Source organism: Microchirus variegatus (assembly GCF_963457635.1).
Source record: "Microchirus variegatus genome assembly, chromosome: 2".
NCBI classification, from domain to species: domain Eukaryota; kingdom Metazoa; phylum Chordata; class Actinopteri; order Pleuronectiformes; family Soleidae; genus Microchirus; species Microchirus variegatus.
Window position 1 is genome coordinate 92,787 of NC_139803.1, and position 144,179 is coordinate 236,965.

The following is a 144,179-nucleotide window of genomic DNA, read 5'->3' on the forward strand; positions in this document are numbered from 1 at the left end:
TTATACTCAAAACACACAAATACACAGTAACAAATATATTGTATTCCTATATATTTCCCACAAAAACAATGTACACAGTGTACATCCCAACCAACACAAAGTTGCACATACAGTGGTCTACATTCACAACAAAATGCCTTTTATGCTAACGCTTATGCTAACACACTGATTGCAGATTGTAAACCTGTGACAGGTGTTTTCACATGTGATGAGTCAGTTTGTGTAGTAGAGAAATTAACTTTAAAATGTTGAATGACAGTTTGTTCTTTGTGAAAACAAGAGATTTTCTACATGAAAATTGTGCCAAATGCAGAGAATTGTGTTTTGAAAAAGGTGTGTTTTAAAACTGCAGTTTGAGTGTAAAGCAGGAATTGTGCTTGTAGCAGAGTTGGTTCATGAGTTACATGAAGTGGTCGTTGTGTCTCAAGTAGCAGAATTTGTGTGTAAACAAAAAGAGAAAAACTGTAACAGGGAAGCATCAGACAGGAGTGTGTGACAGTGTTAGGAAGAGGAAGAATCTGTGGAACACATACTTTTGAGGTGTGGAGTATATGAGGCACATGGAGATGTGATGAAATATAATCTAAGGAAATTAGGGGATGAATAATTTAATTTAAAAGGAGTCATGGAAATGAGGGAGAAAGCACAAGTTAGGGTAGAAATACAATTCATAGGGTGTTAAATAGAAAACTGGGGGAATATATAGGATAAGAGTGTGTGTGTGTGAGTGTATGGTGTGAGGGTGGCCTGTATCTGCTCCACTCCAGAGCAGAAGGGGGCGGTAATGCACCCTCAGATGGATGCCAACCGCCGTAAAACTAAAAGAAGAAGAAGAAACGGGAAGAAGAACAAGAAAAAAGAACACGGAGGAGAAAACAAAGATGTTTTATTGTTGACACAGATGCTCCGCTGAGTAAAACAGAGACCACGTGATGAAGCGCGTTTATCTGAAGCAAACAGACTGACGGTGAGACACGAGAGCTACATGCTAACACTGCATATACCGCTAATAACACCGCCACCTGCTGCTAACACTGTATATACCGCTAATAACACCGCCACCTGCCGCTAACACGGCTAACTGCTGATAACACTGTATATACCGCTAATAACACCGCCACCTGCCGCTAACACAGCTAACTGCCGCTAACACAGCTAACACCGCTAACTAATGTAAACACAGCTACCTGATGTAAGCACAGCTAACTGCCGCTCACATGGCTAAGTGCTGCTAACACCGCTAACTGATGTAAACACAGCTAACTTCCGCTCACATGGCTAACTGCTGCTAACACCGCTAACTGATGTAAACACAGCTAACTGTTATAAACACAGGCGGCTAACTGCTGCTAACACCGCTAATCGCTATTGTTTCCACCCAAGTTAGTCGCAGTTAGCGTCAGTTAGCCGCAGCTTTGTTTTTAACCTCCAACATCTGGTCAGAGTCTCTGTGATGAGACCAAGAACTGTGTAATATAATATATATGTATGTGTATATATATATATATATATATATATATATATACATATATATATATATATATATATATGTATGTGTATATATATATATATATACATATATATATATATGTATATATATATGTATATGTATATATATATGTTATAATATAATTTAACACAATATAATATAATAACATTAAAATGGACATAGTGTGTGTGTGTGTCTGTGTTGGTGAATTTTCAAGAGTGATTTCAAATTCATGAAGATCAAATCAGAGACGAGAACCAGCAGATAATAAATCTCTCTCACACACACACACACACACACTCTCATGGCTGTGTTTTTTTTCTGTCAGGATCTGGACCCAGACCCGGCTCCATCCAGCTGCTGATCCACTTTGATCCGGTCTGATCTGGTGTGATGGCAGGTCGAGGTCGAGGTCGTAGAGCGATGACCTTCAGTGTCGACGCTGTCGGCATCGGCAGAGGAGAGAGTTTACCTCCGTCCATGCAGCAGCCCACACCTGTGTTCCCGGTAAGACCCAGAACCCCAGACCAGAACCTGAGACTAGAACCCCAGACCTGATCCTCCAGACCTTTGTCATCATCTCCTGAAGATGTCTGATGTCAAACTCTGAACAAAGTCTTTAAACAGTTGAAAAATCCAAATGCATTCTGGGTCATCATCTGTGTGTGTGTGTGTTGTCTAGGTGATGGAGCATAAGCCCCTCCCCCTGGCAGGTGGGGAGGAGGCAGAGTATCTGATGGCGCTCAAACAGGAGTTCAGAGGAGCGATGAAGAGTTTACCCTGTTTCATCCAACCAGCAGCTGCACGCAGAGGTCAGAGGTCACTGTGCTTTTATTGTGACAGTCTTGTGTTTCCTGTGGTTTTATTGTGACGGTCTTGTGTTTCCTGTGCTTTTATTGTGACGGTCTTGTGTTTCCTGTGCTTTTATTGTGACGGTCTTGTGTTTCCTGTGCTTTTATTGTGACGGTCTTGTGTTTCCTGTGCTTTTATTGTGACGGTCTTGTGTTTCCTGTGCTTTTATTGTGACGGTCTTGTGTTTCCTGTTGTTTTATTGTGACGGTCTTGTGTTTCCTGTACAGATGTAGAAAGATACTCAGACAAATATCACAGCAGTGAACAGACGGACGCTCCCGTCGACTGGACACCAGGTGAGACTGTGACATCATCACTGTGACATCATCACTGTGACATCATCACTGTGACATCATCACTGTGACTGTGACATCATCACTGTGTGTGTGTGTGTGTGTGTGTGTGTGTGTTTCCAGACTGGAGGATGTTTCCCAGAGAACTCAGAGTTCACGTCAGGAAAGTCCACAAAGACGGTCAGTTACTCTGAGTAATCTGATTACACATGTTTAATTGTTCACTCAAAGGTCTGCTGTCCTCAGGTGTCTTCTGTCTTCTGTCCTCATGTGTCTTCTGTCCTCAGGTGTCTCAGGTGTCTCCGTCAGTGTCTCAGACAAAGTTCAGAGTGGAAACAAGAAGAAGAAACAGATGAAGGAGAAGGAGGTTCTGCTCAAACTGGAGGTGAACTAATGTTTTCTGTTTGCTTCAGATCCACCTTAACAGAGACAGTCCACCTTAACACAGACGGTCCACCTTAACACAGACGGTCCACCTTAAACACAGACAGATCCACCTTAACACAGACGGTCCACCTTAAACACAGACAGATCCACCTTAAACACAGACAGATCCACCTTAACACAGACGGTCCACCTTAACACAGACAGATCCACCTTAACAGAGACGGTCCACCTTAACACAGACAGTCCACCTTAAACACAGACAGTCCACCTTAAACACAGACAGTCCACCTTAAACACAGACAGTCCACCTTAACAGAGACAGTCCACCTTAACAGAGACAGTCCACCTTAAACACAGACAGTCCACCTTAAACAGAGACAGTCCACCTTAACACAGACAGTCCACCTTAAACACAGACAGTCCACCTTAAACAGAGACAGTCCACCTTAACACAGACAGTCCACCTTAAACATAGACAGTCCACCTTAAACAGAGACAGTCCACCTTAACACAGACAGTCCACCTTAAACACAGACAGTCCACCTTAAACACAGACAGTCCACCTTAAACAGAGACAGTCCACCTTAACACAGACAGTCCACCTTAAACACAGACAGTCCACTTTAAACACAGACAGTCCAACCTTAAACAGAGACAGTCCACCTTAACACAGACAGTCCACCTTAAACACAGACAGTCCACCTTAAACACAGACAGTCTACCTTAAACACAGACAGTCCACCTTAAACACAGACAGTCCACCTTAACAGAGAGAGTCCACCTTAAACAGAGACAGTCCACCTTAACAGAGATGTCTCCTCAGACTCTGGAGAAGAAGGAGGATCAGGGGAGTTCAGAGGACGAAGGAGAAGAGAAGAAGAAGAAAGAGGAGGAGGAGGAGCCTGAGGAAGAGGAGGAGTATGATGAAGAGGAGTTTGAGGAGGTGATCATCCATAACTTTATTGATCATGTTTCTGATCACACTCATGTTACAATAACTTTATTGATCATGTTTCTGATCACACTCACGTTACAATAACTTTATTGATCATGTTTCTGATCACACTCATGTTACCATAACTTTATTGATCATGTTTCTGATCACACTCATGTTACCATAACTTTATTGATCATGTTTCTGATCACACTCATGTTACAATAACTTTATTGATCATGTTTCTGATCACACTCACGTTACAATAACTTTATTGATCATGTGTCTGATCACACTCACGTTACAATAACTTTATTGATCACCTGCAGGAAACAGATTACATCATGTCCTACTTTGACAATGGAGAAGAGTTTGGAGGAGACAGTGAGGACAACATGGACGAGGCTGTTTACTGAGACACGAGGACACTGAGGGACACTGAGGGACACTGAGACATGAGTCAAAGTTTCACCAGCATTTCATGTTTTTAAAAATAGTTTATTAATGTTTTTAAAACATTTTATTGTTGTTTGTTTGTATTGAACGTGTTTGTGAGTGTGTTCACAACTGTCCACTGAGAGTGTCCACTGTCCAATGAGAGTGTCCAGCAGGGGGCGTCTTCAGCTCATTAAACTGAACAATAGGAAATAATCAATCAACAAAGTGTAATGAGTTGTTTGTAAAGGTAAGGGGGCGGGGCTTCCGATCACTGGTCAATCACCATCATGTTTTAATTTCTCGTCTCCGTGGTAACTTCTGCTGTTACTGTAGCTCCGCCCCCAAAGGAGCAGGAAAGACGAGAGGACACAGAAGTGTCCTCCATTGTTTTGAACAGACTGCAGTACCACTTTGAAACACTGGAGGTCACTGAGAAATGTGGGCGTGACTCTGGGTGAGGGGGTGGAGTTCAGGGGGGCGGGGCTAGCACAGTTCACAGTGATGTCCCTGACGTCCAATGATGTGACTCAGCTGATGACGACATGTCTGTCACATGTCAGTTGTTGGTACAGCGTCCTCAGCTCCTTCACCTCCTCCAGAACCTGGTGGGCGTGGCTCCAGGAGGCCGCCGCCTCCTTCAGGAGCTTCTCACCTTCAGTCAGATCCTGAACCTCCTCCAGAACCTCAGTGAGCAGCTGCTCCGTCCTCAGTATCTTCTGACTGATCAGCTCCTGCAGCAGGTCCACGGTTGACGACTGTGGGCGGGGCGTTAGCGGCTGTGGGCGGGGCGTTAACGGCTGTGGGCGGGGCGTTAACGGCTGTGGGCGGGGCGTAGCCACAGTCCTGGTCTTAGAGTGAGACACAATGTGGTCCATGGAGGTGCAGAGGTTCTTTTCCGTCGACGTCGTCTGATCCCGATCCACCTCACGAGGAAGACTCCGGGATTTCCCACAAGCCTCAGCGGTCCTGGACCTGGGACAGTCCGGACCCGAGTCTGGACTCAGGTCTGGACTCAGGTCTGGACTCAGGTCTGGACTCAGGTCTGGACTCAGGTCCACATGAATGTCCTCACAAACGCTGCCCTGACACTGGACGTCTTCTCCCTGGATCAGAGACTGAGGTCCATCTGAAGACGAGGCCTGGAGGACGAGGAGAGGACATCATGATGATGTCATACTGATGATGTCATCATGATGTCATACTGATGATGTCATACTGACCACAGCCAGCAGGTGTCCTCTGGTCGGACGTCGTCTGTTGTGAACAATCTTTGCTCGATGTCGAGTCAAATGAAGAAGCTGAGACTCGTCGCTCGTCACCTGCAACGACAACATCATCACAACTGCTGCACTTCCTGTCTCTGCCACCAGAGGCTGCTGCACTTCCTGTCTCTACTCTCACTACAGACGACTGTGGTCTGTTAGCGCCCCCTGTCTTAGAGACGGTGTCCCTGTGTCCTGTATGCGTCTCCTGGTCTCACCTGGTCCAGGACCCGGTTCTTGGCTCTGACGATGGACGCGTTGATTCCACTGATCCACAATTCTTTGTCTTCTGGACTCACGGCCAAGAAGACCAGGTCAGGGACACACTGAGAGACGGAGAGACAGACAGGTGAGCACAGACAGACAGGTCTGGACCTGGACCTGGACCTGGACCTGGACCTGGACAGACCTGGTTGCAGCGCTGCAGTCTGAACCTGCTGTGGTTCTTCTTGCTCCGACTCTTCTTGTTTCTCAGGATTTCCTCACACAGGTCAAAGTGGATCAGATCCAGAACTTCATCCGCTCGGTCCAGCTCCTTCACCTGCATCACAGGTCAAAGGTCAAAGGTCACCTCCTCTCTAAAATCCTCTTTTTCCATCCTTCAGCTTAGCTTAGCTTAGCTTAGCTTAGCATGAAGAGTAACGCAGACGACAATCATTTTTTAAAAAACAACAAAAAACTTGAGGCTTTTATTTTGAAAACCCAGCTCTGTAACCTGGTGGTGACACACACACACACACACACAGTTACCATGGAAACAGCATCCATTATTAATCAGGTTTAAACTGAGACTTCCTGGGAGAGAGGCTCCGCCCCCAACACACACACACACAGTGAGATCTGTGTTCAGCTCTCATCAGTCACATGATCAATAATCAGATCTGACCCTGTGACCTCTGACCCTGTGACCTCTGACCCTGTGACCTCTGACCTCGTCAACAACGAGCGATCAAGACTTTTAACAGGTGAGAGGTAAAGGTTCTGTCTGGACCAGAGTCTGTGGTTCTGTCAGGACTTGAGTCTGTGGTTCTGTCAGGACTTGAGTCTGTGGTTCTGTCAGGACTTGAGTCTGTGGTTCTGTCTGGACCAGAGTCTGTGGTTCTGTGTCCGGTTACATCAGTGAAACCAGATCTCAGACTGAAACTCGACCTCTGCACAGAGAAGAGAAACTTTCTGTTTCCTGTCAGAACCTACAGTACTACAGAGTACTACAGAGTACTACAGTACTACAGTACTACAGAGTACTACAGTACTACAGAATACCACAGAGTACTACAGTACTACAGAACTACAGAGTACTACACTACTACACTACTACAGAGTACTACAGTACTACAGTACTACAGAGTACTACAGAGTACTACAGAGTACTGCAGAGTACTACAGAGTACTACAGTACTACAGAATACTACAGAGTACTACAGTACTACACAACTACAGAGTACTACACTACTACACTACTACAGAGTACTACAGTACTACACTACTACAGAGTACTACACTACTACACAGTACTACAGAGTACTACACTACTACAGAGTAATACACTACTACAGAGTACTACAGAGTACAACCCTACTACACAGTACTACAGAGTACTACACTACTACACAGTACTACAGAATACTACAGACAACTACACTACTGTGTAATTGTGTAGTTGTCTGTTGTGTTGTCGTTACACAACGTCACACAATGTATCTTGTTGACGTGTCTGTCAGGCCCCGCCCACATTCATCTGACATGTCAAGTTACTGTTCCATGATGGATACACAGCTGTGAGTACTCAGTGTACTCAGAAGTACTCAGTGTACTCAGAAGTACTCAGTGTACTCAGAAGTACCCGTGGGTACTCAGTGTACTCAGAAGTACTCAGTGTACTCAGAAGTACCCGTGGGTACTCAGTGTACTCAGAAGTACTCAGTGTACTCAGAAGTACTCAGTGTACTCAGAAGTACTCGTGGGTACTCAGTGTACTCAGAAGTACTCAGTGTACTCAGAAGTACCCGTGGGTACTCAGTGTACTCAGAAGTACTCAGTGTACTCAGAAGTACTCAGTGTACTCAGAAGTACCCGTGGGTACTCAGTGTACTCAGAAGTACTCAGTGTACTCAGAAGTACTCAGTGTACTCAGAAGTACCCGTGGGTACTCCCAGGTTGTCTCTAAAGACCAGAACCCCCCTCAGGGACTGGACTGGAGCTCCAGATGATCAGAACCTGTAAGCCCCGCCCCCTCAGGACCACCTCATCTCACAACCTGTAAGCCCCGCCCCCTTAGGACCACCTCCTATCAGCTGCTGTAAGCCCCGCCCCCTCAGGACACACCTCCTTCTCACAGATGAACAGCTGGTCTCCTCTCAGAACCATGTAGCGGTTCTTCCAGATCTCCCTGAAGAACCCTCTGCCACAGAACTTCCTGGTCCAGCCCACTTTCTCAGGCTGAAGGTTCTGTGACGCTGTTTCCTGTGGAGCCTGCACACAGGAAACAGGAAACAGGTGACTGACAGGTTCAGCTCCTCCCAATTGATAGTTATAATATTTAGTTATAATAATTAACATAATCTGTAGTTTTATTGTTTCAATAAATAACGTTTGAACAAATGAACGTTACATTTTATTAAAGTGACTTAGTGTGTGTGTGTGTGTGTGTGTGTGTGTGTGTGATAAACAGACTCTTACTGTGAAAAGCGGAAGTGGCCTGTGAGCAGCTGTTATTGTTGTGTCCTTCACAATAAAAGCTCAGATGAATGTTTTGTTCTCACTCACCCGTTTCCCGGTGTTGTTCTTCTTCATAGTTCCGGTTCAGGCCCGGTGTCTTTACGGTAACTTTACGGTAACTTTACGGTAACTTTACGGTAACTCCGTTCTTCTTGTTCAGAGCAGCGGGAGCAGCGGGAGGAGAAAGCCGCTGTAAACGCGTCACAGTCGGTGAGAAGAAGCAGAGACTCCCGGTGTTTCTCTGCTTCTCTCCCCGCTGCTGCAGCACTCTGAGCGGACAGCTGCTCCTCTGAGAGCCGGTGTCCGGTTACTCTTCCTCCTCCTCCTCCTCAAGACTCCCCGCTGACTCACAGGCAGCAGCACAGCGACCTCCAGCGGCAGAATGATATATTATTAATAATGATGAAGATAAATATACTGTGGACCTACTGAGGTGATGATGATGAAGATGATGAAGATGATGATGATGATGATGATGATGATGATGAAGATGATGATGGTGATGAAGATGATGATGGTGATGAAGATGATGATGATGATGAAGATGAAGATAATGATGATGATTATGATGAAGATGATGAAGATAATGATGATGATAATGATGAAGATGATGATGAAGATGATGAAGATGATGATGATGATGAAGATGAAGATGATGAAGATAATGATGATGATAATGATGAAGATGAGACACATTGACCTCATAACACCAGGTTTATTTGACTCGTAACAACAACACATTCAAAAATACAAATAATAAATATGTTTGTATTTAAACAATGACATGAGTCACATGACTGTTGAGGTCAAAGGTCAAAGGTCATCTGTGTCCTTTAATCCCACCAATCGAGCGCTTTCCTCCCACAACTGTGTCGCTACAGTGATGTTCTGACCTTCATCTGATACTGAGGACTCACTGCAGTCACTGACACACACACACACACACACACAGAGAGAGAAACACACACGTTAACATCTTTCCATTAAAGGTCATCACTTCCTGTGTTTTGTGGGCGGAGCTTAGAGCAGACCTTACCTGAAGTAAGCTCCGCTCCGCTGATCCAGTCCTGGAGTGACGGTGCAGTAAACCGTGGTCTGGCATCCCTGACTCGGAGTCTTCATGAGCAGCAGAGAGGGCAGACTCAGCAGCGCCCCCATCAGGGGGAACCAGCCATGGACATGACGACCCAGTTCAGTCCGGATCACTCCAGGGTGGAGACAGAACGACGACACTCCAGAACCTGCACCACAGAACCACAACCACAGAACCTCAGAACCACAGAACCACAGAACCACAGAACCACAGAACCACAACCACAGAACCTCAGAACCTCAGAACCTCAGAACCACAGAACCACAACCACAGAACCACAACCACAGAACCTCAGAACCACAGAACCACAGAACCACAACCACCTGTTTGTGAGGACCTGTGAGTGTGTTTGTTACAGGGTGTTTGTGAGGACCTGTGAGTGTGTTTGTTACAGAGTGTTTGTGAGGACCTGTGAGTGTGTTTGTTACAGTGTTTGTGAGGACCTGTGAGTGTGTTTGTTACAGAGTTTGTGAGGACCTGTGAGTGTGTTTGTTACAGAGTGTTTGTGAGGACCTGTGAGTGTGTTTGTTACAGTGTTTGTGAGGACCTGTGAGTGTGTTTGTTACAGAGTGTTTGTGAGGACCTGTGAGTGTGTTTGTTACAGAGTGTTTGTGAGGACCTGTGAGTGTGTTTGTTACAGAGTGTTTGTGAGGACCTGTGAGTGTGTTTGTTACAGTGTTTGTGAGGACCTGTGAGTGTGTTTGTTACAGTGTGTTTGTGAGGACCTGTGAGTCGACGAGCGAGTTCTCTGGAGAACAACACGTTGGCCAGTTTACTCTGTCTGTAGCTCTCCAGAGGGCTGTATGGTCTCCTGCTGAAGAACAGGTCATCAAAGTCAATGTGACCTGAAGACATGAAGACATGAAGACATGAAGACATGAAGACACAGTCATTAGGATCAAGTGTAAAAACACATCAAAAGACAGTGAATGCAGATATGAGGTCAAAGGTCAAACCCCCTCTGTGGGCGATGGATGACACATTGACCACTCGGCTGGGGGCGGAGCTTTTCAGTTTTGGAAGCAGTAGATTGGTCAGCAGGAAGTGACCCAAATGATTGACAGCCAGCTGAGTCTCAAAACCATCTTCAGTCAGCCATTTTGGACACATCATCACTCCTACAGTGAGACAGGTGAGAGACAGACAGGTGAGACACAGACAGGTGAGACACAGACAGGTGAGACACAGACAGGTGAGAGACAGACAGGTGAGACACAGACTCACCTGCGTTGTTGATGAGGACGTCCAGTCTGTCCTCAGAGTCCATGAAGTCTTTAGTAAACGTCCTCACAGAGTGAAGTGACGTCAGGTCCAGGTGACGAATCACAACGTTTCCATTTCCTGTCGACCTGCGAATCTCCTCTGCTGCAAGCTCCGCCCTCACCAGGTCTCTGCACGCCATCACCACACGAGCACCTGGTCAACAAAACAAACACACCTGATGAGGGTCACACACACACACACACACACACACACACACACACACACACACACACAGTGACCTCTGACCTCTCAGAGCCAGTTCTCTACTCGTCTCTTTGCCGATCCCTGTGTTTGCTCCTGTGATGATGATGGTTTTACCATCGAGACGAAGACGACAACGACAAACTCCACCTGAGATCCACCGTCTGAACACTGCTGCACCTGGACACACACACACACACACACACACAGAGAGACACACGCACACACAGACACACGCACACACAGACACACACACACACACAGACACACACTCACACACACGTCTTTGTTGTATCTCTTTGTCTAAATACCCTATTTGAATAAAAAGAAGGCGTGGTCTTACAGATCAGAGCGACGCCCAGAACAGCTCCACACCTCAGAAGCCACGCCCCCTGTCCCTCCTCCACAGGTACCAGGTCAGAACCTGTGGTGGACCACGGCAGAACCAGGAACCATGGAGCGTCCATATCTCTGCAGCTCTGAACTGACCCAGATGACCGGGCCAGAGGGGCGGAGCTGAGGGGCGGAGCCGGGATTAACAGATTACATAATCTGTTCATGTAATCTGTTAATCCCGGCTCCGCCCCTGAGATCACTTGTCATGTTCACACTGTTGTGTTTATGTGAAGATTTGGTCTAACATTAACTATCAATAACTATCATTAACTATCAATAACTATCAATAACTATCATTAACTATCAATAACTATCATTAACTATCAATAACTATCATTAACTATCATTAACTATCAATAACTATCAATAACTATCATTAACTATCATTAACTAGTCCACTGGGTCCAGGTCCAGTCAAAGTACTGAAATCTTTGTCGTAACAGTTTTTCATGTCTCCGTTAATGACGTCACAGATTGTCGCCCCGCCCCTCGCGACGAAACAACAAAAACAAAATGGCGGCCTGGCCTGTGGAAGGTGCGTGTGCGTGTGCTTGCCGCCGCCATGTTGACTGGTCGTTGGCGCAGTTGTTGTTTCAGCGCGTGCTCACTGAAAAACCCGCAAAAACCCGCAAAAACACACGTTTTATCTGTACGCACACACACATACCCGCCAATGAGAGCGCGAGCGGCGGAAAGAGGAAATGACGTCACGGTGACGCGGCCAATCCGCGGGTCTGATAGGAACAACAAGAGGAAGTCCCGCCCCCTCACCGAACCAGAACGTACACGAAGAAGAACCGAGTGACCGCGTCCGAGCTCCGCGGTCCCCCTCAGCAGGACCAGGTAAGTCCGGTCCGGTTCGGTTCGGCTCGGCTCGCGTCCCTGCGTCTGTGTGTTAGGGGGGAAAGCTCGGGGAGCGCTCGGTGTGTTTGCAGTCCGCTGCTGGCGGAGGGGCGGTGCTTAGTGAAACAAACGCGCCACGGTGGGGGGCATGAACTGGGCCAGTCCGGGTCAGTCCGGGTTAGTGGGCTCAGTTCCGGGTCCAGGTGAACCCAGACTGCCGCACTTTGAACCCGCGGTTCCCCCCACCCATCATGCACGCACGCACGCGCGGACTGGGGGTTCGATCCTCGCGCGCGCTCAGTCCGCTTCAGCACCGGGAACAGCTCCCCCTGCGGCCGCAGCGCGGTACTGCACCGTCTGTGTGTGTGTGTGTGTGTGTGTGTGTGTGTGTGTGTTCAAACAGAACTTTATTTAAACAATGTCAGTCCTGATGATGATGATGATGACGACGTCACACTTCCTGTCGTTCCCATAGCAACATGGACACAGAGCTGTTTATGGAGTGTGAGGAGGAGGAGCTAGAACCATGGCAACTGGTGGACGACGGCGTGGACGAAGACGAGGACGACAACTACTACTGTCAACCAGGTCTGTCCTCATGTCCTGTGTCTGTCCTTAACTGTCCTCATGTCCTGTGTCTGTCCTCATGTCCTCATGTCCTGTGTCTGTCCTCAACTGTCCTCATGTCCTGTGTCTGTCCTCATGTCCTCATGTCCTGTGTCTTGTCTCTACAGTTGAAGATTCCTCGTCTCCTCTTCCTGCCCCTGAGACTCCGCCCCCTCGACCTCTGCCCTTTACACCTGGTCCAGCAGGTAAGTGTGTGTGTGTGTGTGTGTGTGTGTGTGTGTGTGTGTCCAGTCTCCTAACTTGTCTCCTTGTCTCCTCTCAGCGTCTCCTCCTGTCTGGACTGTCTCCTCCTTGGCTCCTCCTCCTCTCATCACCTCCCTCTCCTCTGTCACACACCTCTCTGCCCCTCCCACCCCTCCTGTCTCAGCTCCTCCCATAATGTCTCAGGCTCCGCCCCTCATCCTGACACAGACGGCAGGAGGGACATTTCTGCTCCCGGCAACGAGGGCAGGAAGCAACGCACCTCTCCTGCTGACTGCACAGGTACACGAAACAAACACACCCTCTGACTGCACAGGTACATGAAACAAACACACCCTCTGACTGCACAGGTACATGAAACAAACACACCCTCTGACTGCACAGGTACACGAAACAAACACATCCTCTGACTGCACAGGTACACGAAACAAACACCCTCTGACTGCACGGGTACATGAAACAAACACACCCTCTACTGCACAGGTACATAGAGCAAACACACCCTCTGACTGCACGGGTACACGAAACAAACACACCCTCTGACTGCACGGGTACACGAAACAAACACACCCACTGACTGCACGGGTACATGAAACAAAGACAGACTCAGGTGGACTCGGGTGGACACAGGGGGACTCGGGTGGACTCGGGTGGACTCAGGTGGACACAGGTGGACCCGGGTGGACTTGGGTAGACTCGGGTGGACTCAGGTGGACTCAGGTGGACACAGGTGGACTCAGGTGGACACAGGTGGACTCAGGTGGACACAGGTGGACTCGGGTAGACTCGGGTGGACTCAGGTGGACACAGGTGGACTCAGGTGGACACAGGTTGACTCAGGTGGACTCGGGTGGACTCAGGTGGACACAGGTGGACACAGGTGGACACAGGTGGACACAGGTGGACACAGGTGGACTCGGGTGGACTCAGGTGGACACAGGTGGACACAGGTGGACACAGGTGGACACAGGTGGACTCGGGTGGACACAGGTGGACACAGGTGGACTCGGGTGGACACAGGTGGACTCAGGTGGACTGCCTCAGACTGCAGAACCTCTGACTGGTTTCTCTCGTCTCATTCAGATTCAGACTAAAGTGGAGCGTTTCAGATTTGAGGACAACAGTGGACGGACGTTTGAGGACAAAGGACAGATGGTGATTTGTGGAGGATGTGGAGGACGATTCTTCAGGATCTTGACTCACCTGAAGAAAAGCAGGAAGTGCTCGGCTCACCTGGACCTGGACACCTTTGAGAGACACTTACTTATGTTCAAAGGGAGGAGGACGTCCCTCTCCAAGGCCAGTGTCCACACGCTAACTGAAGCTAACGTTAGCGACCAGACAGGCGAGGAGACTGAGGGACAGAGAGACGAGGGGGACGAGGGACAAGGGGGACAGTGGTCCACGCTATGAACAATAACAGCTAAAGACTTAACCTTTGACCCTGACTCTGACAGGAAGTCATAGGGACAGGAAGTCACCACCAGAGGGAGCTTCAGTTTAAACTGTGACATCAGCACTTTTATTTACCTGACTCATGCTAACAGTCACTGTGAGGTCACGTCTTTGCTCCTCCTCTACAGGGTTTCCCAATGATGAACACAGGGACTCCGCTGGTCCTGAACCTGCAGCCGGGTCAGTCGGTCCAACCGCTCACGCTGATACAGTGTAAGCCACGCCCACTCGATCACATGACCAGTCATCATTCATTTATTCATTCATTCATTCATTCATTCATTCTTCTTCTCTCCGCAGCCTCGTCCCTGGGTCAGCTGGTGCGACCAAATGTGGGCGTGTCCCCCATCCTCAACCACAGCAGTACAAGCCCCGCCTCCTCAAGAAGCCCCGCCCAGTCAGCCTCCACCTTCACTCCTATGCAGCTGCCGACCACTCTGACCATTCACAGCAGCACACCAGGACCTAGTCAGTGAGATCACTCATTCATTCACTCATTCATTCACTCATTCATTCACTCACTCATTCATTCACTCATTCAGTCACTCATTCATTCATTCTTTCACTCATTCACTCACTCATTCATTCTTTCATTCACTCACTCACTCATTCACTCACTCACTCATTCTTTTACTCATTCATTCATTCACTCACTCACTCATTCACTCACTCGTTCATTCAGTCACTCACTCATTCGTTCACTCACTCACTCATTCATTCACTCACTGATTCACTCATTCTTTCATTCACTCACTCACTCATTCTTTCATTCACTCACTCATTCATTCACTCAGTCACACTCATTCACTCACTCATTCATTCTTTCATTCACTCACTCACTCATTCACTCATTCTTTCATTCACTCACTCATTCATTCACTCATTCAGTCACTCACTCATTCACTCACTCATTCATTCACTCATTCACTCACTCATTCACTCACTCATTCATTCTTTCATTCACTCACTCACTCATTCACTCACTCACTCATTCTTTCACTCATTCACTCACTCATTCATTCACTCACTCATTCACTCACTCGTTCATTCAGTCACTCACTCATTCGTTCACTCACTCACTCATTCATTCACTCACTGATTCACTCATTCTTTCATTCACTCACTCACTCATTCTTTCATTCACTCACTCATTCATTCACTCACTCACTCACTCATTCACTCATTCATCTGTTCTTCCTTAGTTAACCTCCAGATGACCCCAGTGGGCGGAGCTAACTCTGTGAAGATGATGTCAGGATCTGCTTTTCAAAGTTCTTCAGCTAATGGAGTCACAAGAGTGACTGTGATCAGCAACACTGCTAATGTGTCAGCTGTCAATCATACAGGTAACTGTCAATCATACAGGTAACTGTCAATCATACAAGTAACCGTCAATCATACAAGTAACCGTCAATCATAACTGTCAATCATACAAGTAACCGTCAATCATAACTGTCAATCATGCTCCTCCCACAGTTCGTGTTGCAGATAACATACAGGTGTCATACTGGTAACATTGAGTGTTTCTCCTCTTCCTGCTCTTCCTCCTCCTCTTCCTCCTCTTCCTCCTGCTCCTCCTGCTCCTCCTCCTCTTCCTCCTCCTCCTCCTCCTCCTCCTCCTCCTCCTCCTCCTCCTCCTCCTCTTCCTCCTCCTCCTCCTCTTCCTCCTGCTCCTCCTCTTCCTCCTGCTCCTCCTCCTCTTCCTCCTCCTCCTCCTCCTCCTCCTCCTCACACAGCTCCTCCTCTCCTCCTGTCTAACCCTCCTAAAGTGGTGATGAGTGTGGAGGAGTTTTACTACGGGACATTTGAAGGAGATCTGAGTCTGAGGAGACCTTTACCTTTAGGAATAAAGACGTCTACGTTCACCTGTCACATCTGTACACACCTGTCTGAGAACAACCTCAGGTAACACACACACACACACACACCTGTCTGAGAACAACCTCAGGTAACACACACACACACACACACACCTGTCTGAGAACAACCTCAGGTAACACACACACACACCTGTCTGAGAACAACCTCAGGTAACACACACACACACACACATCATTTGTTAAAATTATTCCTTAAGAGTTTTGCAAATATTTCCATCAGATCCTTGTTCAGTGTGATACTAACTATTATGATGGTGAATTTCAAGTCATTCTGAGAAACTTTTAGTTTTTTTGAAGAAAGTCAGTTCACACCTGAGATCTGAGAGATGGTGCACAGGTGTGTGTGTGTGTGTGTGTGTGTTTATCTAATCTTTTTTGCCTGTGTGTGTGTGTGTGTGTGTGTGTGTGTGTCCAGGTTGATGCAGCACATGCTCCAGCACTCACAGCTGATTGGCTCTGATGACAGGAAGTTGTGTCGCTTCTGTTTCCGTCAGTTCTCGTCTCCACTTCAGTTTCAGACTCACCAGGAGCTGGTGCATGGCCCCGCCCTCGCCTCCAGTAAGCCACACCCACTCTCACACCTGAGCCTTATACTGTCACCTGTCTGTGACTCACCTGTCCTGACTCACCTGTCTGTGACTCACCTGTCCTGACTCACCTGTCTGTGACTCACCTGTCTGTGGCTCACCTGTCTGTGACTCACCTGTCCTGACTCACCTGTCTGTGGCTCACCTGTCTGTGACTCACCTGTCTGTGACTCACCTGTCCTGACTCACCTGTCTGTGACTCACCTGTCTGTGACTCACCTGTCCTGACTCACCTGTCTGTGACTCACCTGTCTGTGACTCACCTGTCCTGACTCACCTGTCTGTGACTCACCTGTCCTGACTCACCTGTCTGTGACTCACCTGTCTGTGGCTCACCTGTCTGTGACTCACCTGTCCTGACTCACCTGTCTGTGACTCACCTGTCTGTGACTCACCTGTCTGTGACTCACCTGTCTGTGACTCACCTGTCTGTGACTCACCTGTCCTGACTCACCTGTCTGTGACTCACCTGTCTGTGACTCACCTGTCTGTGACTCACCTGTCTGTGGCTCACCTGTCTGTGACTCACCTGTCTGTGACTCACCTGTCTGTGACTCACCTGTCTGTGGCTCACCTGTCTGTGACTCACCTGTCTGTGACTCACCTGTCTGTGGCTCACCTGTCTGTGACTCACCTGTCTGTGGCTCACCTGTCTGTGACTCACCTGTCTGTGGCTCGTCCTCAGGTTTGTGTCGTATATGTGAGTGGGCGTTTGAAAACGAGCCGACCTTCTTGAACCACATGAAGTCGAACCACAAACCCGGAGAGATGCCGTACGTCTGCCAGGTCAGTCTGACGTTTGACCTTTGACCCTGACGCTCCTCCCTCTCGGGGGGCGTGGCCTAGATTAACCTGTCCAGGTGTGACCCACAGGTGTGTTCGTATCGCTCGTCCTTCTACTCCGACGTCCTGCAGCACTTCGCCAGCTTCCACAGAGACTCGCGCTTCCTGCTCTGCATCTTCTGTCTGAAGGTGACCAGGAACTCCATCACCTACCAGGAGCACCTGCTGAGACACCAGGTAACCACGCCCACACAATGTGACCACGCCCACACACGATAACCACGCCCCCTTGCCACAAACAACCACACAATACCATGTCAGCTCACCGCTAGGCACAACTAGCCAAGTTAAAGACACTAGTGACCACACCCACAACAGATCACGATGCCTTTATAAGGTAAACAGCCACGCCCACATGATGTAACTCCTCCCCCTCTTGTCTCAGGTGAACCAGGCCTTCCACTGTAACAGGTGTCGTCTTCAGTTCGTCTTCCTCAAAGACAAAATGCAGCACAAAGTTGAAAACCACCGCAGCTTCAGGCGACCGGCTCAGCTGGAGGGACTCCCGCCGGGGTCAAAGGTCAGCTGACCCCGCCCACTCCGCCCTGTCCACTTCACTTCCTGTGTCTTCATCGCCCCTCTCTCGCCCTCTGCAGGTGACCATCAGGACCTACGCCAAGGTCCGCCGTCCGATGACATCAGCGGGTGGGCGGGTCCACTCGTCCCTCGTTCAGCCAATCCACATCAAGGCGGAGCCTCAGTCCCCCGCCCTCTCCAAGTCCCCGCGCTCGTCCGTCCACAGACCAGCAGGACGCCGCGTCCACGCGTACAGGTGAGGACAGACGTCAGCTGACGCGCCGCTCGCCCACCGACCGACCGACCGACCGCCTCCACCCACTTCCTGTTCTCTGTCGCCCCCTACAGGACGTCTTCATGTGACGACGGCAGAGTGCTGTGTTTGGAGTGTGGGACGGACGCGTCTGATGTCTCCGCCCACTATCCGTCACATGTCCACTGTCTCCTGTGTCCTTACAGCAGCTGCTGCTCCAGGGCCTACGCCGCCCACATGATACAGTGAGTACTGCAGTAATACACACACTACTGCAGTATAATACACACTGTACCGCAGTATAATACACACTTTACTGCAGTATAATACACACTGTACTGCAGTATAATACACACTGTACTGCAGTATAATACACAGTGTACTGCAGTATAATACACAGTGTACTGCAGTATAATACACAGTGTACTGCAGTAATACATAACCATGTCTTCTTCCTTGTCCTCAGTCATCATGTTCCTCACTCTGTGAACACAATAGTCTCTCTGCACAGAAGACCTCCTCCATGGTGAGTGTGAGTGTGTGTGTGTGTGTGTGTGTGTGTGTGTGTGTGTGTGTGTGTGTGTGTGTTTGTACTTGCAGCATACTGAGGACCAGTGAGGGTTTTTAACCGACAAAGTGAGGTCATTTTTACAGAGTGAGGACATTTTGGCCGGTCCTCACTTTGTTTTCATTGAAATCACTTCCTTAGGTTGATATAACATGTTATACTCAATTTGTCAAAAACAAATTTCTCATTTTTGACAACATAGTATAAGTATGATGTTTTTGTCAAATTTTCGACAAAAAATTGTTGGTAAATCTTAGTTTTTTTGGTCGACATAGTATAAGTATGATGTTTTTGTCAAATTTTGGACCAAAAATTTTGAGTGAATTTTTTTTTTCAATTTTTGGATGACAGTATATAGTATGACGTTTTTGTCAAATTTTGGACCCAAAATTTTTGGTCAAATTTTTTTTAAAATTTTGGTCGACATAGTATAAGTATGATGTTTTTGTTAAATTTTGGACCAAAAATTTTGAGTAAAATTTTTTTTTCAATTTTTTTTTAAATTTTGGTCGACATAGTATATGAGGTTTTTTTTCAAATTTTGGACCAAAGATTTTGAGTACATTTAAAAAAAAAATATTTAGACGACTTAGTATAGTATGACGTTTTCGTCAAATTTTGTACCAAAAATTTTTGGTGCATTTTTTTTTACATTTTGGTCAACATAGTATAAGTATGATGCTTTTGTAAAATTGTGGACCAAAAAAATTAAGTTTTCCAGCCCTTTTTGCTCTGGGGCTCCTCCTGCAGACATTTTATGGTACTGCAACCAGTAGTTCTTTGTAGATGTCATTCATGAAGTAGATATTTGTAATTGTGTTGATTTATAAAGTGTCTGTAGTCAGTGTGTGTGTCTGTAGTCAGTGTGTGTGTGTGTGTCAGTATGTGACCCATGTGCGTGTCTGTAGTCGGTGTGTGTGTGTCAGTGTGTGACCTGTGTGTGTGTCTGTTCCTCAGTCCGTTCCAGTTGCTCTGCTCCGTGTGTTCCTTCAAACCTCTGAGTGCAGACCACATGGCCGATCACCTGCTCACTAACCCTCATCACTACAGCGCCACCTGCAGGCTCAACAGTAAGAACACATTTTTCTTAGCTCCGCCTCCAAGACGATAAACGTCAGTCACGGTTATCGTGTGTGGTTGTTTGGTGTCATGTGACCTTCATTATATTCATGCTAGCAGTGACTCATCACTTATTATTATCTTTGTTTTCCAGCGTACCTCGAACCTGACATCCAGCTTTGCTGCGATGCTGAGCAGCACTCGTCAGACCAGGACCCAGGCCAGGACCCAGACCAGGACCCAGGCCAGGACCCAGACCAGGACCCAGGCCAGGACCCAGGCCAGAAGCAGGACTTGCCTGAGCCGTCCTGGAGGTCTGCAGATTGTTGGGTTAGCGTTAGCTCTGAATCCAGCATCTCCTCGTTCACAGAGGCCAGTGGACCTCGTCACTGTCTGAACAAAACCAGCGACGCCATCGACTTCTTCAACTTACTGTTCCCTCAGACTCTGGTGGACCTCATCACCAAAGAGACCAACAACCACGCCAAAACCTGCCACTTCCTGGGCCACTCCCCCCCCGACTGGCTCCCCGTCACGACTCACGAGATCAAAGGGTTCATTGGTCTGGTCGTACTGATGGGGGTCCAGAATCTACCTGATCCAACGCAGTACTGGTCCTGGAATCACTACGACAACAACTGCACCTTCTACCGCACCATGAGCTACAAGCGTTTCAAGCTAATCGCTGCCAACATCCGCATGGGCAGCGTCACTACAGACAAGTATCGCAGCACCACTAAGTCCACTGACCCTCTGCACATCTTCAGGCCAATGCTGGACATCCTGGGTACGGCCATGTGGGACGCATACCGACCAAACTGCTGCCTGACCGTCGACCGCGCTCTGCTGCCTAGTCTGGACCAGGATAGCGGCGACGCTAAAGGAAACCTGAAGACCCAGCCTCAGGTGTGGCTGCTCTGCGACTCCAAGTCAGGCTACTGCCACCGGTTCTTCATCGAGGTGGGGCTGAAACCCAACCAGGAACCGGGCTTCACTGTGGTGCCAGAGCTGGTGAAGGACCTGCAGAACAAACACCACCAGCTCTACCTCGCTAACGCCCTCACGTCGGTGCCGCTCATGCAGAAGCTCCTGGACCAAGGCATCTATACTTCCAGCTCCTTTCCCCCCCCCAACCCCATTCTGCCCCGACAGCTGTGGGAAGACGGCCAGCTGGACCAACCCGGAGACTTCCTGCAGAGGCAGTTTGGCCCCCTACTGGCCACCCGCTGGAGAGACACCAAGGAGATGGGCTGCCTGTCAACCAATGCAGCTCCAGGTGAAGCAGACACCGTGTGGAGGAGGTCTCAGACTAAAGTAGGAGGCCTGGACCCCATCGACCGGCCAATGGCCTTTCGCCTCCTCCAGGAGAACATGCGAGGGGTGGACATCTGTAAGCAGCTGCTCGCCTGTAACCCACTGGGAGGGATCCCTCAGGACCGGCACTGGCGCAGCCTCTTCTGGTTACTGGTCAACCTGAGCGTCGTCAACGCCTTCATCGTCCTGCGAGAGAGTCGCAAAGAGAACCCGCCGGCCTGGGTCAACGACGGACTCTTCTCACAGGTCAATTTCCGCAAGCGTTTGGGCAACCAGCTAGCCAAGTGTGCCCAGAAGTACTTTGAGACCACGGAGGGGGGCGGGACCAGAGGGGAGGGGCCAGACGGAGTGGCTAAAGATAAAGAAAGGCACCGGATGGGTCGGATCAGCTCCATCTCTAAGAGATGCAGGAACTGCAATTCAAAGAACGTTCGCCACGAAAGTGTTTACGGCTGCGTCATCTGCAAAGCTAACCTGTGCAAGGAGCCCGGCTGCTTCTGGGAGTTTCACGGCCTCTCGCCTCTGAAACGAGGTCAGTGTTTGGAAAAGATCGGACTTTGATTCTGCTAAAGATTCCGCTTGTTAAAACTCTTCTGTTTTTCACAGGGTTGACGAAAGTGGGGTTCCTGAAGGACGCAGTCAGGTATTTGTTCTTGTTCTGTTTTTGTCGTCCGTCTGTGGTTCCCTGAGGCGGGGTCACGCTCTGATAGGTGGGGTCACACCCTGATAGGCGGAGTCACAACCTGATAGACGGAGTCACAACCTGATAGGCGGGGTCACAACCTGATAGGTGGGGTCACACCCTGATAGGCGGAGTCACAACCTGATAGGCGGCGTCAAACCCTGATAGGCAGGAGTCACACCCTGATAGGTGGAGTCACAACCTGATAGGTGGGGTCACACCCTGATGGGTGGCGTCACACCCTGATAGGCGGGGTCACACCCTGATAGGCGGGGTCACACCTGCCTTAATGAATTCATTAGGGTTTGTGTGATCAAGGTTTGTCTCTAACTTCATTCCAGTTTTTGAACCAAACAACAACAACAAACAAACAACAGTTGTTTTTCGGCTAAAGAACCAGAACCAAGTTCCTCATTGGTCGGTTCTGTCAGTTCTGCTGATGAACATGAAGAAGCATGAATGACAAACACATCCTGGTAACAACAACATCGCACCGCTACAATTTAACCAAACACAAACCTGAGCTTGAGCTTCATCGTTCTGAACCAAACCAAGGGAACCCTGAGGGAACTTTGAGGGAACCCTTGATCATTATTGGTGTCAGTTGTCATCGTGAAACAGATTTTTAAACATCGTTTTCTTCACTTTTGATGATTGTTGACGTTTTGTTTGCAGCGGAGCGGTGGAGGTGGACGAGGTCCAGGACGCCGTGGACGGGGACATGGCCCCCGTAGAGGACTTGGACTTCTCTGACGAGGACCTTGTTGCCGATCTGGACGAAGTGGACGAAGAATGTGAAGATGTCAAAGAAGTAAAACGTCCAACATCAGAGGACCACAGTGAGACGTCACCTGTCCTGGCCAAAGATCGCGATGATGTCCTCACTGCCCGTCAGTTGAGAGTGGCTCTGTTCGCCCTGTGTGACGGACTCATCCAGGCCTCCAGGGTCTTCTCCACTGACAGACAACTGATCCGGTCGTGGCTGAAGGAGGCGAAGAAGCACCTGAAACATCGTGAGCAGGACCAGGACCAGGACCAGGACGGTGACTGGCGTATGGTGGCCTGGGTGTTGTCCATGCGTGAGCAGCAACTGTCCATCACAGAGAGCAGCCTGTTCCATAAAGCGTCCACGCTGAAAAAGAAGGGCAGCTTCAGCGACTCCTTCAGGATCTCGTACGACTGGGCGTTGGACTTCATGCTGCGCCACCAGCTGGGCGTTCGCAGCATCGGCGCAGCAGCCACGCTGACACGAGCCCTGCCGTCTCCTCTGGAGGACAAGGTCAGATCTTTTCAAAAGTTCACCCAGAAGATCATTGGTGTTCACAAGCTGTCAGAAAACGCCATCGCTGCCATGGACAAGGTTTGTCTCTTTGTGGATTTGAGACTCGTCCAGGACAAGAATCACCGCACTGAAGCCCTGGAGCTCAGCGGCTCGGTGCCTCTGGTCACAGTTTACCTGACGGCACTGGCTGATGGGACCATGCTGCCGTCTCTGGTGCTGGTCAACCAGCAGTTTGTCAAAAAAGAGCCTTCAGAGACCGTCCTCCAGGAGGACAACCTGAAGAGCCTCTCAGCAGAAGAACTCCTGGACCGCTGGACAAACAAGATCTGGCTCCAGCATCTGTCGGCTCAGACTCAGCCGAGGAAGTGGTTGCTGGTGCTCGGTCGTCACCGCGAGCACACGGGCGAATCGTTTGTGATGTCCCTCGGTGGATCAGGGACTCTCCCGGCCGTCATCCCTGGAGGATGTTCCGTCAGACTTCAGCCTCTGGACGTTTGTGTGAAGCCGGTGCTGCAGCGCTTCATCCTGTCCTCCTGGGCTAAGTTCTGCTCAGGAAACCCGAAGGAGCTGGAGGAGACGTCACCGCGGCTCCAGGCCACTGTGGCCCAGCTGCTGGTGAACTGGACGGTCCAGGCACTGACGCTTTTGAACAAAGTCCACCAACTTTGGAGGACTTCCTTCAAGCTCACCGGTCTTCTTCTGAACCAAGACCAAGAGATGAGTCAGAAACCAGAGGAGGCTCAGCTGGACCTCCTCAAGATCCTCACAAAGACCCTGCTGGGAGACGAGGCTCTGGGTGACGAGGCTACTGATTGGCTTGGGGAGGACGAAGAGGACACTGACAATGAACCAGAAGAAGAGCCATGCTTAGAGACACCAGAGGTGGAACCAGAAGGACAAGGACTGGAGACACCAGAGGTGGAACCAGAAGGACAAGGACTGGAGACGCCAGAGGTGGAACCTGAGGAACCAGAAGGACAAGGACAGATCAAACCAAATGTAAAACAGGAGGAACAAGAAGACGTAGAGGAGGACAGAATGGAGACAGAAGATAAAGAAATAACACAGAGTGAAGACAGACACGAGGACATGGTGGACAAACAAGACGAGCAGGAGGACAGCGAGGAAGAAGGAAAGGAGACGGAGGAGGAAAGGAAGGAGGTGAACAAGGAGAGACGAGAGACCAGGATTGTGATTGGAGAGGAAGTCGGGGATGAGTGGAAGATAAAGAGCAGGACAGAAGGAGTGGAGGACGATGGACATGAGCTGAACTGATGAAGACAATCAGGACGTTTGTCTCTGGACATTTTTACTGACGGTTTAGGAGTGGACATGTGGTGTCCTTCAGGGACACTCAGCCGTCCTGTTTGGACCTCATGTCCTTGTCCTCTGCAGGAGAGATGAGGACTTTATGAGTATGAACTCCTGGTCCTGGTGGACCTGGTCCAGGTCTAAGCACCTGGTCCTGGTGGACCTGGTCCAGGTCTAAGTACCTGCAGCCTTAAGCAGCACACATTGATCATGTGACTCGTGTTTGGACAATAAAAAAAAAAATCTCGATGAAATCCAGTCCAGTTTCTCTCGTTTATTCTTTTCTCCTTTTTTACTGAAGCTCCGCCTCCAGCCAGCATCAGTGCTCTGGGAGGTTTCCCAGCATGCACCAGGTGACGGTAAACTGTTTGAGTGTCATGTGATGAAAAGGTCATGGGGTCAAAAACTTGACTAATGAGACGATCATAAGAAATCCATGTTCCTGGGTTTATTCTTAGATTTAATAATCCATGTTCCTGGGTTTATTCTTAGATTTAATAATCCATGTTCCTGGGTTTATTCTTAGATTTAATAATCCATGTTCCTGGGTTTATTCTTAGATTTAATAATCCATGTTCCTGGGTTTATTCTTAGATGTAATAATCCATGTTCCTGGGTTTATTCTTTGATGTAATAATCCATGTTCCTGGGTTTATTCATTGATGTAATAATACATGTTCCTGGGTTTATTCTTAGATTTAATAATACATGTTCCTGGGTTTATTCATTGATGTAATAATAAATGTTCCTGGGTTTATTCTTAGATTTAATAATCCATGTTCCTGGGTTCACAAAGTGAACTTTGATTCATCATAAAGGGAAATCTGTCAAATATGTTTTAAACTCTACAATAATCTGTAATCTCAAACTCTACATTAATACTTTAATCCTCAATTGTAACGTAAACATTAAACCATTGGTTCTCAAAGTGCGGCCCGGGGGCCAATGACGGCCCACAGAAACATTTCTGGCGGCTCCGCAGTGAATTACAGTTGATAGTTTTAATCCAGGAGCGACTAAAGTTGATGGTAATAAACTGGTAATAAGCAGGTTATAAACTGGTAATAAGCAGGTAGCTACAGCCCCCAATTACTAGCTATTTACCCAGTAAATATATGGTAACAGAAATGTGTTACTTGGTATTAACCTGTAATTAGAAGGTAAGAACAATGGCCAAAATACTGGGTAATTACACAGTAAATTATAAATGTATTATTTTAATTGTAATTAAAATGATTACAAATGTGATATATTTCTGTTTTTTCCTTCAGTCCAATGTTCGGTTCCTAAATTGGCCTCAGGTATCAGAACTTTTAGAAAACCTGCATTAAACGAATCAATCATCAAATATTTCTGATTCATGTTGTTGTTTCCAGCTGCAGTACTGACACACACCACCGGGGGGCAGCACACACTCTGCAACACAAGTGGATAAACGCACACACACACACACAGTGTTGTGTTTAGGAGCAAAGTTGAGTGAAGACTTTATTTATTTTTATTTATCCAGGTTCGTCTCATTGAGATTAAATAAAAACAGAGACTTGTTCATGATGATCAGACACAAATACACATAAAACACAAGTTCAGTATTTAGTGCAGTAATAAAACATAAACATAAAAATAAGATTATTGACTAAAAACATTCACAATTTCCGATAGAGTTCGACTTCAAACTCATGACAACAGCTTTAAATTCATTATTTACACAATAAAACACAAAAGGAATTTATTTTGTGTTAGAGCTGAAACAAAGACACTGAATTTACCATAACACACACACACACGGTCACACACACACAGACACACACACACACACAGTGTGGTGGTGACAGGGTTAACTCTCAGATCAGCTTCTCTTCTCTGATTGGTTGATATTTGAACAGCCTCACTCTCTCTCTCCTCCCTCTGGACTTTATACTGAACACTTTAGACCAGTACCTCTTTAGACCAGACCTCTTTAGACCAGGACCTCTTTAGACCAGACCTCTTTAGACCAGGACCTCTTAAGACCAGGACCTCTTTAGACCAGGACCTCTTAAGACCAGTACCTCTTTAGACCAGTACCCTGTTTGGACCAGGACAACTTAAGACCAGAACCAGGAGCTCAAGGATGTGTAAGTGACTGCACACACTCTCTCTTTACTACTGTTCACTTACTACAGTTCACTACAGTTCACTACTGTTCACTAACTACAGTTCACTAACTACTGTTCACTAACTACTGTTCACAACTGTTCACTAACTACTGTTCACTAACTACTGTTCACTACTGTTCACTAACAACAGTTCACTACTGTTCACTAACTACAGTTCACTAACTACAGTTAACTACTGTTCACTAACTACAGTTAACTACTGTTCACTAACTACAGTTCACTACTGTTCACTAACTACTATTCACTACTGTTCACTAACTACTGTTCACTACAGTTCACTAACTACAGTTCACTAATGTTCACTAACTACAGTTCACTACTGTTCACAACTGTTCACTAACTACTGTTCACCAACTACAGTTCACTACTGTTCACGAACAACTGTTCACTAACTACAGTTCAGTACTGTTCACTAACTACTGTTCACAACTGTTCACTAACTACTGTTCACTAACTACTGTTCACTAACTACAGTTCACTACTGTTCACTAACTACAGTTCACTAACTACAGTTCACTACTGTTCACTAACTACAGTTCACTACTGTTCACTAACTACTGTTCACTAACTACAGTTAACTACTATTCACTAACTACAGTTAACTACTGTTCACTAACTACAGTTCACTACTGTTCACTAACAACTGTTCACTAACTACAGTTCACTACTGTTCACTAACCACAGTTCACTACTGTTCACTAACTACAGTTAACTACTGTTCACTAACTACAGTTCACTACTGTTCACTAACAACTGTTCACTAACTACAGTTCACTACTGTTCACTAACCACAGTTCACTACTGTTCACTAACTACAGTTCACTACTCTTCACTAACAACTGTTCACTAACTACAGTTCACTACTCTTCACTAACAACTGTTCACTAACAACTGTTCACTAACTACAGTTAACTACTGTTCACTAACTACAGTTAACTACTGTTCACTAACTACTGTTCACTAACTACAGTTAACTACTGTTCACTAACTACAGTTAACTACTATTCACTAACTACAGTTAACTACTGTTCACTAACTACAGTTCACTACTGTTCACTAACTACTGTTCACTAACTACAGTTAACTACTGTTCACTAACTACAGTTAACTACTGTTCACTAACTACAGTTCACTACTGTTCACTAACTACAGTTAACTACTGTTCACTAACTACAGTTCACTACTGTTCACTAACAACTGTTCACTAACTACAGTTCACTACTGTTCACTAACTACAGTTCACTACTGTTCACTAACTACTGTTCACTAACTACAGTTCACTACTGTTCACTAACAACTGTTCACTAACTACAGTTCACTACTGTTCACTAACCACAGTTCACTACTGTTCACTAACTACAGTTAACTACTGTTCACTAACTACAGTTCACTACTGTTCACTAACAACTGTTCACTAACTACAGTTCACTACTGTTCACTAACCACAGTTCACTACTGTTCACTAACTACAGTTCACTACTGTTCACTAACAACTGTTCACTAACTACAGTTCACTACTCTTCACTAACAACTGTTCACTAACTACTGTTCACTAACAACTGTTCACTAACTACAGTTAACTACTGTTCACTAACTACAGTTAACTACTGTTCACTAACTACAGTTCACTACTGTTCACTAACTACAGTTAACTACTGTTCACTAACTACAGTTCACTACTGTTCACTAACAACTGTTCACTAACTACAGTTCACTACTGTTCACTAACCACAGTTCACTACTGTTCACTAACTACAGTTCACTACTGTTCACTAACAACTGTTCACTAACTACAGTTCACTACTCTTCACTAACAACTGTTCACTAACTACTGTTCACTAACAACTGTTCACTAACTACAGTTAACTACTGTTCACTAACTACTGTTAACTACTGTTCACTAACTACAGTTCACTACTGTTCACTAACTACTGTTCACTAACAACTGTTCACGAACTACAGTTAACTACTCTTCACTAACAACTGTTCACTAACAACTGTTCACTACAGTTCACTAACTACAGTTAACTACTGTTCACTAACTACAGTTAACTACTCTTCACTAACAACAGTTAACTACTCTTCACTAACAGTAGGGCCTCACTGAACTCCTCCCCCTGTGACTGCAGATCAGTCTTTATTGGTACAGTCCACAGTTTACAATCACAGAGTTGGTATCATCCTCTGTCCTTTGACCTTTAACCTTTGACCAGGGTCAGGGAAAAAAGATAGAAACTTTAGGGAGAACCACAGGTGAGGAACCACAGGTGAGGAACCACAGGTGAGGAACCACAGGTGAGAGAACCACAGATACAGACTAAAGGTCTGTGCTGAAGGTTGAGAAATGGAGGATGAGGTAGAGAAAGTCTGTGCTCACTCCAAGTGCATGATGGGTAATTCCCCTCCAGCACCCTAACCCAGACTGTTCTAATCAGGACTAACCTGTTCAGAGTCAGACTGTTTGACTGACAGTGGGAGGAGCCTGTCAGTGGGAGGAGCCTGTGTATTCTCCTCCTGTTTATTTCACACTGAGTTCAGTGTTGATATAAAGTCATGAAGTCACTAATATTCAATGAGAAGTATTTTAAAATTCTACTTTTCACTGAGAGAAGACGGGAGTTCTACGGTCACTTGTTCTGCTGAAGGTTCTCATGGAGGTTCTCATGAGGACATCCTGACAGTAAGGAGTTACAGTAGAAGTAGAAGTTCTGTTCTACATGAATGTGATGAACCCTGGTCAAACTCCCAGGTTCTTCACTGTCAGAGAACCCTCCAGGTCTGGAGAATCCTGAGGAAGCTCCGGTCCTTGAAGGCAGCACGACCAGACCAGGTTTTGTCCACGGCTCCTCAAGACCTGAGCTGCTGAACTCCAACAGGTCTTCAGCCTGCAGCTCTGGAGAGGGACCACCCTCTGGAAGACATGGTTCCAGACCCTTGGCACAGACTCTGGAGTGGTCTTCATCATCTTCATCATCTTCATCATCTTCATCATCTTCATCATCTTCATCAGCCTCCTCAGGTCCAGCTCACTGAGGACTCTCCACCTCCATCTGGACAAGGGAAGTTCCACAGTCTGGATCCTCTTCTTGGGCTTTTCTGGTTCCTTCAACACCATCTCCGTTCACCATCAGAGCTCCACAGAGGAACCTGAACCCTGACCCGTCCTCTTCTCTGTGGACTTCTGCTAGAACTCTGAAACCTGGCACATCCAGAAGTTCACAGATGACGTGGACATCATGAGGTGTTTCAGAGACCACCAAGAGGAGGAGCCTGGTGAGGAACTCACAACTAACAAAGACCAAGGAACTGGTCATAGACTTCAGGAGGGACAAACCCAGTCCAGGACCAGTCCTGATAGGACCAGAGGAGGTGGAGCTCATACTGACTGTGGTCGGACGACAAACTGGATGACAAGCAAAACCAGGAGGCTGTAGAAGAAGGTTCAGAGCTGGGTGGACTTCCTGAGGAGGCTACCATCCCCTGATGGTAGGGTCTGGGTCTGGGTCTGGGTCTCTGGTCTGGGTCTGGGTCTGGGTCTCTGGTCTGGGTCTGGGTCTCTGGGTCTGGGTCTGGGTCTGGGTCTGGGTCTGGGTCTCTGGTCTGGGTCTGGGTCTGGGTCTGGGTCTCTGGTCTGGGTCAGGGTCAGGGTCTGGGTCAGGGTCTGGGTCTGGGTCTCTGGTCAGGGTCAGGGTCAGGGTCTTTCCTGTCTCCTGTCGTTGTACTTTAACAGTGCTGTGTGTCCTGACCCCAAATCCGGTCTTAATCTGGTAATCTGTGACAGGGTCCAGGTCTACAGCAGCACCACTAAGACCTGAACTCTCATTTGGAGCTGGTTCCACAGGAGAGGAGGAGCCTGGTAACCGAAGGCTGAATCCCTCAGTGATCTGTTGTGGTGATCAGGTTAAACCAGGTCAAACCAGGCTAAACCAGGTCAGTGACAGTAACCAAACCCTCGATGATACAAAGGCCTGAACCTTGTTGTTGTGATGACGCATTTTTAAATTCATTAGTGAAGCAGATTAAATAAATCAGGTTGTTCAACCACAGGAATGTGAGACAGGAAGTCCTGAACCCTCTGATCACATGATCACTGATGACATCACCACAGCTTCCACCTCAGTCAGGTCCATAAATATGTGGACATGGTCACAGTCCTCGTCTCTTTGGTCTAAACCACCACAGTCTAAACGTCTAAATCAGGTGAACTCAGGTGAGACCAGAACTGTCCAGAGAACGTTCTTCCAGATGTTCTTTGTTCATTCTGATCTGTTCTTCTTGTTTTTGAGGATCATCAATGGTTTCATCTCATGGTGAAGACTCTTCTTCTGTGGTTCATCACAGTGATCTTCTTCTTCTTCTTCTTCTTCTTCTTCTTCTTCTTCTTCTTCTTCTTCTGTTGTTGCTGAGCTCTTTGTTCCTTTTGAACACTGTTGTGTTTCTCTTAAGGCTTTGTGTGGATGGTTCAGTCCACTGCTGTGGATGGTTCAGTCCACTGCTGCCTTGCTTCACTGACACTGACAGCTCCTTGATCAGATTGAGATGTTTCTCCTGGAATCATCTCCAGAACTTCATCAAACAGCTGTTCACTCTATTGTCCAATTACCTTTGGTCTCCTAAAAAGTGGGTGGCACCAAAGTGTGTCAGTCCTTTGATTGACACGTCAAACTCACAACATCATTGTGATCATTAGAGACATCCTGAAAAACCAGTTCATGGCTTTGACTCATCTCAGGGTTAGCTTCAGGTTCAGGGTTAGCTTCAGGTTCAGGGTTAGCTTCAGGTTCAGGGTTAGCTTCAGGTTAAGGGTTAGCTTCAGGGTTAGCTTCAGGTTCAGGGTTAGCTTCAGGGTTAGCTTCAGGGTTAGCTTCAGGTTCAGGGTTAGCTTCAGGTTAAGGGTTAGCTTCAGGTTCAGGGTTAGCTTCAGGTTCAGGGTTAGCTTGTGGAGAGCTGGAGCTCTCAGAGCCAGAGGATGGTGGTGGTTCCTCTGACTTGGTTTCATTTCTCAGTGGTTCTTCTCCTGGTTCTTATGAAAACACTGTGTGTAGCTGTCAGAGGTCAAAGGTCAAAGGTCAGAGGTCAAAGGTCAGAGGTCATATCATCATGTTGTTTTTCTTCATTAATAAATCTCCTGCTGAGCTCTGCTGCTCTGTTTGTGTTGTTGACGTGTGTGTGTGTGTGTGTGTGTGTGTGTGTGTGTGTGTGTGTGTGTGTGTGTGTGTGTGTGTGCGCGTGTGTGTGTGTGTGTGTGTCTTCATTAATAATCTCCTGCTGAGTTCTGCTCCTCTGTTTCTGTCTTAAAAACAGGACACACACACACTCTCACACAGTTGTGTGGACGTTGTCCAGCAGAGACACGTCTCTGTCCTTCGTGTCCTTCATGTCCTCATGTCCTTCATGTCCTCATGTCCTTCATGTCGGTCTCATGTTGTTGTCTTTTCTCAGCTCACTGTTCATCAGGATGTGGACCAGGATACAAGACTCCTCTGGAGGCCATGAAGGGTAACACAACTGTGTGTGTGTCTGTGTGTGTCTGTGTGAGTGTGTCTGTGTGAGTGTCTGTGTGAGTGTGTCAGAGTTATGTGTCTGTGTGTCAGAGTTATGTTTGTGTGTGTCAGAGTTGTGTTTGTGTGTGTTAGAGTTGTGTTTGTGTGTGTCAGAATTGTGTGTTTGTGTGTGTCAGAGTTGTGTCTGTTTGTGTCAGAGTTGTGTGTCTGTGTGTGTCAGAGTTGTGTGTTTGTCAGAGTTGTGTGTCTGTGTGTGTCAGAGTTGTGTTTGTGTGTCAGAGTTGTGTGTTTGTTTGTGTCAGAGTTGTGTGTTTGTGTGTCAGAGTTGTGTGTCTGTGTGTGTCAGAGTTGTGTGTTTGTGTGTCAGAGTTGTGTGTTTGTGTGTGTCAGAGTTGTGTGTTTGTGTGTTAGAGTGGTGTGTCTGTGTGTCAGAGTTGTGTCTGTGTGTGTCAGAGTTGTGTGTTTGTCAGAGTTGTGTGTCTGTGTGTGTCAGAGTTGTGTGTTTGTGTGTCAGAGTTGTGTGTCTGTGTGTCAGAGTGGTGTGTCTGTGTGTCAGAGTTGTGTGTCTGTGTGTCAGAGTTGTGTCTGTGTGTGTCAGAGTTGTGTGTTTGTCAGAGTTGTGTGTTTGTGTGTGTCAGAGTTGTGTGTTTGTGTGTCAGAGTTGTGTGTCTGTGTGTCAGAGTGGTGTGTCTGTGTGTCAGAGTTGTGTCTGTGTGTGTCAGAGTTGTGTGTTTGTCAGAGTTGTGTGTCTGTGTGTCAGTGTTGTGTGTCAGAGTTGTGTGTTTGTTTGTGTCAGAGTTGTGTGTTTGTGTGTCAGAGTTGTGTGTCTGTGTGTGTCAGAGTTGTGTGTTTGTGTGTCAGAGTTGTGTGTTTGTGTGTGTCAGAGTTGTGTGTTTGTGTGTCAGAGTTGTGTGTTTGTGTGTGTCAGAGTTGTGTGTTTGTGTGTGTCAGAGTTGTGTGTTTGTGTGTGTCAGAGTTGTGTCTTTGTGTGTCAGAGTTGTGTGTCTGTGTGTGTGTCAGAGTTGTGTGTTTGTGTTGCAGGTCCTCGGGAGCAGATTGTGTATCTTCCGTGTGTCTATCGCGGCACAGAGTTTGAGAAACCAGATTATTTGGCGACTGTTGATGTTGACCCTAAGTCTGCCACCTACTGTCAGGTAAGAGTACTGCAGCAGCTGAGAGGGTGTAGTGAGCAGCTGTGACCTGTGACCTGTGACCTCTGACCTGTGACCTCTGACCTGTGACCTGTGACCTCTGACCTCAGGTCATCCACCGCCTGCCGATGCCTAACGTGAACGATGAGCTCCATCACTCAGGATGGAACGCCTGCAGCAGCTGCTTCGGCGACTCGTCTAAAAAGAGGAATCGTCTGATTCTGCCGTCGCTCGTCTCGTCCAGAATCTACGTCATCGACGTCGGCACCGAGCCCAAAGCGCCGCGGCTGCACAAGGTAGGCTCCGCCCCCCACCACCGCCACAGCCAATCGTGAGGTCACGTCCCAGAATTCAACCCTTCAACAGAACAGCAAATACTTCTGTGATGTCCAGCTGGACAGAGACATGTGAGACATCAGAGACATGTGAGACATCAAAGACATGTGAGACACATGAGACATGTGAGACATCAGAGACATGTGAGACATCAGAGACACATGAGACATGTGAGACATCAGAGACATGTGAGACATCAGAGACATGTGAGACATCAGAGACACATGAGACATGTGAGACATGTGAGACATGTGAGACATCAGAGACATGTGAGACACATGAGACATGTGAGACATCAGAGACATGTGAGACATCAGAGACATGTGAGACATTAGAGACATGTGAGACACTTGAGACATGTGAGACATCAGAGACACGTGAGACATTAGAGACACGTGAGACATTAGAGACACGTGAGACATTAGAGACACGTGAGACATTAGAGACATGTGAGACATCAGAGACACGTGAGACATGTGAGACATCAGAGACACGTGAGACATCAGAGACACGTGAGACATCAGAGACACGTGAGACATGTGAGATATCAGAGACATGTGAGACATCAGAGACACGTGAGACATCAGAGACACGTGAGACACATGAGACATTAGAGACACATGAGACATTAGAGACACGTGAGACATCAGAGACATGTGAGACATCAGAGACATGTGAGACATCAGAGACATCAGAGACACATGAGACATGTGAGACATGTGAGACATCAGAGACATTAGAGACACGTGAGACATCAGTGAGATGTGAGTGTGTTTGGAGACAAGAGGAGGACGAGGAGGGACAGTTGGACGTCTTATCACTTCAACTTCCTGGATTTTTGTGCTCAGGAATGTTAGGGAGTTGAGTTTATCTGGGGACAGATGAGGACATTTAAGATCAGAGATAAGACAGTCCTTTATTTGTCCTCTCCTGTCCTCACATGTCCTCTCCTGTCCTCTCATGTCCTCACATGTCCTCTTCTGTCCTCTTCTGTCCTCTCATGTCCTCTCCTGTCCTCTCATGTCCTCACATGTCCTCTTCTGTCCTCACATGTCCTCACATGTCCTCACATGTCCTCTCCTGTCCTCTCTGTAAACCTCCTTTCTCGTCTTTATGGAAATATCTGAAGCTGGACTCTGTCCAAAGATCAGAGTCCAGCAGGACGTTAAGAGTGTTTGTCCAGCTGCTGACTGAGACTAAGACTGAGACCTGGTTCATAAAGAGTTTTTCACCTGTTCTTCATTTTATTCATAAGTCCTGAATCTTAACGACGTTAAAACAAAAGTCTGGAAAACATTTACTACACACACACACACACACACACACACACACACACACACACACACACACACACACACACACACACACACACACACACACACAGTGACCTCTGACCTGCTCCAGCTGCTGCTGAGTCACCATGAGAGCAGTTAACTTAGCATTAGCCTCATGAGAGTTGTTTGTTTGTGTGTTTGTTTGTGTATTTCTTTGTTTGTTTATCTGTGTGTTTGTTTGTTTATTTGTGTGTTTGTTTGTGTGTTTACTCAGATGGTAGAACCCGTGGATCTGTACTGGAAGTGTGACCTAGCTAACCCTCACACGTCTCACTGTTTGGGCAGCGGTCAGATCATGATCAGCTGTATCGGTGACCCGGCCGGTAACGGCAAAGGTGAGAGTCATGTGATTCCTGGGCCACGCCCCCTCACGTCAGTGGGCGTGTCTGCTCACCTGCTGTCGTCCTATCAGGAGGCTTCGCTCTGCTGGACGGGGAAACGTTTGAGGTGATCGGGAACTGGGAACATCCTGGAGAAGCCGCGCCCTTTGGTTACGACTTCTGGTATCAACCACGACACAACGTGATGATCAGCACTGAGTGGGGGGCCCCGAAAGTCCTGGCCCCCGGGTTTGATCCTGCAGACGTCATGAAAGGTGGGTCAGGAAAATACCAGTGACTCGGAAACCACGCGGTCCTGGTCTGGTTCTGGTGGATCTCAGGGATCTGCACAGTTGTGTAACTCTGTGTTCTAAGTTCTGGTCCCAGTCAGAACCTTCAGGATTTGCCTGTGTTTGTCCTGAAGGTCACTACGGCACCGCCATCCATGTCTGGGACTGGACCACACACAGGAAACTACAGACCCTGGACCTGGGAGAGGACGGTGCTATTCCTCTGGAGGTCCGGTTCCTCCATGACCCTGATGCCACTGAGGGCTACGTGGGATGTGCTCTGAGTTCCACTGTCTTCAGGTTCTTCAAGACACCGGTCAGTACCACAGGGTTCTTTAAGACCACGGCCGCAGGGTTCTTTAAGATCATGACCACAGGGTTCTTCAAGACACCGGTCAGTACCACAGGGTTCTTTAAGACCACGACCACATGAGACCTCGACCACAGGGTTCTTTAAGACCACGACCACAGGGTTCTTTAAGACCACGACCACCACAGGGTTCTTTAAGACCACGACCACAGGGTTCTTTAAGACCACGACTGCAGGGTTCTTTAAGACCATGACCACATGAGACCACGACCGCAGGGTTCTTTAAGACCATGACCGTAGGGTTCTTTAAGACCATGACCATATGAGACCACGACCGCAGGGTTCTTCAAGACCACTACTGCAGGGTTCTTTAAGACCACGACCACCACAGGGTTCCTTAAGACCACGACCACAGGGTTCTTTCTTGTTTGTTTACAGGAAGGTGATTGGGCGACAGAGAAAGTGATCAGTGTTCCCAGCAAGAAGGTGGAAGGATGGAAGATGCCTGAGATGCCAGGTGAGTCTGACCTGCCTGTCTGTCTGTCTGTTGACCTGTCTGTCTGTTGACCTGTCTGTCTGTCTGTTGACCTGTCTGTCTGTCTGTTGATCTGTCAGTTGACCTGGTACCTGTCTGTCTGTTAACCTGACTGTCTGTCTGTTGACCTGGTACCTGTCTGTCTGTTGACCTGGTACCTGTCTGTCTGTTGACCTGTCTGTCTGTCTGTTGACCTGTCTGTCTGTTAACTTGTCTGTTGACCTGTCTGTCTGTTGACCTGTCTGTCTGTCTGTCTGCCTGTTGACCTGGTACCTGCCTGTCTGTTGACCTGTCTGTCTGTGTCTGCAGGACTGATCACAGACATCTTGATCTCATTGGACGATCGTTTCCTCTACTTCAGTAATTGGCTGCACGGTGACATCAGACAGTATGACATCACAGACAGGAGGAAGCCCCGATTGGTCGGTCAGGTCAGTTGATCAGTCAGTTGATCGGTCAGTTGATCGGTCAGTTGATTGGTCTGTTGATTGGTCTGTTGATCGGTCAGTTGATCGGTCAGTTGATTGGTCAGTTGTGACCTCATGACCTCGTTTATAACACATGTTCTGGTTTATGTCAACGTGACACACGTGAAGTATTCTGTAAGGGTTTATTTACACAGCTGTGTGTGAGTGTGTGAGTGTGTGTGTGTGTGTGTGTGTGTGTGTGTGTGTGTGTGTGTGTGAGTGTGTGTGAGTGTGTGTGTGACAGGATGTGTGTGTTTTCCTGGAAACATGAATCCAGACGTTTCCTCGTCTCAGTGATAAACATCTAAATTATGTTCTCTACTGAGAAACACTGACCTTTGACTGACCTTATGTGTGTGTGTCTGTGTGTGTGTGTGTGTGTGTGTGTGTGTGTGTGTGTGTGTGTGTGTCTGTGTGTGTGTGTGTGTGTGTGTGTGTGTGCGTGTGTGTGTGTGCGTGTGTGTGTGTTGTCAGGTGTTTCTAGGAGGAAGTCTGGTCACTGATGGTCCAGTGAGAATCACAGACGACCCTGAGAACATTCAGCAGCCCTCACAACGCATTATCAAGGTGAGACACATGAACACATGAACATATGAACACATGAAAATATGATGAACAATTAAACACATGAACACATGAACATATGAACACATGAAAAGATGATGAACACATAAACACATTAACACATTAACACATAAACACATGAACACATGAACATATGATGAACACATGAACATGAACACATGATGAACACATGAACATATGATGAACACATGAACATGAACACATGAACATATGATGAACACATGAACATATAATGAACACATAAACATATGATGAACACATGAACATATAATGAACACATGAACATGAACACATGTACATATGATGAACACATGAACATATGATGAACACATGAACATATAATGAACACATGAACATGAACACATGAACAGATAATGAACACATGAACACATGAACAGATAATGAACACATGAACACATGAACATATAATGAACACATGAAAATATGATGAACACATGTACATATGATGAACACATGAACATATGATGAACACATGAACATATGAACACATGAACACATGAACATGAACACATGAACATATAATGTACACATGAATATATGATGAACACATGTCTGTCCCTTTGTCTGTCCCTCTGTCTCTCTGTCTGTCTCTGTCTGTCCCTCTGTCTGTCTGTCTGTCCCTCTGTCCCTCTGTCTGTCCCTCTGTCTGTCTGTCTGTCTGTCCCTCTGTCCCTCTGTCTGTCTGTCTGTCTGTCCCTCTGTCTGTCCCTCTGTCCCTCTGTCTGTCTGTCTGTCTGTCTGTCTGTCTGTCTGTCTGTCCCTCTGTCTGTCCCTCTGTCTGTCCCTCTGTCCCTCTGTCTGTCCCTCTGTCCTCTCAGGGGAGACGTGTCTCTGGATCTCCTCAGATGATCCAGTTGAGTTTGGACGGACAAAGACTTTATGTGACGACGTCTCTGTTCAGCGGCTGGGACAAACAGTTCTACCCCGACATGGTCAGGTACGTGCTACACCGTAGTACTACTGCAGTATACTGTAGTACTACTGCAGTACACTGTAGTAGTACTGCAGTACTACAGTGTACTGTCTAGTTTGGTTAAATGTGAAGTTGTGTCCATGGCTTTTTGTCTCGGTCTGTTTATTTATTTGTGTTTGTTTGTTTGTTTATTTATTTATTTGTTTGTTGTTTGTTTATTTATGTGTTTGTTTATTTATTATTTGTTTGTGTGTGTTTGTTTATGTGTGTGTTTGTTTATTTATGTGTGTTTGTTTGTGTAGAGACGGCTCAGTGATGATGCAGATGGACGTAAACACCGTCAGTGGTGGTCTGACCCTGAACCAGAACTTCCTGGTGGACTTTGGTAAAGAACCTGATGGACCAGTTCTGGCCCACGAGATCAGGTACCCGGGTGGAGACTGCACGTCTGACATCTGGATCTGAACGACCACGACAACAACAACAGCAACGTCAACAACAACAACAACGTCCACAACAACAACGACCATGTGTCCATGTTCTGTTGTTTGTTCTGTTGATTAAACAGATCGTAATCTTTTCTGGCTCTGTTTTATTATCAACCCTCTGTTTCATAAGATGTAGCACAATGCTAATGCTAATCAGGGTTATCAAACTTCTGTTTCATAAGATGTAGCACGATGCTAATGCTAATCAGCGTAATCAACCTTCTGTTTCATAAGATGTAGCACATGCTAATGCTTATTAGGGTTATCAACCTTCTGTTTCATAAGATGTAGCACAATGCTAATGCTAATAAGGGTTATCAACCCTCTGTTTCATAAGATGTAGCACATGCTAATGCTTATAAGGGTTATCAACCTTCTGTTTCATAAGATGTAGCACATGCTAATGCTTATAAGGGTTATCAACCTTCTGTTTCATAAGATGTAGCACATGCTAATGCTTATAAGGGTTATCAACCCTCTGTTTCATAAGATGTAGCACATGCTAATGCTTATAAGGGTTATCAACCTTCTGTTTCATAAGATGTAGCACAATGCTAATGCTAATAAGGGTTATCAACCCTCTGTTTCATAAGATGTAGCACATGCTAATGCTTATTAGGGTTATCAACCTTCTGTTTCATAAGATGTAGCACAATGCTAATGCTAATAAGTGTTATCAACCCTCTGTTTCATAAGATGTAGCACAATGCTAATGCTAATCAGCGTAATCAACCCTCTGTTTCAGATGATGTAGCTGTAGATGTATGTATATATAGGTACGTTACATAAGCTAATGTAGTTTTCTGTATATTTGTAGTTTTTATTCAGTTTTGACAGAGATTATAATGTGTGTACAGTGTGATAATCCCAGTTTGGTTGTGTGTTTTGTTTGAACCACACATTAACACAAAGGTTACAAAGAAAACATTGACAGACAGATTACAGATTACAGATGATTTTACAGTCATTGTGTAACAGATTCAATCAACAACAGCCCTTTGACCCACTTCAGTTCACTTCAGTTCACTTCAGTTCAGGCTCAGTCCGGTCTAACTGAAGCCGTGCTGTTTGTTCCTCTCCGGTGCGGCAGAGGGCGCTGAAGACAACAGCTCAGACCGGAAGCAGCAGCAGAGGAAGTGTTAGCAGCGCGCGCCCCCTGCTGTCTGTTAGCGTTAGCCGCTGTGAGGACCGGAGAGAATCAATGAGACGAAGACAAAGAGTCATTAAAAGCTCGTGATCGTCACCAGGTAAACCGCTAACGTTAGCTTAGCACTGCGCTTTCAAACTCTCCGCACGCCAATGTCCACGCTAATGCTAACGGTGTCCGCGTTGACGCAGCACAGCTAACGCGTTAGCAACGGCGTATGCTAACAGCGCTAATGTTCAGTGAGCAACGGTGTATGCTAACAGAGTGCTAACGTGCAGTTGGCAAGTCAACAACAACAAGAGTTAACAAACAGCTGCTGGTTAGCTGTTGTTAGCTGTTGTTAGCTGCTGGTTAGCTGTTGTTAGCTGTTGGTTAGCTGTTGTTAGCTGCTGAACCGTTCTCCGCAGACAAAGTTTGCGTGTTGCTAAGCGAATGCTAGGCTAACATGACTGATGAGTTGAACTCACGTCGACGGAAAATCACGAGATCAAACGGTTTTGAAATGAAGTTCATGTGTTCACACTCATTTATGACGTATTCACTGACACTTATATGTTATATATCAAGTATAAATACATGTGTGTGTATATGAATATATATGCATATACACACGTGTATATATACATATATGTTATAGATGTACATACATGTATATATACACGTATGTATATACACATATGTATATACATGTATGTATGTATGTATATGTACATGTATGTATATACATGTGTGTATATATACACGTATGTATATACATGTGTGTATATGTACACGTATGTATATACATGTGTGTATATGTACACGTATGTATATACATGTGTGTATATGTACACGTATGTATATACATGTGTGTATATGTACACGTATGTATATACATGTATGTATGTATATGTACATACATATATACACTTATGTATATACATGTATTCATATACACGTACACGTATGTATATACACGTATGTATATGTAAATACATGTGTGTATATACATATATGTACAATTGTATATATACATGTATGTATATATACATGTATGTACGCCGATAAAATTATATATACACATACTTTATATACGTGTGTGTGTATATGTGTATATATATATACGTCATATACATATGTGTGTATATGTGTATATATATACTTCATATACATATGTGTGTGTATATATATACTCAAAATACATATGTGTGTGTATATGTGTATATATATATATATACCTAATATACATATGTGTGTGTATATATACATGTATGTATAAATACTTACTAAATACTAAGTAAATACTAAATACTATTATCTAGCTGTGTTTTTGTCTTGCAGGAGGGCGGAGCTTTCCTTCAGACATGATGGAGGACGCAGAGGCGGAGCTTGACCAGAACAGCCCCTCCCCCTCCCCCTCCCTCTCCATATCCTCCTCCCCCTCCCTGTCCCTCCCCTCTACGCCCTCGTCGTCCTGTGGCCCCGCCCAGCCGGCCACGCCCCCTCTGGACGTGATCAGCGAGGGCGTGGGCGAGCTGAGCCTGATGATCGACGCCGAGGTGGCTCAGCGAGCGTGTCGCCACGTTCTGCAGAAGGTCAAGCTGCAGCAGGGCGACGAGGAGGAGGAGGAGGAGGAGGCGTGTCCAGAACCCCCAGCCCCGCCCACCGCTCTGACCGCCACCGCGAAAGCGATGAAGATCCGAGAGGAGGAGGAAGACCCCGAGGGCGCCGCCCCCTGCTCGGTGAAGAGCGCCCGGCGACGGCAAAGACACAACCCGTCCAAACAGTCGTGGTTGCTCCGCCTCTTTGAGTCCAAGCTGTTTGACGTTTCCATGGCGATGTCTTACCTGCACAGCTCTAAGGAGCCTGGCGTACAGGCGTACATCGGGAACCGTCTCTTCAGCTTCTCCCACGACGAGGTGGACTTTTATCTGCCGCAGCTGCTCAACATGTACATCCACATGGACGAGGACGTGGGCGACGCCATCAAGCCTTACGTGGTGGGTGTGGCCTCCTTACCCCGCCCCCTGTGCTCAGCCAACTGTTCAGTGACAACTGCAGTGACCACCAGGTGGCAGCAGCAGGAAGTAACGTCATCACGGTTCGACCTCTGACCTCTGACCCTACACACTGTTTGTTTGTGTGGGGTCAAAGGTCAGATGTTAACCCTGTGTGTGTGTGTGTGTGTGTAGGGTCAAAGGTCAGTCATGTTAACCCTGTGTGTGTGTGTGTAGGGTCAAAGGTCAGATGTTAACCCTGTGTGTGTGGGTTGGATTCACTTTAACCCGTGGTGTGTGTGGTCAGAGGTCAAAGGTCATTTATTAACCTTGTGTGTGGTCAGAGGTCAAAGGTCATTAACCCTGTGTGTGTGTGTGTGTGTGTAGGTGCAGCGCTGCAGACAGAGCATCTCCTTCAGTCTTCAGTGTGTGTGTGTGTGTGGTCAGAGGTCAAAGGTCATTAACCCTGTGTGTGTGTGTAGGTGCACCGCTGCAGACAGAGCATCTCCTTCAGTCTTCAGTGTGCCTGGTTACTTGGAGCGTATTCTTCAGACATGCACATCTCTACTCAGCGTCACTCCAGAGGAACTAAACTCAGGAAGATCATCTTGTCTGATGAGCTCAAACCTGCAGGACCTCGCTCTCGCAGAGACGCCACCCTCACTCTGACGCCGTTCTGCCCGCTGGCCACGCCCCCCACAGCCGCCGCAGACCACGGCCTGTCGCCGTCCAAACGAACGCATCAACGCTCAAAGTCTGACGCCACCGTGGGAATCAGCCTGAGCAGCAACCTGAAGAGAACCGCCAGCAACCCTAAGGTGGAGAGCAGCCAGGACGAGGTAAGGACCACAGAGACCAGGTCCAGGACCAGAACCAGGTCCAGAACCAGGTCCAGAACCAGGTCCAGGACCAGGTCCACTTAGCTGTGACTCAGTGTTAGACTGAAGTTTGCGAACTCACTCACTCTCTGACACCAAAGTCCACAGAGAGAGTGATATTAACGTCTCTGCTGCCTCGTGTGGTCACTTGTTTTATTCTGTCACTTCCTTTGTTCAGTTTGACCTCAGTGGCACAAAGTGACCACACGAGGCAGCAGAGGACCAGCAGCTCATGTGTCCCTGTGAGCTTACATCACTGACTCTCTGACTGAGTGTAAATTAGCTTAGTGCTTAGCTTAGCACTTAGTTTAGCATTTGCTTATCACTTAGCTTAGCACATAACGTGGCACTTAGTTTAGCACTTAACACTTAGCTTAGCAATTAACTTAGCACTTAGCTTGGTTCTTAGTTTAGCACATAACTTAGCACTTAGCTTAGCATTTAGTTTAGCACTTAGCTCAGCCATAACTTAGCTCTTAGCACATAATTGAGCTTGGCACTTAGCACTTAACTTAACACTTAGCTTAGCAATTAAGTCAGCACTTAGCTTGATTCTTAGTTTAGCACTTAACTTAGCACATAGCTTAGCACTTAGCTTAGCATTTAGTTTAGCACTTAACTCAGCACTTAACTTGGCACATATCTTAGCACTTAGCTTAGCACGTTCAGTGTGAACACAGGAAACCCGTCAGTTCACAGTTGGTCTGATTCTCCACACTCTGACCTCTGACCTCTAGGACAGCAGCTGCAGCTCGGACAGTCTGGACTTTGAGACTGGTCCCGTAAGTTCACCTGCTTCCTGTTCCTCCAGGGGTGCATTGTGGGAAATGAAGTGTGTGTGGGGTTCTGATTCTGGTTCTGGTTTGTTTGTTTGTTTGTGAGGGGAGAGGTCGTTGGTTCTAATCAGGGGTTTGAGATGTGGACTGACCTCAGGTGACCTCGGGTCAGGTGACCTCAGGTGTTTGTGTGTTCATGTCTTTGTCGTGGAGAGAAAACCCATCAGATTAGAACAAACTGATCAGATTATCGTGACGATCAAAGATTATTCATTGATTTCATGACTTGAGTCAAACTGACGTCGCGCACAAACACGGCAGCTTCACCTGCAGGTGGCAGCACTGAGCACACATGTCTGTCCTCTGTCCTGCAGCCTGTGCGTCTGGCTCCTCAGAGAGAGTTCATCAAGTCTCTGATGGGCATCGGTAAGCGTTTGGCCACGTTACCGACCAAAGAGCAGAAGACTCAACGTCTCATCTCTGAACTTTCTCTGCTCAACCACAAACTTCCTGCTAGAGTCTGGCTGTCGACAGCTGCTTTTGACCATCATGTGGTTAGAGTTCCTCACAGTCAGGCTGTGGTCCTCAACTCTAAAGACAAGGTGAGACACACACACACACACACACACACACACACACACACACACACACACACACAGACACACACACACACACACACACACACACACACACACACACACACACACACACACACACACTCACACACACACACACACACACCGGACACACACACACACACACACACACACACACACAGTCAGGCTGTGGTCCTCAACTCTAAAGACAAGGTGAGACACACACACACACACACACACACTCACACACATACTCACACACACACACACACACACACACACACACACACACAGACACACACACACACACACACACAGACACACACACACACACACACTCACACACACACACACACACACACACACACCGGACACACACACACACACACACACAGTCAGGCTGTGGTCCTCAACTCTAAAGACAAGGTGAGACACACACACACACACACACACACACACACACATACTCACACACACACACACACACACACACACACACACACAGACACACACACACACACACACTCACACACACACACACACACACACACACACCGGACACACACACACACACACACACAGTCAGGCTGTGGTCCTCAACTCTAAAGACAAGGTGAGACACACACACACACACACACACACACTCACACTCACACACACAGACACACACACATACACTCACACACACACAATCACTCACACAGACACACACACACACACTGTCCTGAATGTGTTGACCCATGATGACCTTTGACCTGCTCCAGGCTCCGTACCTGATCTACGTGGAGGTTCTGGAGTGCGAGAACTTTGAGACGTCCAACGTTCCGATCCGGATCCCAGAGAACCGGATCAGGAGCACGCGCTCCGTGGAGAACCTTCCTGACTGTGGAATGACGGCTGAGCAGAGGGCGGGAAGTTTCTCTGTCGTCCCCAACTATGACAACGACGACGAGGCGTGGTCTGTGGACGACATCGGAGAGCTGCAGGTGGAGGTGAGCGAAGACAGGAAGTCATGTCAGACAGGAAGTCATGTCGGACAGGAAGTGATGTCATGTCTCCTCTTTCAGCTTCCAGAGATTCACACCAGCAGCTGCGACAATATCAGTCAGTTCTCAGTCGACAGCATCACCAGTCTGGAGAATAAAGAACCTGTGTTTATCGCTGCTGGAGACATCAGGTGATCACACTGACACACCTGAAACATCTGACACATCTGAAACATCAAACATCTGAAACATCTGAAACATCTGCAGTGTTGTTGTTTGTAACACTGTTTGTTTGTTTGTTTGTTTGTTTCAGACGTCGTCTCTCTGAACAACTGGCTCAGGCTCCTACGACCTTCAAACGTGACCCTGAGGATCCATCAGCTGTGGCCCTGAAGGAGCCATGGGAAGAGAAAGTCAGGTAGGTGGCGCTGCTGAGTTCACCATACCTTCAGGGACTGTGGTTTCAGGAGGAGACGGTGCGTTCAGGGACTGTGGTTGTAGAAGGAGACGGTGCGTTCAGGGACTGTGATTGTAGAAAGAGACGGTGCGTTCAGGGACTGTGATTGTAGAGAGACGGTGCGTTCAGGGACTGTGATTGTAGAAGGAGATGGTGCGTTCAGGGACTGTGATTGTAGAGAGACAGTGCGTTCAGGGACTGTGATTGTAGAGAGACGGTGCGTTCAGGGACTGTGGTTTTAGAAGGAGACGGTGCGTTCAGGGACTGTGATTGCAGAAGGAGACGGTGCGTTCAGGGACTGTGATTGTAGAAAGAGACGGTGCGTTCAGGGACTGTGATTGTAGAAGGAGACGGTGCGTTCAGGGACTGTGACTGTAGAAAGAGACGGTGCGTTCAGGGACTGTGATTGTAGAGAGACGGTGCGTTCAGGGACTGTGATTGTAGAAGGAGATGGTGCGTTCAGGGACTGTGATTGTAGAGAGACAGTGCGTTCAGGGACTGTGATTGTAGAGAGACGGTGCGTTCAGGGACTGTGGTTTTAGAAGGAGACGGTGCGTTCAGGGACTGTGATTGCAGAAGGAGACGGTGCGTTCAGGGACTGTGATTGTAGAAAGAGACGGTGCGTTCAGGGACTGTGATTGTAGAAGGAGACGGTGCGTTCAGGGACTGTGGTTTCAGAAGGAGACGGTGCGTTCAGGGACTGTGGTTTCAGAAGGAGATGGTGCGTTCAGGGACTGTGGTTGTAGAAGATTGTTTTCCTGTGACTGCTGTGAACAGCTGCAGTACCTGTGTTTGCCTGCAGGAGGATCAGAGAGGCGTCTCCGTACGGTCACCTGCCCACGTGGAGACTTCTGTCCGTCATCGTTAAATGTGGAGACGATCTGCGTCAAGAACTGTTAGCGTTTCAGGTTCTGCAGCAACTGAAGGTAAAACTGTGACATCATCGCTGACTCTGATGATTCTAATGATTCTGATGACTCTGATGACTCTAACGACTCTTTGATTCTAATGACTCTAACGACTCTAACGACTCTTTGACTTTGTTCTTTCAGTCGATCTGGGAGCAGGAGTGAGTTCCTCTGTGGATCAATGACTCTAATGATTCTAACGACTCTAATGATTCTAACGATTTTCTAACGACTCTAATGACTCTAACGCCTCTAATGACTCTAACGACTCTAATGATTCTCTAACGACTCTAATGATTATCTAACGACTCTAACGACTCTAATGACTCTAACGACTCTAATGATTCTCTAATGACTCTTTGACTCTTTGTTCTTTCAGTCGATCTGGGAGCAGGAGCGAGTTCCTCTGTGGATCAAACCATATAAGATCGTGGTGTTGTCTTCAGACAGTGGTATGATCGAGCCTGTGGTGAACGCAGTGTCTCTTCATCAGGTGAAGAAACAGAGTCAACTGTCTCTACTGGATTATTTTCTACAAGAACATGGTTCTACGACCACTGAAGCTTTTCTCTGTGCTCAGAGGAACTTTGTTCAGAGCTGTGCTGGATACAGTCTGATCTGTTACCTGCTGCAGGTGAAAGACAGGTGAGAACAGGCCACGCCCACCTGATGACATCATCATCATCATCATCAGGGAAAGAGTTTAACCTCTGACCTCTTCTGTGTCCTCTGTCTGTGTCCTCTGTCTGTGTCCTCTGTCTGTGTCCTCTTCTGTGTCCTCCTCTGTGTCCTCTGTCTGTGTCCTCTGTGTGTTCTGTGTCCTCTTCTGTGTCCTCTTCTGTGTCCTCTTCTATGTGTCCTCTGTCTGTGTCCTCCTCTGTGTCCTCTTCTGTGTCCTCTTCTGTGTCGTCCTCTGTCCTCAGACACAACGGGAACATCCTATTGGACGCTGAAGGACACATCATTCACATCGACTTTGGCTTCATTTTGTCCAGTTCTCCTAAAAACCTCGGGTTTGAGACGTCGGCGTTTAAACTGACCACGGAGTTTGTGGACGTGAGTCACACACACACACACACACACACACACACACACAGTTGTTAGTGTCATTATCTAAATTAAATGCATAAACAGAAAATGCTTTTTCATTTTCATGTTCTCTGCTAAAAGAGTCTCATTATTCAAATGAGTTAGTAAAACAGAGCAGAGAGTGACATCACTGGCCACGCCCCTCTGTTTATCACTGGCCACGCCCCCCTGTGTATCACTGGCCACGCCCCTCTGTTTATTTGCCTCCACAGTTGTTTTGGTGTAACTGAATCATTAGAATCATTAGAGTCAGAGCAGGAAGTAAAAAAACCAGAAATGTGTGAGATTATAATTGATCTAAAGTGTGTGTGTGTGTGTGTGTGTGTGTGTGTGTGTGTGTGCAGGTGATGGGCGGTCCAGACGGAGACATGTTTAATTATTATAAGATGTTGATGCTTCAGGGTTTGATCTCTGCAAGAAAACACATGGACAGAGTTTTACACATCGTAGAGATCATGCAGCAAGGTAACACACACACACACACACACACACACACACACTCAGACGCTCACACACCTACTCACACACACTCACACACACACACACACACGTACACACATTCTTATACTTGCTGCATACTGAGGACTGGGTTGCTGGCAAAGTAGGGACCATCATTTCCACTTTATAAATCAACATAATTACAAATATCTACAAAGAACTACTGGTTGCAGTACCATAAAATGTCTGCAGGTGGAGCCCCAGAGCAAAAAGGGCTGGAAATACTGTTGTCCAAACTGTTGTCCAAAATTTGAAAAAAAAATTTGACCAAAAAGAAAAAAGAAAATTTGACCCAAAATTTGAAAAAAAAATTTGACCCAAAATTTGAAAAAAAAAAAAAATTGACCCAAAATTTGAAAAAAAATGTTTTACAAAAATTTGAAAAATAAAAAATTTGACCCAAAATTTGAAATAAATATTTGACCCAAAATTAGAAAAAACAATTTGACCCAAAATTAAAAAAAAAAATTTGACCCAAAATTTGAAAAAGAAAAATTGACCCAAAATTTGAAAAAAAAAATTTACCCAAAAATTGAAAAAAAAAATTGACCCAAAATTTTTGGCCAAAAATTTGACAAAAAAACATCCTGTCGTCAAAAATTAGATTATTTATTTTTCTGACAAATTGAGTATAGCATGTTATAGCAACCTAAGGAAGTGATTTCAATGAAAACAAAGTGAGGACCGGCCAAAATGTCCTCACTTTGTTAAAATGACCTCACTTTGTTGGTTAAAATCCCTCACTGGTCCTCAGTATGCTGCAAGTACAAGAACACACACTCACACGTACACACACACGCGCACACACACATGTACACGCTCACACACACACACACACAGAGACCCCCACACACACATGTACACACACACAGAGACACACACACACACTCGCACACTCAGATGCTCACACACACACACACTCTCTCACACACATGTACACACACACACTCATGTACACACACACTCACACCCCCACACACACACTCACACACACACATGTACACACACACACGTACACACACACTCACTCATACACTCACACACACACACACACATATACATACACTCTCTCACACACTCACACACACACACTCTCACTCTCACACACACACTCTCACACACACACACACACCCTCTCACTCACACACACACCCTCTCACTCACACACACACTCTCTCACTCACACACACTCTCTCACACAGACATGTAACTGTGACTCCTCCCCCTCAGGTTCTCAGCTTCCTTGTTTCCATGGCAGCAGCACCATGCGTTGTCTTAAAGAGCGTTTCCACATGAGTCTGACTGAAGAACAACTGCAGATGTTAGTGGATCAACTGGTGGACGGATCTATGAGGTCACTGACCACTAAGCTCTATGATGGCTTCCAGTACCTCACCAACGGCATCATGTGACCCCACCGTGACCCCGCCCACCGTGACCTCACCAACGGCATCATGTGACCCCACCGTGACCCCGCCCACCGTGACCTCACCAACGGCATCATGTGACCCCACCGTGACCCCGCCCACCATGACCTCACCAACGGCATCATGTGACCCCACCGTGACCCCGCCCACCGTGACCTCACCAACGGCATCATGTGACCCCACCGTGACCCCGCCCACCGTGACCTCACCAACGGCATCATGTGACCCCGCCCACCACAGAGTCATGTGACTGCCAAAGCCAGCTGCTGTGTGTGTGTACAGTGTGTGTGTGTGTGTGTGTGTGTGTGTGTGTGTGTACAGAGTGTGTGTACAGTGTGTGTGTGTGCGAGCGTATGTGTGTGTGTGTGTCGTCTTTATTTTATTCCACTTTAGTTTGGTCTCCTCTTCCTGTTTCTTTGGGCTCCCCTCATTGGCTGCTCACGCGGACTCTCAGCCAATCAGAGAGCAGCCCAGTTTTAGCTGTGAAATGAGCAGAGACTCTTTAAAGGACCAGCCCGCTGTTTTTCATGTTTTAGCCCTTTAACTGCAGACGGTGTGAAAACACATTAAAACAAACACAGTGTTTACCTGCAGCTCAGTGTCGTCAATACATCAATGTCATCAATGTCATCAATACATCAGACGTGTTCAGGGCGGGGCCTTGGTCTCACATATCAAGTTTTGAGCCGGTCGGTTGATGTATGTCTGATTTTAAGTGCACGTCCTGTTTCGGACAATCTACTTCCTGTGTGCAGGTAATGTGTTACAGATGTGTTCAGGGGGGGCCTTGGTCTCACATATCAAATTTGGAGCCAATCGGTCAATGTATGTGCGATTTAAAGTGCACTTCCTGTTTCGGTTGACCTACTTCCTGTGTGCAGGTAATGTCTTGATGACGTGTTCAGGGCGGGGCCTTGGTCTCGCATATCAGGTTTGAAGCTGATCGGTCAATGTGCGATTTAAAGTGCACTTCCTGTTTCGGACAATCTACTTCCTGTGTGCAGGTATCTTCATCAGATGTGTTGAGGGCGGGGCCTTGGTCTCACATATCACATTTGTAGTTAATCGGTCAACTAATGGTTGAGTTACAGGGCACTTCCTGTATAGCGGCGAAACGGAGTAGTCAAAATGGCCGACATGGCGTTTGGGTCAAATTCATGTTTGTAGACATGTTCAGGGGCGGGGTCTCGTGTCACCTTTGAAGTTTCATGCCGATTGGTCAATGTATGGCGACGTTATAGCGCACTTCGCTAAAATTGTGATGGCTGCCGTGGCCACGCCCCTTTTCAATCTGCGAAGCTAACTTTTGATCTCGGATGATTCAGTTCAGTACGCGTTTTCCGCGTTCCCACGATAAACGCCCTCTGAAGTACGTTCAGTAAAGAAAGCCAACATGGACGCCAAATCCAAGATGGCCGACTTCCTGTTGCGTTGAGGTTATGGAGTCACGAGGATTTTTGTTCGTCTCGCTCCAAACGATGTTCACATCATCGACTTTGACCTGAGGGGGCGCCACTGAGCCATTTTACATTCTATTATTTTATTGAGTTATAAACAAACAAAAACAATTATAAACAAATAAAAACAATTATAAACACAGAAACAAAAACAACAACCTTTGTTTCTTTATCTCCAATAATAAAAACAGTTGATTTCAATGATTCTAATGTAACTGTCCTGACAGCAGGGGGCAGCAGAGTCACGTCATTACCCAGAGTTCCACAGGTGAGGGGGGAGGGGGAGGGGGAGGAGGCGGGGCTTAACCTGCCCACACCTGCACACGGTTGAAGATTCAAGGAAGAAAAACAGACGAGAGAAAATGTCCAGAGACTGAAAGTCTACTGATCTGAACCGGTCTGATCCAGACTCACCTGATTCAGGGTCCAGTCCAGGTCCTGACCCAGTCCAGGTCCTGACCCAGTCCAGGTCCTGACCCAGTCCACCTGAGTCCACCTGGAAACACCCAAGACTGAAGTTTCTTCAACTTTTACCTGAAACAGGAAGTGAAGAGAGCAAGATGGTGAGTTCACACCTTTACTGAGTCACAGTCAGACCTGGACCTGCTGGACCTGGTTCTGATCATTAATACTGATCATGAAGTTCTGGTTCTGGTTCTGTTTGACTGTGACTCAGCTTCAAATCTCAGACTGTCAGTTTGATCAGGTTTATGATCAATGTGTTTATATTATTGATTATATTATTGTTTATATTATTGATTTTATTATTGATTATATTAGTGATTATATTGTTGTTTATATTATTGATTTTATTAGTGATTATATTGTTGTTTATATTATTGATTTTATTATTGTTTATATTAGTGATTATATTGTTGTTTATATTGATTTTATTATTGATTATATTATTTATTTTATTATTGATTATATTATTGTTTATATTAGTGATTATATTGTTGTTTATATTATTGATTTTATTTTTGTTTAGATTATTGATTATATTGTTGTTTATATTATTGATTAATAATATTGTTTATATTATTGATTATATTGTTGTTTATATTATTGATTATATTGTTGTTTATATTATTGATTATATCATTGATTATATTGTTGTTTATATTATTGATTAGTAGTAAACGTAAACAAACGATCGTTAACGATTTTAAACACGATCACTAAATCATGACGTCATCTGATGACCTTTGACAAATCAATCAATCGATATATTTATTGATGATCAGGTCTTAATTTGACACACATTCTTGTCTTTGTGTCCTTGTGAAGACATTTCCCTCACACACACACAGACACACAGACACACACACACACACACACACACACACACACACACACACACGTGTGAACATGTAGGGACAAACATGACATGATCCCACAAGACTGAGGAATGCTGGGAATTCACACACACACACAGTCAGCTGTAAATGTAACCCCGCCCCCTTCCCTCTGCTCCGCCCCCTCAGGGCAGTAAGGAGCGTTACCATTGGCAGGCTCAGAATGTGAAGGTGAGCGGCGTGGACGACATGGTCCTGCTGTCAAAGGTCAACGAGGACGCCATCACTGACAATCTGAAGAAGAGATACATGGACGACTACATCTTTGTATCCTCACCATCCTCTGAGGGACATGTGTCCTCTGAGGGACATGTGTCCTCTGAGGGACATGTGTCCTCTGAGGGACATGTGTCCTCTGAGGGACATGTGTCCTCTGAGGGACATGTGTTTGTTTGCCCCCCACAGGTCAAAGGTCAAAGTTCTGTTCCACCAAATCATCACAAACAAACATTGGCCCATGTTAGCTTAGCTCACAGGTGAAAGTTTGGCTAGCGTTAGCTTAGCTCACAGGTGAGTTTGGATAATTTTAGATAATGTTAGCTTCGCTAACAGGTGATAGTTTGGCTAATGTTAGCTTAGCTCACAGGTGATAGTTTGGCTAACATTAGCTTAGCTCACAGGTAAGTTTGGATTATTTAAGCTCATGTTAGCTTCGCTAACAGGTGATAGTTTGGCTAATGTTAGCTTATGTAAGCTTAGCTCACAGGTGACAGTTTGGCTAACTTTAGGTTATGTTAGCTTAGCTCACAGGTGACAGTTTGGCTGAAGTTAGCTTACCTCACAGGTGAGTTTGGATGATTTTAGCCCATGTTAGCTTTGCTAATAGGTGATATTTTGGCAAATGTTAGCTGAGCTCACAGGAGACAGTTTGGCTAACTTTAGCTCATGTCAGCTTAGCTCACAGGGGACAGTTTGGCTATTAGCTCAAGCTGTCCCCTTTGAGCTAGCTTAGCTCATGTTAGCTTAGCTCAGCTCATGTTATCTGGGTAACATGAGTTAACGTTTAGGCTAATGTTAGCTCATGTTTGGTTAGCTCACAGGTGACACTTTGGCTAACATGAGCTTATACTAGTTGCTTAGATGTATTGATTGGAACTGTCTGGTCCTGGTTCTGGTCCTGATCCTTGACCTGGTTCTGTCAGACCTACATCGGTCCTGTTCTCATCTCAGTGAACCCGTTCAAACAGCTTCCGTACTTCACAGATCGGGAGGTGGAGCTCTATCAGGGCGCGGTGAGATAATGACCCTTTGACCTTTGACCCCACGTGTTGCTCTATGACATCATTAACTCCGCCCCCTCCACCCTCCAGGCCCAGTATGAGAACCTCCCCCACATCTACGCTCTGGCTGATAACATGTACAGGAACATGATGATTGACAGCGAGAACCAGTGTGTCATCATCAGGTAGGCGGAGCCTCACACTCTTTACCTATGTCATCATCAGGTGGGCGGAGCCTCACACTGTTTACCTGTGAAATTAAACACAGGTGGTTTTGTGTCTTTGTGTCTTTGTGTCTTTGTGTCAGTGGTGAAAGTGGAGCTGGTAAAACAGTAGCAGCTAAATTCATCATGAGTTACGTTTCCAAAGTGTCAGGAGGGGGCGACAGAGTTCAGGTAACTTTAGTTACTTTACTGTCATCATGTTGTTACCATGGTTACTGTTACTGATGTGTGTGTGTGTGTGTGTGTGTGTGTGTGCAGCATGTCAAAGACATCATCCTACAGTCCAACCCCCTACTGGAGGCGTTTGGTAACGCAAAGACAGTTCGCAACAACAACTCCAGCCGATTTGTGAGTCTGAATGTAAACATGTAAACAAACTAACATGTAAACTAACTAAAATGTAAACACAAACATGTAAATAACTAACATGTAAACTAATATGTAAACACAAACATGTAAACTAACATGTAAACAAACAAACAAGCAAACATGTAAACAAAAACATGTAAACAAATGTACACAAACATGTAAACACAAACATGTAAACTAACATGTAAACAAACATGTAAACTAACTAACATGTAAACAAACATGTAAACTAACTAACATGTAAACTAACATGTAAACTAACATGTAAACAAACATGTAAACAAACATGTAAACTAACTAACATGTAAACTAACATGTAAACACAAACATGTAAACAAACATGTAAACAAAGATGTAAACTAACATGTAAACAAACAAACAAGCAAACATGTAAACAAACATGTAAACTAACATGTAAACACAAAGATGTAAACAAAGATGTAAACAAACATGTAAACTAACATGTAAACAAACATGTTCAGGGTAAATACTTTGAGATCCAGTTCAGTAGGGGCGGAGCTCCTGACGGAGGGAAGATTTCCAACTTCCTGTTGGAGAAAAGTCGAGTTGTTTCCCAGAATTCTGGAGAGAGAAGCTTCCACATCTACTACCAGGTACTGCAAAATATACTGGAACATGTAGTACAGAAGTACTTATAGTGTGACCTCTGCGTGACCTTTGACCTCAGCTGTTAGAGGGGGCGACTGCAGAGCAGAGAGAGAACCTCGGGGTCACGACCCCTGATTACTACAGTTACCTCAACCAATCAGGAACCTTCACTGTGGACGACATGGACGACAGGAAGGAGTTCACTGACACCATGGTCTGTACCTGTCTGTGCCTGTCTGTGTCTGTACCTGTCTGTGTCTGTGTCTGTACCTGTCTGTGTGTGTCTGTCTGTCTGTCTGTCTGTGTCTGTACCTGTCTGTGTGTGTCTGTGTCTGTGTCTGTGTCTCAGTGATGTACCTGTCTGACAGTGATGTACCTGTGTGTCTGTACCTGTCTGTGTCTCAGGAGGCCATGTCTGTGGTTGGTCTGTCAGTAGAGGATCAGGACTCAGTTCTTCAGATCATCGCAGGAATTCTTCATCTGGGAAACATTAACTTCAGAGAAGAGAATAACTACGCTGTGGTGGAGAGTCAGGACTGTGAGTACTGACCACACCCCCTGACCACACCCCTGACCCCTGACCCCTGACCACACCCCTAACCACCTGTCTCTGTGTGTGTGTGTGTGTCAGTCCTGGCGTTCCCAGCGTTCCTGTTAGGAATCCCTCAGGATGGAGTTTGCAGTAAACTAACGAGCAGAGTGATGGACAGTAAATGGGGAGGAAAGAGTGAAACGATCTCTGTGACTTTGAACTGTGAACAAGCTTCATTCACCAGAGACGCTTTGTCTAAAGCTCTGTACTCGAGACTCTTTGACTTCCTGGTGGACGTGAGTTCATACGTTCATCTATTCACACGTTCATCTGTTCATGTGTTCATCTGTTCATGCGTTCATCTGTTCATGCATTCATCTGTTCATGTGTTCACACGTTCATCTGTTCACACGTTCATCTGTTCACTCGTTCATCTGTTCACACGTTCATCTGTTCACTCGTTCATCTGTTCACACGTTCATCTGTTCACGCGTTCATCTGTTCACGCGTTCCTACGTTTACACGTTTACATGTTCACTCGTTCATCTGTTCACTCGTTCATCTGTTCACGCGTTCATCTGTTCATACGTTCATCTGTTCACACGTTCATCTGTTCACTCGTTCATCTGTTCACTCGTTCATCTGTTCACACATTCATCTGTTCATCTGTTCACACGTTCATCTGTTCACGCGTTCATCTGTTCACACGTTCATCTGTTCACGCGTTCATCTGTTCACTCGTTCATCTGTTCACACGTTCATCTGTTCACTCGTTCATCTGTTCACGCGTTCATCTGTTCACGCGTTCATCTGTTCACGCGTTCATCTGTTCACGTGTTCATCTGTTCACTCGTTCATCTGTTCACACGTTCATCTGTTCACACGTTCATCTGTTCACGCGTTCATCTGTTCACGCGTTCATCTGTTCACGCGTTCATCTGTTCATGTGTTCATCTGTTCACTCGTTCATCTGTTCACACGTTCATCTGTTCACACGTTCATCTGTTCACTCGTTCATCTGTTCACACGTTCATCCGTTCACTCGTTCATCCGTTCACACGTTCATCCGTTCACACGTTCATCCGTTCACACGTTCATCTGTTCACGCGTTCATCTGTTCACACGTTCATACGTTTACACGTTTACATGTTCACTCGTTCATCTGTTTACGCGTTCATCTGTTCACACGTTCATCTGTTCACACGTTCATCTGTTCACTCGTTCATCTGTTCACACATTCATCTGTTCATCTGTTCACACGTTCATCTGTTCACGCGTTCATCTGTTCACGCGTTCATCTGTTCACGCGTTCATCTGTTCACGCGTTCATCTGTTCACACGTTCATACGTTTACACGTTTACATGTTCACTCGTTCATCTGTTCACTCGTTCATCTGTTCACACGTTCATCTGTTCACACGTTCATCTGTTCACACGTTCATCTGTTCACTCGTTCATCTGTTCACTCGTTCATCTGTTCACTCGTTCATCTGTTCACACATTCATCTGTTCATCTGTTCACGCGTTCATCTGTTCACGCGTTCATCTGTTCACTCGTTCATCTGTTCACACGTTCATCTGTTCACACGTTCATCTGTTCACGCGTTCATCTGTTCACTCGTTCATCTGTTCACGCGTTCATCTGTTCACTCGTTCATCTGTTCACTCGTTCATCTGTTCACGCGTTCATCTGTTCACGCGTTCATCTGTTCACGCGTTCATCTGTTCACGCGTTCATCTGTTCACTCGTTCATCTGTTCACACGTTTATCTGTTCACTCGTTCATCTGTTCACGCGTTCATCTGTTCACGCGTTCATCTGTTCACACGTTCATCTGTTCACACGTTTACATGTTCACTCGTTCATCTGTTCACTCGTTCATCTGTTCACGCGTTCATCTGTTCACGCGTTCATCTGTTCACTCGTTCATCTGTTCACGCGTTCATCTGTTCACGCGTTCATCTGTTCACTCGTTCATCTGTTCACTCGTTCATCTGTTCACGCGTTCATCTGTTCACTCGTTCATCTGTTCACGCGTTCATCTGTTCACGCGTTCATCTGTTCACTCGTTCATCTGTTCACGCGTTCATCTGTTCACGCGTTCATCTGTTCACTCGTTCATCTGTTCACGCGTTCATCTGTTCACGCGTTCATCTGTTCACTCGTTCATCTGTTCACACGTTCATCTGTTCACTCGTTCATCTGTTCACTCGTTCATCTGTTCACACGTTCATCTGTTCACACGTTCATCTGTTCACGCGTTCATCTGTTCATCTGTTCATCTGTTCATCTGTTCATGTTACAGAGCGTAAACAAAGCGATACAGAAACATCAGGAAGAGTTTAACATCGGAGTGTTGGACATCTATGGATTTGAGATCTTCCAGGTAAGAGGACAGAGGACAGAGGACAGAGGACAGATGTCCTGACGTCTCCTAAATGTCTCTGATGTATTTTTGTGTCTTTCAGAAAAACGGTTTTGAACAATTCTGCATCAACTTTGTGAACGAAAAACTACAACAAATATTTATAGAACTGACACTGAAGGCTGAACAGGTGAGTGTGTGTGTGTGTGTGTGTGTGTGTGTGTGTGTGTGTGTGTGTGAGTGAGTGTGTGAGAGTGTCTGTGTGGGTGTGTGAGTGTGTGTCCTCAGGTGTCCTCAGTTGTCCTCGTGTCCTCACTTGTCTTCATGTCCTCAGGATGAGTATGTCCAGGAGGGAATCAAATGGTCGCCGATCGAGTATTTCAACAACAAAGTGGTTTGTGATCTCATCGAGTCCAAACTGGTGAGTCGACCAATCAGAGACGTGTTTGTGTCCACTGTCCTCACGTCTGTCCTCACGTGTGTCCTCACGTCTGTCCTCACGTGTGTCCTCACGTGTGTCCTCACGTCTGTCCTCACGTCTGTCCTCACGTCTGTCCTCACGTCTGTCCTCACGTCTGTCCTCACGTGTGTCCTCACGTCTGTCCTCACGTCTGTCCTCACGTCTGTCCTCACGTGTGTCCTCACGTGTGTCCTCACACGTGTGTCCTCACGTGTGTCCTCACGTGTGTCCTCATTACCCAGAATCCCGTTGGCATCATGAGTATCCTTGACGACGTGTGTGCTACGATGCACGCTAAAGGAGAAGGAGCCGATCAAACTCTGCTGCAGAAACTTCAGGGACAAATGAACGATCATGAGCACTTCAGCAGCTGGAACAGAGGGTTTGTGGTTCATCACTACGCTGGAAAGGTACAAGTACACAGTCAGTACACACTCATGGTACAAGTACACACTCAAGGTACAAGTACACACTGTACACACTCATGGTACACGTACACAGTCAGTACACACTCAAGGTACAAGTACACACTCAAGGTACAAGTACACACTCAGTACACACTCAAGGTACAAGTACACACTGTACACACTCAAGGTACAAGTACGCACTGTACACACTCAGTACACACTCAAGGTACAAGTACACACTCAGTACACACTCAAGGTACAAGTACACACTGTACACACTCAAGGTACAAGTACGCACTGTACACACTCAGTACACACTCAAGGTACAAGTACACACTCAGTACACCTGTTGTCCACCCTTGTTTCCTCACAGGTGTCCTCTTGTCCTCGTGTCCTCTTGTCCTCACAGGTGTCCTCTTGTCCTCACGGGTGTCCTCGTGTCCTCACAGGTGTCCTCTTGTCCTTGTGTCCTCTTGTCCTCACAGGTGTCCTCTTGTCCTCGTGTCCTCACAGGTGTCCTCTTGTCCTCACAGGTGTCCTCTTGTCCTCACAGGTGTCCTCTTGTCCTCACAGGTGTCCTCTTGTCCTCGTGTCCTCACAGGTGTCCTCTTGTCCTCACAGGTGTCCTCGTGTCCTCTTGTCCTCACAGGTGTCCTCTTGTCCTCACAGGTGTCCTATGACGTCGTTGGCTTCTGTGAGAGAAACAGAGACGTTTTGTTTAATGACATCATCGAGCTGATGCAGAGCAGCGAATAGTAAGTAAACTCCGCCCCCACACACTCAGGACATACCTCCACACGCTCAGGACACACCTCCACACACTCAGGACATACCTCCACACGCTCAGGACACACCTCCACACGCTCAGGACACACCTCCACACGCTCAGGACACACCTCCACACGCTCAGGACACACCTCCACACGCTCAGGACATACCTCCACACACTCAGGACACACCTCCACACACTCAGGACACACCTCCACACGCTCAGGACACACCTCCACACACTCAGGACACACCTCCACACGCTCAGGACACACCTCCACACGCTCAGGACACACCTCCACACACTCAGGACACACCTCCACACACTCAGGACACACCTCCACACACTCAGGACACACCTCCACACACTCAGGACACACCTCCACACACCTGGGACACACCTCCACACACTCAGGACACACCTCCACATGCTCAGGACACACCTCCACACATTCAGGACACCCCCCCCCCCCCCCCCCCCCACACACACACTCAGGACACACCTCCACACACTCAGGACACACCTCCACACACTCAGGACACACCTCCACAGTGAGCACACGTACACTGACAGTGAGGACATGTCTTCTGTCTCAGTCCGTTCATCAAAGCTTTATTTCCTGAAAACCTGGAGGCAGAGAAAAGAGGGCGTCCGAGCACAGCGAGCAGCAAGATCAAGGTGAGAGAGAGAGAGAGAGAGAGAGAGGTGTTGATTGACAGGTGGTGGTGTCTGGTATGACAGTAGCTCCGCCCCTTCCTGCAGAAACAAGCCAACACTCTGGTGCAGACGCTGATGAAGTGCACACCTCACTACATCCGCTGCATCAAACCCAACGAGACCAAGCGTCCTCGGGACTGGGAGGACGAGCGCGTCCGCCACCAGGTGGAGTACCTGGGTCTGCGCGAGAACATCCGTGTCCGCCGCGCCGGCTACGCCTACAGGCGGCTCTTCAGCAAGTTCCTGCAGAGGTCAGAGGTCAAACACCCGCCGGGCACCGCGCGGTCGTTTCAGCCGTCGTCCTGGTAACCGTGTTGTCGCCCCGCAGGTACGCCATCCTGACCAAAGAGACGTGGCCTCGCTGGAGAGGGGACGAGCGCCAGGGGGTCCTGCACCTCCTCAACTCCGTCCACATGGACCAGGACCAGTTCCAGCTGGGCAAGACCAAAGTCTTCATCAAAGCCCCAGAATCAGTACGAGACCCACAGAGAACCCACAGAGAACCAGAGTCTCAGACTGGTCCTCAGAAACAGGGGAACATGAACCCACTTCAGTTGAGCAGATCCTGATCCTGATCCTGATCCTGATCCGTGTTTTCTCTGCAGCTCTTCTTGCTGGAGGAGATGAGGGAGAGGAAGTACAACGGTTACGCTCGGGTCATCCAGAAGGCCTGGCGTAAACACATCGCTGTCCGCAAGTACGTCAAGATGAGAGAGGAAGGTAAGACCTGAGACCTGAGACCACGTCCTGGTCTGTGTCCTCGTCCTGGTCTTTGTCCTCGTCCTCGTCTTCGTTCTTACGAAGTCACGTCGTTCTCTTGCAGCGTCCGACGTCCTCCTGAACAAGAAAGAACGACGCAGAAACAGCATCAATCGTAACTTTGTGGGCGACTACATCGGGACGGACGAACATCCGGAGATCAGGCAGTTTGTCGGCCGACGGGAGAGGATCGACTTCGCTGACGTGGTCCTGAAATACGATCGCAAGTTCAGGGTAAGGCCAGAGTCCAGAGACCAGAGACCTGGTTTCAGCAGGGTCTGAACTCGTCCTTGTGTCTCACAGAGCGTCAAACGAGACCTGATCCTGACCCCGAAGTTCCTGTACCTGATTGGCCGAGAGAAGGTGAAACAGGGTCCAGATAAAGGCCAGATCCAGGAAGTCCTCAAGAGGAAGATCGAGCTCAACAAGATCCAGTCCGTCTCCCTCAGGTACGCCAAGACCAGGTTTAGCACCAGTACCAGCACTAGAATGAGGACCTAAACCAGAACTAGAGTCAGAATCAGAATGTCATGAATTAAAATAAGGATCAGAACTTAAACCAGGACCGGATTCATGTCTGAACCTGAACCTGGATCCGTCTTCCGTGTGTTTTTCAGCACTCTGCAGGACGACTTCTTCATCGTCCACGAGGACGAGTACGACAGCGTCCTTCAGAGCGTCTTCAAGACCGAGTTCCTCAGTCTGCTCGTCAAACGCCATCAGGAGAAAGTCCAGAAGAAGCTGCCGCTCAAATTCAACAACCTGTGAGTCTGATCCTGATCCTGATCCAGATCCTGAGTCTGAGTCTGAGTCTGAGTCTGAGTCTGAGTCTGAGTCTGATCCAGATCCAGATCCTGAGTCTGAGTCTGAGTCTGATCCAGATCCTGAGTCTGATCCCGATCTTGATCCCGATCTTGATCCCGATCTTGATCCCGATCTTGATCCCAATCTAGATCCCGATCTAGATCCAGATCATGAGTCTGATCCTGATCCTGATCCTGATCCTGATCCAGATCCTGATCCAGGTCTGAACATCTAAAGGTCTGAACCTCTTCTCTGTCTCCAGTCTGGAGTATAAGGTGAAGAAGGGCGGCTGGGGTCCGTTCAGCTCTGCAGGATCCAGACAGATCCAGTTCCATGAGGGTCAGGGGGACGAGGCGGTCCTGAAGCCCAGTGGGAAGGTTCTGCAGGTCTCTGTTGGACCAGGTCTGCCCAAGAACTCACGTAAGTCCTGATTCAGTTTGTGTGTGTGTGTGTGTGTGTGTGTGTGTGTGGCTCCGCCCCCTCACTTCCTGTCTGATCTGCAGGACCAACCAGGAAGGACAACAGGAAGAGTCGCTACATGGGCGTGCAGGCTCCGCCCACCAGCCAGTACGACTCAGGTAACTTTGAGGTGATTCTTCATCAGCTGATGTTTTCAAACGTCACCTGATTCTTTCTTTTGTTTCCTTAGGCTCTCGTTACAGAGGGGGCGGAGCTCCCAGAGGTGGCCCCTCCTCCAGAGGCTCCCTGCTGAGGCAACAGTCCAGCATGGAGCAGCCCAGTCTGCCCCGCCTCCAGAGCCAGCGTCGCCATGACGACCACGCCCACAAACACCACGACATGGGCTTCATGGGCGTTCCTGAGCAGGGAGCTGCAGGGTAATCTAAACCAGGTTAACACTGGGTTAACTAGAGTAACCAGGTTAACACCAGGTTAACTAGAGTAACCAGGTTAACACCAGGTTAACTAGAGTAACCAGGTTAACACCGGGTTAACTAGAGTAAACCAGGTTAACACCGGGTTAACTAGAGTAACCAGGTTAACCGGTGTGCTGTGGTCAGAGGAGGTGGAGTCTGTTGTAACAGCTGTGTTTTGTTGCAGGCTGCAGAGGAGGCGGTCTAAGGAGGTTAAGCCCCTCCCAGGAGCAGGTCGACCTAAACCCGCCCCCAAACCCAAACCTCGCAGTCCTCAGTGTAAAGCTCTTTATGCTTATGACGCTCAGGACACTGATGAACTGAGCTTTAACGCTGATGATGTCATCGACATACTCACTCAAGGTACTTCTACTACTACATGTACTACATATACTACATGTACTACATATACTATTACACGTGTACTACTGTTAATAAACTGTCTCTGTGTCCTCAGATCCTTCAGGATGGTGGTTTGGTCGACTCCGTGGCAGAGAGGGAATGTTTCCTGGAAACTATGTGGAGAAGCTGTAGACCTGACCTCTGACCTCTGACCCTAGGTCACATCTGACCTCTGACCCCAGGTCACCTCTGACTTCTGACCTCTGACCCTAGGTCACCTCTGACCTCTGACCCTTACTTTTAATGTCCCCATGTGACTTTAGCTAACATCAGTGTTACCATGGAAACAGTCATTTCCCTACAGGCCACAGTAGGTATTACAGACAGACACACACACACACAGACACAGACACAGACACAGACAGGTACAGACACAGACACAGACACAGACACAGACAGGTACAGACACAGACACAGACACAGACACAGACAGGTACAGACACAGACACAGACACAGACACAGACAGGTACAGACAGTTGATTGTCGTTGATGAAAATTCTAAACTACTGAACGAATAAAAAATAAACTGTTTTTATTTACATCAAAGATTCTGTTTATTCACTGTGATTTAACAAGGACACATCTGTCCTTAGACCCTCTGTCCTTAGACCATCTGTCCTTAGACCATCTGTCCTTAGACCATCTGTCCTTATACCCTCTGTCCTTAGACCATCTGTCCTTAGACCATCTGTCCTTAGACCTCTGTCCTTAGACCCTCTATCCTTAGTCCATCTGTCCTTAGACCTCTGTCCTTAGACCTCTGTCCTTAGACCTCTGTCCTTAGACCATCTGTCCTTAGACCTCTGTCCTTAGTCCCTCTGTCCTTAGACCCTCTGTCCTTAGACCTCTGTCCTTAGACCCTCTGTCCTTAGACCTCTGTCCTTAGTCCCTCTGTCCTTAGACCTCTGTCCTTAGACCCTCTGTCCTTAGACCATCTGTCCTTAGACCTCTGTCCTTAGTCCCTCTGTCCTTAGACCCTCTGTCCTTAGACCTCTGTCCTTAGACCCTCTGTCCTTAGACCCTCTGTCCTTAGACCTCTGTCCTTAGACCATCTGTCCTTAGACCTCTGTCCTTAGTCCCTTTGTCCTTAGACCTCTGTCCTTGTTTATGTTCATCTCATCATTCAGTCTAAATAAACAAACTCCATTACCCAGAGTTCTGTGCTTCAAATACAGGTATTTTAATCACGTTGTCAACATTATTTACTTGGTTTTAGTCGAGTATAAAGTGCCTTAAAGTACAAGTATGTTAAAGTTACTGTGAATGAATGAAAAGAGTAAAAGTACATACCAATATACATAACAAAGTATTTGTACTTTGTTATGTATATTGCTTTTACATGTATTGATTTATTTCGATCATAAATGCTTTTATTGTGAAGGGTCCATATCAAAACAAGCACTTTGGTGTGATGTCACGAGCTCATTGTCACGTGTTCATGCTGCGTTCACGTCACGAAACATGTCCGACGTTGAGTTACGTCCCTGAACGCGTCACGACCTTTAACCCGCCGCCATGTCACTGACTGTCACGTGGTACGAGAGCGCGAGAGAACCGGAACATGGAGGAGTTTCTGAGGAACTGTCGAACTGCGCTGGTAACACACACACACACACACACACACAGACACAGACATACACACACACACACCCCCCCCAACACACACACACACACAGGCGCGCGCGACACACACACAGACACGCGCAACACACACGCGCACACACACAGACACGCAGACTCACACACGCGCACGGACACAGACACACGTGCGCGCGCACACTCGAACATGTGACTCATTATTTTCTCTTGTAACACGGAGTCATGTTTACGTGTATTTTATTGTGAAGGATTGATCTGTCACACGTCACTTCCTGTAGGCGGGCTCTGAACGGCCCGGTTCACGGTACCACGTGGTTCTGGGAAACGAGGCCTGTGACGTGGACTCCATGGTGTCTGCGATGGCCTACGCCTACTTCCTGTCCAAGGTCAGAATCTGGCGAACACTTCCTGTTGGTTTTTCACATTAAAAGCCTGTGAGTGATCTAAATAAAAGTGTTTTTATGAAGATCATTGATGAAGGGGCGTGGCTAAAGACGACTATGACACAAAACAGCATCTCCTGGTGGTGATGATGATGATGGTGATGATGGTGATGAAGATGAAGATGATGATGATGATGTTGATGAAGATGATGATGATGATGGTGATGGTGATGAAGATGATGATGATGGTGATGATGATGATGATGATGATGATGATGGTGATGATGGTGATGATGATGGTGATGATGAAGATGATGGTGATGAAGATGATGATGGTGATGGTGATGATGGTGAAGATGATGATGATGATGATGATGGTGATGATGATGAAGATGATGATGATGGTGATGATGGTGATGATGATGATGAAGATGATGATGATGGTGATGATGGTGATGATGATGGTGATGATGGTGAAGGTGAAGACTCTCTCTCTCTCTCTCTCTCTCTCTCTCTCTCTCTCTCTCTCTCTCTCAGTGCAGTGGCGTGCTCGCTCTCCCTCTGATGAACATCCACAGTGATGACCTCACTCTTCGCTCTGATAACCACTTCCTGTTGCGTCAGAGCGGTGTGTCATGTGACCTCCTGACCTTCAGGGACCAGCTGGACCTGAGGAGTCTGTACAGAGAAGGTCGCCTGACGCTGACCCTGGTGGACCACAACGTCCTGTCCAGGTGCACACACAGGAAGTGACGTCATCAGCCGAGGGCCAATCAGAGGAGAGCGTCTCGCTCACGCCTGTGTGTCTGTGTGCTGCAGTTCAGACAGTGACCTGGAGGGGGCAGTGGTGGAGGTGATTGACCATCACCAGCTGGAGAGGAAGCCGTCGCCGTCCTGTCCTGTTACCGTGGAAACGGTGGGCTCCTGCGCGACCTTAGTAACAGAACGCATCGTCAAGGAAGCGCCGCACATCCTGGACCTGCAGCTCGCCCAACTGCTCTACGGTGAGAGAGGGGGGGTGTGTATATATATATATGTGTGTATATATACATGTGTATATACACACATATATATATTTTCAACAGATTCTTGTTCAGGGCGATGCTGACTATTATGACGGTGAATTTCAAGTCATTCTGAGACTTTATATATATGTGTGTGTGTGTGTGTGTGTGTGCAGCTGCAGTGGTGTTGGACTGTGTGAATATGGCGCCCTCTGCAGGTAAAGTCACTCCTAAAGACAGTCAGTATGCTGCTGTGTTGGAGAGTCGTTTCCCCGCTCTGCCACCGAGGGGCGCTCTCTTCACTGCTCTGCAGAACGCCAAGTTTGACGTCTCAGGTGAGGACACATGCAGTACTCATGTCAGTATTTGTCAGTATTTGTCCTCAGGTGCAGTACTAATGTCAGTATTTGTCAGTATTTGTCCTCAGGTGCAGTACTAATGTCAGTATTTGTCAGTATTTGTCCTCAGGTGCAGTACTCATGTCAGTATTTGTCCTCAGGTCTGGACACTGGACAGATGTTGTTGAAGGACATGAAAGTCGTCTCAGGAAGTTTGCGTCTCGCTGTCTCTGTCCTCTACATCACACTGGAGGTCAGTACTACACTGTACTACACAGTACTACACTGTACTACACAGTACTACACTGTACTACACAGTACTACACCGTACTACACAGTACTACACTGTACTACACAGTACTACACAGTACTACACTGTACTACACTGTACTACACTGTACTACACAGTATTACACAGTACTACACAGTACTACACCGTACTACACAGTACTACACTGTACTACACAGTACTACACTGTACTACACTGTACTACACTGTACTACACAGTATTACACAGTACTACACAGTACTACACCGTACTACACAGTACTATACTGTACTACACACTGCTGTATATGTGTGTGTGTGTGTGTGTCAGGAGTTCCTGCAGGGGGCGGAGCTGGAGGCGGAGCTTTCAGCGTTCTGTCAAAAGCTTGGATTTGATTTGCTGCTGATGATGACCATCTCCTTCACTGAGAGCCAAGAGCCAATCAGAGAGCTCGCTGTGTTCAGCCACAGCGCCACCTGCAGTCAGCAGGTACAACTACACACACACACACACTGAGGGGGCGGAGCTACGTCCAGTTCTTATAATCCGTCCAATGGGTTTCTCTCCACAGGTGAGCCACTTCCTGGAAGAGGCTCGTAGCCCCGCCCTCAACCTCCGTCCAATCAGCAGCCCCCACCCTCACGTCACAGCCTATCATCAAGGTGCGTGTTCATGTTTCCACGGTAACCAGCGTCGTCTCCACAGGTCAAAGGTCACTGTGACATCATCAGCTTTCTCTCCTTCAGGAAACGCCGTGGCGTCCCGTAAGAAGCTCCTCCCCCTCGTCAAAGACTTCCTGAAGCAGCTGGACGGAGACGGCGAGGGGGCGGAGTCAAGTGTTCCTCCCACACCCATGAACAGTCTGGTGGAGGGTTGCCCTCTAGATGGCGCTCTGCCCCACATCAGCGCTCAGGACCTGGTAGACAAGGTCAACAAGATGGCCGACAGAGAGTGGGAGGAGCCTGACCTCTGACCTCTCAGATGTCGGTAAGATCTGTGCCAGTGGGCGGAGCCTCTGTCCGTCACCATGGAGAGGCTTTTATTGTGAAAGAGGAAGTGTTTTCAGAATAAAGTGAAGAAAAGAAATGATCAGAGTTTTTATTTCAATAAAAATCTGATGATTGATCAGAGAGGAGGAGGGGGAGGAGTCAGAGGTCAAAGGGGAGGAGTCTGTGTGTGTGTGTGTGTGAATGTTGACAGACCTGTATCACAGCAGCTGAGCGTCGACCAATCAGACGACAGCTCTGCTCTGTAATGTTGATCAACCTGTTGAGCAGAGAGAGAGAGGGCGAGAGAGAGGGCGAGTCTCATAGAGACACAGAGAGAGAGAGAGAGAGAGAGAGAGAGTGGGCGAGTCTCATAGACACACACAGAGAGAGAGAGAGGAAGCAGCTCAGAACACAGTGTGACATCATCGTGACATCATGAGTGGACACACGGACAGGTAAGACTGACCTGTGTGTGTGTGTGTGTGTGTGTGTGTGTGTGTGGGACTCTGTGTGTGTGTGTGTGTGTGTGAGTGAGTGTGTGTGTGTGTAAGTGAGTGTGTGTACTCTCTGTACTCTGTGAGTGAGTGTGTGTGTATGTGTACTCTACTTTGTGTGTATGGTGTGTGTGTGTGTGTGGTTAGTGTGTGTGTGTGTGTGTGGTTAGTGTGTGTTACATATATATTTATATTCTTACATTCTGGCTACTTTCTTATTTACTAATTTACAAACTTACTTTTATTTAAATCAGAACTTTATTCCAGTCAAACCCTGAAGGCAACACTGAAACATGACTCCTCCCCTTTCTGTCCTTTACCTGTGACCTGAAAACACACACACACACACACACACACACACAGGTGTGGTCACCTGACAACAAATAGGAACAACAGAGCCCCGCCCCCTTCACCAGCTCAGGTGTCAGTCATCAGACTGGTCAAACCTGTGTGTGTGTGTGTGTGTGTGTGTGTGTGTGTGCGATGATGATGAAGATGATGATGATGAAGATGATGGTGATGATGATGATGATGATGATGATGATGATGATGATGGTGATGAAGATGATGATGATGATGAAGATGATGAAGATGATGATGATGATGATGATGGTGATGATGAAGATGATGATGATGAAGATGATGATGATGATGAAGATGACAATGACGGTGATGATGATGATGAAGATGATGATGATGATGAAGATGATGATGATGATGATGATGATGATGATGATGATGATGATGATGATGGTGATGATGATGATGATGATGAAGATGATGATGATGATGGTGATGATGAAGATGAAGATGATGATGATGATGATGGTGATGGTGATGATGAAGACCTCATGATGATGATGAAGATGATGTGATGATGATGATGATGGAGATGATGATGATGAAGATGATGATGATGATGGTGATGGTGATGATGATGATGATGGTGATGATGATGATGATGATGATGATGAAGATGAAGATGAAGATGATGATGATGATGATGATGATGATGATGGTGATGATGATGATGATGATGATGGTGATGATGATGATGATGATGATGATGATGATGGTGATGATGATGATGATGGTGATGATGATGATGATGATGGTGATGATGATGGTGATGATGATGATGGTGATGATGATGATGATGATGGTGATGATGATGATGATGATGATTGACAGGTCTCCTGAAGAACCAGATTCTCCAAACATCCAGGACCTTGAGCTCAGAGAGGAGTGGCAGGACGACGGCTTTCCCAGGTCTGACCTTTGACCTCTGACTCTGGAAAACATGCTTCTCAAAGTGTGGGGTGTGTGTGTGTGTGTGTGTGTGTGTGTGTGTGTGTGTGTGTGTGTGTGTGTGTGTGTGAGTATTGATGGATGAGTTGAAGCTAACAGACTTTAGACTAAAAACAACTCAAAGTCGCAGCTGCTGTCACTCTAAGGATTGTGGGTAATCATTGACTCTGTGTTGCTGTGGCGACAGTGTGTCTCTGTGTGTGTTGAATGATGAATGTGTGTGTGTTGACACAGGCCCCTCCCAGAGGATTGTGGGAGTCCAGAGGCCGACAGCCAATCAGAAGGTAGGACAGTTAAACCCTTCAATTCAAAATGAATGAAATGAAAAAACAATAAAAAATGTCCCCGCCCCCTATTCCCCCGTGTAGCTCCGCCCACCACCCTGACTCTCTCAGGTATGGCTGTGGGAGGAGCTAAGAAGCGCCTGGTGGCGCCCTCTCTCAGCCTGACGCTGAATCGCACAAATTCTCAAGATCCGAGCGCCGACGGTTTCTCTGCTGCAGCTTTGTCAGCGACGCACGACGACAACGACACTGATCTTCATTCACTGGACATTAATCTGGAAGCTCTAGAGACGCCTTCAGGGAGTGAGACAGGAACAATACCTGATAACAACGATCTGGAGTGGGACGGTCTGTCTCCTTGTTGTTGTTGTCTTTTTGTTTCGTTGTTGTCTTTTTGTCTCGATGTTTTTGTCTTTTTGTCTCATTGTTGTTGTCTTTTTGTCTCATTGTTGTTGTTGTTGTCTTTTTGTCTCATTGTTGTTGTCTTTTTGTCTTGTTGTTGTCTTTTTGTTTCGTTGTTGTCTTTTTGTCTCGTTGTTGTCTTTTCGTCTCGTTGTTGTCTTTTTGTCTCGTTGTCTTTTTGTCTCGTTGTCTTTTTTGTCTTGTTGTCTTTTTGTCTCGTTGTTTTTGTCTTTTTGTCTCATTGTTGTTGTCTTTTTGTCTCATTGTTGTTGTTGTCTTTTTGTCTCATTGTTGTTGCTTTTTTTGTCTCGTTGTTGTTGTCTTTTTGTCTCGTTGTTCTCTTTTTGTCTCTTGTTGTCTTTTTGTCTCGTTGTTGTTGTTGTTGTTGTCTTTTTGTCTCGTTGTTGTATTTTTGTCTCCTTGTTGTTTGTCTTTTTGTCTCGTTGTTGTTTGTCTTTTTGTCTCGTTGTTGTATTTTTGTCTCCTTGTTGTTGTCTTTTTGTCTTGTTGTTGATGTCTTTTTGTCTCGTTGTGTTTTTGTCTCGACGTTGTATTTTTGTCTCATTGTTGTTGTTGTTGTCTTTTTGTCTCATTGTTGTTGTCTTTTTGTCTTGTTGTTGTCTTTTTGTTTCGTTGTTGTCTTTTTGTCTCGTTGTTGTCTTTTCGTCTCGTTGTTGTCTTTTTGTCTCGTTGTCTTTTTGTCTCGTTGTCTTTTTTGTCTTGTTGTCTTTTTGTCTCGTTGTTTTTGTCTTTTTGTCTCATTGTTGTTGTCTTTTTGTCTCATTGTTGTTGTTGTCTTTTTGTCTCATTGTTGTTGCTTTTTTTGTCTCGTTGTTGTTGTCTTTTTGTCTCGTTGTTCTCTTTTTGTCTCTTGTTGTCTTTTTGTCTCGTTGTTGTTGTTGTTGTTGTCTTTTTGTCTCGTTGTTGTATTTTTGTCTCCTTGTTGTTTGTCTTTTTGTCTCGTTGTTGTTTGTCTTTTTGTCTCGTTGTTGTATTTTTGTCTCCTTGTTGTTGTCTTTTTGTCTTGTTGTTGATGTCTTTTTGTCTCGTTGTGTTTTTGTCTCGACGTTGTATTTTTGTCTCATTGTTGTTGTTGTTGTCTTTTTGTCTCATTGTTGTTGTCTTTTTGTCTTGTTGTTGTCTTTTTGTTTCGTTGTTGTCTTTTTGTCTCGTTGTTGTCTTTTCGTCTCGTTGTTGTCTTTTTGTCTCGTTGTCTTTTTGTCTCGTTGTCTTTTTTGTCTTGTTGTCTTTTTGTCTCGTTGTTTTTGTCTTTTTGTCTCATTGTTGTTGTCTTTTTGTCTCATTGTTGTTGTTGTCTTTTTGTCTCATTGTTGTTGCTTTTTTTGTCTCGTTGTTGTTGTCTTTTTGTCTCGTTGTTCTCTTTTTGTCTCTTGTTGTCTTTTTGTCTCGTTGTTGTTGTTGTTGTCTTTTTGTCTCGTTGTTGTTTGTCTTTTTGTCTCGTTGTTGTATTTTTGTCTCCTTGTTGTTTGTCTTTTTGTCTCGTTGTTGTTTGTCTTTTTGTCTCGTTGTTGTATTTTTGTCTCCTTGTTGTTGTCTTTTTGTCTTGTTGTTGATGTCTTTTTGTCTCGTTGTGTTTTTGTCTCGACGTTGTCTTTTTGTCTCATTGTTGTTGTTGTTGTTGTTGTTTGTAAACACTGTGACCATGTGACTTCTGCTCGGTAGATGACCTCCCCCGTGTGGGAAGGGGCGGGGCTGTGGGCGTGGTCAGAAGCCCAGTGGAGCAGCCTGAGAGTTTCCTGGGTCTGGACCAGGTGGACAGCAGGGGGCGCCGCTGGAGGACGTTCAGCGTTCAGGGACACGAGTACAGCGTGGACATGAGCGTCCTGGAGCCGTACCTGCAGGTCCTGTCCCACGGAGGTCAGAGGTCAAATACAGCATCAGGTCAACCCCTAACTCCTCCCCCTTAGTGACATCACACTGTGACTCTCTGATTGGTCGTCAGGTTACTATGGAGACGGGATGAACGCCATCATCCTCTTCACTTCCTGTTACCTGCCGGAAAACACGGTGGACAACTATGAGTATGTGATGGACAATCTGTTCAGGTGAGGACACCTGTCTCTGTCTGTCTCTGTCTGTCCCTCAGGTACATGGTGGGGACATTGGACCTCATGGTCTCTGAGGACAGATGTGTCTCACAGTGTCTCTGTCTGTCCCTCAGGTACATGGTGGGGACATTGGACCTCATGGTCTCTGAGGACACATGTGTCTCACAGTGTCTCTGTCTGTCCCTCAGGTACATGGTGGGGACATTGGACCTCATGGTCTCTGAGGACACATGTGTCTCACAGTGTCTCTGTCTGTCCCTCAGGTACATGGTGGGGACATTGGACCTCATGGTCTCTGAGGACACATGTGTCTCACAGTGTCTCTGTCTGTCCCTCAGGTACATGGTGGGGACATTGGACCTCATGGTCTCTGAGGACACATGTGTCTCACAGTGTCTCTGTCTGTCCCTCAGGTACATGGTGGGGACATTGGACCTCATGGTCTCTGAGGACACATGTGTCTCACAGTGTCTCTGTCTGTCCCTCAGGTACATGGTGGGGACATTGGACCTCATGGTCTCTGAGGACACATGTGTCTCACAGTGTCTCTGTCTGTCCCTCAGGTACATGGTGGGGACATTGGACCTCATGGTCTCTGAGGACACATGTGTCTCACAGTGTCTCTGTCTGTCCCTCAGGTACATGGTGGGGACATTGGACCTCATGGTCTCTGAGGACACATGTGTCTCACAGTGTCTCTGTCTGTCCCTCAGGTACATGGTGGGGACATTGGACCTCATGGTCTCTGAGGACACATGTGTCTCACAGTGTCTCTGTCTGTCCCTCAGGTACATGGTGGGGACATTGGACCTCATGGTCTCTGAGGACACATGTGTCTCACAGTGTCTCTGTCTGTCCCTCAGGTACATGGTGGGGACATTGGACCTCATGGTCTCTGAGGACACATGTGTCTCACAGTGTCTCTGTCTGTCCCTCAGGTACATGGTGGGGACATTGGACCTCATGGTCTCTGAGGACAGATGTGTCTCACAGTGTCTCTGTCTGTCCCTCAGGTACATGGTGGGGACATTGGACCTCATGGTCTCTGAGGACACATGTGTCTCACAGTGTCTCTGTCTGTCCCTCAGGTACATGGTGGGGACATTGGACCTCATGGTCTCTGAGGACACATGTGTCTCACAGTGTCTCTGTCTGTCCCTCAGGTACATGGTGGGGACATTGGACCTCATGGTCTCTGAGGACACATGTGTCTCACAGTGTCTCTGTCTGTCCCTCAGGTACATGGTGGGGACATTGGACCTCATGGTCTCTGAGGACACATGTGTCTCACAGTGTCTCTGTCTGTCCCTCAGGTACATGGTGGGGACATTGGACCTCATGGTCTCTGAGGACACATGTGTCTCACAGTGTCTCTGTCTGTCCCTCAGGTACATGGTGGGGACATTGGACCTCATGGTCTCTGAGGACACATGTGTCTCACAGTGTCTCTGTCTGTCCCTCAGGTACATGGTGGGGACATTGGACCTCATGGTCTCTGAGGACACATGTGTCTCACAGTGTCTCTGTCTGTCCCTCAGGTACATGGTGGGGACATTGGACCTCATGGTCTCTGAGGACACGTGTCTCACAGTGTCTCTGTCTGTCCCTCAGGTACATGGTGGGGACATTGGACCTCATGGTCTCTGAGGACACATGTGTCTCACAGTGTCTCTGTCTGTCCCTCAGGTACATGGTGGGGACATTGGACCTCATGGTCTCTGAGGACACATGTGTCTCGTTGTTGTCTTTTTGTCTCATTGTTGTTGCTTTTTTTGTCTCGTTGTTGTTGTCTTTTTGTCTCGTTGTTCTCTTTTTGTCTCTTGTTGTCTTTTTGTCTCGTTGTTGTTGTTGTTGTCTTTTTGTCTCGTTGTTGTTTGTCTTTTTGTCTCGTTGTTGTATTTTTGTCTCCTTGTTGTTTGTCTTTTTGTCTCGTTGTTGTTTGTCTTTTTGTCTCGTTGTTGTATTTTTGTCTCCTTGTTGTTGTCTTTTTGTCTTGTTGTTGATGTCTTTTTGTCTCGTTGTGTTTTTGTCTCGACGTTGTCTTTTTGTCTCATTGTTGTTGTTGTTGTTGTTGTTTGTAAACACTGTGACCATGTGACTTCTGCTCGGTAGATGACCTCCCCCGTGTGGGAAGGGGCGGGGCTGTGGGCGTGGTCAGAAGCCCAGTGGAGCAGCCTGAGAGTTTCCTGGGTCTGGACCAGGTGGACAGCAGGGGGCGCCGCTGGAGGACGTTCAGCGTTCAGGGACACGAGTACAGCGTGGACATGAGCGTCCTGGAGCCGTACCTGCAGGTCCTGTCCCACGGAGGTCAGAGGTCAAATACAGCATCAGGTCAACCCCTAACTCCTCCCCCTTAGTGACATCACACTGTGACTCTCTGATTGGTCGTCAGGTTACTATGGAGACGGGATGAACGCCATCATCCTCTTCACTTCCTGTTACCTGCCGGAAAACACGGTGGACAACTATGAGTATGTGATGGACAATCTGTTCAGGTGAGGACACCTGTCTCTGTCTGTCTCTGTCTGTCCCTCAGGTACATGGTGGGGACATTGGACCTCATGGTCTCTGAGGACAGATGTGTCTCACAGTGTCTCTGTCTGTCCCTCAGGTACATGGTGGGGACATTGGACCTCATGGTCTCTGAGGACACATGTGTCTCACAGTGTCTCTGTCTGTCCCTCAGGTACATGGTGGGGACATTGGACCTCATGGTCTCTGAGGACACATGTGTCTCACAGTGTCTCTGTCTGTCCCTCAGGTACATGGTGGGGACATTGGACCTCATGGTCTCTGAGGACACATGTGTCTCACAGTGTCTCTGTCTGTCCCTCAGGTACATGGTGGGGACATTGGACCTCATGGTCTCTGAGGACACATGTGTCTCACAGTGTCTCTGTCTGTCCCTCAGGTACATGGTGGGGACATTGGACCTCATGGTCTCTGAGGACACATGTGTCTCACAGTGTCTCTGTCTGTCCCTCAGGTACATGGTGGGGACATTGGACCTCATGGTCTCTGAGGACACATGTGTCTCACAGTGTCTCTGTCTGTCCCTCAGGTACATGGTGGGGACATTGGACCTCATGGTCTCTGAGGACACATGTGTCTCACAGTGTCTCTGTCTGTCCCTCAGGTACATGGTGGGGACATTGGACCTCATGGTCTCTGAGGACACATGTGTCTCACAGTGTCTCTGTCTGTCCCTCAGGTACATGGTGGGGACATTGGACCTCATGGTCTCTGAGGACACATGTGTCTCACAGTGTCTCTGTCTGTCCCTCAGGTACATGGTGGGGACATTGGACCTCATGGTCTCTGAGGACACATGTGTCTCACAGTGTCTCTGTCTGTCCCTCAGGTACATGGTGGGGACATTGGACCTCATGGTCTCTGAGGACACATGTGTCTCACAGTGTCTCTGTCTGTCCCTCAGGTACATGGTGGGGACATTGGACCTCATGGTCTCTGAGGACAGATGTGTCTCACAGTGTCTCTGTCTGTCCCTCAGGTACATGGTGGGGACATTGGACCTCATGGTCTCTGAGGACACATGTGTCTCACAGTGTCTCTGTCTGTCCCTCAGGTACATGGTGGGGACATTGGACCTCATGGTCTCTGAGGACACATGTGTCTCACAGTGTCTCTGTCTGTCCCTCAGGTACATGGTGGGGACATTGGACCTCATGGTCTCTGAGGACACATGTGTCTCACAGTGTCTCTGTCTGTCCCTCAGGTACATGGTGGGGACATTGGACCTCATGGTCTCTGAGGACACATGTGTCTCACAGTGTCTCTGTCTGTCCCTCAGGTACATGGTGGGGACATTGGACCTCATGGTCTCTGAGGACACATGTGTCTCACAGTGTCTCTGTCTGTCCCTCAGGTACATGGTGGGGACATTGGACCTCATGGTCTCTGAGGACACATGTGTCTCACAGTGTCTCTGTCTGTCCCTCAGGTACATGGTGGGGACATTGGACCTCATGGTCTCTGAGGACACATGTGTCTCACAGTGTCTCTGTCTGTCCCTCAGGTACATGGTGGGGACATTGGACCTCATGGTCTCTGAGGACACGTGTCTCACAGTGTCTCTGTCTGTCCCTCAGGTACATGGTGGGGACATTGGACCTCATGGTCTCTGAGGACACATGTGTCTCACAGTGTCTCTGTCTGTCCCTCAGGTACATGGTGGGGACATTGGACCTCATGGTCTCTGAGGACACATGTGTCTCACAGTGTCTCTGTCTGTCCCTCAGGTACATGGTGGGGACATTGGACCTCATGGTCTCTGAGGACACATGTGTCTCACAGTGTCTCTGTCTGTCCCTCAGGTACATGGTGGGGACATTGGACCTCATGGTCTCTGAGGACACGTGTCTCACAGTGTCTCTGTCTGTCCCTCAGGTACATGGTGGGGACATTGGACCTCATGGTCTCTGAGGACACATGTGTCTCACAGTGTCTCTGTCTGTCCCTCAGGTACATGGTGGGGACATTGGACCTCATGGTCTCTGAGGACACATGTGTCTCACAGTGTCTCTGTCTGTCCCTCAGGTACATGGTGGGGACATTGGACCTCATGGTCTCTGAGGACACATGTGTCTCACAGTGTCTCTGTCTGTCCCTCAGGTACATGGTGGGGACATTGGACCTCATGGTCTCTGAGGACACATGTGTCTCACAGTGTCTCTGTCTGTCCCTCAGGTACATGGTGGGGACATTGGACCTCATGGTCTCTGAGGACACGTGTCTCACAGTGTCTCTGTCTGTCCCTCAGGTACATGGTGGGGACATTGGACCTCATGGTCTCTGAGGACACATGTGTCTCACAGTGTCTCTGTCTGTCCCTCAGGTACATGGTGGGGACATTGGACCTCATGGTCTCTGAGGACACATGTGTCTCACAGTGTCTCTGTCTGTCCCTCAGGTACATGGTGGGGACATTGGACCTCATGGTCTCTGAGGACACATGTGTCTCACAGTGTCTCTGTCTGTCCCTCAGGTACATGGTGGGGACATTGGACCTCATGGTCTCTGAGGACACGTGTCTCACAGTGTCTCTGTCTGTCCCTCAGGTACATGGTGGGGACATTGGACCTCATGGTCTCTGAGGACACATGTGTCTCACAGTGTCTCTGTCTGTCCCTCAGGTACATGGTGGGGACATTGGACCTCATGGTCTCTGAGGACACATGTGTCTCACAGTGTCTCTGTCTGTCCCTCAGGTACATGGTGGGGACATTGGACCTCATGGTCTCTGAGGACACATGTGTCTCACAGTGTCTCTGTCTGTCCCTCAGGTACATGGTGGGGACATTGGACCTCATGGTCTCTGAGGACACATGTGTCTCACAGTGTCTCTGTCTGTCCCTCAGGTACATGGTGGGGACATTGGACCTCATGGTCTCTGAGGACACGTGTCTCACAGTGTCTCTGTCTGTCCCTCAGGTACATGGTGGGGACATTGGACCTCATGGTCTCTGAGGACACATGTGTCTCACAGTGTCTCTGTCTGTCCCTCAGGTACATGGTGGGGACATTGGACCTCATGGTCTCTGAGGACACATGTGTCTCACAGTGTCTCTGTCTGTCCCTCAGGTACATGGTGGGGACATTGGACCTCATGGTCTCTGAGGACACATGTGTCTCACAGTGTCTCTGTCTGTCCCTCAGGTACATGGTGGGGACATTGGACCTCATGGTCTCTGAGGACACGTGTCTCACAGTGTCTCTGTCTGTCCCTCAGGTACATGGTGGGGACATTGGACCTCATGGTCTCTGAGGACACATGTGTCTCACAGTGTCTCTGTCTGTCCCTCAGGTACATGGTGGGGACATTGGACCTCATGGTCTCTGAGGACACATGTGTCTCACAGTGTCTCTGTCTGTCCCTCAGGTACATGGTGGGGACATTGGACCTCATGGTCTCTGAGGACACATGTGTCTCACAGTGTCTCTGTCTGTCCCTCAGGTACATGGTGGGGACATTGGACCTCATGGTCTCTGAGGACTACCTGCTGGTCTACTTGTGTGCGATGTCTCCCAGAAACAAACTTCCGTCCATCAAATGGCTTCATCAGTGTTACACGTCCATCGACAGGAGGTACGAGGGGGCGGGGTCAACGCTGTGGGGGCGGGATCAACGCTGTGGGGGCGGGGTCAACGCTGTGGGGGCGGGATCAACGCTGTTGGGGCGGGGTCAACGCTGTGGGGGCGGGGTCAATGCTAAAAACACTTAAACTTAAAGCACTCACTGTGTACCCGTGTGTCCTCGTGTCTCTCTGTGTCCTCACGTGTCCTCATGTGTCCTCTGTGTGTCCTCATGTGTCCTCTGTGTGTCCTCTGTGTGTCCTCATGTGTCCTCTGTGTGTCCTCATGTGTCCTCTGTGTGTCCTCACGTGTCCTCATGTGTCCTCTGTGTGTCCTCATGTGTCCTCATGTGTCCTCTGTGTGTCCTCATGTGTCCTCATGTGTCCTCTGTGTGTCCTCATGTGTCCTCTGTGTGTCCTCACGTGTCCTCATGTGTCCTCTGTGTGTCCCTTCAGGCTGAAGAAGGACCTGAAGTGTCTCCTGGTCGTCCATCCTGCCTGGTTCATCAAAGCTCTGATCACTGTGGTCAAACCTTTCATCAGGTCAGTGAGACATGAGGACACACTGAGAGACACAGAGGACACACATGTCCTCATGTGTCCTCTGTGTCCCTCTGTCCTTTGTGTCCCCTGTCGTCAACTGTCCTCTGTGTCATCATGTGTCCTCATTTTCCCCTGTCCTTGTGTGTCCCCTGTCCTCATTTGTCCTCATGTGTCCCCATGTCCTTGTGTGTCCTCTGTGTCCTCATGTGTCTCTCTGTGTCCTCATGTGTCTCTCTGTGTCCTCACGTGTCCTCATGTGTCCTCATGTGTCTCTCTGTGTCCTCATGTGTCCTCACGTGTCTCTCTGTGTCCTCACGTGTCCTCATGCGTCCTCATGTGTCTCTCTGTGTCCTCATGTGTCCTCATGTGTCCTCATGTGTCCTCACGTGTCCTCACGTGTCTCTCTGTGTCCTCATGTGTCCTCATGTGTCCTCATGTGTCCTCATGTGTCCTCACGTGTCCTCATGTGTCCTCATGTGTCCTCATGTTTCTCTCTGTGTCCTCACGTGTCCTCATGTGTCCTCATGTGTCCTCACGTGTCCTCATGTGTCCTCATGTGTCCTCACGTGTCCTCATGTGTCCTCATGTGTCCTCATGTGTCCTCATGTGTCTCACAGTGAAAAGTTCAGCAGGAAAATCCGTTTTGTTCAAAATCTTCAACAACTTTCAACAATGATTCCGACAGAAAGACTTCAGATCCCTGAGTCTGTCCTCAGGTAAGTGTCCTCTGTCCTCACTGTCCTCTGTGTCCTCTGTCCTCTGTCCTCACTGTCCTCTGTCCTCACTGTCCTCTGTCCTCACTGTCCTCTGAGTCCTCAGTCCTCTGTCCTCACTGTCCTCTGTCCTCTGTCCTCTGTCCTCTGTCCTCACTGTCCTCTGTGTCCTCTGTCCTCACTGTCCTCTGTCCTCAGTTAAATCCGTCTCACTCTCTCAGATAAACCTGTCTCACTCTGTTAAACCTGTCTCACTCTCTCAGATAAACCTGTCTCACTCTCTCAGTTAAACCTGTCTCACTCTCTCAGATAAACCTGTCTCACTCTCTCAGTTGAACCTGTCTCACTCTCTCAGTTAAACCTGTCTCACTCTCTCAGATAAACCTGTCTCACTCTCTCAGTTGAACCTGTCTCACTCTCTCAGATAAACCTGTCTCACTCTCTCTGTTAAACATGTCACACTCTTTTAAACCTGTCTCACTCTCTCAGATAAACCTGTCTCACTCTCCCAGTTAAACCTGTCTCACTCTGTTAAACCTGTCTCACTCTCTCAGTTAAACCTGTCTCACTCTCTCAGATAAACCTGTCTCACTCTCTCAGTTAAACCTGTCTCTCTCTCTCTCAGTTAAACCTGTTTCACTCTGTTAAACCTGTCTCACTCTCTCAGATAAACCTGTCTCTCTCTGTTAAACCTGTCTCACTTTCTCAGTTAAACCAGTCTCACTCTCTCAGTTAAACCTGTCTCACTCAGTTAAACCTGTCTCACTGTGTTAAACCTGTCTCACTCGCTCAGTTAAACCTGTCTCACTCTCTCATATAAACCTGTCTCACTCTCTCAGATAAACCTGTCTCACTCGCTCAGTTAAACCTGTCTCACTCTCTCAGATAAACCTGTCTCACTCTCTCAGTTAAACCTGTCTCTCTCTCTCTCAGTTAAACCTGTCTCACTCTGTTAAACCTGTCTCACTCTCTCAGATAAACCTGTCTCACTCTCTCAGTTAAACCTGTCTCACTCTCTCAGATAAACCTGTCTCACTCTCTCAGTTGAACCTGTCTCACTCTCTCAGATAAACCTGTCTCACTCTCTCTGTTAAACATGTCACACTCTTTTAAACCTGTCTCACTCTCTCAGATAAACCTGTCTCACTCTCCCAGTTAAACCTGTCTCACTCTGTTAAACCTGTCTCACTCTCTCAGTTAAACCTGTCTCACTCTCTCAGATAAACCTGTCTCACTCTCTCAGTTAAACCTGTCTCTCTCTCTCTCAGTTAAACCTGTTTCACTCTGTTAAACCTGTCTCACTCTCTCAGATAAACCTGTCTCTCTCTGTTAAACCTGTCTCACTTTCTCAGTTAAACCAGTCTCACTCTCTCAGTTAAACCTGTCTCACTCAGTTAAACCTGTCTCACTGTGTTAAACCTGTCTCACTCGCTCAGTTAAACCTGTCTCACTCTCTCATATAAACCTGTCTCACTCTCTCAGATAAACCTGTCTCACTCTCTCAGATAAACCTGTCTCACTCTGTTAAACCTGTCTCACTCTGTTAAACCTGTCTCACTCTCTCAGTTAAACCTGTCTCACTCTCTGCAGGTTTGATGAAAAGTTGACTCGATGACAAACTCGGAGGTCGATGGACTTATTCGGTGGATTGTTGAGGTCAAAGGTCAAAGGTCATAGACATGATGACCTTTGACCTTTGACTGTTTAAACTGTAAATAAACTTGTTTATTGTTTAATATGTTTAATGTAAACATATTTAAAGGTAAAACTCATTCAGACATTTTACTGCTAATGTTGTTTTTAAAAGTTTATTTTTCTATTTTTGTTTCACAGAATAAACTTTATTTGACTTCACTGAAAAATCCTGATGAAATCCTTTATGACACACACACACACACACACACACACACACACACACACACACACACACACACATACACACAAAAATTTGGCCAAAAATATTTTCAAAGCAATTTCAAATTTTGGACCAAACTTTTTTTTTCCAAAAAAATTGTCAAATCTTGGGTAAAATACAATAATATGCAGTGTTTGTAAAATTTTGGACGTCGTATGACGTTTCTGTCAATTTTGGACCAAAAAACTTTTTCAAAAAAATTGTCAGATTTGTATAGTATGACGTTTTGGCCACATTTTGAGCTAAAAAATCAATTTTTTTCGATTTTGGACGACATAGTATAGTATGTCGTTTTTGTCAAATTTGGGACCAAATTTTATTTTTTCAAAAAAATGGTCAGATTCTGGACTTAATAGTGTATTATGACATTGAGGTTGATGACATAGTATAGTATGATGTTCTGTCACATTTTGGGATAAAAAAAAAAAACATTCCGATTTTGGACGACATAGTATAGTATGTCGTTTTTGTCAAATTTGGGACCAAATTTTTTTTTTCAAAAAAATGGTCAGATTTTGGACTAAATAGTGTAGTATGACATTGAGGTTGATGACATAGTATAGTATGATATTCTGTCACATTTTGGGCAAAAAAAGAAACACATTTCAAATTTTTTTTCGATTTTGGACGACATAGTATAGTATGTCGTTTTTGTCAAATTTGGGACCAAATTTCTTTATTTCAAAAAAATGGTCAGATTTTGGACTTAATATTGTATTATGACATTGAGGTCGATGACATAGTATAGTATGATGTTCTGTCACATTTTGGGCAAAAAAAAACACATGTCAATTTTTTTTTCGATTTTGGACGACATAGTATATAGTATGTCGTTTTTATGTCATTTTGGACCAAAATGTTTTTTTCAAAAAAATGGTCAGATTTTGGACTAAATAGTGTATTATGACATTGAGGTTGATGACATAGTATAGTATGATGTTCTGTCACATTTTGGGATAAAAAAAAGAAAACATTCCGATTTTGGACGACATAGTATAGTATGTCGTTTTTGTCAAATTTTGGACCAACATATTTTTTTTCAAAAAAATGGTCAGATTTTGGACTAAATAGTGTAGTATGACATTGAGGTTGATGACATAGTATAGTATGATGTTCTGTCACATTTTGGGATTAAAAAAAAAACATTCTGATTTTGGACGACAAAGTATAGTATGTCGTTTTTGTCAAATTTTGGACCAAATTTCTTTTTTTCAAAAAAATGGTCAGATTTTGGACTGAATAGTGTATTATGACATTGAGGTTGATGACATAGTATAGTATGATGTTCTGTCACATTTTGGGATAAAAAAAAAAATGGATTTTGGACGACATAGTATAGTATGTCGTTTTTGTCAAATTTGGACCAACATCTTTTTTTTCAAAAAAATTGTCAGATTTTGGACTAAATAGTGTATTATGACATTGAGGTCGATGACATAGTATAGTATGATGTTCTGTCACATTTTGGGATAAAAAAAAAAAAACATTCCGATTTTGGACGACATAGTATAGTATGTTGTTTTTGTCAAATTTTGGACCAAAATATTTTTTCTAAAAAAATTGTCAGATTTTGGACTAAATAGTGTATAATGACATTGAGGTTGATGACATAGTATAGTATGATGTTCTGTCACATTTTGGGATATAAAAAAAAAAACATTCCGATTTTGGACGACATAGTATAGTATGTCGTTTTTGTCAAATTTTGGACCAAATTTCTTTTTTTCAAAAAAATGGTCAGATTTTGGACTGAATAGTGTATTATGACATTGAGGTTGATGACATAGTATAGTATGATGTTCTGTCACATTTTGGGATAAAAAAAAAAAACATTCCGATTTTGGACGACATAGTATAGTATGTCGTTTTTGTCAAATTTTGGACCAAAATATTTTTTCTAAAGAAATTGTCAGATTTTGGACTAAATAGTGTATTATGACATTGAGGTTGATGACATAGTATAGTATGATATTCTGTCACATTTTGGGATATAAAAAAAAAAACATTCCGATTTTGGACGACATAGTATAGTATGTCGTTTTTGTCAAATTTTGGACCAAATTTCTTTTTTTTCAAAAAAATGGTCAGATTTTGGACTGAATAGTGTATTATGACATTGAGGTTGATGACATAGTATAGTATGATGTTCTGTCACATTTTGGGAAAAAAAAACCAAAACATTCCGATTTTGGACGACATAGTATAGTATGTCGTTTTTGTCAAATTTTGGACCAAATTTCTTTTTTTTCAAAAAAATGGTCAGATTTTGGACTAAATAGTGTAGTATGACATTGAGGTTGATGACATAGTATAGTATGATATTCTGTCACATTTTGGGCAAAAAAAGAAACACATTTCAAATTTTTTTTCGGTTTTGGACGACATAGTATAGTATGTCGTTTTTGTCAAATTTGGGACCAAATTTCTTTATTTCAAAAAAATGGTCAGATTTTGGACTTAATATTGTATTATGACATTGAGGTCGATGACATAGTATAGTATGATGTTCTGTCACATTTTGGGCAAAAAAAAACACATGTCAATTTTTTTTTCGATTTTGGACGACATAGTATATAGTATGTCGTTTTTATGTCATTTTGGACCAAAATGTTTTTTTCAAAAAAATGGTCAGATTTTGGACTAAATAGTGTAGTATGACATTGAGGTTGATGACATAGTATAGTATGATGTTCTGTCACATTTTGGGATAAAAAAAAGAAAACATTCCGATTTTGGACGACATAGTATAGTATGTCGTTTTTGTCAAATTTTGGACCAACATATTTTTTTTCAAAAAAATGGTCAGATTTTGGACTAAATAGTGTAGTATGACATTGAGGTTGATGACATAGTATAGTATGATGTTCTGTCACATTTTGGGATAAAAAAAAAAAACATTCTGATTTTGGACAACATAGTATAGTATGTCGTTTTTGTCAAATTTTGGACCAAATTTCTTTTTTTCAAAAAAATGGTCAGATTTTGGACTGAATAGTGTATTATGACATTGAGGTTGATGACATAGTATAGTATGATGTTCTGTCACATTTTGGGATAAAAAAAAAAATGGATTTTGGACGACATAGTATAGTATGTCGTTTTTGTCAAATTTGGACCAACATCTTTTTTTTCAAAAAAATTGTCAGATTTTGGACTAAATAGTGTATTATGACATTGAGGTCGATGACATAGTATAGTATGATGTTCTGTCACATTTTGGGATAAAAAAAAAAAAACATTCCGATTTTGGACGACATAGTATAGTATGTTGTTTTTGTCAAATTTTGGACCAAAATATTTTTTCTAAAAAAATTGTCAGATTTTGGACTAAATAGTGTATAATGACATTGAGGTTGATGACATAGTATAGTATGATGTTCTGTCACATTTTGGGATATAAAAAAAAAAACATTCCGATTTTGGACGACATAGTATAGTATGTCGTTTTTGTCAAATTTTGGACCAAATTTCTTTTTTTCAAAAAAATGGTCAGATTTTGGACTGAATAGTGTATTATGACATTGAGGTTGATGACATAGTATAGTATGATGTTCTGTCACATTTTGGGATAAAAAAAAAAAAACATTCCGATTTTGGACGACATAGTATAGTATGTCGTTTTTGTCAAATTTTGGACCAAAATATTTTTTCTAAAGAAATTGTCAGATTTTGGACTAAATAGTGTAGTATGACATTGAGGTTGATGACATAGTATAGTATGATATTCTGTCACATTTTGGGATATAAAAAAAAAAACATTCCGATTTTGGACGACATAGTATAGTATGTCGTTTTTGTCAAATTTTGGACCAAATTTCTTTTTTTTCAAAAAAATGGTCAGATTTTGGACTGAATAGTGTATTATGACATTGAGGTTGATGACATAGTATAGTATGATGTTCTGTCACATTTTGGGAAAAAAAAACCAAAACATTCCGATTTTGGACGACATAGTATAGTATGTCGTTTTTGTCAAATTTTGGACCAACATTTTTTTTTCAAAAAAATGGTCAGATTTTGGGCTAAATAGTGTAGTATGACATTGAGGTTGATGACATAGTATAGTATGATGTTCTGTCACATTTTGGGATAAAAAAAAAAACATTCCGATTTTGGACGACATAGTATAGTATGTCGTTTTTGTCAAATTTTGGACCAAATTCCTTTTTTTCAAAAAAATGGTGAGTTTTTGGACTGAATAGTGTATTATGACATTGAGGTTGATGACATAGTATAGTATGATGTTCTGTCACATTTTGGGATAAAAAAAAAAAAACATTCCGATTTTGGACGACATAGTATAGTATGTCGTTTTTGTCAAATTTGGACCAACATCTTTTTTTTCAAAAAATGGTCAGATTTTGAACTAAATAGTGTAGTATGACATTGAGGTTGATGACATAGTATAGTATGATGTTCTGTCACATTTTGGGCAAAAAAAAAAAAAAAAGATTTTGGACGACATAGTATAGTATGTCGTTTTTGTCAAATTTTGGACAAATTTTTTTTTTTTTTCAAAAAATGGTCAGATTTTGGACGAAATAGTGTATTATGACATTGAGGTTGATGACATAGTATAGTATGATGTTCTGTCACATTTTGGGATAAAAAAAAAAAATTCCGATTTTGGACGACATAGTATAGTATGTCGTTTTTGTCAAATTTTGGACCAACATTTTTTTTTTTCAAAAAATGGTCAGATTTTGGACTAAATAGTGTAGTATGACATTGAGGTTGATGACATAGTATAGTATGATGTTCTGTCACATTTTGGGATAAAAAAAAAAACATTCTGATTTTGGACGACATAGTATAGTATGTCGTTTTTGTCAAATTTTGGACCAAATTTCTTTTTTTCAAAAAAATGGTCAGATTTTGGACTGAATAGTGTATCATGACATTGAGGTTGATGACATAGTATAGTATGATGTTCTGTCACATTTTGGGATTAAAAAAAAAATCGATTTTGGACGACATAGTATAGTATGTCGTTTTTGTCAAATTTGGACCAACATCTTTTTTTTCAAAAAAATGGTCAGATTTTGGACTGAATAGTGTATTATGACATTGAGGTTGATGACATAGTATAGTATGATGTTCTGTCACATTTTGGGATAAAAAAAAAAAAACATTCCGATTTTGGACGACATAGTATAGTATGTCGTTTTTGTCAAATTTTGGACCAAAATGTTTTTTTCAAAAAAATTGTCAGATTTTGGACTAAATAGTGTATCATGACATTGAGGTCGATGACATAGTATAGTATGATGTTCTGTCACATTTTGGGATAAAAAAAAAAAAACATTCCGATTTTGGACGACATAGTATAGTATGTTGTTTTTGTCAAATTTTGGACCAAAATATTTTTTCTAAAAAAATTGTCAGATTTTGGACTAAATAGTGTATTATGACATTGAGGTTGATGACATAGTATAGTATGATATTCTGTCACATTTTGGGATATAAAAAAAAAAACATTCCGATTTTGGACGACATAGTATAGTATGTCGTTTTTGTCAAATTTTGGACCAAATTTCTTTTTTTCAAAAAAATGGTCAGATTTTGGACTGAATAGTGTATTATGACATTGAGGTTGATGACATAGTATAGTATGATGTTCTGTCACATTTTGGGATAAAAAAAAAAAAACATTCCGATTTTGGACGAAATAGTATAGTATGTCGTTTTTGTCAAATTTTGGACCAACATTTTTTTTTCAAAAAAATTGTCAGATTTTGGGCTAAATAGTGTATTATGACATTGAGGTTGATGACATAGTATAGTATGATGTTCTGTCACATTTTGGGATAAAAAAAAAAAAACATTCCGATTTTGGACGACATAGTATAGTATGTCGTTTTTGTCAAATTTTGGACCAACATTTTTTTTTCAAAAAAATTGTCAGATTTTGGGCTAAATAGTGTAGTATGACATTGAGGTTGATGACATAGTATAGTATGATGTTCTGTCACATTTTGGGATAAAAAAAAAAAACATTCCGATTTTGGACGACATAGTATAGTATGTCGTTTTTGTCAAATTTTGGACCAAATTTCTTTTTTTCAAAAAAATGGTGAGATTTTGGACTGAATAGTGTATTATGACATTGAGGTTGATGACATAGTATAGTATGATGTTCTGTCACATTTTGGGATAAAAAAAAGAAAACATTCCGATTTTGGACGACATAGTATAGTATGTCGTTTTTGTCAAATTTTGGACCAACATATTTTTTTTCAAAAAAATGGTCAGATTTTGGACTAAATAGTGTAGTATGACATTGAGGTTGATGACATAGTATAGTATGATGTTCTGTCACATTTTGGGATAAAAAAAAAAAACATTCTGATTTTGGACGACAAAGTATAGTATGTCGTTTTTGTCAAATTTTGGACCAAATTTCTTTTTTTCAAAAAAATGGTCAGATTTTGGACTGAATAGTGTATTATGACATTGAGGTTGATGACATAGTATAGTATGATGTTCTGTCACATTTTGGGATAAAAAAAAAAATGGATTTTGGACGACATAGTATAGTATGTCGTTTTTGTCAAATTTGGACCAACATCTTTTTTTTCAAAAAAATTGTCAGATTTTGGACTAAATAGTGTATTATGACATTGAGGTCGATGACATAGTATAGTATGATGTTCTGTCACATTTTGGGATAAAAAAAAAAAAACATTCCGATTTTGGACGACATAGTATAGTATGTTGTTTTTGTCAAATTTTGGACCAAAATATTTTTTCTAAAAAAATTGTCAGATTTTGGACTAAATAGTGTATAATGACATTGAGGTTGATGACATAGTATAGTATGATGTTCTGTCACATTTTGGGATATAAAAAAAAAAACATTCCGATTTTGGACGACATAGTATAGTATGTCGTTTTTGTCAAATTTTGGACCAAATTTCTTTTTTTCAAAAAAATGGTCAGATTTTGGACTGAATAGTGTATTATGACATTGAGGTTGATGACATAGTATAGTATGATGTTCTGTCACATTTTGGGATAAAAAAAAAAAAACATTCCGATTTTGGACGACATAGTATAGTATGTCGTTTTTGTCAAATTTTGGACCAAAATATTTTTTCTAAAGAAATTGTCAGATTTTGGACTAAATAGTGTATTATGACATTGAGGTTGATGACATAGTATAGTATGATATTCTGTCACATTTTGGGATATAAAAAAAAAAACATTCCGATTTTGGACGACATAGTATAGTATGTCGTTTTTGTCAAATTTTGGACCAAATTTCTTTTTTTTCAAAAAAATGGTCAGATTTTGGACTGAATAGTGTATTATGACATTGAGGTTGATGACATAGTATAGTATGATGTTCTGTCACATTTTGGGAAAAAAAACCCAAAACATTCCGATTTTGGACGACATAGTATAGTATGTCGTTTTTGTCAAATTTTGGACCAACATTTTTTTTTCAAAAAAATGGTCAGATTTTGGGCTAAATAGTGTAGTATGACATTGAGGTTGATGACATAGTATAGTATGATGTTCTGTCACATTTTGGGATAAAAAAAAAAACATTCCGATTTTGGACGACATAGTATAGTATGTCGTTTTTGTCAAATTTTGGACCAAATTCCTTTTTTTCAAAAAAATGGTGAGTTTTTGGACTGAATAGTGTATTATGACATTGAGGTTGATGACATAGTATAGTATGATGTTCTGTCACATTTTGGGATAAAAAAAAAAAAACATTCCGATTTTGGACGACATAGTATAGTATGTCGTTTTTGTCAAATTTGGACCAACATCTTTTTTTTCAAAAAATGGTCAGATTTTGAACTAAATAGTGTAGTATGACATTGAGGTTGATGACATAGTATAGTATGATGTTCTGTCGCATTTTGGGCAAAAAAAAAAAAAAAAGATTTTGGACGACATAGTATAGTATGTCGTTTTTGTCAAATTTTGGACAAAATTTTTTTTTTTTTCAAAAAATGGTCAGATTTTGGACGAAATAGTGTATTATGACATTGAGGTTGATGACATAGTATAGTATGATGTTCTGTCACATTTTGGGATAAAAAAAAAAAATTCCGATTTTGGACGACATAGTATAGTATGTCGTTTTTGTCAAATTTTGGACCAAATTTCTTTTTTTCAAAAAAATGGTCAGATTTTGGACTGAATAGTGTATCATGACATTGAGGTTGATGACATAGTAAAGTATGATGTTCTGTCACATTTTGGGATTAAAAAAAAAATCGATTTTGGACGACATAGTATAGTATGTCGTTTTTGTCAAATTTGGACCAACATCTTTTTTTTCAAAAAAATGGTCAGATTTTGGACTGAATAGTGTATTATGACATTGAGGTTGATGACATAGTATAGTATGATGTTCTGTCACATTTTGGGATAAAAAAAAAAAAACATTCCGATTTTGGACGACATAGTATAGTATGTCGTTTTTGTCAAATTTTGGACCAAAATGTTTTTTTCAAAAAAATTGTCAGATTTTGGACTAAATAGTGTATCATGACATTGAGGTCGATGACATAGTATAGTATGATGTTCTGTCACATTTTGGGATAAAAAAAAAAAAACATTCCGATTTTGGACGACATAGTATAGTATGTTGTTTTTGTCAAATTTTGGACCAAAATATTTTTTCTAAAAAAATTGTCAGATTTTGGACTAAATAGTGTATTATGACATTGAGGTTGATGACATAGTATAGTATGATATTCTGTCACATTTTGGGATATAAAAAAAAAAACATTCCGATTTTGGACGACATAGTATAGTATGTCGTTTTTGTCAAATTTTGGACCAAATTTCTTTTTTTCAAAAAAATGGTCAGATTTTGGACTGAATAGTGTATTATGACATTGAGGTTGATGACATAGTATAGTATGATGTTCTGTCACATTTTGGGATAAAAAAAAAAAAACATTCCGATTTTGGACGACATAGTATAGTATGTCGTTTTTGTCAAATTTTGGACCAACATTTTTTTTTCAAAAAAATTGTCAGATTTTGGGCTAAATAGTGTATTATGACATTGAGGTTGATGACATAGTATAGTATGATGTTCTGTCACATTTTGGGATAAAAAAAAAAAAACATTCCGATTTTGGACGACATAGTATAGTATGTCGTTTTTGTCAAATTTTGGACCAACATTTTTTTTTCAAAAAAATTGTCCGATTTTGGGCTAAATAGTGTAGTATGACATTGAGGTTGATGACATAGTATAGTATGATGTTCTGTCACATTTTGGGATAAAAAAAAAAAACATTCCGATTTTGGACGACATAGTATAGTATGTCGTTTTTGTCAAATTTTGGACCAAATTTCTTTTTTTCAAAAAAATGGTGAGATTTTGGACTGAATAGTGTATTATGACATTGAGGTTGATGACATAGTATAGTATGATGTTCTGTCACATTTTGGGATAAAAAAAAAACCAACATTCCGATTTTGGACGACATAGTATAGTATGTCGTTTTTTTTTCAAATTTTGGACCAAAATGTTTTTTTCAAAAAAATTGTCAGATTTTGGACTAAAGAGTGTATTATGACATTGAGGTTGATGACATAGTATAGTATGATGTTCTGTCACATTTTGGGATAAAAAAAAAAAAACATTCCGATTTTGGACGACATAGTATAGTATGTCGTTTTTGTCAAATTTGGACCAACATCTTTTTTTTCAAAAAATGGTCAGATTTTGAACTAAATAGTGTAGTATGACATTGAGGTTGATGACATAGTATAGTATGATGTTCTGTCACATTTTGGGATAAAAAAAAAAAATTCCGATTTTGGACGACATAGTATAGTATGTCGTTTTTGTCAAATTTTGGACCAAATTTCTTTTTTTCAAAAAAATGGTCAGATTTTGGACTGAATAGTGTATTATGACATTGAGGTTGATGACATAGTATAGTATGATGTTCTGTCACATTTTGGGATTAAAAAAAAAATCGATTTTGGACGACATAGTATAGTATGTCGTTTTTGTCAAATTTTGGACCAACATCTTTTTTTTCAAAAAATGGTCAGATTTTGGGCTAAATAGTGTAGTATGACATTGAGGTTGATGACATAGTATAGTATGATGTTCTGTCACATTTTGGGATTAAAAAAAAAATCGATTTTGGACGACATAGTATAGTATGTCGTTTTTGTCAAATTTGGACCAACATCTTTTTTTTCAAAAAATGGTCAGATTTTGGGCTAAATAGTGTAGTATGACATTGAGGTTGATGACATAGTATAGTATGATGTTCTGTCACATTTTGGGATTAAAAAAAAAATCGATTTTGGACGACATAGTATAGTATGTCGTTTTTGTCAAATTTTGGACCAACATTTTTTTTTCAAAAAAATGGTCAGATTTTGGACTTAATATTGTATTATGACATTGAGGTTGATGACATAGTATAGTATGATGTTCTGTCACATTCAGGGCTAAAAAAACAAAATTTCAACAAAATTTCAACAAAATTTCCGATTTTGGACGACAGTATAGTATGTCGTTTTTGTCAAATTTTGGACCAAATTTCTTTTTTTCAAAAAAATGGTCAGATTTTGGACTGAATAGTGTATTATGACATTGAGGTTGATGACATAGTATAGTATGATGTTCTGTCACATTTTGGGATAAAAAAAAAAAAACATTCCGATTTTGGACGACATAGTATAGTATGTCGTTTTTGTCAAATTTTGGACCAACATATTTTTTTTCAAAAAAATGGTCAGATTTTGGGCTAAATAGTGTAGTATGACATTGAGGTTGATGACATAGTATAGTATGATGTTCTGTCACATTTTGGGCAAAAAAAAAAAAAAAGATTTTGGACGACATAGTATAGTATGTCGTTTTTGTCAAATTTTGGACCAAAATTTCTTTTTTTCAAAAAATGGTCAGATTTTGGACGAAATAGTGTATTATGACATTGAGGTCGATGACATAGTATAGTATGACGTTCTGTCACATTTTGGGCTAAAAAAAAAAAATATCCAAAATTTTTCGATTTTAGACGACATAGTATAGTATGTTGTTTTTGTCAAATTTTGGACCAAAATATTTTTTCCAAAAAAATTGTCAGATTTTGGACTAAATAGTGTATTATGACATTGAGGTTGATGACATAGTATAGTATGATATTCTGTCACATTTTGGGATATAAAAAAAAAAACATTCCGATTTTGGACGACATAGTATAGTATGTCGTTTTTGTCAAATTTTGGACCAACATTTTTTTTTCAAAAAAATGGTCAGATTTTGGACTTAATATTGTATTATGACATTGAGGTTGATGACATAGTATAGTATGATGTTCTGTCACATTCAGGGCTAAAAAAACAAAATTTCAACAAAATTTCAACAAAATTTCCGATTTTGGACGACAGTATAGTATGTCGTTTTTGTCAAATTTTGGACCAAATTTCTTTTTTTCAAAAAAATGGTCAGATTTTGGACTGAATAGTGTATTATGACATTGAGGTTGATGACATAGTATAGTATGATGTTCTGTCACATTTTGGGATAAAAAAAAAAAAACATTCCGATTTTGGACGACATAGTATAGTATGTCGTTTTTGTCAAATTTTGGACCAACATATTTTTTTTCAAAAAAATTGTCAGATTTTGGACTAAATAGTGTAGTATGACATTGAGGTTGATGACATAGTATAGTATGATGTTCTGTCACATTTTGGGATAAAAAAAAAAACATTCCGATTTTGGACAACATAGTATAGTATGTCGTTTTTGTCAAATTTTGGACCAAATTTCTTTTTTTCAAAAAAATGGTCAGATTTTGGACTGAATAGTGTATTATGACATTGAGGTTGATGACATAGTATAGTATGATGTTCTGTCACATTTTGGGATAAAAAAACAAAAACATTCCGATTTTGGACGACATAGTATAGTATGTCGTTTTTGTCAAATTTTGGACCAAAATGTTTTTTTCAAAAAAATTGTCAGATTTTGGACTAAATAGTGTATTATGACATTGAGGTTGATGACATAGTATAGTATGATGTTCTGTCACATTTTGGGATTAAAAAAAAAATCGATTTTGTACGACATAGTATAGTATGTCGTTTTTGTCAAATTTTGGACCAACATTTTTTTTTCAAAAAAATTGTCAGATTTTGGACTAAATACGGAGTATGACATTGAGGTTGATGACATAGTATAGTATGATGTTCTGTCACATTTTGGGATAAAAAAAAAAAACATTCCGATTTTGGACGACATAGTATAGTATGTCGTTTTTGTCAAGTTTTGGACCAACATTTTTTTTTCAAAAAAATGGTCAGATTTTGGGCTAAATAGTGTAGTATGACATTGAGGTTGATGACATAGTATAGTATGATGTTCTGTCACATTTTGGGATAAAAAAAAAAAACATTTCGATTTTGGACAACATAGTATAGTATGTCGTTTTTGTCAAATTTTGGACCAAATTTCTTTTTTTCAAAAAAATGGTCAGATTTTGGACTGAATAGTGTATTATGACATTGAGGTTGATGACATAGTATAGTATGATGTTCTGTCACATTTTGGTATAAAAAAAATAAAAGACATTCCGATTTTGGACGAAATAGTATAGTATGTCGTTTTTGTCAAATTTTGGACCAAAATGTTTTTTTCAAAAAAATTGTCAGATTTTGGACTAAATAGTGTATAATGACATTGAGGTTGATGACATAGTATAGTATGATGTTCTGTCGCATTTTGGGATTAAAAAAAGAATCGATTTTGGACGACATAGTATAGTATGTCGTCTTTGTCAAATTTGGACCAACATCTTTTTTTTCAAAAAATGGACAGATTTTGGACTAAATAGTGTAGTATGACATTGAGGTCGATGACATAGTATAGTATGATGTTCTGTCACATTTTGGGCAAAAAAAAAAAAAAGATTTTGGACGACATAGTATAGTATGTCGTTTTTGTCAAATTTTGGACAAAATTTTTTTTTTTTTCAAAAAATGGTCAGATTTTGGACGAAATAGTGTATTATGACATTGAGGTTGATGACATAGTATAGTATGATGTTCTGTCACATTTTGGGCAAAAAAAAAAAAAAGATTTTGGACGACATAGTATAGTATGTCGTTTTTGTCAAATTTTGGACCAAAATTTATTTTTTTTCAAAAAATGGTCAGATTTTGGACGAAATAGTGTATTATGACATTGAGGTCGATGACATAGTATAGTATGACGTTCTGTCACATTTTGGGCTAAAAAAAAAAAATATCCAAAATTTTTCGATTTTAGACGACATAGTATAGTATGTCGTTTTTGTCAAATTTTGGACCAAAATATTTTTTCTAAAAAAATTGTCATTTTTTGGACTAAATAGTGTATTATGACATTGAGGTTGATGACATAGTATAGTATGATATTCTGTCACATTTTGGGATATAAAAAAAAAAACATTCCGATTTTGAACGACATCGTATAGTATGTCGTTTTTGTCAAATTTTGGACCAACATTTTTTTTTCAAAAAAATGGTCAGATTTTGGACTAAATATTGTATTATGACATTGAGGTTGATGACATAGTATAGTATGATGTTCTGTCACATTTTGGGATAAAAAAAAAACCAACATTCCGATTTTGGACGACATAGTATAGTATGTCGTTTTTGTCAAATTTTGGACCAAATTTCTTTTTTTCAAAAAAATGGTGAGATTTCGACTGAATAGTGTATTATGACATTGAGGTTGATGACATAGTATAGTATGATGTTCTGTCACATTTTGGGATAAAAAAAAAACCAACATTCCGATTTTGGACGACATAGTATAGTATGTCGTTTTTGTCAAATTTTGGACCAAAATGTTTTTTTCAAAAAAATTGTCAGATTTTGGACTAAATAGTGTATTATGACATTGAGGTTGATGACATAGTATAGTATGATGTTCTGTCACATTTTGGGATAAAAAAAAAAAAACATTCCGATTTTGGACGACATAGTATAGTATGTCGTTTTTGTCAAATTTGGACCAACATCTCTTTTTTAAAAAAATGGTCAGATTTTGAACTAAATAGTGTAGTATGACATTGAGGTTGATGACATAGTATAGTATGATGTTCTGTCACATTTTGGGCAAAAAAAAAAAAAAAAGATTTTGGACGACATAGTATAGTATGTCGTTTTTGTCAAATTTTGGACAAAAATTTTTTTTTTTTCAAAAAATGGTCAGATTTTGGACGAAATAGTGTATTATGACATTGAGGTTGATGACATAGTATAGTATGATGTTCTGTCACATTTTGGGATATAAAAAAAAAAATTCCGATTTTGGACGACATAGTATAGTATGTCGTTTTTGTCAAATTTTGGACCAAATTTCTTTTTTTCAAAAGAATGGTCAGATTTTGGACTGAATATTGTATTATGACATTGAGGTTGATGACATAGTATAGTATGACGTTCTGTCACATTTTGGGATATATAAAAAAAAAAAAAACGATTTTGGACGACATAGTACAGTATGTCGTTTTTGTCAAATTTTGGACCAACATTTTTTTTTCAAAAAAATGGTCAGATTTTGGACTAAATAGTGTAGTATGACATTGAGGTTGATGACATAGTATAGTATGATGTTCTGTCACATTTTGGGATAAAAAAAAAAAACATTCCGATTTTGGACGACATAGTATAGTATGTCGTTTTTGTCAAATTTTGGACCAAAATGTTTTTTTTTTAAAAATTGTCAGATTTTGGACTGAATAGTGTATTATGACATTGAGGTTGATGACATAGTATAGTATGATGTTCTGTCAAATTCAGGGCTAAAAAAACAAAATTTCAACAAAATTTCCGATTTCGGACGACATAGTATAGTATGTCGTTTTTGTCAAATTTTGGACCAACATTTTTTTTTCAAAAAAATTGTCAGATTTTGGACTAAATAGTGTATTATGACATTGAGGTTGATGACATAGTATAGTATGATGTTCTGTCACATTTTGGGATAAAAAAACCAAAACATTCCGATTTTGGACGACATAGTATAGTATGTCGTTTTTGTCAAATTTGGACCAACATCTTTTTTTTCAAAAAATGGTCAGATTTTGAACTAAATAGTGTATTATGACATTGAGGTTGATGACATAGTATAGTATGATGTTCTGTCACATTTTGGGATAAAAAAAAAAACATTCCGATTTTGGACGACATAGTATAGTATGTCGTTTTTGTCAAATTTGGACCAACATCTTTTTTTTCAAAAAATGGTCAGATTTTGAACTAAATAGTGTATTATGACATTGAGGTTGATGACATAGTATAGTATGATGTTCTGTCACATTTTGGGATAAAAAAAAAAAACATTCCGATTTTGGACGACAGTATAGTATGTTGTTTTTGTCAAATTTTGGACCAAATTTCTTTTTTTTTTTAAAAATGGTCAGATTTTGGACTGAATAGTGTATTATGACATTGAGGTTGATGACATAGTATAGTATGATGTTCTGTCACATTTTGGGATAAAAAAAAAAAAACATTCCGATTATGGACGACATAGTATAGTATGTCCTTTTTTTCAAATTTTGGACCAAAATGTTTTTTTCAAAAAAATTGTCAGATTTTGGACTAAATACTGTATTATGACATTGAGGTTGATGACATAGTATAATATGATGTTCTGTCGCATTTTGGGATTAAAAAAAGAATCGATTTTGGACGACATAGTATAGTATGTCGTTTTTGTCAAATTTGGACCAACATCTTTTTTTTCAAAAAATGGTCAGATTTTGGACTAAATAGTGTAGTATGACATTGAGGTTGATGACATAGTATAGTATGATGTTCTGTCGCATTTTGGGATTAAAAAAAGAATCGATTTTGGACGACATAGTATAGTATGTCGTTTTTGTCAAATTTGGACCAACATCTTTTTTTTCAAAAAATGGTCAGATTTTGGACGAAATAGTGTAGTATGACATTGAGGTCGATGACATAGTATAGTATGACGTTCTGTCACATTTTGGGCTAAAAAAAAAAAATATCCAAAATTTTTCGATTTTAGACGACATAGTATAGTATGTTGTTTTTGTCAAATTTTGGACCAAATTTCTTTTTTTCAAAAAAATTGTCAGATTTTGGACTGAATAGTGTATTATGACATTGAGGTTGATGACATAGTATAGTATGATGTTCTGTCACATTTTGGGATAAAAAAAAAAAACATTCCGATTTTGGACGACAGTATAGTATGTTGTTTTTGTCAAATTTTGGACCAAATTTCTTTTTTTTTAAAAAAATGGTCAGATTTTGGACTGAATAGTGTATTATGACATTGAGGTTGATGACATAGTATAGTATGATGTTCTGTCACATTTTGGGATAAAAAAAAAAAACATTCCGATTTTGGACGACATAGTATAGTATGTCGTTTTTGTCAAATTTTGGACCAAAATGTTTTTTTTTTAAAAATTGTCAGATTTTGGACTGAATAGTGTATTATGACATTGAGGTTGATGACATAGTATAGTATGATGTTCTGTCAAATTCAGGGCTAAAAAAACAAAATTTCAACAAAATTTCAACAAAATTTCCGATTTCGGACGACATAGTATATAGTATGTCGTTTTTGTCAAATTTTGGACCAACATTTTTTTTTCAAAAAAATTGTCAGATTTTGGACTAAATAGTGTATTATGACATTGAGGTTGATGACATAGTATAGTATGATGTTCTGTCACATTTTGGGATAAAAAAACCAAAACATTCCGATTTTGGACGACATAGTATAGTATGTCGTTTTTGTCAAATTTGGACCAACATCTTTTTTTTCAAAAAATGGTCAGATTTTGAACTAAATAGTGTATTATGACATTGAGGTTGATGACATAGTATAGTATGATGTTCTGTCACATTTTGGGATAAAAAAAAAAACATTCCGATTTTGGACGACATAGTATAGTATGTCGTTTTTGTCAAATTTTGGACCAAATTTCTTTTTTTCAAAAAAATTGTCAGATTTTGGACTGAATAGTGTATTATGACATTGAGGTTGATGACATAGTATAGTATGATGTTCTGTCACATTTTGGGATAAAAAAAAAAACATTCCGATTTTGGACGACATAGTATAGTATGTCGTTTTTGTCAAATTTTGGACCAAATTTCTTTTTTTCAAAAAAATTGTCAGATTTTGGACTGAATAGTGTATTATGACATTGAGGTTGATGACATAGTATAGTATGATGTTCTGTCACATTTTGGGATAAAAAAAAAAACATTCCGATTTTGGACGACAGTATAGTATGTTGTTTTTGTCAAATTTTGGACCAAATTTCTTTTTTTTAAAAAAAATGGTCAGATTTTGGACTGAATAGTGTATTATGACATTGAGGTTGATGACATAGTATAGTATGATGTTCTGTCACATTTTGGGATAAAAAAAAAAACCATTCCGATTATGGACGACATAGTATAGTATGTCGTTTTTGTCAAATTTTGGACCAAAATGTTTTTTTCAAAAAAATTGTCAGATTTTGGACTAAATACTGTATTATGACATTGAGGTTGATGACATAGTATAGTATGATGTTCTGTCGCATTTTGGGATTAAAAAAAGAATCGATTTTGGACGACATAGTATAGTATGTCGTTTTTGTCAAATTTGGACCAACATCTTTTTTTTCAAAAAATGGTCAGATTTTGGACTAAATAGTGTAGTATGACATTGAGGTTGATGACATAGTATAGTATGATATTCTGTCACATTTTGGGCAAAAAAAAAAAAAAAGATTTTGGACGACATAGTATCGTATGTCGTTTTTGTCAAATTTTGGACCAAAATTTATTTTTTTTCAAAAAATGGTCAGATTTTGGACGAAATAGTGTATTATGACATTGAGGTCGATGACATAGTATAGTATGACGTTCTGTCACATTTTGGGCTAAAAAAAAAAAATATCCAAAATTTTTCGATTTTAGACGACATAGTATAGTATGTTGTTTTTGTCAAATTTTGGACCAAAATATTTTTTTTCAAAAAAATTGTCAGATTTTGGACTAAATAGTGTATTATGACATTGAGGTTGATGACATAGTATAGTATGATGTTCTGTCAAATTCAGGGCTAAAAAAACAAAATTTCAACAAAATTTCAACAAAATTTCCGATTTCGGACGACATAGTATAGTATGTCGTTTTTGTCAAATTTTGGACCAACATTTTTTTTTCAAAAAAATTGTCAGATTTTGGACTAAATAGTGTATTATGACATTGAGGTTGATGACATAGTATAGTATGATGTTCTGTCACATTTTGGGATAAAAAAACCAAAACATTCCGATTTTGGACGACATAGTATAGTATGTCGTTTTTGTCAAATTTGGACCAACATCTTTTTTTTCAAAAAATGGTCAGATTTTGAACTAAATAGTGTATTATGACATTGAGGTTGATGACATAGTATAGTATGATGTTCTGTCACATTTTGGGATAAAAAAAAAAACATTCCGATTTTGGACGACATAGTATAGTATGTCGTTTTTGTCAAATTTTGGACCAAATTTCTTTTTTTCAAAAAAATTGTCAGATTTTGGACTGAATAGTGTATTATGACATTGAGGTTGATGACATAGTATAGTATGATGTTCTGTCACATTTTGGGATAAAAAAAAAAACATTCCGATTTTGGACGACAGTATAGTATGTTGTTTTTGTCAAATTTTGGACCAAATTTCTTTTTTTTTAAAAAAATGGTCAGATTTTGGACTGAATAGTGTATTATGACATTGAGGTTGATGACATAGTATAGTATGATGTTCTGTCACATTTTGGGATAAAAAAAAAAAACCATTCCGATTATGGACGACATAGTATAGTATGTCGTTTTTGTCAAATTTTGGACCAAAATGTTTTTTTCAAAAAAATTGTCAGATTTTGGACTAAATACTGTATTATGACATTGAGGTTGATGACATAGTATAGTATGATGTTCTGTCGCATTTTGGGATTAAAAAAAGAATCGATTTTGGACGACATAGTATAGTATGTCGTTTTTGTCAAATTTGGACCAACATCTTTTTTTTCAAAAAATGGTCAGATTTTGGACTAAATAGTGTAGTATGACATTGAGGTTGATGACATAGTATAGTATGATATTCTGTCACATTTTGGGCAAAAAAAAAAAAAAAGATTTTGGACGACATAGTATCGTATGTCGTTTTTGTCAAATTTTGGACCAAAATTTATTTTTTTTCAAAAAATGGTCAGATTTTGGACGAAATAGTGTATTATGACATTGAGGTCGATGACATAGTATAGTATGACGTTCTGTCACATTTTGGGCTAAAAAAAAAAAATATCCAAAATTTTTCGATTTTAGACGACATAGTATAGTATGTTGTTTTTGTCAAATTTTGGACCAAAATATTTTTTTTCAAAAAAATTGTCAGATTTTGGACTAAATAGTGTATTATGACATTGAGGTTGATGACATAGTATAGTATGATGTTCTGTCACATTTTGGGATAAAAAAAAAAACATTCCGATTTTGGACAACATAGTATAGTATGTCGTTTTTGTCAAATTTTGGACCAAATTTCTTTTTTTCAAAAAAATGGTCAGATTTTGGACTGAATAGTGTATTATGACATTGAGGTTGATGACATAGTATAGTATGATGTTCTGTCACATTTTGGGATAAAAAAAAAAAAACATTCCGATTTTGGACGACATAGTATAGTATGTCGTTTTTGTCAAATTTTGGACCAACATTTTTTTTTCAAAAAAATTGTCAGATTTTGGGCTAAATAGTGTAGTATGACATTGAGGTTGATGACATAGTATAGTATGATGTTCTGTCACATTTTGGGCAAAAAAAAAACATTCCGATTTTGGACGACATAGTATAGTATGTCGTTTTTGTCAAATTTTGGACAAAAATTTATTTTTTTTCAAAAAATGGTCAGATTTTGGATGAAATAGTGTATTATGACATTGAGGTTGATGACATAGTATAGTATGATGTTCTGTCACATTTTGGGATAAAAAAAAAAAATTCCGATTTTGGACGACATAGTATAGTATGTCGTTTTTGTCAAATTTTGGACCAAAATGTTTTTTTCAAAAAAATTGTCAGATTTTAGACTAAATAGTGTATTATGACATTGAGGTCGATGACATAGTATAGTATGACGTTCTGTCACATTTTGGGCTAAAAAAAAAAAATATCCAAAATTTTTCGATTTTAGACGACATAGTATAGTATGTTGTTTTTGTAAAATTTTGGACCAAAATATTTTTTCTAAAAAAATTGTCAGATTTTGGACTGAATAGTGTATTATGACATTGAGGTTGATGACATAGTATAGTATGATGTTCTGTCACATTTTGGGATATAAAAAAAAAACATTCCGATTTTGGACGACATAGTATAGTATGTCGTTTTTGTCAAATTTTGGACCAACATTTTTTTTTCAAAAAAATGGTCAGATTTTGGACTAAATATTGTATTATGACATTGAGGTTGATGACATAGTATAGTATGATGTTCTGTCACATTCAGGGCTAAAAAAACAAAATTTCAACAAAATTTCAACAAAATTTCCGATTTCGGACGACATAGTATAGTATGTCGTTTTTGTCAAATTTTGGAACAAAAATTTTTTTTTTTCAAAAAATGGTCAGATTTTGGGCTAAATAGTGTAGTATGACATTGAGGTTGATGACATAGTATAGTATGATGTTCTGTCACATTTTGGGATAAAAAAAAAAAAACATTCCGATTTTGGACGACATAGTATAGTATGTCGTTTTTGTCAAATTTGGACCAATATCTTTTTTTTCAAAAAATGGTCAGATTTTGGACTGAATAGTGTAGTATGACATTGAGGTTGATGACATAGTATAGTATGATGTTCTGTCACATTTTGGGATAAAAAAAAAAAACATTCCGATTTTGGACGACATAGTATAGTATGTCGTTTTTGTCAAATTTTGGACCAAAATGTTTTTTTTTTAAAAATTGTCAGATTTTGGACTGAATAGTGTATTATGACATTGAGGTTGATGACATAGTATAGTATGATGTTCTGTCACATTTTGGGATAAAAAAAAAAAAACATTCCGATTTTGGACGACATAGTATAGTATGTCGTTTTTGTCAAATTTGGACCAACATCTTTTTTTTCAAAAAATGGTCAGATTTTGAACTAAATAGTGTAGTATGACATTGAGGTTGATGACATAGTATAGTATGATGTTCTGTCACATTTTGGGCAAAAAAAAAAAAAAAGATTTTGGACGACATAGTATAGTATGTCGTTTTTGTCAAATTTTGGACAAAAATTTATTTTTTTTCAAAAAATGGTCAGATTTTGGACTAAATAGTGTATTATGACATTGAGGTTGATGACATAGTATAGTATGATGTTCTGTCGCATTTTGGGATTAAAAAAAAAATCGATTTTGGACGACAGTATAGTATGTCGTTTTTGTCAAATTTGGACCAACATCTTTTTTTTCAAAAAATGGTCAGATTTTGGACTAAATAGTGTAGTATGACATTGAGGTTGATGACATAGTATAGTATGATGTTCTGTCACAATTTGGGATAAAAAAAAAAAAACATTCTGATTTTGGACAACATAGTATAGTAAGTCGTTTTTGTCAAATTTTGGACCAAAATGTTTTTTTCAAAAAAATTAACAGATTTTGCACTAAATAGTGTATTATGACATTGAGGTTGATGACTTAGTATAGTATGATGTTCTGTCACATTTTGGGATAAAAAAAAAAAAAATTCCGATTTTGGACGACATAGTATAGTATGTTGTTTTTGTCAAATTTTGGACCAAATTCTTTTTTTTCAAAAAAATGGTCAGATTTTGGACTAAATAGTGTAGTATGACATTGAGGTTGATGACATAGTATAGTATGATGTTCTGTCACATTTTGGGATAAAAAAAATAAAACATTCCGATTTTGGACGACATAGTATAGTATGTCGTTTTTGTCAAATTTTGGACCAAAATATTTTTTCCAAAAAAATTGTCAGATTTTGGACTAAATACTGTATTATGACATTGAGGTTGATGACATAGTATAGTATGATGTTCTGTCACATTTTGGGATAAAAAAAAAAAAAAAACCGATTTTGGACGACATAGTATAGTATGTCGTTTTTGTCAAATTTTGGACCAAAATGTATTTTTTTAAAAAATTGTCAGATTTTGGACTGAATAGTGTATTATGACATTGAGGTTGATGACATAGTATAGTATGATGTTCTGTCACATTTTGGGATAAAAAAAATAAAACATTCCGATTTTGGACGACATAGTATAGTATGTCGTTTTTGTCAAATTTTGGACCAAAATATTTTTTCCCAAAAAATTGTCAGATTTTGGACTAAATACTGTATTATGACATTGAGGTTGATGACATAGTATAGTATGATATTCTGTCACATTTTGGGATATAAAAAAAAAAAAATACCGATTTTGGACGACATAGTATAGTATGTCGTTTTTGTCAAATTTTGGACCAACATTTTTTTTTCAAAAAAATTGTCAGATTTTGGACTAAATATTGTATTAGGACATTGAGGTTGATGACATAGTATAGTATAGTATGATGTTCTGTCACATTCAGGGCTAAAAAAACAAAATTTCAACAAAATTTCAACAAAATTTCCGATTTTGGATGACATAGTATAGTATGTCGTTTTTGTCAAATTTTGGACCAACATTTTTTTTTCAAAAAAATTGTCAGATTTTGGACTAAATAGTGTATTATGACATTTAGGTTGATGACATAGTATAGTATGATGTTCTGTCACATTTTGGGATAAAAAAAAAAAACATTCCGATTTTGGACAACATAGTATAGTATGTCGTTTTTGTCAAATTTTGGACCAAATTTCTTTTTTTCAAAAAATGGTCAGATTTTGGACGAAATAGTGTAGTATGACATTGAGGTTGATGACATAGTATAGTATGATGTTCTGTCACATTTTGGGATAAAAAAAAAAAAACATTCCGATTTTGGACGACATAGTATAGTATGTCGTTTTTGTCAAATTTGGACCAATATCTTTTTTTTCAAAAAATGGTCAGATTTTGGACTGAATAGTGTAGTATGACATTGAGGTTGATGACATAGTATAGTATGATGTTCTGTCACATTTTGGGATAAAAAAAAAAAAACATTCCGATTTTGGACGACATAGTATAGTATGTCGTTTTTGTCAAATTTTGGACCAAAATTTTTTTTTTTTAAAAATTGTCAGATTTTGGACTAAATAGTGTATTATGACATTGAGGTTGATGACATAGTATAGTATGATGTTCTGTCACATTTTGGGCAAAAAAAAAAAAATTCAACAAAATTTCAACAAAATTTCCCATTTTGGACGACATAGTATAGTATGTCGTTTTTGTCAAATTTTGGACCAAATTTCTTTTTTTCAAAAAAATGGTCAGATTTTGGACTGAATAGTGTATTATGACATTGAGGTTGATGACATAGTATAGTATGATGTTCTGTCACATTTTGGGATAAAAAAAAAAACATTCCGATTTTGGACGACATAGTATAGTATGTCGTTTTTGTCAAATTTGGAACAACATCTTTTTTTTCAAAAAATGGTCAGATTTTGGACTGAATAGTGTAGTATGACATTGAGGTTGATGACATAGTATAGTATGATGTTCTGTCACAATTTGGGATAAAAAAAAAAAAACATTCCGATTTTGGACGACATAGTATAGTATGTCGTTTTTGTCAAATTTTGGACCAACATTTTTTTTTCAAAAAAATTGTCAGATTTTGGACTAAATATTGTATTATGACATTGAGGTTGATGACATAGTATAGTATGATGTTCTGTCACATTTTGGGATAAAAAAAATCAAACATTCCGATTTTGGACGACATAGTATAGTATGTCGTTTTTGTCAAATTTTGGACCAAAATATTTTTTTCAAAAAAATTGTCAGATTTTGGACTAAATATTGTATTAGGACATTGAGGTTGATGACATAGTATAGTATAGTATGATGTTCTGTCACATTCAGGGCTAAAAAAACAAAATTTCAACAAAATTTCAACAAAATTTCCGATTTTGGATGACATAGTATAGTAGTCGTTTTTGTCAAATTTTGGACCAACATTTTTTTTTCAAAAAAATTGTCAGATTTTGGACTAAATAGTGTATTATGACATTTTAGGTTGATGACATAGTATAGTATGATGTTCTGTCACATTTTGGGATAAAAAAAAAAAACATTCCGATTTTGGACAACATAGTATAGTATGTCGTTTTTGTCAAATTTTGGACCAAATTTCTTTTTTTCAAAAAAATGGTCAGATTTTGGACTGAATAGTGTATTATGACATTGAGGTTGATGACATAGTATAGTATGATGTTCTGTCACATTTTGGGATAAAAAAAAAAAAACATTCCGATTTTGGACGACATAGTATAGTATGTCGTTTTTGTCAAATTTTGGAACAAAATTTTTTTTTTTTCAAAAAATGGTCAGATTTTGGACGAAATAGTGTAGTATGACATTGAGGTTGATGACATAGTATAGTATGATGTTCTGTCACATTTTGGGATAAAAAAAAAAAAACATTCCGATTTTGGACGACATAGTATAGTATGTCGTTTTTGTCAAATTTGGACCAATATCTTTTTTTTCAAAAAATGGTCAGATTTTGGACTGAATAGTGTAGTATGACATTGAGGTTGATGACATAGTATAGTATGATGTTCTGTCACATTTTGGGCAAAAAAAAAAAAAATTCAACAAAATTTCAACAAAATTTCCGATTTTGGACGACATAGTATAGTATGTCGTTTTTGTCAAATTTTGGACCAAATTTCTTTTTTTCAAAAAAATGGTCAGATTTTGGACTGAATAGTGTATTATGACATTGAGGTTGATGACATAGTATAGTATGATGTTCTGTCACATTTTGGGATAAAAAAAAAACATTCCGATTTTGGACGACATAGTATAGTATGTCGTTTTTGTCAAATTTGGAACAACATCTTTTTTTTCAAAAAATGGTCAGATTTTGGACTGAATAGTGTAGTATGACATTGAGGTTGATGACATAGTATAGTATGATGTTCTGTCACAATTTGGGATAAAAAAAAAAAAACATTCCGATTTTGGACGACATAGTATAGTATGTCGTTTTTGTCAAATTTTGGACCAACATTTTTTTTTCAAAAAAATTGTCAGATTTTGGACTAAATATTGTATTATGACATTGAGGTTGATGACATAGTATAGTATGATGTTCTGTCACATTTTGGGATAAAAAAAATAAAACATTCCGATTTTGGACGACATAGTATAGTATGTCGTTTTTGTCAAATTTTGGACCAAAATATTTTTTCCAAAAAAATTGTCAGATTTTGGACTAAATACTGTATTATGACATTGAGGTTGATGACATAGTATAGTATGATGTTCTGTCACATTTTGGGATATAAAAAAAAAAAAAAACCGATTTTGGACGACATAGTATAGTATGTCGTTTTTGTCAAATTTTGGACCAACATTTTTTTTTCAAAAAAATGGTCAGATTTTGGACTAAATAGTGTATTATGACATTTAGGTTGATGACATAGTATAGTATGATGTTCTGTCACATTTTGGGATAAAAAAAAAAAACATTCCGATTTTGGACAACATAGTATAGTATGTCGTTTTTGTCAAATTTTGGACCAAATTTCTTTTTTTCAAAAAAATGGTCAGATTTTGGACTGAATAGTGTATTATGACATTGAGGTTGATGACATAGTATAGTATGATGTTCTGTCACATTTTGGGATAAAAAAAAAAAAACATTCCGATTTTGGACGACATAGTATAGTATGTCGTTTTTGTCAAATTTGGACCAATATCTTTTTTTTCAAAAAATGGTCAGATTTTGGACTGAATAGTGTAGTATGACATTGAGGTTGATGACATAGTATAGTATGATGTTCTGTCACATTTTGGGATAAAAAAAAAAAAACATTCCGATTTTGGACGACATAGTATAGTATGTCGTTTTTGTCAAATTTTGGACCAAAATTTTTTTTTTAAAAAAATTGTCAGATTTTGGACTAAATAGTTTATTATGACATTGAGGTTGATGACATAGTATAGTATGATGTTCTGTCACATTTTGGGCAAAAAAAAAAAAAATTCAACAAAATTTCAACAAAATTTCCGATTTTGGACGACATAGTATAGTATGTCGTTTTTGTCAAATTTTGGACCAAATTTCTTTTTTTCAAAAAAATGGTCAGATTTTGGACTGAATAGTGTATTATGACATTGAGGTTGATGACATAGTATAGTATGATGTTCTGTCACATTTTGGGATAAAAAAAAAAACATTCCGATTTTGGACGACATAGTATAGTATGTCGTTTTTGTCAAATTTGGAACATCTTTTTTTTCAAAAAATGGTCAGATTTTGGACTGAATAGTGTAGTATGACATTGAGGTTGATGACATAGTATAGTATGATGTTCTGTCACAATTTGGGATAAAAAAAAAAAAACATTCCGATTTTGGACGACATAGTATAGTATGTCGTTTTTGTCAAATTTTGGACCAACATTTTTTTTTCAAAAAAATTGTCAGATTTTGGACTAAATATTGTATTATGACATTGAGGTTGATGACATAGTATAGTATGATGTTCTGTCACATTTTGGGATAAAAAAAATAAAACATTCCGATTTTGGACGACATAGTATAGTATGTCGTTTTTGTCAAATTTTGGACCAAAATATTTTTTTTTCAAAAAAATTGTCAGATTTTGGACTAAATATTGTATTAGGACATTGAGGTTGATGACATAGTATAGTATAGTATGATGTTCTGTCACATTCAGGGCTAAAAAAACAAAATTTCAACAAAATTTCAACAAAATTTCCGATTTTGGATGACATAGTATAGTATGTCGTTTTTGTCAAATTTTGGACCAACATTTTTTTTTCAAAAAAATTGTCAGATTTTGGACTAAATAGTGTATTATGACATTTAGGTTGATGACATAGTATAGTATGATGTTCTGTCACATTTTGGGATAAAAAAAAAAAACATTCCGATTTTGGACAACATAGTATAGTATGTCGTTTTTGTCAAATTTTGGACCAAATTTCTTTTTTTCAAAAAAATGGTCAGATTTTGGACTGAATAGTGTATTATGACATTGAGGTTGATGACATAGTATAGTATGATGTTCTGTCACATTTTGGGATAAAAAAAAAAAAACATTCCGATTTTGGACGACATAGTATAGTATGTCGTTTTTGTCAAATTTTGGAACAAAATTTTTTTTTTTTCAAAAAATGGTCAGATTTTGGACGAAATAGTGTAGTATGACATTGAGGTTGATGACATAGTATAGTATGATGTTCTGTCACATTTTGGGATAAAAAAAAAAAACATTCCGATTTTGGACGACATAGTATAGTATGTCGTTTTTGTCAAATTTGGACCAATATCTTTTTTTTCAAAAAATGGTCAGATTTTGGACTGAATAGTGTAGTATGACATTGAGGTTGATGACATAGTATAGTATGATGTTCTGTCACATTTTGGGATAAAAAAAAAAAAACATTCCGATTTTGGACGACAGTATAGTATGTCGTTTTTGTCAAATTTTGGACCAAAATTTTTTTTAAAAAAAATTGTCAGATTTTGGACTAAATAGTGTATTATGACATTGAGGTTGATGACATAGTATAGTATGATGTTCTGTCACATTTTGGGCAAAAAAAAAAAAAATTCAACAAAATTTCAACAAAATTTCCGATTTTGGACGACATAGTATAGTATGTCGTTTTTGTCAAATTTTGGACCAAATTTCTTTTTTTCAAAAAAATGGTCAGATTTTGGACTGAATAGTGTATTATGACATTGAGGTTGATGACATAGTATAGTATGATGTTCTGTCACATTTTGGGATAAAAAAAAAAACATTCCGATTTTGGACGACATAGTATAGTATGTCGTTTTTGTCAAATTTGGAACAACATCTTTTTTTTCAAAAAATGGTCAGATTTTGGACTGAATAGTGTAGTATGACATTGAGGTTGATGACATAGTATAGTATGATGTTCTGTCACAATTTGGGATAAAAAAAAAAAAACATTCCGATTTTGGACGACATAGTATAGTATGTCGTTTTTGTCAAATTTTGGACCAACATTTTTTTTTCAAAAAAATTGTCAGATTTTGGACTAAATATTGTATTATGACATTGAGGTTGATGACATAGTATAGTATGATGTTCTGTCACATTTTGGGATAAAAAAAATAAAACATTCCGATTTTGGACGACAGTATAGTATGGCGTTTTTGTCAAATTTTGGACCAAAATATTTTTTCCAAAAAAATTGTCAGATTTTGGACTAAATACTGTATTATGACATTGAGGTTGATGACATAGTATAGTATGATGTTCTGTCACATTTTGGGATATAAAAAAAAAAAAAAACCGATTTTGGACGACATAGTATAGTATGTCGTTTTTGTCAAATTTTGGACCAACATTTTTTTTTCAAAAAAATGGTCAGATTTTGGACTAAATAGTGTATTATGACATTTAGGTTGATGACATAGTATAGTATGATGTTCTGTCACATTTTGGGATAAAAAAAAAAAACATTCCGATTTTGGACAACATAGTATAGTATGTCGTTTTTGTCAAATTTTGGACCAAATTTCTTTTTTTCAAAAAAATGGTCAGATTTTGGACTGAATAGTGTATTATGACATTGAGGTTGATGACATAGTATAGTATGATGTTCTGTCACATTTTGGGATAAAAAAAAAAAAACATTCCGATTTTGGACGACATAGTATAGTATGTCGTTTTTGTCAAATTTTGGAACAAAATTTTTTTTTTTTCAAAAAATGGTCAGATTTTGGACGAAATAGTGTAGTATGACATTGAGGTTGATGACATAGTATAGTATGATGTTCTGTCACATTTTGGGATTAAAAAAAAAAACATTCCGATTTTGGACGACATAGTATAGTATGTCGTTTTTGTCAAATTTTGGACCAAAATATTTTTTCCCAAAAAATTGTCAGATTTTGGACTAAATACTGTATTATGACATTGAGGTTGATGACATAGTATAGTATGATGTTCTGTCACATTGAGGGCTAAAAAAACAAAATTTCAACAAAATTTCAACAAAATTTCCGATTTTGGACGACATAGTATAGTATGTCGTTTTTGTCAAATTTTGGACCAACATTTTTTTTTCAAAAAAATTGTCAGATTTTGGACTAAATATTGTATTAGGACATTGAGGTTGATGACATAGTATAGTATAGTATGATGTTCTGTCACATTCAGGGCTAAAAAAACAAAATTTCAACAAAATTTCAACAAAATTTCCGATTTTGGATGACATAGATAGTATGTCGTTTTTGTCAAATTTTGGACCAACATTTTTTTTTCAAAAAAATTGTCAGATTTTGGACTAAATAGTGTATTATGACATTTAGGTTGATGACATAGTATAGTATGATGTTCTGTCACATTTTGGGATAAAAAAAAAAAACATTCCGATTTTGGACAACATAGTATAGTATGGTCGTTTTTGTCAAATTTTGGACCAAATTTCTTTTTTTCAAAAAAATGGTCAGATTTTGGACTGAATAGTGTAGTATGACATTGAGGTTGATGACATAGTATAGTATGATGTTCTGTCACATTCAGGGCTAAAAAAACAAAATTTCAACAAAATTTCAACAAAGTTTCCGATTTTGGACGACATAGTCATAGTATGTCGTTTTTGTCAAATTTTGGACCAACATTTTTTTTTCAAAAAAATTGTCAGATTTTGCACTAAATAGTGTATTATGACATTGAGGTTGATGACATAGTATAGTATGATGTTCTGTCACATTTTGGGATAAAAAAAAAAAATATTCCGATTTTGGACGACATAGTATAGTATGTCGTTTTTGTCAAATTTTGGACCAAATTCTTTTTTTCAAAAAAATTGTCAGATTTTGCACTAAATAGTGTATTATGACATTGAGGTTGATGACATAGTATAGTATGATGTTCTGTCACATTTTGGGATTAAAAAAAAAAAAAATTCCGATTTTGGACGACATAGTATAGTATGTCGTTTTTGTCAAATTTTGGACCAAATTCTTTTTTTTCAAAAAAATGGTCAGATTTTGGACTAAATAGTGTAGTATGACATTGAGGTTGATGACATAGTATAGTATGATGTTCTGTCACATTTTGGGATATAAAAAAAAAAACATTCCGATTTTGAACGACATCGTATAGTATGTCGTTTTTTGTCAAATTTTGGACCAACATTTTTTTTTCAAAAAAATGGTCAGATTTTGGACTAAATATTGTATTATGACATTGAGGTTGATGACATAGTATAGTATGATGTTCTGTCACATTGAGGGCTAAAAAAACAAAATTTCAACAAAATTTCAACAAAATTTCCGATTTTGGACGACATAGTATAGTATGTCGTTTTTGTCAAATTTTGGACCAAATTTCTTTTTTTCAAAAAAATGGTCAGATTTTGGACTGAATAGTGTATTATGACATTGAGGTTGATGACATAGTATAGTATGATGTTCTGTCACATTTTGGGATAAAAAAACAAAAACATTCCGATTTTGGACGACATAGTATAGTATGTTGTTTTTGTCAAATTTTGGACCAAAATGTTTTTTTCAAAAAAATGGTCAGATTTTGGACTAAATAGTGTAGTATGACATTGAGGTTGATGACATAGTATAGTATGATGTTCTGTCACATTTTGGGATAAAAAAAAAAAAACATTCCGATTTTGGACGACATAGTATAGTATGTCGTTTTTGTCAAATTTTGGACCAAAATGTTTTTTTCAAAAAAATTGTCAGATTTTGGACTAAATAGTGTATTATGACATTGAGGTTGATGACATAGTATAGTATGATGTTCTGTCGCATTTTGGGATTAAAAAAAAAATCGATTTTGGACGACATAGTATAGTATGTCGTTTTTGTCAAATTTTGGACCAAAATGTTTTTTTCAAAAAAATTGTCAGATTTTGGACTAAATAGTGTATTATGACATTGAGGTTGATGACATAGTATAGTATGATGTTCTGTCGCATTTTGGGATTAAAAAAAAAATCGATTTTGGACGACATAGTATAGTATGTCGTTTTTGTCAAATTTTGGACCAAAATGTTTTTTTCAAAAAAATGGTCAGATTTTGGACTAAATAGTGTATTATGACATTGAGGTTGATGACATAGTATAGTATGATGTTCTGTCGCATTTTGGGATTAAAAAAAAAATCGATTTTGGACGACATAGTATAGTATGTCGTTTTTGTCAAATTTGGACCAAAATTTTTTTTTCAAAAAAATGGTCAGATTTTGGACTAAATAGTGTAGTATGACATTGAGGTTGATGACATAGTATAGTATGATGTTCTGTCACATTTTGGGATAAAAAAAAAAAAACATTCCGATTTTGGACGACATAGTATAGTATGTCGTTTTTGTCAAATTTTGGACCAAATTTCTTTTTTTCAAAAAAATGGTCAGATTTTGGACTGAATAGTGTATTATGACATTGAGGTTGATGACATAGTATAGTATGATGTTCTGTCACATTTTGGGATAAAAAAAAAAAAACATTCCGATTTTGGACGACATAGTATAGTATGTCGTTTTTGTCAAATTTTGGACCAAAATGTTTTTTTCAAAAAAATTGTCAGATTTTGGACTAAATAGTGTATTATGACATTGAGGTTGATGACATAGTATAGTATGATGTTCTGTCGCATTTTGGGATTAAAAAAAAAATCGATTTTGGACGACATAGTATAGTATGTCGTTTTTGTCAAATTTGGACCAACATTTTTTTTTCAAAAAAATGGTCAGATTTTGGACTAAATAGTGTAGTATGACATTGAGGTTGATGACATAGTATAGTATGATGTTCTGTCACATTTTGGGATAAAAAAAAAAAACATTCCGATTTTGGACGACACAGTATAGTATGTCGTTTTTGTCAAATTTTGGACCAACATTTTTTTTTCAAAAAAATGGTCAGATTTTGGACTAAATATTGTATTATGACATTGAGGTTGATGACATAGTATAGTATGATGTTCTGTCACATTCAGGGCTAAAAAAATAAAATTTCAACAAAATTTCAACAAAATTTCCGATTTCGGACGACATAGTATAGTATGTCGTTTTTGTCAAATTTTGGACCAACATTTTTTTTTCAAAAAAATTGTCAGATTTTGGACTAAATAGTGTAGTATGACATTGAGGTTGATGACATAGTATAGTATGATGTTCTGTCACATTTTGGGATAAAAAAAAAAACATTCCGATTTTGGACGTCATAGTATAGTATGTCGTTTTTGTCAAATTTTGGACCAACATTTTTTTTTCAAAAAAATGGTCAGATTTTGGACTAAATAGTGTATTATGACATTGAGGTTGATGACATAGTATAGTATGATGTTCTGTCACATTTTGGGATAAAAAAAAAAAAATTCCGATTTTGGACGACATAGTATAGTATGTCGTTTTTGTCAAATTTTGGACCAAATTCTTTTTTTTCAAAAAAATTGTCAGATTTTGGACTAAATAGTGTAGTATGACATTGAGGTTGATGACATAGTATAGTATGATGTTCTGTCACATTTTGGGATAAAAAAAAATAAAACATTCCGATTTTGGACGACATAGTATAGTATGTCGTTTTTGTCAAATTTTGGACCAAATTTCCTTTTTTCAAAAAAATTGTCAGATTTTGGACTAAATAGTGTAGTATGACATTGAGGTTGATGACATAGTATAGTATGATGTTCTGTCACATTTTGGGATAAAAAAAAAAAAACATTCCGATTTTGGACGACATAGTATAGTATGTCGTTTTTGTCAAATTTTGGACCAACATTTTTTTTTCAAAAACATTGTGAGATTTTGGACTAAATAGTGTATTATGACATTGAGGTTGATGACATAGTATAGTATGATGTTCTGTCACATTTTGGGATAAAAAAAAAAACATTCCAATTTTGGACGACATAGTATAGTATGTCGTTTTTGTCAAATTTTGGACCAAATTCTTTTTTTTCAAAAAAAATGTCAGATTTTGGACTAAATAGTGTATTATGACATTGAGGTTGATGACATAGTATAGTATGATGTTCTGTCACATTTTGGGATAAATAAAGAAAATTTCAACAAAATTTCCGATTTTGGACGACATAGTATAGTATGTCGTTTTTGTCAAATTTTGGACCAAATTCTTTTTTTTCAAAAAATGGTCAGATTTTGGACGAAATAGTGTATTATGACATTGAGGTCGATGACATAGTATAGTATGACGTTCTGTCACATTTTGGGCTAAAAAAAAAAATATCCAAAATTTTTCGATTTTAGACGACATAGTATAGTATGTTGTTTTTGTCAAATTTTGGACCAAAATATTTTTTTTCAAAAAAATTGTCAGATTTTGGACTAAATAGTGTATTATGACATTGAGGTTGATGACATAGTATAGTATGATGTTCTGTCACATTTTGGGATAAAAAAAAAAACATTCCGATTTTGGACAACATAGTATAGTATGTCGTTTTTGTCAAATTTTGGACCAAATTTCTTTTTTTCAAAAAAATGGTCAGATTTTGGACTGAATAGTGTATTATGACATTGAGGTTGATGACATAGTATAGTATGATGTTCTGTCACATTTTGGGATAAAAAAAAAAAAACATTCCGATTTTGGACGACATAGTATAGTATGTCGTTTTTGTCAAATTTTGGACCAACATTTTTTTTTCAAAAAAATTGTCAGATTTTGGGCTAAATAGTGTAGTATGACATTGAGGTTGATGACATAGTATAGTATGATGTTCTGTCACATTTTGGGCAAAAAAAAAACATTCCGATTTTGGACGACATAGTATAGTATGTCGTTTTTGTCAAATTTTGGACAAAAATTTATTTTTTTTCAAAAAATGGTCAGATTTTGGATGAAATAGTGTATTATGACATTGAGGTTGATGACATAGTATAGTATGATGTTCTGTCACATTTTGGGATAAAAAAAAAAAATTCCGATTTTGGACGACATAGTATAGTATGTCGTTTTTGTCAAATTTTGGACCAAAATGTTTTTTTCAAAAAAATTGTCAGATTTTAGACTAAATAGTGTATTATGACATTGAGGTCGATGACATAGTATAGTATGACGTTCTGTCACATTTTGGGCTAAAAAAAAAAAATATCCAAAATTTTTCGATTTTAGACGACATAGTATAGTATGTTGTTTTTGTAAAATTTTGGACCAAAATATTTTTTCTAAAAAAATTGTCAGATTTTGGACTGAATAGTGTATTATGACATTGAGGTTGATGACATAGTATAGTATGATGTTCTGTCACATTTTGGGATATAAAAAAAAAACATTCCGATTTTGGACGACATAGTATAGTATGTCGTTTTTGTCAAATTTTGGACCAACATTTTTTTTTCAAAAAAATGGTCAGATTTTGGACTAAATATTGTATTATGACATTGAGGTTGATGACATAGTATAGTATGATGTTCTGTCACATTCAGGGCTAAAAAAACAAAATTTCAACAAAATTTCAACAAAATTTCCGATTTCGGACGACATAGTATAGTATGTCGTTTTTGTCAAATTTTGGACCAACATTTTTTTTTCAAAAAAATTGTCAGATTTTGGACTAAATATTGTATTATGACATTGAGGTTGATGACATAGTATAGTATGATGTTCTGTCACATTCAGGGCTAAAAAAACAAAATTTCAACAAAATTTCAACAAAATTTCCGATTTCGGACGACATAGTATAGTATGTCGTTTTTGTCAAATTTTGGACCAACATTTTTTTTTCAAAAAAATTGTCAGATTTTGGACTAAATAGTGTATTATGACATTGAGGTTGATGACATAGTATAGTATGATGTTCTGTCACATTTTGGGATAAAAAAAAACAAACATTCCGATTTTGGACGACATAGTATAGTATGTCGTTTTTGTCAAATTTGGACCAACATCTTTTTTTTCAAAAAATGGTCAGATTTTGAACTAAATAGTGTATTATGACATTGAGGTTGATGACATAGTATAGTATGATGTTCTGTCACATTTTGGGATAAAAAAAAAAAATTCCGATTTTGGACGACATAGTATAGTATGTCGTTTTTGTCAAATTTTGGACCAAATTTCTTTTTTTCAAAAAAATGGTCAGATTTTGGACTGAATAGTGTATTATGACATTGAGGTTGATGACATAGTATAGTATGATGTTCTGTCACATTTTGGGATAAAAAAAAAAAACATTCCGATTTTGGACGACAGTATAGTATGTCGTTTTTGTCAAATTTTGGACCAAAATGTTTTTTTCAAAAAAATTGTCAGATTTTGGACTAAATACTGTATTATGACATTGAGGTTGATGACATAGTATAGTATGATGTTCTGTCACATTTTGGGATAAAAAAAAAAAAACATTCCGATTTTGGACGACATAGTATAGTATGTCGTTTTTGTCAAATTTTGGAACAAAAATTTTTTTTTTTCAAAAAATGGTCAGATTTTGGGCTAAATAGTGTAGTATGACATTGAGGTTGATGACATAGTATAGTATGATGTTCTGTCACATTTTGGGATAAAAAAAAAAAAACATTCCGATTTTGGACGACATAGTATAGTATGTCGTTTTTGTCAAATTTGGACCAATATCTTTTTTTTCAAAAAATGGTCAGATTTTGGACTGAATAGTGTAGTATGACATTGAGGTTGATGACATAGTATAGTATGATGTTCTGTCACATTTTGGGATAAAAAAAAAAAACATTCCGATTTTGGACGACATAGTATAGTATGTCGTTTTTGTCAAATTTTGGACCAAAATGTTTTTTTTTTAAAAATTGTCAGATTTTGGACTGAATAGTGTATTATGACATTGAGGTTGATGACATAGTATAGTATGATGTTCTGTCACATTTTGGGATAAAAAAAAAAAAACATTCCGATTTTGGACGACATAGTATAGTATGTCGTTTTTGTCAAATTTGGACCAACATCTTTTTTTTCAAAAAATGGTCAGATTTTGAACTAAATAGTGTAGTATGACATTGAGGTTGATGACATAGTATAGTATGATGTTCTGTCACATTTTGGGCAAAAAAAAAAAAAAAGATTTTGGACGACATAGTATAGTATGTCGTTTTTGTCAAATTTTGGACAAAAATTTATTTTTTTTCAAAAAATGGTCAGATTTTGGACTAAATAGTGTATTATGACATTGAGGTTGATGACATAGTATAGTATGATGTTCTGTCGCATTTTGGGATTAAAAAAAAAATCGATTTTGGACGACAGTATAGTATGTCGTTTTTGTCAAATTTGGACCAACATCTTTTTTTTCAAAAAATGGTCAGATTTTGGACTAAATAGTGTAGTATGACATTGAGGTTGATGACATAGTATAGTATGATGTTCTGTCACAATTTGGGATAAAAAAAAAAAAACATTCTGATTTTGGACAACATAGTATAGTAAGTCGTTTTTGTCAAATTTTGGACCAAAATGTTTTTTTCAAAAAAATTAACAGATTTTGCACTAAATAGTGTATTATGACATTGAGGTTGATGACTTAGTATAGTATGATGTTCTGTCACATTTTGGGATAAAAAAAAAAAAAATTCCGATTTTGGACGACATAGTATAGTATGTTGTTTTTGTCAAATTTTGGACCAAATTCTTTTTTTTCAAAAAAATGGTCAGATTTTGGACTAAATAGTGTAGTATGACATTGAGGTTGATGACATAGTATAGTATGATGTTCTGTCACATTTTGGGATATAAAAAAAAAAAAAAACCGATTTTGGACGACATAGTATAGTATGTCGTTTTTGTCAAATTTTGGACCAAAATGTATTTTTTTAAAAAATTGTCAGATTTTGGACTGAATAGTGTATTATGACATTGAGGTTGATGACATAGTATAGTATGATGTTCTGTCACATTTTGGGATAAAAAAAATAAAACATTCCGATTTTGGACGACATAGTATAGTATGTCGTTTTTGTCAAATTTTGGACCAAAATATTTTTTCCCAAAAAATTGTCAGATTTTGGACTAAATACTGTATTATGACATTGAGGTTGATGACATAGTATAGTATGATATTCTGTCACATTTTGGGATATAAAAAAAAAAAAATACCGATTTTGGACGACATAGTATAGTATGTCGTTTTTGTCAAATTTTGGACCAACATTTTTTTTTCAAAAAAATTGTCAGATTTTGGACTAAATATTGTATTAGGACATTGAGGTTGATGACATAGTATAGTATAGTATGATGTTCTGTCACATTCAGGGCTAAAAAAACAAAATTTCAACAAAATTTCAACAAAATTTCCGATTTTGGATGACATAGTATAGTATGTCGTTTTTGTCAAATTTTGGACCAACATTTTTTTTTCAAAAAAATTGTCAGATTTTGGACTAAATAGTGTATTATGACATTTAGGTTGATGACATAGTATAGTATGATGTTCTGTCACATTTTGGGATAAAAAAAAAAAACATTCCGATTTTGGACAACATAGTATAGTATGTCGTTTTTGTCAAATTTTGGACCAAATTTCTTTTTTTCAAAAAATGGTCAGATTTTGGACGAAATAGTGTAGTATGACATTGAGGTTGATGACATAGTATAGTATGATGTTCTGTCACATTTTGGGATAAAAAAAAAAAAACATTCCGATTTTGGACGACATAGTATAGTATGTCGTTTTTGTCAAATTTGGACCAATATCTTTTTTTTCAAAAAATGGTCAGATTTTGGACTGAATAGTGTAGTATGACATTGAGGTTGATGACATAGTATAGTATGATGTTCTGTCACATTTTGGGATAAAAAAAAAAAAACATTCCGATTTTGGACGACATAGTATAGTATGTCGTTTTTGTCAAATTTTGGACCAAAATTTTTTTTTTTTAAAAATTGTCAGATTTTGGACTAAATAGTGTATTATGACATTGAGGTTGATGACATAGTATAGTATGATGTTCTGTCACATTTTGGGCAAAAAAAAAAAAATTCAACAAAATTTCAACAAAATTTCCCATTTTGGACGACATAGTATAGTATGTCGTTTTTGTCAAATTTTGGACCAAATTTCTTTTTTTCAAAAAAATGGTCAGATTTTGGACTGAATAGTGTATTATGACATTGAGGTTGATGACATAGTATAGTATGATGTTCTGTCACATTTTGGGATAAAAAAAAAAACATTCCGATTTTGGACGACATAGTATAGTATGTCGTTTTTGTCAAATTTGGAACAACATCTTTTTTTTCAAAAAATGGTCAGATTTTGGACTGAATAGTGTAGTATGACATTGAGGTTGATGACATAGTATAGTATGATGTTCTGTCACAATTTGGGATAAAAAAAAAAAAACATTCCGATTTTGGACGACATAGTATAGTATGTCGTTTTTGTCAAATTTTGGACCAACATTTTTTTTTCAAAAAAATTGTCAGATTTTGGACTAAATATTGTATTATGACATTGAGGTTGATGACATAGTATAGTATGATGTTCTGTCACATTTTGGGATAAAAAAAATCAAACATTCCGATTTTGGACGACATAGTATAGTATGTCGTTTTTGTCAAATTTTGGACCAAAATATTTTTTTCAAAAAAATTGTCAGATTTTGGACTAAATATTGTATTAGGACATTGAGGTTGATGACATAGTATAGTATAGTATGATGTTCTGTCACATTCAGGGCTAAAAAAACAAAATTTCAACAAAATTTCAACAAAATTTCCGATTTTGGATGACATAGTATAGTATGTCGTTTTTGTCAAATTTTGGACCAACATTTTTTTTTCAAAAAAATTGTCAGATTTTGGACTAAATAGTGTATTATGACATTTAGGTTGATGACATAGTATAGTATGATGTTCTGTCACATTTTGGGATAAAAAAAAAAAACATTCCGATTTTGGACAACATAGTATAGTATGTCGTTTTTGTCAAATTTTGGACCAAATTTCTTTTTTTCAAAAAAATGGTCAGATTTTGGACTGAATAGTGTATTATGACATTGAGGTTGATGACATAGTATAGTATGATGTTCTGTCACATTTTGGGATAAAAAAAAAAAAACATTCCGATTTTGGACGACATAGTATAGTATGTCGTTTTTGTCAAATTTTGGAACAAAATTTTTTTTTTTTCAAAAAATGGTCAGATTTTGGACGAAATAGTGTAGTATGACATTGAGGTTGATGACATAGTATAGTATGATGTTCTGTCACATTTTGGGATAAAAAAAAAAAAACATTCCGATTTTGGACGACATAGTATAGTATGTCGTTTTTGTCAAATTTGGACCAATATCTTTTTTTTCAAAAAATGGTCAGATTTTGGACTGAATAGTGTAGTATGACATTGAGGTTGATGACATAGTATAGTATGATGTTCTGTCACATTTTGGGCAAAAAAAAAAAAAATTCAACAAAATTTCAACAAAATTTCCGATTTTGGACGACATAGTATAGTATGTCGTTTTTGTCAAATTTTGGACCAACATTTTTTTTTCAAAAAAATTGTCAGATTTTGGACTAAATATTGTATTATGACATTGAGGTTGATGACATAGTATAGTATGATGTTCTGTCACATTTTGGGATAAAAAAAATAAAATATTCCGATTTTGGACGACATAGTATAGTATGTCGTTTTTGTCAAATTTTGGACCAACATTTTTTTTTCAAAAAAATTGTCAGATTTTGGACTAAATATTGTATTATGACATTGAGGTTGATGACATAGTATAGTATGATGTTCTGTCACATTTTGGGATAAAAAAAATAAAACATTCCGATTTTGGACGACATAGTATAGTATGTCGTTTTTGTCAAATTTTGGACCAAAATATTTTTTCCAAAAAAATTGTCAGATTTTGGACTAAATACTGTATTATGACATTGAGGTTGATGACATAGTATAGTATGATGTTCTGTCACATTTTGGGATATAAAAAAAAAAAAAAACCGATTTTGGACGACATAGTATAGTATGTCGTTTTTGTCAAATTTTGGACCAACATTTTTTTTTCAAAAAAATGGTCAGATTTTGGACTAAATAGTGTATTATGACATTTAGGTTGATGACATAGTATAGTATGATGTTCTGTCACATTTTGGGATAAAAAAAAAAAACATTCCGATTTTGGACAACATAGTATAGTATGTCGTTTTTGTCAAATTTTGGACCAAATTTCTTTTTTTCAAAAAAATGGTCAGATTTTGGACTGAATAGTGTATTATGACATTGAGGTTGATGACATAGTATAGTATGATGTTCTGTCACATTTTGGGATAAAAAAAAAAAAACATTCCGATTTTGGACGACATAGTATAGTATGTCGTTTTTGTCAAATTTGGACCAATATCTTTTTTTTCAAAAAATGGTCAGATTTTGGACTGAATAGTGTAGTATGACATTGAGGTTGATGACATAGTATAGTATGATGTTCTGTCACATTTTGGGATAAAAAAAAAAAAACATTCCGATTTTGGACGACATAGTATAGTATGTCGTTTTTGTCAAATTTTGGACCAAAATTTTTTTTTTTAAAAAATTGTCAGATTTTGGACTAAATAGTTTATTATGACATTGAGGTTGATGACATAGTATAGTATGATGTTCTGTCACATTTTGGGCAAAAAAAAAAAAAATTCAACAAAATTTCAACAAAATTTCCGATTTTGGACGACATAGTATAGTATGTCGTTTTTGTCAAATTTTGGACCAAATTTCTTTTTTTCAAAAAAATGGTCAGATTTTGGACTGAATAGTGTATTATGACATTGAGGTTGATGACATAGTATAGTATGATGTTCTGTCACATTTTGGGATAAAAAAAAAAACATTCCGATTTTGGACGACATAGTATAGTATGTCGTTTTTGTCAAATTTGGAACAACATCTTTTTTTTCAAAAAATGGTCAGATTTTGGACTGAATAGTGTAGTATGACATTGAGGTTGATGACATAGTATAGTATGATGTTCTGTCACAATTTGGGATAAAAAAAAAAAAACATTCCGATTTTGGACGACATAGTATAGTATGTCGTTTTTGTCAAATTTTGGACCAACATTTTTTTTTCAAAAAAATTGTCAGATTTTGGACTAAATATTGTATTATGACATTGAGGTTGATGACATAGTATAGTATGATGTTCTGTCACATTTTGGGATAAAAAAAATAAAACATTCCGATTTTGGACGACATAGTATAGTATGTCGTTTTTGTCAAATTTTGGACCAAAATATTTTTTTTTCAAAAAAATTGTCAGATTTTGGACTAAATATTGTATTAGGACATTGAGGTTGATGACATAGTATAGTATAGTATGATGTTCTGTCACATTCAGGGCTAAAAAAACAAAATTTCAACAAAATTTCAACAAAATTTCCGATTTTGGATGACATAGTATAGTATGTCGTTTTTGTCAAATTTTGGACCAACATTTTTTTTTCAAAAAATGGTCAGATTTTGGACTAAATATTGTATTATGACATTGAGGTTGATGACATAGTATAGTATGATGTTCTGTCACATTTTGGGATAAAAAAAAAAACATTCTGATTTTGGACGACATAGTATAGTATGTCGTTTTTGTCAAATTTTGGAACAAAATTTTTTTTTTTTCAAAAAATGGTCAGATTTTGGACGAAATAGTGTAGTATGACATTGAGGTTGATGACATAGTATAGTATGATGTTCTGTCACATTTTGGGATAAAAAAAAAAAACATTCCGATTTTGGACGACATAGTATAGTATGTCGTTTTTGTCAAATTTGGACCAATATCTTTTTTTTCAAAAAATGGTCAGATTTTGGACTGAATAGTGTAGTATGACATTGAGGTTGATGACATAGTATAGTATGATGTTCTGTCACATTTTGGGATAAAAAAAAAAAAACATTCCGATTTTGGACGACAGTATAGTATGTCGTTTTTGTCAAATTTTGGACCAAAATTTTTTTTTAAAAAAAATTGTCAGATTTTGGACTAAATAGTGTATTATGACATTGAGGTTGATGACATAGTATAGTATGATGTTCTGTCACATTTTGGGCAAAAAAAAAAAAAATTCAACAAAATTTCAACAAAATTTCCGATTTTGGACGACATAGTATAGTATGTCGTTTTTGTCAAATTTTGGACCAAATTTCTTTTTTTCAAAAAAATGGTCAGATTTTGGACTGAATAGTGTATTATGACATTGAGGTTGATGACATAGTATAGTATGATGTTCTGTCACATTTTGGGATAAAAAAAAAAACATTCCGATTTTGGACGACATAGTATAGTATGTCGTTTTTGTCAAATTTGGAACAACATCTTTTTTTTCAAAAAATGGTCAGATTTTGGACTGAATAGTGTAGTATGACATTGAGGTTGATGACATAGTATAGTATGATGTTCTGTCACAATTTGGGATAAAAAAAAAAAAACATTCCGATTTTGGACGACATAGTATAGTATGTCGTTTTTGTCAAATTTTGGACCAACATTTTTTTTTCAAAAAAATTGTCAGATTTTGGACTAAATATTGTATTATGACATTGAGGTTGATGACATAGTATAGTATGATGTTCTGTCACATTTTGGGATAAAAAAAATAAAACATTCCGATTTTGGACGACAGTATAGTATGGCGTTTTTGTCAAATTTTGGGCAAAATTTTTTTCCAAAAAAATTGTCAGATTTTGGACTAAATACTGTATTATGACATTGAGGTTGATGACATAGTATAGTATGATGTTCTGTCACATTTTGGGATATAAAAAAAAAAAAAAACCGATTTTGGACGACATAGTATAGTATGTCGTTTTTGTCAAATTTTGGACCAACATTTTTTTTTCAAAAAAATGGTCAGATTTTGGACTAAATAGTGTATTATGACATTTAGGTTGATGACATAGTATAGTATGATGTTCTGTCACATTTTGGGATAAAAAAAAAAAACATTCCGATTTTGGACAACATAGTATAGTATGTCGTTTTTGTCAAATTTTGGACCAAATTTCTTTTTTTCAAAAAAATGGTCAGATTTTGGACTGAATAGTGTATTATGACATTGAGGTTGATGACATAGTATAGTATGATGTTCTGTCACATTTTGGGATAAAAAAAAAAAAACATTCCGATTTTGGACGACATAGTATAGTATGTCGTTTTTGTCAAATTTTGGAACAAAATTTTTTTTTTTTCAAAAAATGGTCAGATTTTGGACGAAATAGTGTAGTATGACATTGAGGTTGATGACATAGTATAGTATGATGTTCTGTCACATTTTGGGATTAAAAAAAAAAACATTCCGATTTTGGACGACATAGTATAGTATGTCGTTTTTGTCAAATTTTGGACCAAAATATTTTTTCCCAAAAAATTGTCAGATTTTGGACTAAATACTGTATTATGACATTGAGGTTGATGACATAGTATAGTATGATGTTCTGTCACATTGAGGGCTAAAAAATCAAAATTTCAACAAAATTTCAACAAAATTTCCGATTTTGGACGACATAGTATAGTATGTCGTTTTTGTCAAATTTTGGACCAACATTTTTTTTTCAAAAAAATTGTCAGATTTTGGACTAAATATTGTATTAGGACATTGAGGTTGATGACATAGTATAGTATAGTATGATGTTCTGTCACATTCAGGGCTAAAAAAACAAAATTTCAACAAAATTTCAACAAAATTTCCGATTTTGGATGACATAGTATAGTATGTCGTTTTTGTCAAATTTTGGACCAACATTTTTTTTTCAAAAAAATTGTCAGATTTTGGACTAAATAGTGTATTATGACATTTAGGTTGATGACATAGTATAGTATGATGTTCTGTCACATTTTGGGATAAAAAAAAAAAACATTCCGATTTTGGACAACATAGTATAGTATGTCGTTTTTGTCAAATTTTGGACCAAATTTCTTTTTTTCAAAAAAATGGTCAGATTTTGGACTGAATAGTGTAGTATGACATTGAGGTTGATGACATAGTATAGTATGATGTTCTGTCACATTCAGGGCTAAAAAAACAAAATTTCAACAAAATTTCAACAAAGTTTCCGATTTTGGACGACATAGTATAGTATGTCGTTTTTGTCAAATTTTGGACCAACATTTTTTTTTCAAAAAAATTGTCAGATTTTGCACTAAATAGTGTATTATGACATTGAGGTTGATGACATAGTATAGTATGATGTTCTGTCACATTTTGGGATAAAAAAAAAAAAATATTCCGATTTTGGACGACATAGTATAGTATGTCGTTTTTGTCAAATTTTGGACCAAATTCTTTTTTTTCAAAAAAATTGTCAGATTTTGCACTAAATAGTGTATTATGACATTGAGGTTGATGACATAGTATAGTATGATGTTCTGTCACATTTTGGGATTAAAAAAAAAAAAAATTCCGATTTTGGACGACATAGTATAGTATGTCGTTTTTGTCAAATTTTGGACCAAATTCTTTTTTTTCAAAAAAATGGTCAGATTTTGGACTAAATAGTGTAGTATGACATTGAGGTTGATGACATAGTATAGTATGATGTTCTGTCACATTTTGGGATATAAAAAAAAAAACATTCCGATTTTGAACGACATCGTATAGTATGTCGTTTTTGTCAAATTTTGGACCAACATTTTTTTTTCAAAAAAATGGTCAGATTTTGGACTAAATATTGTATTATGACATTGAGGTTGATGACATAGTATAGTATGATGTTCTGTCACATTGAGGGCTAAAAAAACAAAATTTCAACAAAATTTCAACAAAATTTCCGATTTTGGACGACATAGTATAGTATGTCGTTTTTGTCAAATTTTGGACCAAATTTCTTTTTTTCAAAAAAATGGTCAGATTTTGGACTGAATAGTGTATTATGACATTGAGGTTGATGACATAGTATAGTATGATGTTCTGTCACATTTTGGGATAAAAAAACAAAAACATTCCGATTTTGGACGACATAGTATAGTATGTTGTTTTTGTCAAATTTTGGACCAAAATGTTTTTTTCAAAAAAATGGTCAGATTTTGGACTAAATAGTGTAGTATGACATTGAGGTTGATGACATAGTATAGTATGATGTTCTGTCACATTTTGGGATAAAAAAAAAAAAACATTCCGATTTTGGACGACATAGTATAGTATGTCGTTTTTGTCAAATTTTGGACCAAAATGTTTTTTTCAAAAAAATTGTCAGATTTTGGACTAAATAGTGTATTATGACATTGAGGTTGATGACATAGTATAGTATGATGTTCTGTCGCATTTTGGGATTAAAAAAAAAATCGATTTTGGACGACATAGTATAGTATGTCGTTTTTGTCAAATTTTGGACCAAAATGTTTTTTTCAAAAAAATTGTCAGATTTTGGACTAAATAGTGTATTATGACATTGAGGTTGATGACATAGTATAGTATGATGTTCTGTCGCATTTTGGGATTAAAAAAAAAATCGATTTTGGACGACATAGTATAGTATGTCGTTTTTGTCAAATTTTGGACCAAAATGTTTTTTTCAAAAAAATGGTCAGATTTTGGACTAAATAGTGTATTATGACATTGAGGTTGATGACATAGTATAGTATGATGTTCTGTCGCATTTTGGGATTAAAAAAAAAATCGATTTTGGACGACATAGTATAGTATGTCGTTTTTGTCAAATTTGGACCAAAATTTTTTTTTCAAAAAAATGGTCAGATTTTGGACTAAATAGTGTAGTATGACATTGAGGTTGATGACATAGTATAGTATGATGTTCTGTCACATTTTGGGATAAAAAAAAAAAAACATTCCGATTTTGGACGACATAGTATAGTATGTCGTTTTTGTCAAATTTTGGACCAAATTTCTTTTTTTCAAAAAAATGGTCAGATTTTGGACTGAATAGTGTATTATGACATTGAGGTTGATGACATAGTATAGTATGATGTTCTGTCACATTTTGGGATAAAAAAAAAAAAACATTCCGATTTTGGACGACATAGTATAGTATGTCGTTTTTGTCAAATTTTGGACCAAAATGTTTTTTTCAAAAAAATTGTCAGATTTTGGACTAAATAGTGTATTATGACATTGAGGTTGATGACATAGTATAGTATGATGTTCTGTCGCATTTTGGGATTAAAAAAAAAATCGATTTTGGACGACATAGTATAGTATGTCGTTTTTGTCAAATTTGGACCAACATTTTTTTTTCAAAAAAATGGTCAGATTTTGGACTAAATAGTGTAGTATGACATTGAGGTTGATGACATAGTATAGTATGATGTTCTGTCACATTTTGGGATAAAAAAAAAAAACATTCCGATTTTGGACGACACAGTATAGTATGTCGTTTTTGTCAAATTTTGGACCAACATTTTTTTTTCAAAAAAATGGTCAGATTTTGGACTAAATATTGTATTATGACATTGAGGTTGATGACATAGTATAGTATGATGTTCTGTCACATTCAGGGCTAAAAAAATAAAATTTCAACAAAATTTCAACAAAATTTCCGATTTCGGACGACATAGTATAGTATGTCGTTTTTGTCAAATTTTGGACCAACATTTTTTTTTCAAAAAAATTGTCAGATTTTGGACTAAATAGTGTAGTATGACATTGAGGTTGATGACATAGTATAGTATGATGTTCTGTCACATTTTGGGATAAAAAAAAAAAACATTCCGATTTTGGACGTCATAGTATAGTATGTCGTTTTTGTCAAATTTTGGACCAACATTTTTTTTTCAAAAAAATGGTCAGATTTTGGACTAAATAGTGTATTATGACATTGAGGTTGATGACATAGTATAGTATGATGTTCTGTCACATTTTGGGATAAAAAAAAAAAAATTCCGATTTTGGACGACATAGTATAGTATGTCGTTTTTGTCAAATTTTGGACCAAATTCTTTTTTTTCAAAAAAATTGTCAGATTTTGGACTAAATAGTGTAGTATGACATTGAGGTTGATGACATAGTATAGTATGATGTTCTGTCACATTTTGGGATAAAAAAAAATAAAACATTCCGATTTTGGACGACATAGTATAGTATGTCGTTTTTGTCAAATTTTGGACCAAATTTCCTTTTTTCAAAAAAATTGTCAGATTTTGGACTAAATAGTGTAGTATGACATTGAGGTTGATGACATAGTATAGTATGATGTTCTGTCACATTTTGGGATAAAAAAAAAAAAACATTCCGATTTTGGACGACATAGTATAGTATGTCGTTTTTGTCAAATTTTGGACCAACATTTTTTTTTCAAAAACATTGTGAGATTTTGGACTAAATAGTGTATTATGACATTGAGGTTGATGACATAGTATAGTATGATGTTCTGTCACATTTTGGGATAAAAAAAAAAACATTCCAATTTTGGACGACATAGTATAGTATGTCGTTTTTGTCAAATTTTGGACCAAATTCTTTTTTTTCAAAAAAATTGTCAGATTTTGGACTAAATAGTGTATTATGACATTGAGGTTGATGACATAGTATAGTATGATGTTCTGTCACATTTTGGGATAAATAAAGAAAATTTCAACAAAATTTCCGATTTTGGACGACATAGTATAGTATGTCGTTTTTGTCAAATTTTGGACCAAATTCTTTTTTTTCAAAAAAATTGTCAGATTTTGGACTAAATAGTGTATTATGACATTGAGGTTGATGACATAGTATAGTATGATGTTCTGTCACATTTTGGGCAAAAAAATAAAAAATTCAAAAAAAAATCTGACTTTGGACGACATAGTATAGTATGTCGTTTTTGTCAAATTTTGGACCAAAATGTTTTGTTTTTTTTAAAGTCAAATTTCAGACGACATAGTCTATTTTGGCGTTTTTGTCAAATTTTGAACCAATTTTTTTTCAACTTTTTTTGTCAAATTTTGGACCAAAATGTTTAAAAAAAAAAAAAATTAAATGTTGACATTTTTGTCAAATTTTAACCCAATTTCTTTTTTTTTAAATTTCACATTTTGGACGACATAGGATAGTATGAAGTTTTTGTTAAATTTTGGAGCAACATTTTCTTTTCAAAAAAAAAAGTCAAATTTTAGACGACAGTCTAGTTTAGCGTTTTTGTCAAATTTTTAACCAATTGTTTTTTTCTCAAATTTTGGACTTCATAGTATAGTGTGACGTTTTTGTCAAATTTCGGACCAAAATTTTTTAATTTTCTTTTTTTTAAATGTTGACATTTTTGTCAAATTTTGGAGGATTTTTTTTTTTTCTAAATTTTCTACAAATTTTGGATGACAGTATAGTATGGCGTTTTTGACAAATTTTGGACCAAATTTCTTTTTTTCAAAAAAAGTGGTCAGATTTTGGACTAAATAGTGTAGTATGACATTGAGGTTGATGACATAGTATAGTATGATGTTGTCACATTTTGGGATTAAAAAAGAAAAAAGATTTTGGACGACATAGTATAGTATGTCGTTTTTGTCAAATTTTGGACCAAAATGTTTTTTTTTTTTCAAAAAATGGTCAGATTTTGGACGAAATAGTGTATTATGACATTGAGGTCGATGACATAGTATAGTATGATGTTCTGTCACATTTTGGGCTAAAAAATAAAAAATTCAAAAAAAATTCTGATTTTGGACGACATAGTATAGTATGTCGTTTTTGTCAAATTTTGGACCAAAATGTTTTGTTTTTTTTAAAGTCAAATTTCAGACCACAGTCTATTTTGGCGTTTTTGTCAAATTTTGAACCAATTTTTTATCAACTTTTTTTGTCAAATTTTGGACCAAAATGTTTTAAAAAAAAAAATGAAATGTTGACATTTTTGTCAAATTTTGATCCAAATTTCTTTTTTTTTAAATTTCAAATTTTGGACGACATAGGATAGTATGAAGTTTTTGTTAAATTTTGGAGCAACATTTTCTTTTCAAAAAAAAAAGTCAAATTTTGGACTTCATAGTATAGTTAGACGTTTTTGTCAAATTTTGGACCAAAATTTATTAATTTTTTTTTTTTTAAATGTTGACATTTTTGTCAAATTTTGGAGGATTTTTTTTTTTTCTAAATTTTCTACAAATTTTGGATGACAGTATAGTATGTCGTTTTTGACAAATTTTGGACCAAATTTCTTTTTTTCAAAAAAAGTGGTCAGATTTTGGACTAAATAGTGTAGTATGACATTGAGGTTGATGACATAGTATAGTATGATGTTCTGTCACATTTTGGGCAAAAAAAAAAAAAAAAGATTTTGGACGACATAGTATAGTGTGACGTTTTTGTCAAATTTTGGACCAAAATTTTTTAATTTTTTTTTTTTTAAATGTTGACATTTTTGTCAAATTTTGGAGAATTTTTTTTTTTTCTAAATTTTCTACAAATTTTGGATGACAGTATAGTATGGCGTTTTTGACAAATTTTGGACCAAATTTCTTTTTTTCAAAAAAAGTGGTCAGATTTTGGACTAAATAGTGTAGTATGACATTGAGGTTGATGACATAGTATAGTATGATGTTGTCACATTTTGGGATTAAAAAAGAAAATCGATTTTGGACGACATAGTATAGTATGTCGTTTTTGTCAAATTTGGACCAACATCTTTTTTTTCAAAAAATGGTCAGATTTTGGACTAAATAGTGTAGTATGACATTGAGGTTGATGACATAGTATAGTATGATGTTCTGTCACATTTTGGGATAAAAAAAAAAAAACATTCCGATTTTGGACGACATAGTATAGTATGTCGTTTTTGTCAAATTTGGACCAACATCTTTTTTTTCAAAAAATGGTCAGATTTTGAACTAAATAGTGTAGTATGACATTGAGGTTGATGACATAGTATAGTATGATGTTCTGTCACATTTTGGGATTAAAAAAAAAATCGATTTTGGACGACATAGTATAGTATGTCGTTTTTGTCAAATTTTGGACCAAAATTTTTTAATTTTTTTTTTTTTAAATGTTGACATTTTTGTCAAATTTTGGAGGATTTTTTTTTTTTCTAAATTTTCTACAAATTTTGGATGACAGTATAGTATGTCGTTTTTGTCAAATTTGGACCAACATCTTTTTTTTCAAAAAATGGTCAGATTTTGAACTAAATAGTGTAGTATGACATTGAGGTTGATGACATAGTATAGTATGATGTTCTGTCACATTTTGGGCAAAAAAAAAAAAAAAAGATTTTGGACGACATAGTATAGTATGTCGTTTTTGTCAAATTTTGGACCAAAATTTTTTAATTTTTTTTTTTTTAAATGTTGACATTTTTGTCAAATTTTGGAGGATTTTTTTTTTTTCTAAATTTTCTACAAATTTTGGATGACAGTATAGTATGGCGTTTTTGACAAATTTTGGACCAAATTTCTTTTTTTCAAAAAAAGTGGTCAGATTTTGGACGAAATAGTGTATTATGACATTGAGGTCGATGACATAGTATAGTATGACGTTCTGTCACATTTTGGGATAAAAAAAAAAAACATTCCGATTTTGGACGACATAGTATAGTATGTCGTTTTTGTCAAATTTTGGACCAAATTCTTTTTTTCAAAAAAATTGTCAGATTTTGGACTAAATAGTGAATTATGACATTGAGGTTGATGACATAGTATAGTATGATGTTCTGTCACATTTTGGGCTAAAAAATAAAAAATTCGAAAAAAAATTCTGACTTTGGACGACATAGTATAGTATGTCGTTTTTGTCAAATTTTGGACCAAAATTTTTTTTTTTTCAAAAAATGGTCAGATTTTGGACTAAATAGTGTAGTATGACATTGAGGTCGATGACATAGTATAGTATGATGTTCTGTCACATTTTGGGCTAAAAAATAAAAAATTCAAAAAAAATTCTGATTTTGGACGACATAGTATAGTATGTCGTTTTTGTCAAATTTTGGACCAAAATGTTTTGTTTTTTTTAAAGTCAAATTTCAGACGACATAGTCTATTTTGGCGTTTTTGTCAAATTTTGAACCAATTTTTTTTCAACTTTTTTTGTCAAATTTTGGACCAAAATGTTTAAAAAAAAAAAGTATTAAATGTTGACATTTTTGTCAAATTTTGATCCAAATCTTTTTTTTTTTAATTTCAAATTTTGTACTTCATAGTATAGTGTGACGTTTTTGTCAAATTTTGGACCAAAATTTTTTAATTTTTTTTTTTTTAAATGTTGACATTTTTGTCAAATTTTGGAGAATTTTTTTTTTTTCTAAATTTTCTAAAAATTTTGGATGACAGTATAGTATGGCGTTTTTGACAAATTTTGGACCAAATTTCTTTTTTTCAAAAAAAGTGGTCAGATTTTGGACTAAATAGTGTAGTATGACATTGAGGTTGATGACATAGTATAGTATGATGTTGTCACATTTTGGGATTAAAAAAGAAAATCGATTTTGGACGACATAGTATAGTATGTCGTTTTTGTCAAATTTGGACCAACATCTTTTTTTTCAAAAAATGGTCAGATTTTGGACTAAATAGTGTAGTATGACATTGAGGTTGATGACATAGTATAGTATGATGTTCTGTCACATTTTGGGATAAAAAAAAAAAAACATTCCGATTTTGGACGACATAGTATAGTATGTTGTTTTTGTCAAATTTTGGACCAAAATTTTTTAATTTTTTTTTTTTTAAATGTTGACATTTTTGTCAAATTTTGGAGGATTTTTTTTTTTTCTAAATTTTCTACAAATTTTGGATGACAGTATAGTATGTCGTTTTTGTCAAATTTGGACCAACATCTTTTTTTTCAAAAAATGGTCAGATTTTGAACTAAATAGTGTAGTATGACATTGAGGTTGATGACATAGTATAGTATGATGTTCTGTCACATTTTGGGCAAAAAAAAAAAAAAAAGATTTTGGACGACATAGTATAGTATGTCGTTTTTGTCAAATTTTGGACCAAAATTTTTTAATTTTTTTTTTTTTAAATGTTGACATTTTTGTCAAATTTTGGAGGATTTTTTTTTTTTCTAAATTTTCTACAAATTTTGGATGACAGTATAGTATGGCGTTTTTGACAAATTTTGGACCAAATTTCTTTTTTTCAAAAAAAGTGGTCAGATTTTGGACTAAATAGTGTAGTATGACATTGAGGTTGATGACATAGTATAGTATGATGTTGTCACATTTTGGGATTAAAAAAGAAAATCGATTTTGGACGACATAGTATAGTATGTCGTTTTTGTCAAATTTGGACCAACATCTTTTTTTTCAAAAAATGGTCAGATTTTGGACTAAATAGTGTAGTATGACATTGAGGTTGATGACATAGTATAGTATGATGTTCTGTCACATTTTGGGCAAAAAAAAAAAAAAAAGATTTTGGACGACATAGTATAGTATGTCGTTTTTGTCAAATTTTGGACCAACATTTTTTAATTTTTTTTTTTTTAAATGTTGACATTTTTGTCAAATTTTGGAGGATTTTTTTTTTTTCTAAATTTTCTACAAATTTTGGATGACAGTATAGTATGGCGTTTTTGACAAATTTTGGACCAAATTTCTTTTTTCAAAAAAATTGTCAGATTTTGCACTAAATAGTGTATTATGACATTGAGGTTGATGACATAGTATAGTATGATGTTCTGTCACATTTTGGGCTAAAAAAAAAAAAAAATTCCGATTTTGGACGACATAGTATAGTATGTCGTTTTTGTCAAATTTTGGACCAAATTCTTTTTTTTCAAAAAAATTGTCAGATTTTGCACTAAATAGTGTATTATGACATTGAGGTTGATGACATAGTATAGTATGATGTTCTGTCACATTTTGGGATAAAAAAAAAAAAAATTCCGATTTTGGACGACATAGTATAGTATGTCGTTTTTGTCAAATTTTGGACCAAATTCTTTTTTTTCAAAAAATGGTCAGATTTTGGACGAAATAGTGTATTATGACATTGAGGTCGATGACATAGTATAGTATGACGTTCTGTCACATTTTGGGATAAAAAAAAAAAACATTCCGATTTTGGACGACATAGTATAGTATGTCGTTTTTGTCAAATTTTGGACCAAATTCTTTTTTTCAAAAAAATTGTCAGATTTTGGACTAAATAGTGTATTATGACATTGAGGTTGATGACATAGTATAGTATGATGTTCTGTCACATTTTGGGCTAAAAAATAAAAAATTCAAAAAAAATTCTGACTTTGGACGACAAAGTATAGTATGTCGTTTTTGTCAAATTTTGGACCAAAATGTTTTGTTTTTTTTAAAGTCAAATTTCAGACGACAGTCTATTTTGGCGTTTTTGTCAAATTTTGAACCAATTTTTTTTCAACTTTTTTTGTCAAATTTTGGACCAAAATGTTTAAAAAAAAAAAAAATTAAATGTTGACATTTTTGTCAAATTTTGATCCAAATTTTTTTTTTTAAATTTCAAATTTTGGACGACATAGGATAGTATGAAGTTTTTGTTAAATTTTGGAGCAACATTTTCTTTTTAAAAAAAAAAGGCAAATGGGTTAACCCAAAAAAATTAAATGTTGACATTTTTGTCAAATTTTTAACCAATTGTTTTTTTCTCAAATTTTGGACTTCATAGTATAGTGTGACGTTTTTGTCAAATTTTGGACCAAAATTTTTTAATTCTTTTTTTTTTTAAATGTTGACATTTTTGTCAAATTTTGGAGGATTTTTTTTTTTTCTAAATTTTCTACAAATTTTGGATGACAGTATAGTATGGCGTTTTTGACAAATTTTGGACCAAATTTCTTTTTTTCAAAAAAAGTGGTCAGATTTTGGACTAAATAGTGTAGTATGACATTGAGGTTGATGACATAGTATAGTATGATGTTCTGTCACATTTTGGGATAAAAAAGAAATTCAAAAACATTTAAGATTTGGGACGACAGTATAGTATGACTAAAAAATGTTTTTTTTATTATTTTTACGAAGTTTTGGAAGCTTTTACTTAACTATAATTTATGTTTGTTAAAGTATTGTTTTTGAAGGTTTAACTGTACTTTTACAATTTTAACTGAAATTACTCTTTATGATGTTTTTGATTTTTTACTAAACTATGATATTTTTTTCTCAAAAAATATTTTTACGATGTTTTTAAAGTTTTTAGTTTTCCCTATTTTTATGAAGTTTTACTTTACTGAGATTTTTTTTGTAAAATAATTTTTGAGGTTTTTTCTATAATACATATATATATATTTTGCTGTCTGCGCTAACTCGGAGTTCAAACTCAAATTTCAAGGTTTTTATTCAAAAACAAAACAATAAAAACAACTTCAACACAAAAAAACAAAGTATTTACAGAGCAGAGTGGGAGGGGCCAGGTGTGAGGGGGCGGGGCCACTAACAGACTTATTTTACAGAGAAGATCAAATAATCTAGAACTAACTTTAACCACAGTTCAAATCCTCGTCCTAATCTGATCCACTTCTGCCTCATTAGGACCAGGTTCTGGTCTCACACACACACACACACACTGCCTGTTAAAGACTCCGCCCCCTCATGACATCATATGTTGTGATGAGGTTTTTGGAGAGAAATCTATCCTGGTGGGAGGGGTTTTTTCAGGAGGGGGTGTGGTTTATTCATCGTCATCATCGTCATCGTCGTCATCTTCATCGTCTGCTTCTCTCTTTCTCTTCTCTCCATGGACCGCTGCACACACACACACACACACACACACACACACACACACACACACACAATAAGTTTATTATTTAACAATTCAAATGTTAATTTGTGTTAATAACAAATCTTTATTTTTTAAATTGATTCATCCATGATTAAAATAACCATTAGCTGCACTTAGCCTGGTTACGTTAGCCGCACTTAGCCTGGTTACATTAGCTGCACTTAGCCTGGTAACGTTAGCCGCACTTAGCCTGGTTACATTAGCTGCACTTAGCCTGGTAACGTTAGCCGCACTTAGCCTGGTTACATTAGCTGCACTTAGACTGGTAACGTGAGCTGCACTTAGCCTGGTTACGTTAGCCGCACTTAGCCTGGTTACGTTAGCCGCACTTAGCCTGGTTACATTAGCTGCACTTAGCCTGGTAACGTGAGCTGCACTTAGCCTGGTTACGTTAGCAGCACTTAGTCTGGTTACATTAGCTGCACTTAGCCTGGTTACATTAGCTGCACTTAGCCTGGTTACGTGAGCTGCACTTAGCCTGGTTATGTAAGCCGCACTTGGCCTGGTTACATTAGCCACACTTAGCCTCTTTACGTTAGCCGCACTTAGCCTAATTACGTTAGCCGCACTTAGCCTGGTTACATTAGCCGCACTTAGCCTGGTTACGTTAGCCGCACTTGGCCTGGTTACGTTAGCCGCACTTAGCCTCTTTACGTTAGCCGCACCTAGCCTAGTTACGTTAGCCGCACTTAGCCTCTTTACGTTAGCCTCACTTAGCATCTTCACGTTAGCTGCACTCAGCCTCTTTACGTTAGCCTCACTTAGCATCTTCACGTTAGCTGCACTCAGCCTCTTTATGTTAGCCTCACTTAGCATCTTCACGTTAGCTGCACTTAGCCTCTTTACGTTAGCCGCACTTACGTTAGCGTGATTGACAAACTCACCTCCGTCTTCTTCGTCCTCTTCATCGTCCTCGTCCTCCTCCACGTAGTCTCCATCGTCCTCTTCGTCCTGACAGGAGGACAGTGAGGACAGGACAGTGAGGACAGGTCAGTGAGGACAGCGCCGCCGTGTGGACACAGAGTGGAACTTCAAGCACACAGAGGACTCACCTGGATCCCGTCCTTCATCAGGTAGGACAGTCCCACCTCGTCCTCGTCTGAGCCTTCGTCCCCGTCCTCCTCGTCTTCGTCCTCCTCATCGTCCTCGTCCCCCAGAGGACCGGCCTCGTCGTCCACGTCTGAGACACAGACTCAGGTCAACATGGACAGACACAGTTTGACAGAGGGACACATCGTGGACATGGTCTCACCGTCTTCAGGGTCAGACTCAGGGACCTCGTTGTCCTCCTGGTCAAAACCGTCCAGATACTTGATCTGAGGCAGAAGCTGGAAGACGCCGTCTCTGTAGTCGTCCAACGAGGACACTTCACAACTGTACAGGTCCAGACTCTTCAGGGTCTTCAGACTCTGCTGCAGGACACGAGACAGGAGACAAGACAGGGACACGTCAGAGACACAGGAGACACTTTAGAGGCACTTTAGAGACACGTCAGAGACAAAGAAGACACAGGAGACAAGTCAGAGACACAAGAGACACACAGACAAAGAAGACACAGGAGACACGACAGAGACAAGACAGAGACACAGGAGATAAGTCAGAGACAAAGAAGACACAGGAGACACGACAGAGACAAGACAGAGACACAGGAGATAAGTCAGAGACACATCAGAGACACTTCAGAGACACATCAGAGACACATCAGAGACAGAGACACTTCAGAGATAGAGACACTTCAGAGACACATCAGTCAAACTCACCAGAGTCTTGACGCTGCTCAGATCTTTGATTTTATTCCCGCTCAGATTCAGGTGAGACAGATTTGGACATTTGTCCCCCAGCGTGTCCAAACCTCCTGAGATGATGTTGTCAGAGACGTCCAGCTGAGACAGACGGAGACAGTGACAGACAGAGAGTCAAAAGACAGAGGACACGCGGAGACAGAGGACACACGGAGACACTGACCTTGCGTAGTTTGGCCAGAGGGGGCAGTGTGGACAGAGACTTCAGTCCCACGCTGACCATGCTGAGGACGTCCAGCTCTGTGTACTCGTCCGTCAGTCCCTCCACGTCCCCCTCAGTGGACAGACAGTTGTCCACCAGCAGCTCTGTCACCTGAGGACACAGATATGTCCTCATTCAGGATGTCCAACAGGACACAAGGTGTCTCTGAAGACGCAGGATTGTGTCATTAAAACTGACATTTATTCAAATATATAGTTATTCAAATGTAAAGTTATTTGAACATTAAGATATTAAAATATAAAGTTATTGATACATAAAGTTATTAAAACATACATTTATTATGAAGTTATTATAACATTAAGGTACTAAAATGTAAAGTTATTAAAATGTAAAGTTAGTTATTAAAATATACATTAATTATAATATAAAGTTATTGAAACGCAAAGTTATTAAAACACATTATAATAAAATATATAACATATATATATGTAAACAAATGCAATAACTGTGTCACGTGGTCTCAACAACAGGGAGTGGGCGGGGCCAGAGCCGCTCACTTTCCTGTGTTGTTGATATGAACCATGACGTCACGTGACAAAAACCAACATATTATAATAATAATAATAATCTATAAAAAAAATTATAAAATATAAATATAAATAATTCTGTGAAGGTTTGTTTACCGCGCGCTCGGGGAGGGGGAGGGGCCACGGGGGGGGGGGGGGGGGTAAACTCACTGTAACCGAAGCGCGCGCACACACACACACGCACGCACACACACACACACACACGAACACTGCAGGCCGCGCTCACACACACACACACGGATATAGACCGTGTGTGTGTGTGTGTGAGCGCGCGCATGCACGGCCCTCGAGGACAAAGCGCGGGAGTTTCCTCCATGTTGAAGTTGTTTTCTGGGTCAAAATGTCGGCGGCGCCTTCGCCTTCATCGTCTCTACGGAAGTAAATAAACACGAACCTCCGCCGGCTTCCGGTTCTTCAGCTCCAGACTGATCCGCTTCTTCATCTCCATGTTGGACCGGGTTGGACCGGGTCACACGAACACACACACACACACAGATAGATAGAGACAGAGAGTCCGGGTCCAGTGAACACCAGGCGGTTACTGAGCCTCCATGTTCGTTAGCCTTCCTCCACACACACGCCACGCCCCCTTTTACATAAATATTCAATGACCTTTTCAGATTCCTGTCTCCTATTGGCCTAGAGCTGAGCCACTCCCGCGGCCACGCCCCGTGGGCTGAGCGTAGCCAGGGCCTCTCTGTGATTGGCTTCCATTACAAACGCGTCGTCGTGTCTCAGCCAATGAGAGGACGAAGACGGAGCGTTTAAACTGAACACACGCCCACTCTTTGTGTGCACTGGCGCCATGTTTTACAGAGTACTTCACGGTCCCTCGGACTTCTCAGTGACTTTTACAGGAAAAGATCATGAACTCACAAAGAATAAACTTTTAGTATTTTAGTATTTAACAATAATACAAGTGTAATATTTACACCATAGATTTGATCTGATGAGTAATGACAGTCTCCACTGTGCGACTCCACAGCGCCCCCTGTCACCCTGCTGTGGGATAAAGTGGTAGAACATGGATGATTCTCTTTTATAATTCAGGTTATTTATGTATTTGTGTCCTTTAATGTCTCTCACACACACACACACAGCCTCACACACACACACACACACACACACACTCACAGCCTCTCACACACACACACACACACACACACACACACAGCCTCACACACACACACACTCACACACACACAGCCTCACACACACACACTCACAGCCCCACACACACACACTCACAGCCTCACAGCCTCACACACACACTCACAGCCTCACACACATACACACACACACTCACAGCCTCACTCACACACACACTCACAGCCTCACACACACACACACACTCACAGCCTCACACACACACTCACAGCCTCACACACACACTCACACTCACAGCCTCACACACACACACACTCACAGCCTCACACACACACTCACAGCCTCACACACACACACTCACAGCCTCACACACACACTCACAGCCTCACACACATACACACACACACACTCACAGCCTCACACACACACTCACAGCCTCACACACACACAGCCTCACACACACACACTCACAGCCTCACACACATACACACACACACTCACAGCCTCACACACACACTCACAGCCTCACACACACGATTTTATTCTTATCGTTTATCGTTATTATTATTAGCCACTGTTAGCTCTGTTAGCCTCTGTTAGCTCTGTTAGCCACTGTTAGCTCTGTTAGCTGCTCATGTTGAAACACTTTAAGTTTTTACAACAGTTCAACAACAACAAGAGGCACTTTATAAAAAAAAAAAAAAAAAAAAAAGTTAGTTTCCGACTGTAAACCCTTGCTAACGGACAGCTAAGCTAAGCTAACGCTCGTAGATGCCAATGCGTCACCGTGACGTCAGAGCGCGTGCGGGAATATCGGCGCGACGGCAGGTGAACAGGTGAGTGTCCTCGCGACAGCAGGTGAACTAACCTCAACACAAACAGGTAGTTAACAGTAGTTAGTTAAAACAGTAGTTAGTTAAAACAGTAGTTACTCTTTCATTGAAGCTAACGGTAAAACGAAGGGTTTCTAACGTCTGTTCAGAGACGAATCTCCTTGAGAAATGTGTGAATTCTAAATGTCTCGAGACTAAACCACACATTTGTTCACGTCTTTGACTAAAGTTTGACATCGAGGTGAATCTTTGTAGTTTAATCTCAGGTTCGGCTCAGAAACAACTCAACAATTTAATCAAAAACAACTTACTTTGGACGTTTTCTGTGTTGAAACTCTGTGTGTGTGTGTGTTCACACGGACCTGAGGAGCGCGCGTGTTAATGAGTGGGCTCACGTGCTCACGTGCGCACGTGTGTGTGTGTGTGTGTTTGTTTTTCAGCTGAATATAAAGAAAAGTGATGGATTCATCTAAACTAAACGCAGTGATCCTGAAGAACAGAAGCTCTGTGTCCCTGCACGAGCGGTGAGACGCGCGCGCGCGCGCACACACACACACACGTGTTTCCATCAGAGATTTAAACACTAAAGTTTCATATTGTGGATTAATGATGAATAATTAGTTTAGTTCATAATAATGTTGATCAAACCTGTAAATGATGATAAAATGTCTTTGTTTTTGTTCACAAACAAAAAAAAAGCTTCTTAAATGTGAATATTATATATTATTATTATATAATATATGTATATATATATATATATATACATATATTATATAATACTTTTCATTCACTCACTTAAAGCTAAATCTTAATTATGTAAATTATATGTCAATGATATTTTCTGTAATGTATTTCAAACGTCAGCTGTAGTTGCACGTGTTGACCACAGGGGGGCGGGGCCACTGGTTCTGTCTCAGCTTCACTCAGGTTCTGATGGATCAGCTGACCCGGACTGTGACCTTTGACCCCACCCTGCTGACAAAGGAGGAGGAGCCACCACTCGGCGTCCAGGTGAGAGATATAGATCAGATTATTTAAACCAGATTATATAAACCAGATTATATAGATCCGATTATTTTAATCAGATTATATAAATTAAAATATGTAAATCAGATTATATAAACCAGATTATAAAGATCCAATTATTTTAATCGGATTATATAGATCAAATTATGTAAATCAGAGTATCTAAATCAGATTATATGTATCAGATTATATAGATCAGATTATATAAACTAGATTATATAGATCAGATTATTTTAATCAGATTATATCGATCAGATTATTTTAATCAGATTATTTTAATCAGATTATTTTAATCAGATTATAAAGGTCAGATTATGTCTTTCTGTGTCTTAGGCTCCTCACGTCCACCAGAGGGCAGCGTGGCGTATGAGGATGAGGAGGAGGAGTCTCTGGACGCATGGCCACGCCTCCAGACTTGGAGGCTACTGTAGCTTCATGAACAAATACAGACGACGACGTAAGTTTACGATGAAACTGAGCCGATCACGTGATCACGCCTGTGACAGTGTGGGCGTGTCCTCTGCAGGACGAGGTCACCTGAGGGGGAGGAGCCACGTCCACAGACTGACAGGTGACTCTATGTCCCACACACACGGTAACCATAGCAACCGTTTCCACGGAGATAAGAAGGTCTGTCCTCCCTTCTGCAGGAACACACCTTAAAAGGAAGCTGCCGAGGGGCGGGGCCTCTACAGCCAGGGGGCGGGGCCTCCGCAGAGACGGCGCACCAACCAAAAGACAGCTGGACGCTCAGCTGGACGACTACATGTCCATGTCCAAGAGACAGCTGGACAAAGACCTGGACGACTACATGTCCATGTCCAGAAGACGTCTGGACGCAGAGCTGGACGACTACATGTGTCTGCTGGACTGAGGGGGCGGGGCAGCGGGGAGGGGGCGGGGCATGGGCGTGGCTATTTAAGTTCAGGTTTTATTTAATGACGACAGAAGCTGCTCTGATTGGTTTGTTCTGTTCTTAGAGTTTTATTAGAAGAAGAAGAAAAAGTGCTGAGTCATGTTCTGATTAAAGTTCACATCCTGTCATTTGTCTTTGACTTCCTGTCACATGACTCTCAGGGACAACATGGCCGACGCCTCCACCGGTCCAGTTCTCACCTGTGCTCTCTGACTCCGCCCACTCCATCAGGTGCACATGCGAGCGACGGCCAATCCCAGTGCGATCAGAGAGGTCAGGTGACCGATGGCTGCAGCCTGTCAGAGGTCACACAGAGGTCACACTGAGGTCACACAGAGGTCACACTGAGGTCACACAGAGGTCACACAGAGGTCACACTGAGGTCACACTGAGGTCACACAGAGGTCACACTGAGGTCACACAGAGGTCACACAGAGGTCACACTGAGGTCACACTGAGGTCACACTGAGGTCACACAGAGGTCACACTGAGGTCACACTGAGGTCACACTGAGGTCACACAGATGATTCGATTATTGATAAATGTTTAGTTTCTCACCGCGTTGTCGAGGTCGCCTGAATCCACGCGGACGAAGCAGTTACCGCTAGCGCTACAGTTAGCATAGTAGTAGTCAAACGTAGCATTGTAGTCATAATCTGGCGTCGCTGTGGGATTATCGTAATAATAATCCTCTGTGGTTGACGACTCGTCACTTCCTGTGGAGAGAAAAAAACACAACTGTCAGCTAATCTGAGGCTAACACTTTCAATCCACTATGCTAGCACTTTAACTTAGTGCTAAGCTATGCTAACACTTTGTCTTAGTGCTAAGCTATGCTTACGCTTTGTCTTAGTGCTAAACTATGCTAACACTTTGTCTTAGTGCTAAGCTATGCTAACACTTTGTCTTAGTGCTAAACTATGCTAACACTTTGTCTTAGTGCTAAACTATGCTAACACTTTGTCTTAGTGCTAAGCTATGCTAACGCTTTGTCTTAGTGCTAAGCTATGCTAACACTTTGTCTTAGTGCTAAGCTATGCTAACACTTTGTCTTAGTGCTAAGCTATGCTAACACTTTCTCCCTTCCTCTCTAGCTCATTCATGTTGTGATTTTCCTGCTCAAACATGACTCAGCATGTTGAATAAATGACGAGTCAGGACTCGTTTGCAGCCTCTGGTTTAAACACAGTCTAGTGGTTTGTTGAGGATCTGACTGGACCTTAAACCTGGATCTGAAGTGGATCAGAACTTACTGATGTGACGGATCAGTTTAATGTCCTGTTTAGTTTAGTTTAGTTCAGTCTCAGAAGAACATGAGGAACATGAAGAACACGAGGAACATGAGAGAGTCTGGC

The 144,179-nt window shown here is 40.1% G+C and overlaps 10 protein-coding genes across 10 annotated transcripts; 7 read left to right on the plus strand and 3 right to left on the minus strand.

Moving 5' to 3' along the window:
* The first annotated feature begins 836 nt into the window (after positions 1–836).
* polr3glb (RNA polymerase III subunit GL b) lies at positions 837–4,874 on the plus strand. Its single transcript, XM_083904525.1, has 8 exons — positions 837–967; positions 1,818–1,996; positions 2,172–2,301; positions 2,569–2,637; positions 2,758–2,814; positions 2,922–3,019; positions 3,845–3,964; positions 4,285–4,874. Exons 2-8 carry the CDS (start codon positions 1,883–1,885, stop codon positions 4,369–4,371), a joined length of 675 nt encoding a protein of 224 aa, XP_083760651.1. The 5' UTR covers positions 837–967; positions 1,818–1,882; the 3' UTR covers positions 4,372–4,874.
* Positions 4,875–4,896: 22 nt separating this feature from the next.
* plekho1b (pleckstrin homology domain containing, family O member 1b) lies at positions 4,897–8,624 on the minus strand. The gene is made up of 6 exons (XM_083904501.1): positions 8,422–8,624; positions 7,981–8,127; positions 6,065–6,196; positions 5,874–5,981; positions 5,614–5,712; positions 4,897–5,532 (listed from the first exon to the last, which is right to left on the minus strand). Exons 1-6 carry the CDS (start codon positions 8,446–8,448, stop codon positions 4,921–4,923), a joined length of 1,125 nt encoding a protein of 374 aa, XP_083760627.1. The 5' UTR covers positions 8,449–8,624; the 3' UTR covers positions 4,897–4,920.
* Positions 8,625–9,186: 562 nt separating this feature from the next.
* On the minus strand, positions 9,187–11,104 carry LOC310944538 (retinol dehydrogenase 13; the record flags this gene model as incomplete). The annotated part of the gene is made up of 6 exons (XM_083910338.1): positions 10,976–11,104; positions 10,691–10,882; positions 10,423–10,584; positions 10,192–10,311; positions 9,410–9,614; positions 9,187–9,298 (listed from the first exon to the last, which is right to left on the minus strand). Exons 2-6 carry the CDS (start codon positions 10,866–10,868, stop codon positions 9,187–9,189), a joined length of 777 nt encoding a protein of 258 aa, XP_083766464.1. The 5' UTR covers positions 10,869–10,882; positions 10,976–11,104.
* A 927-nt stretch (positions 11,105–12,031) lies between these two features.
* On the plus strand, positions 12,032–24,942 carry pogzb (pogo transposable element derived with ZNF domain b). The gene is made up of 20 exons (XM_083910339.1): positions 12,032–12,169; positions 12,645–12,757; positions 12,904–12,981; positions 13,059–13,279; positions 14,081–14,326; positions 14,581–14,665; positions 14,753–14,920; positions 15,655–15,798; positions 16,189–16,357; positions 16,748–16,890; positions 17,605–17,705; positions 17,793–17,939; positions 18,148–18,282; positions 18,359–18,534; positions 18,627–18,776; positions 18,998–19,057; positions 20,057–20,169; positions 20,313–22,004; positions 22,079–22,115; positions 22,830–24,942. Exons 2-20 carry the CDS (start codon positions 12,649–12,651, stop codon positions 24,709–24,711), a joined length of 5,856 nt encoding a protein of 1,951 aa, XP_083766465.1. The 5' UTR covers positions 12,032–12,169; positions 12,645–12,648; the 3' UTR covers positions 24,712–24,942.
* A 1,791-nt stretch (positions 24,943–26,733) lies between these two features.
* selenbp1 (selenium binding protein 1) lies at positions 26,734–39,246 on the plus strand. The gene is made up of 12 exons (XM_083904478.1): positions 26,734–26,864; positions 32,349–32,405; positions 33,452–33,564; positions 33,672–33,857; positions 35,446–35,566; positions 35,644–35,826; positions 35,976–36,157; positions 36,590–36,668; positions 36,996–37,117; positions 37,628–37,720; positions 38,578–38,696; positions 38,975–39,246. Exons 1-12 carry the CDS (start codon positions 26,861–26,863, stop codon positions 39,135–39,137), a joined length of 1,422 nt encoding a protein of 473 aa, XP_083760604.1. The 5' UTR covers positions 26,734–26,860; the 3' UTR covers positions 39,138–39,246.
* A 1,050-nt stretch (positions 39,247–40,296) lies between these two features.
* On the plus strand, positions 40,297–50,415 carry pi4kb (phosphatidylinositol 4-kinase, catalytic, beta). Its single transcript, XM_083904445.1, has 12 exons — positions 40,297–40,407; positions 41,628–42,286; positions 42,766–43,122; positions 44,312–44,539; positions 45,298–45,525; positions 45,601–45,710; positions 45,833–45,937; positions 46,779–46,902; positions 47,264–47,529; positions 47,808–47,940; positions 48,318–48,438; positions 49,702–50,415. Exons 2-12 carry the CDS (start codon positions 41,651–41,653, stop codon positions 49,881–49,883), a joined length of 2,490 nt encoding a protein of 829 aa, XP_083760571.1. The 5' UTR covers positions 40,297–40,407; positions 41,628–41,650; the 3' UTR covers positions 49,884–50,415.
* A 2,469-nt stretch (positions 50,416–52,884) lies between these two features.
* On the plus strand, positions 52,885–63,664 carry myo1eb (myosin IEb). Its single transcript, XM_083904456.1, has 26 exons — positions 52,885–52,977; positions 53,853–53,942; positions 54,021–54,115; positions 54,238–54,325; positions 54,413–54,502; positions 55,006–55,137; positions 55,212–55,346; positions 55,538–55,670; positions 55,764–55,960; positions 57,970–58,050; positions 58,133–58,219; positions 58,364–58,450; positions 58,732–58,899; positions 59,566–59,651; positions 60,262–60,343; positions 60,428–60,633; positions 60,711–60,855; positions 60,988–61,102; positions 61,206–61,375; positions 61,445–61,590; positions 61,759–61,905; positions 62,208–62,365; positions 62,449–62,523; positions 62,595–62,781; positions 63,005–63,180; positions 63,275–63,664. The coding sequence occupies exons 1-26, from the start codon at positions 52,900–52,902 to the stop codon at positions 63,349–63,351; spliced, it is 3,231 nt and encodes a 1,076-aa protein (XP_083760582.1). The 5' UTR covers positions 52,885–52,899; the 3' UTR covers positions 63,352–63,664.
* Positions 63,665–64,751: 1,087 nt separating this feature from the next.
* On the plus strand, positions 64,752–67,813 carry prune (prune exopolyphosphatase). Its single transcript, XM_083904490.1, has 9 exons — positions 64,752–64,817; positions 65,098–65,205; positions 65,740–65,936; positions 66,022–66,206; positions 66,383–66,541; positions 66,706–66,797; positions 67,144–67,302; positions 67,385–67,475; positions 67,560–67,813. Exons 1-9 carry the CDS (start codon positions 64,782–64,784, stop codon positions 67,784–67,786), a joined length of 1,254 nt encoding a protein of 417 aa, XP_083760616.1. The 5' UTR covers positions 64,752–64,781; the 3' UTR covers positions 67,787–67,813.
* Positions 67,814–69,443: 1,630 nt separating this feature from the next.
* On the plus strand, positions 69,444–80,200 carry bnipl (BCL2 interacting protein like; the record flags this gene model as incomplete). Its single annotated transcript, XM_083910340.1, has 9 exons — positions 69,444–69,565; positions 69,839–69,888; positions 69,973–70,236; positions 74,472–74,666; positions 74,752–74,854; positions 78,334–78,465; positions 78,908–78,994; positions 79,612–79,710; positions 80,197–80,200. 9 exons carry the CDS (start codon positions 69,444–69,446, stop codon positions 80,198–80,200), a joined length of 1,056 nt encoding a protein of 351 aa, XP_083766466.1.
* A 55,761-nt stretch (positions 80,201–135,961) lies between these two features.
* anp32e (acidic (leucine-rich) nuclear phosphoprotein 32 family, member E) lies at positions 135,962–139,500 on the minus strand. The gene is made up of 7 exons (XM_083904512.1): positions 139,337–139,500; positions 138,356–138,505; positions 138,151–138,273; positions 137,643–137,802; positions 137,443–137,570; positions 137,275–137,341; positions 135,962–136,353 (listed from the first exon to the last, which is right to left on the minus strand). The coding sequence occupies exons 1-7, from the start codon at positions 139,388–139,390 to the stop codon at positions 136,280–136,282; spliced, it is 756 nt and encodes a 251-aa protein (XP_083760638.1). The 5' UTR covers positions 139,391–139,500; the 3' UTR covers positions 135,962–136,279.
* Positions 139,501–144,179: the final 4,679 nt, after the last annotated feature.

Coding starts and splice junctions, on each gene's coding strand:
- selenbp1 (XM_083904478.1), top strand. Junction 35,827..35,975: donor TCCTGCAGACGTCATGAAAG/GTGGGTCAGGAA, acceptor TTTGTCCTGAAG/GTCACTACGGCACCGCCATC. Junction 38,697..38,974: donor TTCTACCCCGACATGGTCAG/GTACGTGCTACA, acceptor TTGTTTGTGTAG/AGACGGCTCAGTGATGATGC.
- plekho1b (XM_083904501.1), bottom strand. CDS start 8,448: ATGAAGAAGAACAACACCGGGAAACGG. Junction 8,128..8,421: donor AGAACAACACCGGGAAACGG/GTGAGTGAGAAC, acceptor TCCTGTGTGCAG/GCTCCACAGGAAACAGCGTC. Junction 5,982..6,064: donor GACTGCAGCGCTGCAACCAG/GTCTGTCCAGGT, acceptor TCCGTCTCTCAG/TGTGTCCCTGACCTGGTCTT.
- pogzb (XM_083910339.1), top strand. CDS start 12,649: ATGGACACAGAGCTGTTTATGGAGTGTGAGGAGGAGGAGCTAGAACCA. Junction 17,706..17,792: donor AGATGCCGTACGTCTGCCAG/GTCAGTCTGACG, acceptor TGTGACCCACAG/GTGTGTTCGTATCGCTCGTC. Junction 22,005..22,078: donor CCTCTCGCCTCTGAAACGAG/GTCAGTGTTTGG, acceptor TGTTTTTCACAG/GGTTGACGAAAGTGGGGTTC.
- prune (XM_083904490.1), top strand. CDS start 64,782: ATGGAGGAGTTTCTGAGGAACTGTCGAACTGCGCTG. Junction 65,937..66,021: donor GACCACAACGTCCTGTCCAG/GTGCACACACAG, acceptor TGTGTGCTGCAG/TTCAGACAGTGACCTGGAGG. Junction 66,207..66,382: donor GCTCGCCCAACTGCTCTACG/GTGAGAGAGGGG, acceptor GTGTGTGTGCAG/CTGCAGTGGTGTTGGACTGT.
- polr3glb (XM_083904525.1), top strand. CDS start 1,883: ATGGCAGGTCGAGGTCGAGGTCGTAGAGCGATGACCTTCAGTGTCGAC. Junction 1,997..2,171: donor AGCCCACACCTGTGTTCCCG/GTAAGACCCAGA, acceptor TGTGTTGTCTAG/GTGATGGAGCATAAGCCCCT. Junction 3,020..3,844: donor AGGTTCTGCTCAAACTGGAG/GTGAACTAATGT, acceptor ATGTCTCCTCAG/ACTCTGGAGAAGAAGGAGGA.
- anp32e (XM_083904512.1), bottom strand. CDS start 139,390: ATGGAGATGAAGAAGCGGATCAGTCTGGAGCTGAAGAACCGGAAGCCG. Junction 137,571..137,642: donor TGAGTCTGACCCTGAAGACG/GTGAGACCATGT, acceptor TCTGTGTCTCAG/ACGTGGACGACGAGGCCGGT. Junction 136,354..137,274: donor AGAGGACGAAGAAGACGGAG/GTGAGTTTGTCA, acceptor GTGTGTGTGCAG/CGGTCCATGGAGAGAAGAGA.
- myo1eb (XM_083904456.1), top strand. CDS start 52,900: ATGGTCCTGCTGTCAAAGGTCAACGAGGACGCCATCACTGACAATCTG. Junction 54,503..55,005: donor ACAACAACTCCAGCCGATTT/GTGAGTCTGAAT, acceptor AAACATGTTCAG/GGTAAATACTTTGAGATCCA. Junction 55,671..55,763: donor TGTGGTGGAGAGTCAGGACT/GTGAGTACTGAC, acceptor TGTGTGTGTCAG/TCCTGGCGTTCCCAGCGTTC.
- pi4kb (XM_083904445.1), top strand. CDS start 41,651: ATGATGGAGGACGCAGAGGCGGAGCTTGACCAGAACAGCCCCTCCCCC. Junction 42,287..42,765: donor ACGCCATCAAGCCTTACGTG/GTGGGTGTGGCC, acceptor GTGTGTGTGTAG/GTGCACCGCTGCAGACAGAG. Junction 48,439..49,701: donor CGTAGAGATCATGCAGCAAG/GTAACACACACA, acceptor CCTCCCCCTCAG/GTTCTCAGCTTCCTTGTTTC.